The sequence below is a fragment of the Grampus griseus genome (genome assembly GCF_964374135.1).
Source record: "Grampus griseus genome assembly, chromosome: 8".
Classification (NCBI taxonomy): Eukaryota; Metazoa; Chordata; class Mammalia; order Artiodactyla; family Delphinidae; genus Grampus; species Grampus griseus.
In genome coordinates this window covers 63,642,932-63,762,579 of record NC_139002.1, presented here as the reverse complement: position 1 = coordinate 63,762,579, position 119,648 = coordinate 63,642,932, and the positions used below count along the sequence as shown (strand labels likewise).

At 46.7% G+C, this 119,648-nt stretch overlaps 2 protein-coding genes across 3 annotated transcripts; one reads left to right on the top strand and one right to left on the bottom strand.

Annotated features, from left to right (window-relative positions):
• Positions 1 to 28,410: 28,410 nt before the first annotated feature.
• Positions 28,411 to 84,019, top strand: RIC3 (RIC3 acetylcholine receptor chaperone). 2 transcript variants are annotated; one of them, XR_014297150.1, is made up of 8 exons: positions 28,417 to 28,561; positions 57,057 to 57,283; positions 58,504 to 58,579; positions 60,447 to 60,540; positions 69,531 to 69,676; positions 75,525 to 77,181; positions 79,336 to 79,391; positions 80,301 to 84,019. XR_014297150.1 is itself a non-coding variant. In XM_082661310.1 (6 exons), the coding sequence occupies exons 1-6, from the start codon at positions 28,438 to 28,440 to the stop codon at positions 75,977 to 75,979; spliced, it is 1,122 nt and encodes a 373-aa protein (XP_082517436.1). In that variant the 5' UTR covers positions 28,411 to 28,437; the 3' UTR covers positions 75,980 to 77,513. The 2 variants fall into 2 exon arrangements, 1 of the variants encoding a protein (XP_082517436.1); XM_082661310.1 differs by lacking the exons at positions 79,336 to 79,391; positions 80,301 to 84,019 and having other exon boundaries at positions 28,411 to 28,561; positions 75,525 to 77,513.
• Positions 84,020 to 84,028: 9 nt separating this feature from the next.
• TUB (TUB bipartite transcription factor) lies at positions 84,029 to 105,235 on the bottom strand (the record flags this gene model as incomplete). Its single annotated transcript, XM_082661309.1, is given in 13 exon segments — positions 84,029 to 85,085; positions 85,565 to 85,736; positions 85,961 to 86,059; positions 87,582 to 87,696; positions 88,558 to 88,670; positions 88,944 to 89,141; positions 89,583 to 89,704; positions 90,628 to 90,655; positions 90,659 to 90,795; positions 91,965 to 92,108; positions 95,530 to 95,692; positions 96,163 to 96,214; positions 105,198 to 105,235. Coding segments are annotated over 13 exon segments (1,515 nt in total). The 3' UTR covers positions 84,029 to 84,951.
• Positions 105,236 to 119,648: the final 14,413 nt, after the last annotated feature.

Genomic DNA, 119,648 nt, shown 5'->3' with positions numbered 1-119,648 from the left:
TTCTAAACTGCCGCGAGGCGCCTGCCCACTGCCATTATCTCGGACGAGCAGGCCCTTATCGAGCCGCCAGCTGTCCCTGAACAATGCGGGCCCTTATCAGCTGGGGCAGCAGCCCTGGCCGCTTGCTCCGGCTCCCTCCGCCCAGAGGAGCGCGCAACCTCTTGGTAATTGATATACAGCGCAGCTTTGTCTGAGGCTGTTTGCTCTGCTGGTATTTAAGGCAGTGCGGGGGGCAAGGGGGGAGCCCTGATTGATTGCCATTGGCCAAGTTTCTGCCGTCAATGACAACCCGTCAATGAGGGACCAGCCAATGGCAGCGGCTGACACTCGATGCCCCGGCCATCTGGGCCAGGCCAGTGGCTTAACACGTGGCCCAATTGGGTCTGGCTTGAGTTTTGTTGCCCTCCTCAAATGGGAACTCGAACCCTCAGACGGGTATTTGAATGGCTGGCCAGCATCCCCTGCCCTGTTTTGCTGGCCAGAGGTTGGATGAGACCCTTGCGACTCTTAAGTGTGGTCCATGTACCTGCAGCGTCCATCATCCAGGAGCTTGTTAGAAACACAGATTCCTGGTGCCACCTCAGATCTCCTGAATCTGAATATCAGGGGATGGGGCCCGGGAATGTAGGCTTTAATCAGCTCTCTAGATGTCTCTGATACTTGTTAAAGTTTGAGAAGCAGTTAACAAGATCAGAGTTCCCACTGCTAGCTGTCTTAGAATCACCTGCGATGAGGGAGAATTAAATACCCAAATTCCCACTGAAGTGTGTGCCTTGAGCACTGGTAGGTACAAGGTACTCTGGGAACACTAGGGCTGGCCAGCAGAGAGGCAGGGAAACAGGCTGCCATGGTCATGGCCCTCCAGGGGGCAGGGCGGGGTTCTTGTCCAGTGTGGAACAAGGCTGCGTATGTCTAGTGTGGAACAAAGCTGCAACAGTGTAGGCAAGCTCTGGCTATACAGGATTTGGGCTCCAGGAACCCACTTGGGAGCCATTAGGTATTCAGAACGCACTCTCTACAGAAATGATGTTCCACATAGGAGAATGGGTCCCCGGGCTAGTCCCCAGACACCATGAGACCCATAGCGAAGCTGTCTCAGCACATCTCCTTAACAGGAGGGGCCGTGGGATGGGGAAAGGAAGAGAAGGAAGTAGAGAAAGAGAAGAAAAGGATGGAAAAGGAACTTGTCAATTCCCTTCCCAGGGTTCACAACACAGAGTCGGGCCTTGGCCGCTCTCTGAGTGGGCAGTTGCCTCTGTGTCCTACATTCCCATCCTGCCCCATCTTCTCTCTTCACCCCATCCTCTATCACTGCACCCTCTCCAGCCTGCCGTCACGTGTAGGCTGCCCTGCCTTCTCCCAGACCAGACCCATGTGTCCAGAGTCACAATACACAGGGGACAGCTTGCTCACGTCCCTACGTGTGAAGGAGTCTGAGTCACAGGGGTAGAAGGGCTTTAGGGAGACCTGGACTTGCAGCCCTCCTAGGATGAGGAGTTTGGGAGAGACCTCACCCTGATCACACCCCATCTTCTCTCTGGGGCTGAGTGAGAATTAGTCAAGCAATAGGAACCAGGAGGCCACAGGGAGAGCCAATCACCAGGCATAACCCAGCTCCGGCTCAATGCCCTGATCCCACACAGTGCAGAAGTGATCTGCAGATCGCGGAGCCTGGTGACAGGTATTCACAGCCAGGGCCAGGTGCAAGGAGGGCTGAGCATCTGCAGGCCACGGGGGCCGTGGGCAGGGCTGGTGGGCGAAGCTGCTCTAAGCAATGAGCAGGTGACCCGGTGGGGCCTCGAGCCTCGTAACAAGTTAGAGTGAAGGGATCAGCCCTGGGGCCTGAGGCAGGGACCAGGTGCGATGCGAAGTGAGACCAGAGTGTGGGCCCCACTGAGGCCACAGGTGGGGTCGAATGGCTGATGAGAGAGGGAGGGAAGCAGCAAGCAGCCAATCCGAGCCGTCTCTCTGCCTTTAATGAGGCTCAGCAGCGAGGGCTCAAGGGCTGCTCCTCCCAGGTCATTTCCGCCTTGAGAACCCGGGGCCTTCTGGGCCTTGACCTCTGTGTGGGAGGGTCAACAGGCATTTCTAGAGCCACCCCGGGCCTTGGGGAGGCTCAGACGTGCTCCGTCTGCGTGGGAGTCACTGGCACGCAGCAAGGGAAGGAGCGCAGCTGACACTCAAGTTTTCAACCGAATGATCCCTTCGTCGGCGACTTCTCTGCGGCTCTTGGTGGCATCGAAAGGCTGTCGAAGAATATCAAAGGCAAGTACCCGTCGTCCATCACTCTGCTAGGTTAAATGACTGCCATTTTGATGTGTGAACAAACCCTAATAAGAAAAATAACTTTCTGTTAAGTAAGCAAACCACTAACTTGAGAACCCATGCATTAACCCAGGCCCTAACCTACCAAGTGAGCAGTTAGCTTCTGAAGCTGCCCAAAACACCAAGAACAGTCCCTCCCTTCTCTGAACATACATGCACACACATGACTTTTGCCCTCACTGTGCCCCTTGATCCCTCACAGAGCAAGTCTGCTCTTTTGGGCAACTCAGGTTCCACCCATGTCGTCAGATCTTGGGATTGGAGGCCAAAGGTGGTGTGGAGTCTTGGCCTCATCCCCTTTGGGGAGTGAACGTGTGATCCCAGGTCAGGGGGTGCTGCCCTGCACAAGCTGTTGCAAGAGCAAGATACCCCAGTCTTCCTTTCCCAGATCATATCTGCTCTGGTTTCAAGAGTTCCCACCGCTAGCTGTCTTAGAATCACCTGCGGTGGGGGAGAATTAAATGCACAAATTCCCACTGAAGTGTGTGCCTTGAGCACTGGTAGGTACAAGGTACTCTGGGAACACTAGACCTTTCGAGAGGTCACTGAATGCTGGCCCCCTTTGGAGAGCCCTCCATAGCGAGTTGTTGGTGGGAGAGAGAGAGTGAGAGACTCAGGGACAGACTTGGGCGGGGCAGAGAGGGCTGGTTGGTTTGTGTGAGAGTTGGGGGGAGCGCTAATCATTGGTTAAATTATCCGGACTCTTCTTTGGCTGCCACACAGACTTCCTATGTCTACGATGACAGTTGCCAGATTGTGAGTTATAGCAGGCTGGGACCCTGCAGGTTTTCCTGACTCCAAATCCCTCTTCTGATCTTGAATCTCTGGCTTCCTGCAAGCCCAAAGTGAGTTCTTCCTAGAGCAGGAAAAAGTCTGAGCTTACTCGCAATCCCCTTTGCCACTTTTCCTTGAAACACTAGGCTACTGGGAACCTCAGGCCAGCGTTCACCCCAAGTTACAGATGAAGAAACTGAGGCGGCCCAAGTACACACTACACACATGAAGTCAGGTGCCGGGCTGGGATGGCACTCCAGAAGCTCCCTTTCTCTTTCACCTTTACCCATCTACCTGCTGCCCACCCTCTCACACCCCTCACCGATCTCCATGGCGGGGGAGTCCAGGCCCCACCACCAGCGGAAAGAAAGTCCAGCTCACCTGAAAATGAGCCAGAGAAGCAGGAGCCCTGAGTGCCCCTACAGAGTTTGGAGCTCCCTCAACTTTGCAGACTAATTGCAGAGAGGCGTGGGCGGGCTCTTGGCAAGCGATTAGCTGTCCCACTGCATGAATAATTTGCATAGAAAATGCTTTATTTTGGCAATCTATTAAAGGGCCCACAGTGCTGTGGCTTATCTCGGTCTCACAGCAAGGGGAAGGCTTGGCTATCTCGTTAAGTTCTGTTGATGCATAACAATTTAAAATGGGCACAAGCTAGTATGACATTTAAAGATGCCTTCACTTAATTATATTACACAAACATGGGGTTGTTTATCCTTGGGAATAAAGTCTTTTTGAAGTCAAAGTTGGCATGTGCATAAAGGAAGGCATTTTAACTGATTTTTCAAGAGGGGGCCTCCTCACTTCAAACTTGGGGGGTTGCGTTTCCCTAGGGCCTCGTAACACAGAGGGCTCTATGGCTGAGATGCAGGCTTTGAGATTGGTTCTCTTCTTCTTCTTCTCTGGGGGTGGCCTACAGTTTGGCACTTAATACAGAACTGTGGAAAGAAAAGCTTATTAGAGCAAGGGAAAGAGACTCACTGTGTGACCTTGGACGAGCCCCTCCCCTTCTCTGAGCCTCCATTGCCTCACGTGCAACATGTGGGGTGGGACTTTCCAGCTCCAAGGCAATGACTGGCAAACCACAGTGTATTTTTGCTTTCTGTTTGCCACTCAGCTGTAAATTAAAATATAGCCTCTTTGGTAAAAGCCAAAGGGAATTCAGGGTCCCGGTCATACTCTAAGGACAGGAAACATGCTGGAGGAGGGAGGTGAGGAAAAATAGGAAGGGGCCTGCAGCTGCAGCAGGTACCAGTATGTCTTTGCTCTTCCAAGCCGGAAAGCCCCAGGGGACTACAGAGCTAGCAGCCTTGCCTCGCTTCCGAGACAACTAGGAATTGGGCCGTGGTCGGAGGAAATGCAGGGAGAGCCCTAGGGCGTTGAGGAAACCCAAGAAGCCCTGAGAAGGCTGCCTTGCAGACAAGGTGTTCTGCATCAGAGCGGAGACCAGCACTGCTGTAGGAGGAGGCCCGCACGAGGTTAGGCGGGCTGGTTTCTGGCACGGTAGGGTCTTTGATGCTTCCAGTGACAGTGTTGCCTGAGTAGCTCACTCAAGAGCAAAAGATGCAGAGAAAGGAGGGCTTTGTCCATGGCCGTGGTGCCGGGCTCTGTGTTCCTCCTGGATTCAAGCTTTCTGGAAAGCTGACTCTCATTCCACCTCCCACTCCCCTTTTTGCCCCTCTAGGACTGAGACCTGCATTCTTCTCTGCCCACAGTGAACTTGCTCCTGCTACTGCCTCTTCCTGACTCTTGAAAAAAATATCCTTGTGATTAATGGACATGTTATCTGTGGTTAAGCATAGAGACAATTCCCATTCCATTATGATTTCCTAGAACGGCAACTCTGTTAAAATAATTGAGGGTATTAATTAGCATTAGTGGTTAACTTCATATTTAACTGATGTGTTCCACTTTGAATAAGACCTAAAGAAATGCCAACTTCTAGGCACAATTAGGTAGCTCCTTGGCTAGTTTTTAACTGTGGCAATCACTGCCTGCTCTATCGCGATTGTCCCTAGTCGTAAGTAAAACTAACCCACCGAGTGTGTAAACCTTGAGTCAAAACCTTCCTGGTGGTGCTAGAAAGACCTTCGTCTCCAAATATCAGCTCTAGACAAATAGTCGAGGTAAGGGGACTCACCATGAGGCTTGTACATTCTGGATAAGAAGAAGCAAAGGTACTACTTACTAAGCAGCTGCTCTGCACCAGGTCTTGTGCTAAGCACTTGGGTTAAAACCATATGACATGAGTGTTTTTGTAGTTCAGAAGCAGCCAGCTGGTGGCAATTTCATATTGTTCAACCTCAGATCTCATTTAACTCTTACCACGCCCTTACCATTGTTGTTACTCTCTCCATATTACACATTAGGAAAATGAGGCACAGAGAAATTAAATAATTTACCCAAATTACGGAGCAAGTAAGTGGGGCCAGGTGCCATCTTTGGACGACCAAGAGCTCTGATTCCATAGGCATCCAATTCTGATGCTGTACCTCTTATCCAAATGTTCCCACAAGTATTTCATGTTTCAATCAACAAAAATGGTCAAAATGGGGGGCTTCCCTGGTGGCACAGTGGTTGAGAGTCCGCCTGCCGATGCAGGGGACGCGGGTTCATGCCCCGGTCCGGGAAGATCCCACATGCCGTGGAGCAGCTGGGTCCATGAGCCATGGCTGCTGGGCCTGCACGTCCAGAGCCTGTTGCTCCGCAACGGGAGAGGCCACAACAGTGAGAGGCCTGCGTACCACAAAAAAAAAAGTCAAAATGAACCTGGTATATATTGTGTGCTCAGGTAATGCTTATTAAATAAATGGATGAATACATCCAGAACCGATTGCAGGGATGTCTGAGGCTCCAGTATCAGAAAGGTGTGCAGGAACAGGCTGGTTGGCTACTGCTAAGCCACCGAACACGTGGCCGAGGCTCCTCACGTTCTCTTCTCCGAATCTGACCACCCACACCAGGTTCATTTCCAGAGTCAAATATGGGCCAGACATGGCTGGAGGGGTGGGATGGGGGGCAGATAGACCCAGAAGCTACATGACTATCAAGGCAGAGCACTAGGACTAGAGGTCATTTTGGAGGCACAGAGAAAGGGAGAAGAGGGTGAAAAGAACCATGAGCCACGTGCTTCAGCTGGGAGAAGTAGAGCCTCCCTGGATCTGGGTTCCCTCTCCGGACGATCTGCAAAAGGCTGTAAAGTGTCCATGAACACTAGAGAGTCCTTGTGCTGCATCCTTCCCTCTCTGGGGACTGGGCGTCCTTCCTCTCTGAGCCCCGTGTCTGTTCTCTGGGCTTGCGTTAAATCTGCCCTCTCACAGCCACCTACACCTCAGCTGCTTCTCTTACCATTGCCCTGTGGCAGTGCCCAGGGGACTGAGGTTGAGCATCCTCAGTGGTCAGCTGTGGAGGGAGGCAAAGCCACGTGGGCATTGATACAGCAGGTCCAGAGGCTGCCCCGTAGTCCCATGCATGGCATGAATCAGTGGGGTTGGACTGTGATTTATGTATTTATCAATTTTTGGTCAAACATAGCTAAGAAATTGCAAACTGTAAAATGACACATAATTATATGCAATTGAATAGCTTTGAATAACAAGAAATGTTGCTTTTGGTTCCGCACTAAGTAGTGTTTCAAAAGGGAGAGATTGATTAGCAGATGCTGGTGTTGCCCGTCGCCTTCCCTTTGTGTTGCCAGGCACATTGCACACAGTGATGACAGTAGAAGTCCATGATGACAGGAGTCCAGGGGAGGCAGTTGGTGAAGAGGGAGGCTTCAGATTCTAGGCTGTTGCCTTGAGGCCCAGACGGATGAGTAGATGGGTGCCAAAGCTGGAAGAGCTAATCCCTGGAGAATAGCAGGATGGAGAGCCTTGCCTTCTTTGGGTCTAAAACCTCTAGATCTAGGTCACTACTAGGGGTCTTCTGAAGAAAGAAATTCAGTTCCATTCAATGACCTACTCGGCATCCATGTACTGCTCTTACGGGGTCCTGGGAGATGTGAGAGGAGAATCACCCACATGCCCTGCCCTCAGAGAGCTTGTATATTTTGCCTGGCTAAGACCCTGACTTATCTTGGATGTCACACTCAGTATCATTACCATCACATTCCTGCCCCCATGCACCATGTTTTATGATCTGTAAAGCTCTTTAATTCATTAGCTTGTTTAATTTTGCAATGACCCTATAAAGGGAGAAATAATTATTCCCAGGGGAAACTGAGGCCCCAAGAGTAGGTGACCTTTTCAAGCTTATTCAACAAGTCAGTGACAATGAAAGGACCACAACACCAGTGTTTAGTTCCGAGACCAGAACTCCTCCCATAAAAGCACACGGCCTCCTGGGAAGGGGTGGTACAGAGGAGCAGAACTCTGCTATGCCTGGATTGATCCAGTGTGGTATGAACAGGGTAGAACTCATCTGGCCTCTGGGACCCACACAGACAGCATGAGTCTTCATGAAACCACGGTGCAAACAACCTTATATGGGTGGAAGAAAGCAACAAAGGGACAAATCATCTTCCAGACGTTCTCACACATGCATGAGTGTCCTGAGTCATTTATCATCCATTCAACAAATATTAACTGAGAGCCTACTGTGTGCCACATGCTGTCCTGAAAGGCGTTTGGGGTATGGAAGACGTCTGTCACAATCCCCAGACTCTGCCGTCTCCCTCCTTCCCACTTTCAGCCTGGCTGTCACAACCAGCAGACACTGGTACCACGACAGCTCAGTGACAGGGATAGGCCGGGAAGGAAGGCAGAAGGCGCCACCCACCTCCTGTCTTTTCAGGAACATCCTCACTTCCTCTGGGAGAATCCAGGGAAAACCTGACCTCACCCTGCATCTCCCGCACATTAAAGTCAACCTATACCCCATCCCTTTGGCATATGGCACCCAAAGGCCAGGAAAGATTATCATCTGGACGTTCCAAGGCTGCTCAGACAAGTCACCCAGATCTGTTCTTATTCCTTATTCCTTCCTCATCTGCTTTACTTTGTGACACTATTTTACGTGACTCTGAACTCTTGCTCCACAACCCAAACTCTGATCCTGCCACTGTCCTTTTGGACTTCAAGTGTATTCTGGATGTTTCTAGTGCGTGAGCTTTGATTTTTCCTAAAATGGGATCTGATTTAGCTTTCCTCTGCCTTGCCTCGAATAGAAGCTCCCACATGGCACCCAGACCCACAGGTTAGCCATGTTCTGTGTCCGCTCTAGACTAAACCGAAAGAGACAATCGGTGTGGGCATATCTTCAAAGTGGCTCACTAGGAGAGGAAGGAAAAGCTGGAGTTTAAAAATAGAGTGAAAGCCAATAGACAGGAGAGGTTGCAATTTGTTATTGATAGAGAAGGGCATGAAAGGAGTTTCCATATGAAGTTTTCTATTCTTTAGAGTTTTCTGATATGAGTGAGGGGAGGTTAAAGGAGAGGGAATAAATTCTGAAATAGTTTCTGCAGAAAGCCAGAGATAGACATACTGGGGACCAACAGAGGGATGGATGGGTAGTGTTGAGGGTGTGGCAGAAAAGAGCCTATAGTTTATAGGATTCTGGTCCTTGTGTTTGGTTGATTGTCCCCAGTAGCACTCAGCTCCTTGCATGCAGAGAAGGAATGATAAATGCTTGGACTGACTCAAGATTAGGGCAGTGGGAAAACAGAGGGCAGTGGGGTTGAGTGTGTTGACAAGACAGTGGTTAAAGTGATGGATCGCTGGAAAGATCAAGAGGAACTAAAGCCAGGAGAAGGCTGAAAGACTTCTAGGAAAAGAAGGACTTGAAGAGCTGCCAGGCACAATAAGGACCAAAAGAGTAGAAGGAGGGGCAAGGAAGTGTGAATACCCCGAAAGTATCAGGTCGTGGTCACAGGGGAATACTAGAGAATAAGGCTTCAACAGATAAAGCAGTTTGGGTAAGGACAAGGTCAGGAGTGCACCTATAGAGAAGGAGCATGGAGGTGAGGGATGGAGTGACGTGCAGATAGAAGAAGGAAGTGGAAACACTGAAAGGCCAGGGTATTGAGTGGGTCCCCATAGATATCAGAGCCTCTCACCCCACCCCCGTGATGGCTAAGAGTGTGTTCTAAGGGGCATAAGTTTCAGGGAGCCATTGACAACTATGAGAATTTCATTTAAAGAATTGTGAGAGCAAAGTTGAGGCACTTAGTGAAAAGAAACTCCATGGTTTCCTTCCCTGCCATCAACACCCAGTTAAGCCTACATCTAAAAACACTGGGTCAATATACAAGACTTAGGAGGAGTCCCATTGTTATGTCTCTTATGCTCTGCCCATAAGAGCTCCCTTGAGCTACGCTTAGGTCCTCTCTGGTCACCATTTCTCAGCCTGCAAAGGAACGTCATGGTCAGAGTTGGGGACCTGTGGTAGGTTGCAAAAATGGCTGCAAATTATTCTTCCTCTATTTCCTCTATTTTGAAATGTGACTTGCAGCATCTCCCATCAAAAGTCTTTTTCCTAACCCTTGAATCTCAGACAGTTTTGTGACTTGTTGGCCAAAAGGACACGGCAGAAGAGACATCGTACGAATTCTGAACCTAGAACAAAAGAGGCCTTGCATGCTTCTTTCCAACTTGAGCAGCCACATGGGCAAGTCCAGAGTACCTTGCTAGTTGATGAGAGACATATAGCCCAGTTGCCACTGTTCTCCCAACTGACAGTCAGCCAACGTCCAGAAGCAGAACTATCAGCCGTATGAGTGATGCCATCCTGGGTCATCCAGCCCATAGCTAAGCCTCTAGCTGAAGGCAGACACATGAAGAAGCTTAGCCTATATCAGTGAAACCAGGTGCAAATCAGCAGAACCACCCAGCCAGTCCAGGGACTCATGAGCAATAATAAGTGGTTGCTATTTTAAGTCACTAATTCGGAGGAGTGTCTTAGTCAGCTTGAGCTGCTATAACAAAAGACCATAGACTGGGTGGCTCAAACAACAAGCTCCTATTTCTCAGAGTTCTAGAAGCTGGGAAGTCCAAAATCCAAGTGCTGGTTGATTTGGTTCCTGATGAGAAATCTCTTTCTGGTTTGCACATGGCTGCCTTCTTGTTGTAACCTCACATGTGGGAGAGATAGAGAGATCATCTCTTTTGTGACCCTTCTTATTAGGGCACTAATCTCTCATGAGGGCTCCACTCTCATGACCTCATTATCTCCCAAAGGTGTTACCTCCAAATGCCATTACCCTGGGCACATTGGGCTTCAATATGTGAATTTGGAGGAGACACAAACATTCAGTCCATTGCAGGGAGAGTTGGTTTGTTATGCAGCAAAGGCTAGCTGATACAGGGTGGCATGGAGAATAGATAAGAGGTGCATTGTCCTAAGTAATAAAAAGATTATGTGATAATCACAGTATCTGACTCATCACAGGGCTACTTCTCTTCAGCTAGAGGTACCCTCTCCTCCCTTCCTCCAGGTCGGTGCAGCCCCACACAAAGCTGTGTGGCTTGCTAAAGAGTGTGGATGGAACGTTAAACCCCACTTTCCCCCTCAGCCAGACACCCTTGTACAGGGCACCCCTCACCCAACTGTAAGCAGCCCCCTTGCACGCCATCCCAGTGTCTGATATCACCCCCACTAGGCAGCAAGTGCTGTGCTATGTAAATCCCCCAACACAGGCAACTGGACAAGACTTTGGTATCTGACCAGGAGCTGGCAAATCAGATTCTTGTGTTTGGAAATCTGGATTATAAAATATGGAGAAAATCACTTAGTAGCAGGAGCAAGAAAGTAAAAAAGATGCATCCAGAAATGACTTGCAGTTGAGCGTGTGGTCAGGAGTCCTGAAGGGCCATTGAGGGTTAAGGCAAGCGGAAATCGACAAAGTATGAGTTAAAAGGAGCTGGAAACTCAACAGGCCTACAGAGGGTGTGTGGGAGAGGAGGGGCAGACTCGCAGGGTTAGTGACGGAGCATGGCAGTGAGGAATATGAAGACCAGCCACAAAAGATCTGGAACCTGCCAGTCCAGGCTCATGACACCTTGCATCGTTAGGGTCCTGTCCTTGAGTTGCTGGAAAATGCAGATTCCCTGTTTTTTTCCTCCCTTCCTTGGGATGCTCTGTTCCTTGCCCACCAAAGACCCCTGAGTAAGACAGAAAGTTATCCTCCACCACCTGAGGCCTCAGAGCCAAAGTCAAGTGGCCCCCCACCACCACCACTATTCATCTATTACCTTCTTTCTGGTCCTGGCTTGGGAGCCAGTGTGGGGTTCCAGGGGTGGGATGACAAGAGCCGGTTATCTGCTTCTCTGGGCCCCATTCTTCGGGGTACCATGGGGGACATATAGGGTTGTGCCTAGGGAAGGGGCCCCTGAGGACAGGCTCAGGGCCCACGACCCAACCGTGCTGCAGGGCTAGGAGATGGGGTGGAATGGATGGACGGGGGAAAGCTGCCTGAAGCAGCTTTAACCTGAGAGCTGGGGCCGAGCTATGGCCTCAGAGCTAGCTAGCTACACAGGGGTGGCTGCCCCCATGTGGGGGTGTCCTGAGGGCCTGTGGCGAATCCTGACCCCACCCAGGCCCACAGTAGCCTAAGCGCCTGGCGGGGCAGGTAGGTCTGACCCCTGGGAAAGAGAGAAGGGACGTGCCATCATCGGGTCCAGCACCCCTGGACAAGCTTCCCCTTAGCAGCTCACCAGGGGGGTTGGTGACTCTTCAGCAAGAGAGAGGACCCCTTATCTGGTCATCCAGCTCTTTGACAAGAGGGACAGTGGTCCTCTTCCTGCTCTCTAGCCTGCAGAGTTGTCAGCTGGTGATCCCAGAAACTGTTGCTTTGGTTCCCATACTCACAGTGCCATCTGCTGGGAGGATGGAGGAGTGATCCGGGGGCTGCCCTGCATTTGGGCCCAAGCCAGAAGTCCTGTCCAAGGAAAGCCCCTCTCTCCTGCTAGTCCCAGCCAGAAGGTCCCAGTCTCCTTCTCTTCCTCTGACCTCCCAAACCCTCTCTCATACCCCCTCTGGGTACCCATCCCTCTCTGTCTTGGGTTCCTCGCCTCCAACTCCCTACCTTATATAGTTGCTCCCTGAGGACGGATTCAGTCCCGAGCATGGAGGTACAGGCACAGAGCAGGAGATTTGGGGCACGTGGCCCCTCCAGCAGAAGATGATGCCTGTCCCCTCTGGTATGCCAGACGAGATCAGGCAAGGGAGAGAGGGCCACAGGGCTCAACCTGTCATAGGTCTGGAGGGGAGGCTACATGGATATGCTGCTTCCAGTCAGCCCAAGGGCTGCCAGCCCACAGGTCCAGGCCCATTCCAGAGCTAGCTGCACATGAAGCCTGGAGGGGAGGGGCAGGGTGGGGTGTGCCCCTGCTTGTAAACTCTGCAAGGAAGTCAGGGGAGTCAGAGCCACGTAGCAGAGCAGGGAAGAGAGGGAAGAGACCTCTGAGACCTCCCACCACAACCCCACTTTATGGACGGGAAAACTGAGGCCCAGAAATAGGGTGCATCACACTGAGCTTTCAGATAAGAGGAACTACGAAAGCACATTTTGAAGGACTCAGAGGACATCTAGTCTAATCCTTTCGCTTATGGATGGGGAAAGCAAGACCTGGAGGGTAGCAGGAGGGAGAGACGCTGACATGCTCCAGGTCGTGATGCTAGTTAGTATCTGTCCTGTGCTTTTTCTGTGCACCAGCCTGCCCCAGTTTGAAGAGGTCAGCTCCTAATGTAAGATCTGCTTGAAGGCAGGAGGGCTCTGGGAGAGGAGATGGGCAGGGAGGCCGCCTAGCCTTCTGGTGAGGAAGAATGCTGAGGCAGCAGTCACCGACTGCCCTGTCCTGCTGTGAGTTCTTACCGTTCCCCTTGCTGCCCAGAGCAAGGCCAAGGTAGGAGGCTTATTTTTTCCTGCATTTTTATTTATTCATCTTTTATTCATTCCCATCATGTCAGTGTATATTGTTTATATTGTAAATCATATGTATTCCCACACTCCCTCTTAACGAAAAGGCCCAAGAGTACAGATTGTTGAAAAGCTGTAAAAAAAAAGGTGGCAGCTGCAGCACATCTCCATCCCCCTTGGGGGCTCCCAGCGGGGCTGCAGAAAGTCCTCATTCTACCAAGCTGAGGGCTGAGACCACCTAGACCTCCCCAAGCAACCACTCAGGGCAGCATGCTCCCAATAGAGAGAGCATGAGAAGGAGGAGGAATGAGAGTGCATGGGGGTCTGCAGGGAAACCTGAGGATGGCATTTTCCCCAAGCCTCCTTCCTGAGCTGACCAGGTAGGGCTGGACTGGGGTACCAGCTGCCTGAAGCCATCTGAAGGAGTGAGCCAAATCCAACGTAGTCTACAGGAAAGCCTCAGGTCAACATAGAGATGGATTGGAAATGCCAAAACCAAAGGAGAAGAAGCAGATTTGTGAAGAAGTGATGGAGACAAGAATTGATAACCTACCAGGGCATGGCATTCGAGCAGAAGCAAGTCAGGAACAGAAGCAGCAAGCCCAGGAGGGGCTTGGTGGGCAATCGCAGTTTGCATTTATAAACTGACTGAAGTGGAGGGAGGGCCTAGAGCTCTGGCCAGACTGGGATTTGAAGAACTAGGCTGAGCAGATGTATCCTGCAGCTGTGAGACTGAGCAAGTGGAAACTGCTACATATATCTCTGAGTAGTAAAAAAAAGAATCATTATTTTTTTTAACATCTTTATTGGAGTATAATTGCTTTACAGTGTTGTGTTAGTCTCTGCTGTATAACAAAGTGAATCAGCTATATGCATACGCATATCCCCATCTCCCCTCCCTCTTGCATCTCCCTCCCACCCTCTTTATCCCACCCCTCTAGGTGGTCTCAAAGCACTGGGCTGATCTCCCTGTGCTATGCGGCTGCTTCCCACTAGCTATCTATTTTATATTTGGTAGTGTATATATGTCCATGCCACTCTCTCACTTCATCCCAGCTTACCCTTCCCCCTCCCCGTGTCCTCAATTCCATTCTCTATGTCTGTGTCTTTATTCTTGTCCTGCCCCTAGGTTCATCAGAACCATTTTTTTTTATTCCATATATATGTGTTAGCATACGGCATTTGTTTTTCTCTTTCTGACTGACTTCACTCTGTATGACAGACTCTAGGTCCATCCACCTCACTACAAATAACTCAGTTTTGTTTCCTTTTATGGCTAATACTCCATTGTATATATGTGCAACATCTTCTTTATCCATTCATCTGTCGATGGACACTTAGGTTGCTTCCATGTCCTGGCTCCTGTACATAGAGCTGCAATGAACACTGTGGTACATTTTTGAATTATGGTTATCTCAGGGTATATGCCCAGTAGTGGGATTGCTGGGTCATATGGTAGTTCTATTTGTAGTTTTTTTTTTTTTTTTTTTTTTTTTTGCGGTACGCGGGCCTCTCACTGTTGTGGCCTCTCCCGTTGCAGAGCACAGGCTCCGGACGCGCAGGCTCAGCGGCCATGGTTCACGGGCCCAGCCGCTCCGCGGCATGTGGGATCTTCCCGGATCAGGGCACGAACGCGTGTCCCCTGCATCGGCAGGCAGGCTCTCAACCACTGCGCCACCAGGGAAGCCCTATTTGTAGTTTTTTAAGGAACCTCCATACTGTTCCCCCTAGTGGCTGTATCAATTTATATTCCCACCAACAGTGCAAGAGGGTTCCCTTTTCTCCACACCCTCTCCAGCATTTATTGTTTGTAGATTTTTTGATGATGGCCACTCTGACTGGTGTGAGGTGATACCTCATTGTAGTTTTGATTTGCATTTCTCTAAATATTAGTGATGTTGAGCATCTTTTCATGTGTTTGTTGGCAATCTGTATATCTTCTTTGGAGAAATGTCTATTTAGGTCTTCTGCCCATTTTTGGAGTGGGTTGTTTGTTTTTTTGATATTGAGCTGCATGAGCTACTTGTATATTTTGGAGATTAATCCTCTGTCAGTTGCTTCGTTTGCAAATATTTTCTCCCATTCTAAGGGTTGTCTTTTCGTCTTGTTTATGGTTTCCTTTGCTGTGCAAAAGCTTTTAAGTTTCATTAGATCTCATTTGCTTATTTTTGTTTTTATTTCCATTTCTCTAGGAGGTGGGTCAAAAAGGATCTTGCTGTGATGTCATAGAGTATTCTGCCTATGTTTTCCTCTTCAGAGTTTTATAGTGTCTGGCCTTACATTTAGGTCTTTAATCCATTTTGAGTTTATTTTTGTGTATGGTGTTAGGGTGTGTTCTAATTTCATTCTTTTACATGTAGCTGTCCAGTTTTCCCAGCACCACTTATTGAAGAGGCTGTCTTTTCTCCATTGTATACTCTTGCCTTCTTTATCAAAGATGACCATATGTGCGTGGGTTTATCTCTGGGCTTTCTATCCTGTTCCATTGATCTATATTTTTGTTTTTGTGCCAGTGCAATACTGTCTTGATGACTGTAGCTTTGTAGTATAGTCTGAAGTCAGGGAGCCTGATTCCTCCAGCTCCGTTTTTCTTTCTCAAGATTGCTTTGGCTCTTCGGGGTCTTTTGTGTTCATGCAAATTGTGAAATTTTTTGTTCTAGTGCCGTGAAAAATGCCATTGGTAGTTGATAGGGATTGCATTGATCTGTAGATTGCTTTGGGTAGTATAGTCATTTTCACAAGGTTGATTCTTCCAATCCAAGAACATGGTATATCTCTCCATCTGTTTGTATCATCTTTAATTTCTTTCATCAGTGTCTGATAGTTTTATGCATACAGGTCTTTTGTCTCCTTAGGTAGGTTTATTCCTAGGTATTTTATTCTTTTGTTGCAATGGTACATGGAAGTGTTTCCTTGATTTCTCTTTCAGATTTTTCATCATTAGTGTATAGGAATGCAAGAGATTTCTGTGCATTAATTTTGCATCCTGCTACTCTACCAAATTCATTGATTAGCTCTAGTAGTTTTCTGGTAGCATCTTTAGGATTCTCTATGAATAGTATCATGTCATATGCAAACATTGACAGTTCTACTTTTTCTTTTCTGATTTGGATTCCTTTTATTTCTTTATCTTCTCTGATTGCTGTGGCTAAAACTTCCAAAACTATGTTGAATAATAGCACTGAGAGGGGGCAACCTTGTCTTGTTCCTGATCTTAGAGGAAATGGTTTCTGTTTTTCACCATTGAGAACGATGTTGGCTGTGGGTTTGTCATATATGGCCTTTATTATGTTGAAGTAGGTTCCCTCTTTGCCTACTTTCTAGAGAGTTTTTATCATAAATGGGTGTTGAATTTTGTCAAAAGCTTTTTCTGCATCTATTGAGATGATCATATGATCATATGGTTTTTATCCTTCAATTCATTAATATGGTGTATTACATTGATTTACTTGCATATATTGAAGAATCCTTGCATTCCTGGGATAAGCCCCACTTGATCATGGTGTATGATCCTTTTAATGTGCTGTTGGATTCTGTTTGCTAGTATTTTGTTGAGGATTTTTGCATCTATGTTCATCACAGATATTGGCCTGTAGTTTTCTTTTTTTGTGACATCTTTTTCTGGTTTTCATATCAGGGTGATGGTGGTCTCGTAGAATGAGTTTGGGATTTTTCCTCCCTCTGCTATATTTTGGAAGAGTTTGAGAAAGATGGGTGTTAGCTCTTCTCTAAATGTTTGATAGAATTCGCCTGTGAAGCCATCTGGTCCTGGGCTTTTGTTTGTTGGAAGATTTTTAATCACAGTCTCAGTTTCAGTGCTTGTGATTGGTCTGTTTATATTTTCTACTTCTTCTTGGTTCAGTCTTGGAAGGTTGTGTTTTTCTAAGAATTTGTCCATTTCTTCCAGGTTGTCCATTTTATTGGCATTGTAGTAATCTCTCATGATCCTTTGTATTTCTGCAGTGTCAGTTGTTACTTCTCCTTTTTCATTTCTAGTTCTGTTGGTTTAAGTCTTCTCCCTTTTTTCCTTGATGAGTCTGGCTAATGGTTTATCAATTTTGTTTATTTTCTCAAAGAAGCAGCTTTTAGTTTTATTGATCTTTGCTATTGTTTCCTTCATTTCTTTTTCATTTATTTCTGATCTGATCTTTATGATTTCTTTCCTTCTGCTAACTCTGATTTTTTTGTTGTTTTTCTTTCTCTAATTGCTTTAAGTGTAAGGTTAGGTTGTTTATTTGAGATATTTCTTGTTTCTTGAGGTAGGATTGTATTGCTATAAACTTCCCTCTTAGAACGGCTTTTGCTGCATCCCATAGGTTTTGGGTCATTGTGTTTTCATTGTCATATGTTTCTAGGTATTTTTTAATTTCCTCTTTGATCTCTTCAGTGATCTCTTGGTTATTTAATAGCATATTGTTTAAAGTAAGGAAAAATAAGGCTTAAAGTAAGGAAAGCTTTCTTAAGCATACAACCCCAAAGCCTTATAGGAAAGGCTAATAAATCAGGCTATAAACAAGGCAAAATCTCCTCTTTGACAAAATCTAGTTACTTCCAGGTAGCAGAGTGGATATTAGCTTTCTTGTTTGTATCTGTATTGTTTCTTATAATAGACATGTTTGTTTTATAAAAACAAAATCACTATCTTTAAAAAAGGAAATCAAATAATTAAAACAACCAATTATTTTGAAATGTCAAGAATTAAAAGCAACCATATAAAAAATTAACTCAAAATTGGTAATATACCTAAATGAAGAAATGTAGAAATGTAGAAACAGAAGAAAATGTAGGAAAAAATCTTCTTGACCTTGGGTTAGGCAAAGTGTTCCTAGATATGACATCAAAAACACAATCCAAAAGAGGAAATATTGATAAATTGGACCTTATCAAAATTAGAAACTTTTGCTCTTTGAAGGATACTCTTAAAAGAAAAATATCAGCCACAGATTGGCAGAAAATATTTGCAAATCATATACCAGATAAATGGCTTGTACCCAGAATATGAAAAGAATTCTGAAACTCAACAAAAAGAAAACAGCCCAATTGTTTAAATGGCAAAAGTTTTAAATAGACACTTTACCAAATAAGCACATGAAAAATGCTCAACAACACTAGTCATTAGATAAATATAAGTTAAAAATATTGGGACATTCTGGTATACATAGATTGGAATGGATAAAATTAAAAAACAAAAACTGACAATATCAAGTGCTGATGAGGATGTGGAGCAACTGGAACTCTCAGACAGTCCTGGTAGAAAAGCAAAATAATACAGCCTTCTGGAAAACATAGTGTGGCAGTTTCTTTAAAAGTGAAACACACAGTTACCTACGTCCCCAGAATCCCATTTCTTTGTATTTATCTTAGATAAGTGAAAGCCATTTCTCTACGTACAAAACATTTGTGTACAAAAACCTGTACACAAATGTTTATAGCAACATTTCTTAATTGGCAAAAACTGAAAACAACTCAAATATTCTTCAACAGATGAATAAACTCTGCTGTATCCACACAATAGAATACCACTCAGCAACAAAAAGCAATGAACTACTGATACACACACCAACTTGGATGAATCTCAAATGCATTTTGCTAAGTGAGAGAACTCGGTCTCAAAATATCGCATACTATATTTTTCCATTTATAAGACATTCTGAAAAAGGCAAAAACATAGAAACAGAAAACAGATAAGTAGTTTCCAGGAGAAGGTGTAGGGGGAGGATCTGAAGACAAAGATGCAGCACATGGGAATTCTCTGGGATGTTGGAATTGTTCTGTATCCTGAGGTGGTGGTTATAAGAATCTACGTACCTATAAAACTCATAGGAAAAAAAGTGAATTTTACATTTGTCAGTTTTAAAATTAAAAAAAAAAAATCCCCAGTGATTCAACTTTCCACATTCAAAACGCTATGTGAATGAACAGCTGTATCAACCCAGAAAGTGAGGGAGAGTGTAAAGATCTATAAGGTGCCAAAACTTTATGAACACATGCGACTGTATCCTTGTGGTGACACTATTTATTCACATAGCTGCATCAGTTTCGTAAGAAAAACAAAATTAAAAGAAGACCACCCAAATAATTACCATTTCAAAAAATATTGAAAACAAGGGCTATTGAGGAGAGTTTCTGCTACTTACCAGTTTTGCCACCCAATTTATTTCTGCCTTTTGTTTTGATCGCATAGTAGTGAGAATATTCTGATGCCAGAGAAATGTAGTGAAGACAGCAACATACTTTAAGTTTGCCTTTCAACCTCAGGATAATCTTCAATTAACCTGTTTCAGAAGCCTGAAAGTAAACAGTAGAAAACTTATTTTCCAATAGAGAATCACCAGTTATCTGTTTGCATTCCTTATTGAATAAAGTGTCACAAATGAAGAACTCCAAACTTATCACCTTTTATGAACACAATTTATAAGAAATCCAAATATATTTATATAAATGGCAGACGCATGAAGAATCTTTATCCTTAGGCTGTAGTTTTTTTTTAAATGAGTTAACCTGACAGTGCTCGTTAATACAACAGAAATTGTCAATATATTCAAATTTAATATATACTGCATTCGAGTACGTGTTCTATTCTCAAAATAGTTAAAAATATATTTGAAAATAAAATTAAGAACAAACATCAAAGGAAGCCCTGCAGCACCTGAATTTCTACAGAACACCATTTAAAAACCACCCAGCCACAGCATGGTAAACACCATCTAAGCCAAACATAAGAATGTGGATGATCAATCATTCACTGTAAACCTGTTCCCACTTTATTTACCCAACTGTGGTTTTCAGGTGTTATATAATAGGCATGTAAACTGATTTCCAATCAGTTTAGTTTTTCCAAAGCACTTTGTCTGTAGAATCTAGACATTATCATCTTCATTCATTCATCCAAATATTATTGAAATTTACCATGTACCAGGCACTGCTCTAGGCACTGGGTATGCAAAAACAAGCAAACTCCTTGCCCTCATGCAGCTTATAGTCTAGAGGAGAGGGGCAGGAGAGAAATGAAAGTAATAAGCAGCAGAAGGTGATAAGTTGCTGCTGTAGACTTAATGTTTGCATCCCCCTGAAACCTAACCCCCAATGTGATGGTACTTGGAGGTGGAGACTTTGGGAGGTGATTAAGTCATAATCTCATTAGTGAGATTAGTGCCTTTATAAAAGAGACCCCAAAGAGCTCCCTTGCCTCTTCCACCCTGTGAGAACACAGAGAAGACGGTCATCCATGAACCAGGAAGCAGGCTTTCACTAGACACCAAATCTGCCAACACCCTGATCTCAGACTTACAGTCTCCAGAGCTCTGAGAAATACAGATCTGCTGTCTCTAAGTCTGTGGAACTTTCTTACAGCAGCCCAAACAGACTAAGACAAGTGCCATGGAAGAAAATAAAGCAGAACAGGGGGGGCTAAGGGGTGTTTTACCTTAAAAACGTTGGCCAAGGAAGATCTCACTGAGAAAAGTGACATTTGAGCAAAGACTTAAAGGATGTGAGGGGTCAAGCCATGCAGATGGTTGGGGTAAGACCATCCAACAGAGAGCACAGTGTAAGGGCTCAGGGTGGCACTGCCCAGGCACGTGTGAGTGACAGCAAGGAGGCCAGTATGGCTGGAGCTGGAAGAGACATCCCGGGAGATGTACTCAGAGAGGTGAGGATACTTACGAACCCTGGCTTCCTGGGACCCCCTAACTTCATAGCAGGATCCAACCCCTGTCTCTGCCCCTTTCGCTTGAAGGATCACTGTCTTCCAGTACATTTGGGAGAAACAGCCTTTGCCTCAGGTGCATTCTTGACCGGATACACTGCAGCCTACTCCTCTGCATTCACCGGGCCAACCCACAGCCCTCCATCCACCTTGGCTGTTGGGATTAGCATTCTCTACTGATTCAATGCTGCTGCCTCCGCCCTGGCCTTACAAGATGGCAGTTCCTTGCTCCGAGTGGAGAACAGTCCCCTCCCTTATTCCCTAGCACCAATGACACATGTTGTGTCAGACTTTTCTAAAGGTTTGAAGAAATCATAAGAGGAATCAGTGCAAGAGGAAAATCTGGATATCACTGCATTAAATCCATAGGCCAGCAGGCATTGCCCATCCCAGGGAGCTCTTTCCTGGCTGACTCTCTATTAGCCCAAGCTCCTCCACAAATCACCAGCCTTCAAACCCTGCCTTCTCTTCCCCAGACCCTAGGCTGTCAAATTCCTGTCTCTGGGTCACCAAAAGTAGCCCCAGATTTTGCAATATAACAATATCTCATTGAAGGAAAACATCACTTGAATTTATTCTGAGAAGCCCCTTTGTCTTGTCTCAACTCAGTCCAGATGACCCTCTGGACCTTGCCTTTGCCTAACCAGAAGATTTCTGAACACATTTTCCCTCTGCCAAGATCAAGTCTTTCATCTTGCCTAGAATGCAAACACGTCTGCTGGCAACTTTTCTAAAAATGGCAACATTTTACTTATATGATGCTTGATACAATTAAAAACTGTTATGTGTCATGGAAAACAGAAAGCAGCATCCACATTACTAAAATGCTTTAATTTCTCTTAAAGTCAGAAGGAAAGAAGGATTTTTAGGTAGAATAATAATATATGTATATATATGTATGTATAATATATGTATGTATATATATATAATATTAACATACATGTCTTTATAGCAGTACAGTCATAAAATATAATTTTAAATATGTTTTTTGGAGGGTGGGACTCATGACATTCCTACTGTGACCCTGCAGCCAGTCAGAGCTGCCATGACTTGAACCTGACTGGGCATTCATGCTGAGCAGTAGTGTCTATGCCACTCAGATTTGGTAACAAAATTACAGCAAAACCAATGTGGCCCTTAAACAGAATAGAATAATATTTAATTGCTCGTTGTTAGTGATCAATAAGAAGACAGTAAAGCTATAGTTACTGATTGCATAAATATCTCCCAGTGAGAGAGAAAGTGGGCATCAATCCAATCAAGTTATGAAAAAAGCCCAAAGGGAGGAAATTAGCTAGAATTAAACTGACTTCTTTATGACTCTTCTCTAGGCTCTAGGTCCTTGATCCCTAGTCCTTTCTGGAAGCAGGTTAGACATTGAAAACTAACTATGTGCACTTAATAATAATAGTAGCAGTGATGGTAGTAGCATTTAATCTGAGGCAAGCTCTCTTCTGAATGCTTTGTGTGCAAATTCACTTATTTGTTGCAAGAGTCATGATACTTTCAGTTGCAAGCGATAGAAGTCCAACTCAAGTAAGCTTAATGCACACCCCAAAAATGGGAGGAATGTATTGGCTCACGTAGCTGGGGTAGATTCAGGGCAGCTCAAGGAATCAAGGAAGCATCAGGAGCAAGGAGAGTCTTGGGGGTGGAACCAGGATTCAACACCACCAGGCTCGCTCTCCATCCGCCTCTTTCCTGCTCGTTTCTTCTGGCTTCGTTCTCCTCCTTCAGACAGGCCTATTCCACATGGTGGAGAAAACAGTTATCTGGAATCCCCAACTGTGTATCTGTCTTAGTTTGGGCTCCCTGAAAGCAGACTCCAAGGCAAGAGTTTGGGTGCACTGCTCTATTTGGGAGATGAGCTAAAGAAGCATGATGAGGGAGTGGGGAAGTGAGACAAGGGAGGGGAAGAAGCCCCAAAATGGGCGTGTGGATGAGCAGTCACAGCTGGAGCAGGTAGAGCCCAATTCCACTGGGATGCCTCAGAAGGAATGTGCAGAGAATCCCTCCGGTTGTCCACCTGGAGCAAGGAAGCTGAGGTATTTATCTCCCAGCTCCCCTCTCTCATTGTTTGAGAGTTGCTCTGGGGATGGGAGCTCTCCAGCAGGCCTACCTTGCTCCCCCAGCCAGAGAATGGCTTTATGCAGAGAAACGACCCCAAATTCTGTGCAGGAACTGTCAGCAGGTGACCTCAAGGGTGGACCAATGGGATACACTGGAGCACCTATAACATCCACAACAACCCCTTCCAGCCCCATGGCCCCCAAAGCAGTGTGGGGCTGCTGCTTTTCCAGCTCCAGTTCCAGCAAGCCCTGTGAGGAACCCTGATCTAGCAGGCTTAGGTCACATGCCCAATCATGAGTAGACCAATCATTAGTCCAGGGGAGCAGAGGGCTGCTTCCTAGGAAGGGGAGTAGCTTCAACTGTTGGAATGGGAAAGATTCCCTTGGTCCTTTCCTCTACCCTCTTTAGTTACCCAAACCCATATTCACTACAGAAGGACTGAGTCGTAAGGAGAAAGGCACTGACAGACACAAAACTGCCTGGTTCTCCAGTTTTCACCAACTTGATCTCCCTGCAGAAAGAAAACAGTCATTATCAAAAGACCAATTGTCATTCAGCCTCTTTAGAAAAATTCCCATTAAAGATAAAGCAAATTTTAATTAGATTAAGTATCCAATTACTGTAATTACATTTTTTAAAAATTCACATCATGAAGATGACCCTTTTTAAAAGGGTTACAGGAATAATTAGTGTATTCATATTAACTAAAATGTATTGGATAATATTTATACCCAGAAGACAAAGTACATTACACACATTTCACCTTTGGGGGAAGCTTGCAAATGTTTTGGCAGTGGCATGAATATTTATAGGCAGGAGTGTGCTTTAGCAAGATTATGTGAGCAAGCATTTAAATGCTCACCATTTTTTACCCAGGGGCAAAGTATACAGAAAATGTAGTGCAGAGATTATGGATATGCAAAGTGTGACTTAAGCAGGGAATTTCTATCAGTTTGCTTAATTAATTGGAGCCAAAGACTATTTCTTCTCATTGAAGGCAGAAAGGCCCAAGGTATCCAACTGTGACTTCTCTCTGTTCTGTGTCTCCAGGGGCAGGGGCCAGCGAGGAGTGTTGGTAGCAAAGCAGTAAGGGTATTCTCACCTTGCCACCAGGAAATCTGGGTCCTCATGCCATTCACCTTTACCCACACAGTCCCAGTTGGGTAGAGCTTTAGGGTGAGGAATATGGGCCTTCTAGAGGCTTCCTCCCTGTAGGTTTTCCTCTGAAACCATCTTCCCTTTTCGGATTCCAATTTCCTTTCATTGGACATGCTTTGAGCTGCAGCTCCTGCTGCTGTTTCGGTCTCACACACAATTGCCTTCCAGGCTCCATCACATTTGCTAGCTCACGGAGGGAGGGAGGGAGGGGAAGCGGGTGGTATAATCTCCATTTCACAGGTGAGAAAGCTGGGGCTCTAGAGCTTGGAATAACCCCCAGAACTACCTTGGGAAAACTCCACGGAACTAGCCTAGTAAGGGAACTCTGCCACCACTGACCCCAGACCTGCGTGGCCTCTGCTCTGCCTTTAGGAAGCTACTTGTGGCCGCCACCAACCGCGGGAGCTTCCGCTTCTGCTACCACCTATGGCCGTCAAAAAAGGCAGCCCAGGCATTGATGTTTCCTCTCATAGATAACTTCCAAACCGAAATCAGGCATGGGTACATCTGACTGGGGAAACAGAGTTATGTATCTGCACCCCAGGGGCCAGGGGAAATATAGTTTGTTGGATTCTACATTGAGAAAGTCAGGTTCTCAATGTGTCTAACATCTGACAAAGAAAGGCTATTTAAAAGATTGCGGACAACCACAACCGGCAGATGTTTATCACATCCCCCTTATCCCTGATAGAAATCCCATCCAGCTCTCAAGGCCCTGGTCCAGCGTACCGTCTTGGGTGTATCCTGTCCCATCTCCTGCTTGCCTCCTTTAGCTTTTTCATTCTGGGCTTTGAAGTTACAGGCCTTGCTCAGTTTTCTGGATATTTGGGTCTCACTTCCCTGCTCACCACCCTGATTCCTGCCTTTAATAAGGGTCCATGACTCTACAGTGGAGCTGCTATGCTTCCTTATAGGCTCTTTAAAATTGTTTTCAGAGGCCAAGGTACATCCTTGGAATCTCCTCTGGGATGGAGAAGCCTCGATAACAGGAGGAATTACATTTTCGGAAATAGCTAAAGTCACTGTGTTAGAGTTCCCCAGAGAAACAGAAACAACTGGATACTGCTCAGTACGTATTTTACTCTGACTCTATCTCCTCCCCTTGACGTCCCAAGCCTTCTGCTTACCGTGCTTTCTGGATTCAAGATCTGTCATCAGAAAAATGTCAAGTTTGAAAATCACTAAGTCATAGAAGTAAGTAAACAGCCTGTTTGACAGAGGGCTAAAGGTTAGACTATGATCAATGACTATGAATATGACAACTTTACACTGAGTGACTTTCCAGTGTCTCTCATGGACGGACAGTTCGGGGCCCCTAGGCAGTGTCAGTTGGAAGCAGCTGCAGTTAAGTTGCTCTAGCTGCAGTGCCTCGAGGGCCTCATATCAGGGAGCCCCGCCGGTCATCACAAGGCAGAATGGAAATAGATTCCAAGGAGAAGGAGGCAAACAGAGGTCCCCTCTCTTTGGGCCTAAGGCTGAGAGAGCCCCTCTCGACCGCTTACTGCACATCAGAGGAAGGTAGGTTCTCTTCCTTGGATCTTGTGGCCCATGAGCAGTTTGCTTCTGTGCTGAAATTGGGTGTTAAGAAAGCAGAAAGGAGCTAAATCAGGAGAATTGGGAAGGCGATTATCACAGGGATAAGAATACCAGCAACACAGGAGAAGCTGCTAGGGAGTAATTTACAAGTTCCATGACAGTGGGACTGCAAGTGAAAGGAAAAGAGGTTTGTTCTGAGTGTAGAACCATAAAAAATGGAATTAGACCAAATAGTTACTAGTAAGAGCTGGCATTTATTCAGGAAGTTTTGTATAATCATCAAAGGATTTATGCATGTAAAGCACTTAGAAGTATGCCTCCGAGTGACTGCTGCTGCCACTGCTACAACTACTCTGAAAACAAACTACAACTCTTAGAAGAGCGTGTCATCTGATTGCTTACTACACCCTCTGTTCCTGTCACCTTTCATCCTTCCAGTAACTCCTCATTCATTCAAGATTTTAGCACCTGGATCAGTATCTTCTTTTCCACTGCATTTCTGTCCTCATACTTGGGAATTTCAACATAAGGGTGTACCCTAAGTTTCCACTGTGGCCTCTTATCATTTACATGAGCATTCTTGCTAATGTTATCTTCTCCCAGACTTCATTTACTATTGGTGGGCTGATCACTTCCATATTTGTTTCCAGCCCAAACGTCTCTTCTGAGCTTCGGACCCGTATACCCAACTGGACAGCTCTGCATGGACATTTCATGGAACCTCAAACTCAACTCATCAAAATCTGAACTCATCTTTCTCACAGATCTGATTCTTCTGTCCTCAAAATCTTGTTATATGGAATCAATGTCTATCCAGTCACCCGAGTGAGAATTTGGGGGGTGATCTGGGATTCCTCTGCACCTCTTAGACTATCCCATCAGTCTTCACCTTCCTAAGCTGCACCTGCTGTCTGTGAGTCCAGAGCATCTCTGGTTCCAGAAAGTAAAACTGGTGGTTAAGAGAGCAAGTCTTGGAGTAAGCATGCCTGGATTCAAACAATAACTTCCAATGTATATTGTGTAGTTGTTGTTCAAGTTACTTAGGCTTTCTGTTCCTTAGTTCTCTCATTTGTAAAGTGGGTACATCATAATATTTCTTACTTCATAAAGTTGTTAGGAGAATCAATTGTTATGATATGGAAAACACCTGGAACATAGGACGTGCTCAATAACTTTCAGTGCTGTTGATGATATCAATGATGATGATGCCTGAGTGATGCCAGTAGGGGCAACCACCTGGCTGCAGTAATTGAGGAGCCAGATTTGGAGGATATCAACTGCTTCTTGACAGACTTTCAACCAATCCTTCTTTATTCAGTCCCACTCCACATTTCTGCCCTTAAAGGAACTCAGTGCTTCCAATTCCTAGTACTTTATAGGTCCTGAAGGCCAAATTTGTTTGCTTCTTAGAGTCTTTCTTTCTGTAGGCACTTCACTTTTTATGCTCTAAACCTGCACGGTCCGATGTGGTAGCCACTAGGCACATGGTTATTAAGCCATTGAAATGTGACTGACTAGTGCTACACATGTGGAAGTGATAATATTTGGGGTGTTTGGGGTTAAATAAGTATATTATTAACTTCACCTGTTTATTTTCACTTTTTAAATGAGGCTACTAGAAAATTTTAAATTCATATGTGACTGGCCTTATATTTCTATTGGATAACGTTGCATCTTATAAAATTCTGACATTTGTTGTCTGCTGTCATGTTTTCTCCCATTCTCTCTAGTCTTTTAGTTGATACACTCTATCTTTTTATTTTCATTATTGTGAGGTGTCTGGGGAAAGCAAAGATAAGTGGGTGTGCTCCGTCTGCCATGTTTAACTGGAAATTATATCCAAGTTTCTCATAACCTAGTTCCTGCTTACATTGCCTTATCACTTTATGTCCTGTCACCAATCCCATGGCCCAGCTAAAACGAATTACTAATAGTTTTCAGAACACGTAAGGAAGCTTCGAGTTTACGCCTTTGCATCCTTTCCCTGGTATACCCTCCTAGCTCCTCCCACCTGTCTGCCTAGTAACTTACTCATTCTTCAAATACTCAGATTTCACCTACTCTCAGGAGTTTTCTCCTCATTCCTCCTCCTTCCAGTTGAGCTGACTGCTCCAGAGTCCATCATTTTTCCTGCATTTTCTTGTTTCTGTAACTACCTACCCCATACGGAAGCCATCTTATTCATCAGATTCTGTAGTGCCATTTCAGGGTCTGATACATAGTAAGAACCGAAAGAATGTTTATTAAATAAAGCCATAAAGACAGTAACGAAGATCTGTGGGGATACAGAGGAAGGAGAGGCTGACTAAAACAGTTTCATGAGGGTAGTACTTTTCAGCTGTTCTTCAGAGAAGTTTTTAACAGGTGGAGATGCGTTAGTAATTTTCCAGGCAGAGGTAACACGATAAGCAGAGATTCCCTGAAGGCAAGAAATATGCTGGGGAAATAGCAAATGATCTAGTTTGCACGGAGCGTTGGTAAGACCGGACCACGCAGGGCCTTGAGGTCATAGCAGTTTGACCTTTCTATGAGGATAAAGAGGAGTTTCTGAAAGATCTTAAGCTATGGAAAGCTTAAAACGCATTACAGCTGCGTCGTAGTATCATCACCTTGGTATGCAGATGGACAATGGAGGTGCGGGGCCTGGGTGGGGCCTTAACGAGGAAATTAATGGGCGGTCTGGGGCGGGGAGTGAGCAGTGTGGTGAGCTGGATGGAGAGGAGGGACGACCATCGGTTGTTTCGACGGTAGGACGCCGAGGTGGGCGTGGGGCGTGGAAGGCGTGTCTAGTCGGTACAAATGAGAGGGCGCGGGTACCACTCATTGCACCAGGTGACCGCGCGGGGGGAGCAGGTCAGCCCTCCGCCGCGGAGCCGGAGGCGCCTGGTCACTTGTCCCTCGCGCGGCGCCGTCTGCGCAGCTCTCGGTGGGGTCGAAGGAGGCCGCGGGCTTTGCGGTTCCACTTCTGGTTCCGGTTCCGGTTGGAGCTCACCTGCGGTGAGGGCGGGTGGTCATGGCGTACTCCACCGTGCAGAGGGTGGCCTTGGCCTCGGGGCTCGTCCTGGCTGTGTCGTTGCTTCTGCCCAAGGCCTTTTTGTCCCGCGGAAAGCGGCAGGAGCCACCGCCGCTCACCGAAGGTAAGCGATGCTACAGGGAGGGCGGCTCCGGGAATCTCCGTCCCCGCTAGAGAAGGCGGACCCGGCGGCGTGTGGGAGGTGCCAAGCCCCTGGGTTCTTTTGACACCAGCGGGCAGCAGCCCGAGCGGGTCCCTCCTGACCTTCCACCGCAGGCAGGACCAGGAGCGCACGCAGACAAGCCTGGGCACACTCCCCGGTTGCTGGCAGCCCCTTCCCCTCACTGGCCTAACGCAACTAGTCACCGTCTGCTCAGGTGCTCTGAGTCAGGAGGGCTCCCTCTTGGATTCCCCTCTTCAGGGCTTCCGTATGCTTTCTGTCGTGCATTTGAATGAAATAGTTGGAATTGGTACTGTTAACCTTAATTCATTGTGTACTTTCAGTTTGGTGTTGGGTGCTCACTGCTTCAGGCTTTTTTTGTGCCTTTGTAAATATAACTTGAAGATTTTAATAGTAAGAATTTAAATTGCTGAGATGAACAAAGCTCTGCGTTGCCCTTACCTGAACAAGTATTTGTCAATCTTTTGTTATTGGCATGATGTATGTGGTGGTTAAAAATCCACTGTTTGGTCTGCATTCTGGGACTTTATGGGTGAGTGTAACACGACAGGGATGCCAAGGCTGGGAGAAAGAACTGGAACAGTCCTTTGTAGGTCGTGAAGTTACGCTAACTTGAGTCATGGTTTTACAGTCTCCACACTTACACTGATATTCAACCTGTTGATTGTTGGACAGCTGCTTTTGAACTGAAACTCATTTCCCTCTAATTTGTATACGCTGGCTGTAACTCCACCCTCTTGTACCTCACAGATAGTAAATACTAGAAACGGAAAGCACCAAGCTCTAGGGATGGAGAGCAGATCGAACTCATAATCGTTTATAGAGTTTGCTTAATAATCTTTGTAAAACTCTACCTGGGAGAGACTTCTTAAAAAAAAAAAAAGTACATGGTGGTTTTTTTTCTTCTTTCTGTTTTATTACAAAACCCCAAAGGTTTTACTCACTTTGTCTAATGATATTGTCTGCATTGAAGAAGAGTAAATTTGTGATGACCCTAAGCAGTAAAGATTTGTTTAGAATAGTCTCATCACAGTGAATTTTCATTATGCTGAATTATCTTGAATAAGTTCTATTCACTGTGAGTGGGAGACACTCTTCTGAATGTTGTATAGAGAGGCGTTTAGACATGGCTTTTTCTCTTAACGCAGGTGGTAATAATCAATGTTCTCATCTCAGAATCTTTGCACTTTCTGTTCCCTTCATTCTTGAAGTGTTCTTTTCTCAGCTTCCTTCTCATTGCTCACGTTTCAGCTCAAATGTGATCTCCTCAGAGAGACTTTCCCTGATGACCCTAGCTAAAATAACTTTTTTTTTTTTTTTTGGCCACACTGCGTGGCTTGCGGGATCTTAGTTCCCAGACCAGGGGAACCTGGGATTGAACCCCAGGCCACTTCAGTGAAAGCACTGAGTCCTATCCACTGGACCATTAAGGAACTTCTGACACTACTGTTTCTTTTCACTGTTCCTCCCTTGTCTCCGCATCCCCTCCCTTCCCTAATTAAAAACTGTTTGAACCTGCTAGTTGGAACTCTGGGAAGGTCATGGAGGCCGAATGAAGCCGATTTTCTGTAATCGAGTAATGAGGGACACAGAATTTTGTGCCCAGGAGCTCCACAGTGTCCTGCTCAGTATCAAGTCTTCCCAGGTTTTTCAGTAGTTCAAAGAAACTAAGAAGCCAAGCTTAGAGAAGATTTAGTTTGGCAGATGCAGAAGAAAACTTGAATACGAAAAGTGCCTAGAAGTGGGGAGGATAATGAGGGGCTTTAAAAATAATCACGTTTTCTAGAGGTTAATGCCAAAGCGAGGGAAATAAAAGGTTAGAAGCCGGACCCAATAACATGCAATTAACCAAGTTCACATCCTATTTATGAATTCATCTAGTTTATGCCTCTTTGTTATTCCTGTGCTAGAAAACCCCAAGTTCCATCTTCACCACACCCCACATGACTTACACAACATTTCAGGTCTGAAGACAAAATATACCTCCTCTGGGAAGTCGTTCCTGGCCACCTCCTGACCCCAGGTGCCCCACACATGTGCTGCACTTAACTCCATCCTATCATATACAAGGCCCTACACTGTAAATGTTGGTGACTGAGAGACCCTTGAGGGTAAGGACAGTGCAGGAAGAGAGGAGGGAGAAGGGAGAGATTAAGAGATGATTCTTAGAAAGAACTGCTGGGTGAACATAGGAGATGAAGGAGTCACTGAAAAGTTGCACCGTCTGTCGTTTGAACAGGCACAAATATTAATGCAAGTTCATGTGCCCGACGAAGCGTCGGCGTTTGGAGCAGAGAAAGGTTTATCGCGAGGCCATGCAAGGAGACAAGGTGGCTCATGTCCTCAAAAGCCTCCTGCTCCTAAAATAACTCTTTACACTCCCCTCATTCCCTATTTCATCATGTTTTATTTTCTCTGTTGAAGGCATTACTCTATGATACGACATTTTCTTATTTATTTACTCTTTTTTTTGTCTCCACCTTCTAGAATGTAAGCTCCTGAGGGCAGGCACTTTGTCTTGTTTACTATTATTTCTTCAGCAGTTGGCATATAATGGACAATCAATAAATACTTTTAAATGAATAAGATTATGAAGATACTAATATTGTGAGTTCTCTTTTTGCATTAATTAACCAAAGTAGTATAATCTAGGCAAAAACCTACCTTGAATGATGTATTCCAGTAACTGAAATTTGCTAACTAAAATCCCTGCCCTGGTACACTGACATTTTAAAAACAGTGAATCCTAACCATTATTGGGTTATATACCCCTTTGAGAATCTGATGAAAGTTATGGATTTTTTTCCCAGGAAGAATGCACATGCTTTTTATACATACATTCAGAATTTGAGAATCAACTCAGAGAATCCACAGAACCCAGACACCCCTGTTTTGAATAAAGGGACAGCCCTGATTATTTGAAAATTCCTAAAATTCGTGCCATTATATCAATAGCTTCCATTTCTGCCCATTGGCATATATGTGGAACAAGCACAGTCCCTTTTCCATGTAACAACTGTTAGGATAGTCTTTTAGCAAATATTTATGATGTACACTTTTACATAGTTTACACACAACGTATAAATATTGTTAATTCCGTGAAAAAATGAGCCAAATCCCTGCCTTGAATCCACAGTTTAGTAGAGGGAAACAGACATTAAATAAGTGCAAAAAAGTGTCAATTACAGGTACTCAAATCCTTGCAGGGAAGTGGGGAGACACATGTTAGAATGGTCAGTTTTTTTGTATTCTTTTTTTTTTTTTTTGCGGTACACGGGCCTCTCACTGTTGTGGCCTCTCCCGTTGCGGAGCACAGGCTCTGGACGCGCAGGCTCAGTGGCCACGGCTCACGGGCCCAGCCGCTCCGCGGCATGTGGGATCTTCCCAGACCAGGGCACGAACCCGTGTCCCCTGCATCAGCAGGCGGACTCTCAACCACTGCACCACCAGGGAAGCCCAGAATGGTCAGTTTTATTGGTGGCTCAAGAAAGGTGTCATGGAGAAGGAGAGCCTTTTTTTTTTTTTTTTTTTGGTAATAGCTTTCTTAAGATATAAATCACATACTGTGCAATTCATCCATTTAAAGTGTGTAGCTGAATGGTTTTTAGCATGGTCACAGAGTTGTGCAACCATTAGCACAATCAATTTTTAGAACATTTCATTATTTTCACCCCCCCAAAACCCATACTATTTAGCCATCACCCTTCAACACTCCCCAACCCCTTCAGCCCTAGGCAACCATTAATCTACTGTCTGTCTTTATAGATTTGCCTGTTATGGGCATTTCATATAAATGGAATCATACAATATGTGATCTTTTGTGACTGGTTTCTTTCACATAGCATGTTTTCAGGGTTCATCCATGTTGTAGCATTTATCAGTACTTCATTCCTTTTTTTTTTTTTTTTTTTTTTGCGGTACACGGGCCTCTCACTGTTGTGGCCTCTCCCGTTGCGGAGCACAGGCTCCGGACGCGCAGGCTCAGCGGCCATGGCTCACGGGCCCAGCCGCTCCGCGGCATGTGGGATCTTCCCGGACCGGAGCACGAACCCGCGTCCCCTGCATCGGCAGGCGGGCTCTCAACCACTGCGCCACCAGGGAAGCCCGAGTACTTCATTACTTTTTAATGGCTGAATAATATTCCATTGTGTGGAATATTCCATCCACATTTTATTCATTCATCAGTTGAAGGGCATTTTGGGTTTTGATTATTAAGAATAACACTGCTGTTAACATCTGTGTACAGATTTCTGTATGGATACATGCTTTGGTTTCTCTTGGGTATATGCATTTGGGAAATGTAAGCATTTTAGTGTAGCTGGAACTAAGAGTGGAATCTCTGGCTCATATGATTACTCTATGAGCAGTTTTGAGGAACTGCTAGATTGTTTTCCAAAGTGGCTGCATCATTTTACATTCCCACCATTAGTGTGAGGGTTCCACTTTCTCCATATCCTCACCGACATTTGTTATTGCTTGCCTTTTTGATTATAGCCATCCTAATGGGTGTGAAGTGGTATCTTATTGTGATTTTTTTTTTTTGTATTTCCATGATGACTAACAACACTGACATCTTTTATAGACTATTTGTGTATCTTCTTTGGAGAAGTGTGTATTCAGACTTTTGCACATCTTTAAATTGGGTTTCTTATTGTTGTAAGAGTTCTTTATGTATTTTAGGTACAAGTTCATTATCAGATACATGATTTGCAAATATTTTCTTCCACTTAGTAAGTTGTCTTCACTTTCTCGATGGTGTCCTTTTAAGAAAAGTTTTAATTTTGATGAAGTCTGACTTATTTTCTTCTCTTCTGCTCTTGGTGTCATATCTAAAAACATAATTGCCAGATCCAAGGTCATAAAGATTTATGCCCATGTTTCAAGTTTTATAGTATTTACTCTTATATTTAAGTCTTTGATCCATTTTGAGTTAATTTTTATACATGGTGTGAGGTAGAAGTCCAACTTCATGTGGATATACATTTATCCCAGCATTATTTTTGAAAACACTATTCTGTTTACATTGAATTGTTTTGACACCCTTGTTGAAATTCAGTTGACTGTAAGTGTGAGAGTTTATTTCTGGACTCTCAATTCTGTTCCATTGATACAAATATCATATACACCCATCCTTATACCAGTACCACACTGTCTTGATTACTGTAGCTTTGTAGTTTTGAGGTCATGAAGCATTAAGTCTTCCAACTGTGTTCTTTTTTCAAGATTAATTTCTGAGTCTTGTGGCCCAGCATTTCCATACACATTTTAGGATCAGCTTATCAGTTTCTGCAGAAGCCAGCTGGGATTTTTGATTGTGTGGAATCTGTAGACCAATTTGGAGAGTATTGCCATCTTAACAATATTAAGTCTTTCAATCTATGAACATAGGATTTCTTTTTATTTATTTGGGTCTTTAATTGATTTCAAAGAACTTTGTAGTTTTCAGTATACAAGTCTTATTTTGTTAAATATATTCCTGAGTATTTTATTCTTTTTGCTGTTATTGTAAATTGAATTATTTTATTTTATTTTCAAATTGTTCACTATTTTTTAGAAACACAGTTTTTGTATATTAATATTGTATTCTGCAAACTTGCTGAATTGTTTATTAGCTCCAATACATGGTCTTGTTCTCTGCGAACAGAGATTGTTTTACTTCTTTCCAATCTACATGCCTTTTCTTTCTTTCTTTTTTGCCTAACTGCCTGGGCTAGAACCTCTAGTACAATGTTGAATAGAAGCAGTGAAGAGGGAACATCCTTGATTGTTCCTAATCTTAAGAAAGCTTTCATACTATTAAGGGTAATGCTAGCTGTGGATTTTTTTAAAGATGCCCTTTGAGGGAGTTCCCTTCTATTCCTAGTTTGTTGAGTATTTTTGTTATGAAGGGGTGTTGAATTTTGTCAAATGCTTTTTCTGTGTCTAGTGAAGCGATAATGGGGTTTTTGTCCTACATTCTGTGGATATGATGCATTACATAATTGATTTTGGGGTGTTAAACCAACCTTGCATTCCTTGGCTAAATTGAGGAGGTAATTCTAAAGTGTTTTTATTAGCCAGATTAAGAAGAACATTCCAGGCAGAGGGAACACAGAGCAAAAACAACACCCAGAGCCTTGAAATAGCTTTAGAGTTGTAAGAGATGAGACTTGGGGCCAAACTGTAAAGATTTTTTTTTTCTGCCATACTTAAGGAGTTTGGATAGTATTCTAAAGGAAGAGGAGGCCATTGTAAGTTTATGAGTAGAAGAGAAACATACAGTCTGAAAGGACACCTTGGCAACAGTATTAAGTCTGTATCGTGAGGATTTTTTCAGGGAGAATATTGTTGCAGTAGTCCAGTTGAGACATGAGCATCATTAAGCGAATGTCTTTGGGCTCATCAGTTAGGATTCTCATGATAAGTCACAGGAAATTCAGCTGAACTGTCTTAAGTCAAAAAGAGAATGTATTGATTAGTCCAAATGAAAAGACCCTGTGTTAGAATTGGCCTCCTGTGTGGTTTGATCTAGAGATTCACAATCTGATTTTCTGTGTCCTTTTCACTTCTGGGTTCCTTCTCAAGTTGACTCTGTCTGTTGACTTCTCAGGGTAGCAAAAATAGTTGCAACAGTTCCAGATATCACCTCCTCACCCTTAATTGTCCAGAGAAAGAATGTTTCTGTTCTTTTGAACTCTTCCTTCACTCCCATCTTACTCTTATCCCCTCCCCCTCCTCCCACACCTATTCTTTCCCAATAGTTCCAGCTAACACATCCTCCCATCTTACTAGCTTGAGTTAAGCTATTTGCAGTGCTGTGGGTAGAAAGAATATGCTGATTGACCACTGTGGAGTTGAGAGTGATTCCCAAAGGGAAATAGGGGTACAGGAATAAGAAGGAGTAAATGGAGCAGGGGAGGCATCAACGTTGGATAGGAGGGAAGAAAACAATTTTAAGAGACATTTTTAAATAGACGTGGAGCATGAGAGAGAGGGAGGCATCTTGAATTATTCTCAGTTTATTGGCTTAGGTGAATACATAGATGGTAACACCCTTTACCAAAATAGTAATGAAGCAAAGTAGATTAAAGGGGAAAGATGATGAGTTCAGGAATTTGCAGACTAGTGTCACGTCCCCTTCTTCCATCTTTTTTCCTAAGTTGACATCCCTAGCTGCCTCATCCATTCCTCATATGACATAGTTGCAAGTATCTAAACATAGCCCTCTTAGATGGCAAACAATAGCAAGTGTAAGCCAGTTAGCTCATGGAAGAGCACCCCCCCACCCCCCTTTTTAAAATTCTTTACTTCTATTAATGCATCTTGGGGATTGCTTTAGATTTTTGGCATTTTACTTGCTGACCTTGCTGTATATTAGAATCTTAAATTTTTTTTTTTTTAAATAGGAGCTACTCATCTAGGTTTTGTCCATTTTGTACATTCACTTGATGTTTTGGAACCAAATATAGCAGTTTCTAGCCTTTCCTGTTACATTTTATCTATTGGTCCAGAATTCTAGCCTCTGGACATTTTTTCAGAATATTTATCGTTCCATTCAGTGTATTTGTTTTACCATCGCTCTCAGCTATATGCCATTCTTGATTTTTTTAAAAAACTTGTTTGTTTGACATTTTCAATCATAAGCAAAAGTAGAGAGAGTAGTAAGATGAATCCACATCACCCTGCTTCATCATCTTGTATCATGTATATCCCCACTTACTTTTCCCCCCATATACTCAATTATTTTGAAGCAAATCCCAGACATTGGGTCATTTCATCCGTAAATAATTTTGTATACATCTCTAAAAAATAAGAATTCTTCTTAAAATAGCCGCAATATCATTATCACACCTAAAAAATCAGTAATTCCTTAATGTCATTAAATATCCAGTCGGCATTCAGATGTCTCTGACTGCCTCACAATTTCTTTTCACAATTTCACCCTTGCTTTTGATTAGCATGTCGTCTTGATCATTCAAATTATTTTTTTAAATCTGTCAGTCATTTGAAACTGCTCTTCAGGTCACCCCAGTCTATTCATTGAAACCTTTTGTGTAGAGTCATTAAACCAGTTGGTCATTTGATTGCTTTACTCCATCTTATTCTGTCTGTTTTAGGCTGTGGTCCACCTTCTTCCTCCCTTCTCCCTTCAGTCTGTTCTCAACATAGCATCCATACTGATCCTTTTAAAGCGTAAATTTCTCCCTCCATAAAACCCTCCAGTGGCTTCCTGACTCAGATGAAAAGACAAAGTCTGTACATGACCTACTTAATCCTTTTCCCCATTTCCTTCTCCTTTTCCTTTCTTTCTCATTTTGCTTTGACCATGCTGGCCTCTCACTGTTGCTTGAACATGCCAGATGTGCTCCCACCTCAGGGCCTTTGCATTTGTTGTTTCCCCTGCCTAAAATGCTCTCCCTTGGATAGCCATGTGCCTTTCCTTTATCTTCTTTAGGTCTTCATCTCCTGAGCCTTCTCTGGATACTCCAGCTAAAATCTTTATTTCCCCCCAACACATCCTATCCTCTTTGCCTGCTTCATTTTTTCTCTTTAGTATTTATCATTATCTTGTGTATTATCTCTTTTCCCATTTAGAAAGGAGGTTCCATGAGGGTAAGGATTTTTGTTTGTTTTGTTCACTGCTGTATCTCCAACTTTAGACCAGGCCTGCACATTGTAGAAAATCAATATTCATGAATAAAGGAATTAGTGAATTGGGTGAATTAATGAATGCTGGCTCCCAGGGATCATGGTTTCCTCTATTAGCATTTATAAGCCATTACTTTATTATTACTATTATTATTACTGTTATTTATGGTTACATAAACTATTGTGCATCCATATGATAGACTATTATGAATCTAGTAAATTATATTCATGAGGGGTTGGAGTTTTTTTTGTTTTTTGTCTGTTTTGGTGGCCAGTTTTCTTTTTCTTTGAAATCAAAGGGGAAAAAATACCAGTTTGTCTGGGATCACTGTGGATTTATAAACAGGGTAGACAATACAAATACAGTATTAATTATACCTGAACTTGAAATCTGATACTGTGTACCATACCTATTTTTTTTTGAGGGACTTTCTTTTTTTTAATTGTAGTTGGTTTACAATGCTGTGTTAATTTCTGCTGTATAGCAAAGTGATTCAGTTATACATACATATACATTCGTTTTCATATTCTTTTCCGTTATGGTGTATCACAGGAGATTGAATATAGTTCCCTGTGCTATACAGTAGGACCTTGTTGTTTATCCATCCTGTATATACTAGTTTGCATCTGCTAACTCCGCACTCCCAGACCTTCCCTCCTGCAACACGCCCCCCCAACAACCACAAGTCTGTTCACTATATCTGTGAGTCTGTTTCTGTTTTGTAGATAAGTTCATTTGTGTCCTATTTTTTAGATTCCACATATAAGTGATATCATTGGTATTTGTCTTTCTTTCTGACTTACTTCACTCAGTATGACAATCTCTAGGTCCAATCTCTAGGTTGCTACAAATGGCACTATTTCATTCTATTTTATGGCTGGGTAATATTCCATTCTATATATGTACCACATCTTCTTTATCCATTCATCTGCTGATGGACATTTAGGTTGTTTCCATGTCTTGGCTACTGTGAATAGTGCTGCTATGAACATAGGGGTGCATGTATCTTTTTTGGATTATAATTTTGTCTGGATATGTGCCCAGGAGTGGGATTTCTGGATCATATGGTAATTGTATTTTTAGTTTTCTGAGGAACTTCCATACTGTTTTCCATAGTGGCTACACCAACTTACATTCCCACCAACAGTGTAGGAGGATTCCCTTTTCTCCACATCCTCTCCAGCATTTATTTGTATACTTTTTAATGACGGCCATTCTGACCCGTGTGAGGTGGTACCTCATTGTACTTTTGATTTGCATTTCTCTCATAATTATCGATGTTAAGTATCTTTTCATGTGCCTGTTGGCCATTTGTATGTCTTCTTTGGAGAAATGTTTAGGTCTTTGCCCATTTTTCAGTTGGGTTGTTTGCTTTTTTGTTTAAGTTGTATGAGCTGTTTGTATATTTTGGAAATTAAGCCTTTGTCAGTAGCATCATTTGCAGATATTTTCTCCCATTCTGTAGGTTGTCTTTTTGTTTTGTTTATGGTTTCCTTTGATGTGCAAAAGCTTGTAAATTTGATTAGGTCCCATTTGTTTATTTTTGTTTTTATTTATATTGCCTTAGGAGACTGACCTAAGAAAACAATGGTACTATTTATGTCAGAGAATGTTTTGCCTGTGATCTCTTTTAGGAGCTTTATGGTGTCATGTCTTATGTTTAAGTCTTTAGCCATTTTGAGTTTATTTTTGTGTATGGTGAAAGCTGTCCAACTTTCCCAACACCACTTGCTGAAGAGACTGTCTTTTCCCTGTTGTATATTCTTGCCTCCTTTATCGAAGATTAATTGACCATACGTGTATGGGTTTATTTCTGGGCTCTCTGTTCTGTTCCATTGATCCATATGTCTCTTTTTGTGCCAGTATCATGCTGTTTTGATTACTTTAGCTTTGTAGTATTGTCTGAAGTCTGGGAGGCGTATGCCTCCTTCTTTGTTCTTTTTCTTTGAGATTGCTTTGGCAATTCTGGGTCCTTTATGGACCCAGGATTTAGGATTATTTATAAATAAATAAATTTTAGGATTATTCTAGTTCTGTGAAAAATGTCATGGATAATTTGATAGGGATAGCATTAAATCTGTAGATTGCTTTGGGTAGTGTGCTCATTTTAACAATATTAATTCTTCCAATCCAAGAGCATGGGATATCTTTCTATTTCTTTGAGTCTTCTTCAATTTCTTTTATTAATATTTTATAATTTTTAGCATACAACTCTCACCTCATTGGTTCGGTTTATTCTTAAGTATTTTATTTTGGGGCGTGTGATTTTGAAAGGTACTGTTTTTTTACATTCCCTTTCTGATATTTCATTGTTAGTGTAAAGAAATGCAACCAATTTCTGTATGTTAATCTTATATCCTGCTACCTTGATGAATTCAGTTCTAGTAGTTTTTGTGTGGAGTCCTTAGGGTTTTCTGTGTATATAGTATCATGTCATCTGCATATAATGACAATTTTACCTCTTCCCTTCATTTGGATACCTTTTATTTCTTTTTCTTGTCTGATTGCTGTGGGTAGAACTTCCAATATCATGTTGAATAGAAGTGGTAAGAGTGGGCATCCTTGTCCTGTTCCAGAATTTAGTGGGAAGGCTTTCAGCTTTTCACCATTGAGTATTACATTGGCTGTGGGTTTGTCATAAATAGCTTTTATGTTGAGATATGTTCTCTCTATACCCACTTTGGTAAGAGCTTTTATCATGAATGGATGTTAAATTTTGTGAAATGCTTCTTTTGCATCTACAGAGATGACCATGTGGTTTTTTGTGTTTTCTTGTTTATGTGGTGTACCGCATTGATTGATTTGCGTGTGTTGAACAATCCTTGTGAACTTGGGATGTATCCCACTTGGTTGTGGCATATGATTTTTTTTATGTGTTGTTGAATTTGGCTTGCTAATATTTTGTTGAGAATTTTTGCATCTATATTTATCAAAGATATTGGCCTGTAATTTTCTTTTTTGGTGGTGTCTTTGTTTGGTTTGGGTATCAGGGTGTTGGTGGCTTCATAGAATGTCTTTGGGAATGTTCCTTCCTCTTCAGTTTTTTGGAAGGGTTTGAGAAGGATCAGTATAAGTTCCTCTTTGTATGTTTGGTAAAATTCGCCTGTGAAGCCATCTGGTCCTATAATTTTGTTTGTAGGGAGTTTTAAGATTACAAATTCTATTTCACTTCTAGTGATTGGTCTGTTCAAATTAGCTGTTTCTTCTTGATTCAGTTTGGTGGGCTATATGTTTCTAGAAACTTGTCCATTTCTTCTAGGTTATCAAATTTGTTGGCATATAATTGTTCATAGTATTCCCTTATGGTTTCCTGTATTTCTGCAGGTATCGGTTGTTAGGTCTCCTTTTTCAATTCTTATTTTGTTTATTTTGTTCTTGGTGAGCCTGGCCAGAGGTTTGTCAATTTGTTTACCCTTTCAAAGAACCAGCTCTTGATTTTATTGATTTTTCTTTCTGTTGTTTTTTTTTTAATTTAGTTTCTTTTCGGCTGCGTTGGGTCTTCGTGCTGCACGTGGGCTTTCTCTAGTTGCAGCGAGTGGGGGCTACTCTTTGTTGCGGTGCACGGGCTTCTCATTGTGGTGGCTTCTCTTGTTGTGGATCATGGGCTCTAGGCACACGGACTTCAGTAGTTGTGGCTCATGAGCTCAGTAGTTGTGGCTTACGGGCTCTGGAGCACAGGCTCAGTAGTTGTGGTACACAGGCTTAGTTCTGCTGCATGTGGGATCTTCCCAGACCAGCGCTCAAACCCTGGTGTCCCCTGCATTGGCAGGCTGATTCTTAACCACCTTGCCACCAGGGAAGCCCTCTATTGTTTTTTAGTCTCTATTTTATTAATTTCCTCTCTGATCTTTATTGTTTTCTTCCTTCTGCTGACTCTAGGGTTTTTTTGTTTTTTTTTTTTGACTCTAGGTTTTGTTTGTTCTTTTTCTGATTCTCTTAAGTGGTAGGTTAGGTTGTTTATTTGAAGTTCTTATTGCTTTTCGAGGAAGGCTTGTATCACTATGAACTTCCCTCTAAGAACTGCTTTTGCTGCATTGCATAAATTTTGTATGGTTGTGTTTTCATTGTCATTTGTCTCAAGGTATTTTTAAATTTCCTGTTTGATTTCATCATTGACCCATTGTTTGATTTTTTAGTAGCGTGTTGTTTAGCCTCCATGTAATTGCTTTTTTCTCATTTCTTTTTTCTGTGGTTGATTTCTAGTTTCATGCCATTGTGGTCAGAAAAGATGCTTTTGATAATTTCTATACTCTTAAATTTGTTGAGGCTTGTTTTGTGTCCTAGTATGTGATCAGTCCTAAAGAATGTTCCATGTGCACTTGAAAAGAATGTGTATTCTGGTTCTTTGGATGTAATTTCCTGAAAATGTGAACTGTTCTATTGTATCATCTAGGATCTCTGTTGCCTTATTGATTTTCTGTCTAGAAGATCTGTCCAGAGAAGATCTGTCCATTGATGTGAGTGGGGTGTTAAAGTCTCATACTATTATTGTATTCCTGTCATTTTCTCCCTTTATGTCTGTTAGTATTTGTTTTATGTATTTGGATGCTCCTATATTAGGTGCATATATGTTGATGAGCATAAAATCCTCTTCTTGTATTGATCCTTTTATCATTATATAGTGTCCTTTATCTTTCTTTATGGCCTTTGTTTTAAGTCTATTTTGTCTGATATGAGTATTGTGACCCCCGCTTTCTTGTCATTTCCATTTATGTGAAATATCTTTTTCTGTCCCCTCACTTTCAGTCTGTGTGTGTCCTTTGCCCTAATGTGGGTCTCTTGTAGGCAGCATCTTGTAGGCTTTTGTTTTTTAATCTAATCTGCCACTCTGTCTTTTTATTGGAGTATTTAGTCCATTGACGTTTAAGGTAATTATTGATAGATATGTATTTATTGCCATTTTAAACATTATTTTCCTGTTGATTTTATATTTCTTCTTTGTCCCTTTTTCTTGTTGTTTTTCCTTTTGTGGTTTGATGATTTTCTTTTGTATTATACTTATGTTCTCTTCTTTTTGGTTTTTGTGAGTCTATTTTATGTTTTTGATTTGTGGTAACCCTGTTTTTCAAGTATGTTAACCCCATTGCATATCTACTTGCCTTAGACTAGTAGTCACATAGGCTCAAACACATTCAAGGAAATTTAAAAAATCTATGTTTGCTTACTCTCCTCCATCACATTTTATGATTTTGGTGTCCTCTTTTACATCTTCATGTTCATTGTTTTGCTGTTCATTGTGGTTATCATCACTTTCACAGAAATCTTTTGATTTTTTTTTTAATCTGTGTACTGGTTTATTTAGGTGATTTGCTTTCCAATTGTGATTTTCTCTTTTCTATATATTCTATTTAGAGAAGATCTTTCAATATTTCCTTTTAGGGGATAGTTTTAGTATTGCTGTATTCTTTTAGTTTTGGCTTGTCTGAAAAATTCTTTGTCTCTCCTTCTATTCTAAATGATAATCTTGCTTGGTAGAGTACCTTAGGTTGCAGATTTTTCCCTTTCAGGACTTTGACTATATCTTGCCACTCCCTTCTGGCCTGCAGCATTTCTGTAGAGAAATCAGCTGATGGCCTTATGGGGGAACCTATGTAATTAACTCTTTGTTTTTCTCTTGCTGCCTTTAGAATCCTCTCTTTAACTTTTGCCATTTTTTTTATAATATGTCTTGGTGTAGGTCTGTTTGGGTTTACCTGTTTGGGACCCTCTGTGCTTTCTGTATCTGGATATCTGTTTCCTTCTTTAGGTTTGGGAATTTTTCAGCCATAATCTCTTTTAATACATTTTGGATCTCCTTTTCTCTTTCTTCTCCTCATGAAGAGTTCCAAATAATATGGGAAAATTGTATACTATAAATGAAAAGTAAAGATGTATTCACTGTATGTATTCACTAGGAAGAAGTAGGTCAACATCTTAACAGTGGTTATTTCTGGGTCATGGAAACATGGGTGGTTGTTATTTATACTTTTCTCTACTTTCTCAATTTTCTATAGGTATGCGGGTTTTTTTTCTTATATAACCAGAAAAAAAGTTTCTTCCCTTCCATGTCCACTCCATCAAAAAAAAAAAAAAAGGAAGAATCCTTTTTAGAATTGAGTCCAAGAAGCGTTCACTTCTCTATAGTTGAAAAGTCCACTATCCACCTTTTGCTTTTTGCAAACTGGAACAATAATTATGTCTCCATTCGTTCAAGATTTCTCTTTTTATCAATATAATTTCTTAAAACTTTCTTCAGTTCAGTGACCTTATGTGCAAGTTTTACCAGTTTTCCTGGTAGAAATTACTTAGTGAACAGACTTGATCTTACCCTCCTCACCCATCTGGAACTTTTTTTCCCTCTAGGATTGTTAATTCTCTCCCATTTAACCCCAAATTGATACCCTTTGATAGAGAATATGGAAGCAAAATAGAGGTTGAGAAATTCTGCTTTCTCAGCATTACATTTTATCATCAAGCAAATTGCCTTTTCACTCTAAAAATACCCTTTTTGCTTTTGCTAGTCTTTTTTTTTTTTTTTTTTTGCGGTACGCGGGCCTCTCACTGCCGTGGCCTCTCCCGTTGCGGAGCACAGGCTCCGAACGCACAGGCCCAGTGGCCATGGCTCACGGGCCCAGACGCTCCGCGTCGTGTGGGATCCTCCCGGACCGGGGCACAAACCCTTGTCCCCTGCATCTGCAGGCGGACTCTCAACCACTGCGCCACCAGGGAAGCCCTTGCTAGCCTTTTTGTAAACCTTAATTTGTTTTGGACCTTGGCCTCCTCATGTGGTCCTTCCAAGTCTTGCTACTCTTTCATGCTGATTGCTGATGTGCTTTTCTGTTCATTTTTTGTCTGTTCTTTTAGAATAGCTACCAGTACATCTGCTGCTTTCCTTTGCCTTCCCCACCTGCTTAAGAATTTTTTCAATGCCCAAGCAAAAATGCACTTTAAGAGCTTTCTTCTTAGAGTCTCATGAAATGGAACCACGTGTCTCTGTTCTCAGGACTTCTTAATTCTGCCTTCCTAGAGCCTGTGCCACACACCCCCTACATTTTTGCCACAAATTCTAAGATGGCATGATCTCTTTCTCCTATGGTTCTCGTTTGATTTCACCAACAGGTTTCTTCTTTGGCCAGAGTAACCATTCCCTGACTCACCTTATGTACCTGTGGAACGTGAAGATGTCAGCATACTAGGTCAGGAACTTGTCAGTTGTTCCTGGTTAGCTGACTGGGACTTTGAACAGGTTCCAGAGTAGTTGAAGCCCTCCAAGGTGACAGTGTGCTGCTTCTATGCTAGAATTGGCTTCAAGAGAGTCCTACCTTCCATCTCCGTTGGCTGGGGCCTGGGGGACTCCTACCGTAATGTTAACGTTTGGCATCTCTCCTGCTGACCCTGCCCACCTGTGTTTTCCATTGAGCGTCTCACTTTGAATGCCTATAAACAGGATTCCTTACCAGCCCCTCCCCAGTAACCCTGTTCCTCTGGAATAGTTCAGACTCTTTTTGTCACCATATTCTCCTCAAGTGAGTCCTGCTCACTGAGTCTGAAGCTCTCCAAGATGTGAAAATACATACACACACATATGTGTATATGTGTGTATACGTATTTATACGTGCATAGGTAACACACACATATACGTAATTCTTTGTTATCTTAAATTAGCTCTTTATGTGTTGGTATGTAGGTGCCTGAGACAAATGGATTATTTGGGTCCTTTACCTTTTCTCTTAATGAAACATCAGACATCTACTTTGAAAGTGTGCAAAGAGGAGCAGAGACAATTTGAGAGTCTGTGAATGAATGTAAATTAGACACATTTTCAATTTCAGAAACTCAGAGGTGGGTGGGTGTGGGGCACCTCGATCAGTCTGACTGCCATTTTCTGTTCTCAAAACTGTGAAATTGAAAACACTCAGGATAATGAAGTAAAAAACTATTTTTAGCTCTGAGAGTGACTGGGCTGGGTCTTCAGATTACAGCAAGGCCAACAGGCCTAGTGTAAGTCATTCAGATCAGTTCAACAAAGTGTATAGCATGCAAGACCCAGAGCATGCTCTGTAAGCATAAAGAAAATACTAGGCTTCTATTAAAGAAGTTCATAGTTTGTCCTTCAGCCACAGAGCACCAGGAATGCACCTACAGTTGAATAAATTGGGTTTATTGCTTGTTGCAGCAAAGGAGGATGCACACCACGAGGAAGCACGCAGCATCTCAGTAAGAGTGTTAGAAAAGTCTTACTATAGGATTTAGGCTTGTGTTAGGTGTGTTTGGTTTTTTTTGCGGTACGCGGGCCTCTCACTGCTGTGGCCTCTCCCGTTGCGGAGCACAGGCTCCGGACGCGCAGGCCCAGCGGCCACGGCCCACGGGCCCAGCCGCTCTGCGGCACGTGGGATCCTCCCGGTCCAGGGCACGAACCCGTGTCCCCTGCATCGGCAGGCAGACCCTCAACCACTGCGCCACCAGGGAAGCCCCATGTTAGGTGATTTTGAGGAAGGTTTAAGGATGTCGGGCTTTGCTGTGGATCGGGTGCTGTCAGAAAGGGGCACATTCTATGACTGGGTATCTTAGTAGAGTTTATGTCAAGAGAGAGCAGTCTAAAGAAAAGCTATAGCTATAATTGGCAAAGAAGCAGCAGTCACTCATCATCCAGGAATAGGGGCTATTTGATATTTTTTTGGTTTGGGCAGTGTTCATGTTTTGTGTGTGCTCAGACAGATTACACAATGTTCTTATTTCTTTTGTCTTGATCCATCATGGTCACAGAATGGTCTTGCCTGATGTTCATGTCTGAAATTGCTTATGTGTAAGAAGAGAACACCAAGACCTAACTGTGAGTGCCAGGCTAGCTCATAGCAATACCAGACCAGCTCCTGGGTATCAGAGGCTGCTTTTCTTATTCTCAGGTATGCTTTGTAGGTTTTAATCAGCACTAGCTAAAATTGGGTAGAAATGGTACTTAGTGGAAGATGTTACCCATTTCTGTTCCAATCCATTCAAATAGAGGATGTAAGACACATAAATAGAACTCTTGAATAAGGCCAGGTGCGATAAGTGCAATTAAAGAGGTTCAGACAGTGTATTCTAAGCAATGGGGATGATAAGAGAAAATGCTTCAGGGACAAGGGCAGTATTTGGCCTGGGCTCAGGACAGACTGGATTTAGATATGTGGAGTTGGAGGGAAAAGCAAAACCATTGGAGTAAGCAAAGGCTGAGAGGTAAGAAATCACAAGGCAGGCTCAAAGCATGGTGAGAAGTCTAGTTTGGCTGAATCAGGAGTATGTGATGAGAAAGAAGCATGAAGAGGTACTTTTGGGCTAGATTGTGGAATTCAGTTGTTTAGGAGTTCACTTTGTAGGGAGGGAAAAATCAGAATTTGCTAAATACCTACTGTGTGTGCTGGGAGCTTTGTATATGTTATTTAATCTGTAACCCTTGTAACAACCCTGAGAAGTAGATCTCATGATAGTCATTTTATAGATGATGAAAATGAGCTCTAGTAAGGTTAATTTAACCTCCACTTAAATAGTTGGACACACAGCGAGGATCTTAATAACTCTGACTGAAAAGGTGGTACTCACTTTATTGATACTTCCCTCTGCTCTCTCCTGTGTGATGCAGTCTCTTGTCATTATGGGAACCATTGAAAGCTTTTGATCAAAGGAATGGCAAGACCAGTTAGAATTATGCTTTAGGAAGATTACTCTGGTAACAAACAGTAATAGTTAACATGTGTTGAATATATGGACTAGGCCCCGTGCTAAGCAACTTAGACACACAAATATCTCTTTTAATAATATGTAGGGGGCTTCCCTGGTGGCGCAGTGGTTGAGAGTCCGCCTGCCGATGCAGGGGACACGGGTTTGTGCCCCGGTCCGGGAAGATCCCACATGCCGCGGAGCGGCTGGGCCCGTGAGCTATGGCCACTGAGCCTGCGCGTCCGGAGCCTGTGCTCCGCAACGGGAGAGGCCACAGCAGTGAGAGGCCCGTGTACCGCAAAAAAAAAAATAATAATAATATGTAGGGTGAGTTGGGAGTGGGGAGGTTGGTAAAAGATGAAGGAAAAAATCTGATTAGACAAGCAGAAAACATTAAAGCAGTGGTCAGCAAAGTAGAGTTAGGTGGGAGGGGAATGCGGTAAGATGGGCCCTTGGGGGAGACGAGCTGGTGAGGAAGAGACAGTCAGCTGTTGTTGGAGACTCCACTTTAAGTAATACTGAATCAAATATGACCTCAAGAACGTCCTCAGTATTTAGGGAGACGCTTTCGTATCTTAAAGGACTGGCTACGTTAAGACCTTTCTTGTTCTGTGGTAATCTTGTTCTTTATTGATTTATTTGCCCTAAGAATGAAATGCTGCAAATGGTTTAATGTTGCTCTCAGAAAGCTCTTTCGTTAACAGTGCTAGAGTTTCTGTTTTTGTTTTTAGCAATACGGATGGTTATTAACAAGGGAAAGTAGAACCGCACTCTGTAAAATCCATTAAGCTTTTAGTCAAGCTTAAATGATTTGCTAAGTGAACTTTTAATAATTAAGTAAACCTAAATATGGGGAAAGCTTTCAATAAACAATTGGGATTTAGTCAAGTCCATTTAATAGAATACTTAAGTACATATAGAGATAGGGAACACAGCTGTTTTCTATTTTGGAAGGTCTGCAGTTTTAATGTTCTAATATCTTTAATGTTCTGATCTCTTTAGTTGTTTGTCTTAAAGCAATTAAAAAACAAAATCACAAATCCTAACCTCCTAATTTATCCCACCCCTCCCCGCTTTCCCCTTCGGTAACCATAAATTTTTCTATGTCTGTGAGTTTCTGTTTTGTAAATAAGTTCATTTGTATCTTTTTTTAAAATTCTACATATAAGTGATATCCTATGATATTTGTCTTTCTCTGTCTAGCTTACTTCACTTAGTATGATAATCTCTAGGGCTGTCCATGTTGCTGCAGATGGCATTATTTTATTCTTTTTTATGGCTGAGTAATATTTCATTGTGTATATATTACCATATGTATGGGATTAACATATACACACTACTATATAGAAAACAGATTAACCAACAAGGACCTACTGTGTAGCACAGAGACCTATACTCAATATTTTGTAATAACCTCTAAGGGCAAAGAATCTGAAAAAGTGTGTGTATGTATGTATACATATAAAACTGAATCACTTGGGACTTCGCCTGGTGGTGCAGTGGTTAAGAATCCGCCTACCAGTGCAGGGGACACGGGTTTGAGCCCTGGTCCAGGAAGATCCCACATGCCGCAGAGCAACTAAGCCTGTGTGCTACAACTACTGAGCCTGCGCTCTAGAGCCCACAAGCCACAACTGCTGAGCTCACGAGCCACAACTACTGAAGCCCGTGTGCCTAGAGCCCCTGCTCTGCAACAAGAGAAGCCACCACAGTGAGAAGCCTGCGCACCACAACAAAGAGTAGCTGCTGCGTGCAGCAACAAAGACCCAACGCAGCCAAAAAAAAAAAAAAAAAAAACTGAGTCACTGTGCTGTACATCTGAAACTAACATGACATTGTAAACCAACTATACTTCAATTAAAACCCCAGAAATCCTTTTTGTAATGTAGCTATAAAGTAGAACATTTGTAATAGTGAAAAATCGTGATAGGTATACAAGGAGATGTTATATAGCAGTTTGAGTGAATGAACTGGAGTTGCATGTATTAACTGTATACATTTTGCCAGAAAAAGGCAAAAAGGAAGTTGCAGAAACATCAGTACAGTGTGATACTGTAATATAAAGGTTTTTTCAATTGTGGTTAAAATATACATAACATTTATCATTTCAACTATTAGATATACAGTTCAGAGGCATGAAGTACATTCACACTGGTATACAACCATCACCACCATCCATTCATAATATAAAGTTTTAAAATACTCAGTCAATATTGTATATTGTTCATGGATGTATACTTACATAGTAAAGTCTAAAAGCACATATTCTAATAATAACCAAATTCGGAGTTGTGGCTATTTCAGTGAGGGTGGGAGGAAGAGACATAAGGGGCTCCAGTTATATCTGTGTGGTAGGTAGGTATACAGGTGCTCATGTATTATCATCTGTAGTTTTTTGTACCCTTGGAGTATTTTCTTTAAAATTTTTTTCTTAAAAAATCATTTCAGCTAGACATCTCCAGGTGTTTGCTAGCCGTTGACTTTTTAGGCATTCTGGGCTGTTCAGTTCTAAGAAACATGGTGATACCAAGATCCAAGAGGTGAGCTTGCTCCCTATTGAGAACAGTTAACTTTATGAAGAGAAAAATCTGTTCCAAATTCAGCAGTCTGACCCTAGCCTGCCATCTCAAGTGTACCCTTGGTCACAGGTGGCAGAGGTTATAGGTCTGAAGCCTAAAGGTCTGAGAGAGTGACTCTACAAAGAAGAAATACAGGAGGAGAGCAGGTTTTGGAAGGTGAAAATTAGCTTCACTTTTAGGTTTGAGTTGATAGACACACAAAAGGACATATATATTAATGGGATTTAGAGATAAGAGCTTAGAGGACAGGTCAGAACTAGAGCTATACATTTTGGACATTACAGTGTATGCCTTGAGAATGAATGAGTTTACCAAAGGAAGAAGAATAAGGAAAGAACAAAGGTTGAAACAAAACGTTGGGGAGAGAGGATTAAAGAAGAACCAGTAAAAGCGACAGGAAGAGATAGGTTGAAGGACTAGTCAGTGGGGAAAGAAGAAATCGGGAGAGTGATATGCCACAGATATTAAGGCAGGAAAGTTTGACAAGAATTTGTTCAGATTAATCCAATATTTATTGAATGGCTTGTGGTAATCACTTTCTTGTGTAGTAGAGGAGTCTTAAGAGTGAGAGCTGAGTAAAAGCCATTGGATTTGATGGTTACAGTGCAGTTACCATGTTGTGACTATACTTCTTATTCATAAACTCTTTAAATACAGGAATTGTTCTATTTATCATTTTAATTTCAGTGTCTGACACAGTACCTGGCATGTTGTTAAGTGTTCAGTAGTAAATATGTGAACTATTACATTGAATATAAAATGCACAGATTTCTCCTAGGATATAAAACTTATTTTTACCATCTAGCCTGTCTCTTCCATTGCTCTCAGTTGCCCCTCCTACCTTTGAAAATAGTATTCTCTACTATTTCAGTGCTTCTTTGATTCTAGTGTACAATCTCTTTATCAATAATCTCTTTTAAAATCAATTTTAATGTTTCTCTACTTCTTGCCACATCACCATTCATTTAGTATTGCTTTTTGAAACCCTATATCACACTTCCTTTCTTACTCCCATTGCTCACCCCTTAACTCAATATAAAGAAGACAGTTCTAACAATCAGAGCTGTACAGACGTGGCATGGGCTTCCTGTGGGGAGAAATACTGAGTTTCCTGTTTGATGGTATTCAGCAGAGTCAAGACCACCACTAGATGACTCTTCTAAAAAATTTCCAATTTATTGAGAGATAAATAACATATCGTGCAATTTACCTGTTTAAAGTGCACAGTCAGTGGCTTTTAATATAGTCACGAAGTTGTACAACCATCATCAGAATCGTCACCCCTCAAGAAAAAAAAACCATACCCATTAGCAGTCACTTTCCTCTGCCCCCTCTCCACCCTCCCTCCCTCCTCCCAGCAAGCAACCACAAAGCTACTCTCTGTCTCTATGGACTTGGCTATTCTGAACACTTCATATTAATGGAATCATATAATATGTAGTCTTGCATGACTGGCTTTTGTTCACTTAGGATTATGATTTCGAAGTTCATCCATACTGTAGCATGTGTCTGCACTTCCTTCCTCTTTTATGGCCAAATACTGTTCCATTGTATGGATACAGCACATTTTTATTTGTCAGCTGATGAACATCTGGCCATTATGAATAATGCTGCTTTAAACATTTGTACAAGTTTTTTTTTTTTTAATTGGGGTATAGTTGCTTTACAATGTTGTGTTGCTTTCTGCTGTATAACAAAGTGGATCAGCTGTATGTATACATATATCCCCTCCCTCTTGGACCTCTCTCCCACCCCACCCCCCATCGCATCCATCTAGATCACCACAGAGCACCGAGCTGAGCTCCCTGCGCTATACCGCAGGTTCCCACTAGCTATCTGTTTTACACATGGCAATGCACAGACGTCAATCCCAGTCTCCCAGTTCATCCCACCCTCCCTCCCCAACCCCCACCATGTCCACACGTCTGTTCCCTATATCTGCATCTCTATTCCTGCCCTGTAAATAGGTCATCTGTACCATTTTTCTAGATTCCACATACGTGCATGTATATATATAACACCATACACAAAAACTTAAAATGGATTAAAGACCTAAACGTAGGGGGCTTCCCTGGTGGCGCAGTGGTTGAGAGTCCGCCTGCCGATGCAGGGCACACGGGTTCGTGCCCCGGTCCGGGAAGATCCCACATGCCGTGGAGCGGCTGGGCCCGTGAGCCATGGCCGCTGAGCCTGCGCGTCCGGAGCCTGTGCTCCGCAACAGGAGAGGCCACAACAGTGAGAGGGCCTTGTACGGCAAAAAAAAAAAAAAAGACCTAAATGTAAGACCGAACACTATAAAACTCTTACAGGAAAACATAGGAAGAACACTCTTTGACACAAATCACAGCAAGATCTTTTTTGTACATAGTTTTTGTGTGAACATATTCTTCTTGGGTATATACCTAAGGGCAGAATTGCTGGGTCATATGGAAACTTTGTTTACCTTTTTGAGGAACTGCCAGACTGTTTTTCAAAGCAACTGCACTATTTTACATTCCCACCCAGCAGAGTACAGTAGTTCCATTTTCTCCACATCCTCACCAACACTTTAGATTATGTCTTTTTTTTTATTAATTTATTTTTTGGCTGTGTTGGGTCTTCATTGCTGCAGACGGGCTTTCTCTAGTTGTGGCAAGCGGGGGCTACTCTTTGTTGCAGTGCGCGGGCTTCTCTTTTTGGTGACTTCTCTTGTTGCGGAGCATGGTCTCTAGGCACTTGGGCTTCAGTAGTTGTGGCACGCGGGCTCAGTAGTTGTGGCTCATGGTCGCAGTTGCTCTGCGGCATGTGGGATCTTCCCGGGCAAGGGCTTGAACTCGTGTCCCCTGCATTGGCAGGCAGATTCTTAACCACTGCGCCACCAGGGATGGCCCATCAATTATGTCTTTTTGATTATAGCATCCTATGGGTGTAAAGTTCTATCTCATTGTGGGTTTAATTTACATTTCTTTGATTGCTAGTGATGTTGAACATCTTTTCATGTGCATGTTGGCCATTATATATCTTCTTTGGGAAAATGTCTATTAAGATATTTTGTTCATTTTTAATTGGATTGTCTTTTTGTTGAGTGGTAAGAGTTCTTTATATATTTTGGATACTCAACCTTTATCAGATATATGATATTTTCTTTCATTCAGTGGGTTGTCTTCACTTTCTTGATGGTGTCTTTGCAGCACAAAAGTTTTAAAATTTGATGAAGTCCACTTATTTTTCCTTTGGTTGCTTGTGCTTTTGGTGTCATATCTAAGAAAACAGTGCCTAATCTAAGGTCACAAGGATTTATGTTTTTGGGTTTTTTTTGTAGGATTTATGTTTATTATTTTTCTAAGACTTTTATGGTTTTGGTTCTTATATTTAGGTCTCCAATCTATTTTCAGTTAGTTTTTAGAAATTTAATATGGTGTGAGGTAGGGGTCTAACTTCATTCTTTTGCATGTGAATGTCTTGTCCCCATAGCATTTGTTGAGAGGCTGGATGACTTTTAAGGCTCCTTCTGACTCTGAAGATTCTATGATGCTTTGTAGTATATTGGTTTCTGTTATTGTCCAAATAGGTGGACAGTCAAGATTACATGTGATGGCCATCTTTTCCCAAGAATACATTGTGTCTAAAAACAGGGATAGCCATTAGTCTTTTATCAGTTTGTTCTAGATTTCTCAGTTGCTTTAAAGTCTATCCTCCTTTGACTTTTATGATACTGGTTTGCTTCTGGTCTTCTTTGACCAGCGCAGTTTTCTTTTCTTCCTATTTTTGCACATAAGTACACATACCCCTCCATTTTTTTTGGTACGGGAACTGTTCATGCAATTTTAATTAGCTTTGTCATTTAGGTAGCTCAGAGTTTCTTCTCAAGCCTAACTACAGTCTAATAAAAATTTCCTCTGAATATGCCAACAACGCCTAGAATTTAACATGTGAAAAATAGGTGTTCAGTCTTCCCCTAACCATAAGCCCTCCCAGTTTTCCTCATTGTCTTCTCTTAGTATCTTAAACCAACCTTCGAGTTTTCCAATCCCCCACTCCCCATTCATTATTAAATGTTGCTGATCATTACATGGTAAAAGCCCTTGGACCCATCTTTTCCTTTCTATAGCTATAGCTGTCTTCTGGCTGATTTCCCAGACCCTAGTTTCTCTCTCTTAGGTCCTTACTCAACTGCTGGAATAACCCTCCTCAGACACCCTGCTGATTAAATCATTTCCCTGATCCTAGGTCCACAGTATTAAATTTATATGACACAAGTTAACATTTAACCCACCGCTGCTTTCCTCTCCTTATCTCTTGTTACTTCCCTTATTGGATTTGAGTTAACCTTATTTATTCTTTGTTCTTATTTCTTTGTTCTCATCTTTTTTCTCATTGCACACAGTCCTCTTTTGTCCTAGTGTGCCTTTGCTTCTCTTCTGTTCTGAATCTCACTCCCTTCAGTGATTGATCCCATCTGATTCCTCTCCCTTTTTTTTTGCATTCTTTCAATACTTAGACATTTAGTTTGTCTAGTAATAAGATCCGTAGTACCCTGTTCCTTTTTTGCTGTTTGTTTTGGATATGCTACTTTTTAAAAGCATTGTTTCACGTGGGAACCATTGTTTCCGTCTCATTTATGGTTCTCTTCCTTTCCTACCTACAGCACAGAGTCCTGAACATAATAGTGGTCCAATAAATCTTCTTGGCTGACAGATCTATAAAAGTTTTGGGGGCAGATGTGTGATGTTTAGCATCATCATTTTTCGATTTTAGAAATGCAAAATAATGCCTTTTGTGCCATTATTTGGTTTTAATTTTTTATATTTTGTTTTATGCCAAGTTTTGAGAACAGTCTTCTCAGTACAATTAAATGAAGTTCAACAACGTATTACTACAGATATTAAATCTAGTTTATTGAGCAGCAACCACCCGATATATCAGATTCTCTTAAGGGAAAGGTTAGCTTCTTACATGCTGGCTAGGCATTTGTTCAAAGTGCATTATAGCCTTAAAGCTAGGACCATTTAAGATATTAAGATCCTTGACAGTTTAGTAGCAAAATAGTCACCAGTACCCGGAATAAGGAGTAGTGACCTGCTTGCTTGCTTCTACTGTCTGAAGTTGTGCTTCTGTTGCTGGCCTCCTCTTAAAAAGAAGCATTTCTTCTAACTTCCATGTCACCCGAAGTCAGTATCAAGAGGGAAAAAAGGATTGTTGGGGTGGAGCCCGGCTGAGAGAGGATACAGGCAGAGGGCAGCCCCCAGGCCCAGTGGCTGCCTGTCTCACTCCTTGCCTGCCCACCCACCATCTCTCTCACCTCAGGAGCAGAGAGTTGACTTGAAGATAGTCCTCAGTTCATAGCCCCCGATTAACATCACCAGTGCAAGGTTGCTTTCTTATTTCGTTACTTTCTTTTTAACCCTTTACCTTCACTCCACATGCCCATTCCTTTCTCCGTTCATGTGCACCCACTCTAATGTGTTTGTTTTATGTCCTTATACCTACATATTTGCTTGAAAGATATGTAGTATAATTATAGTGTGTCTTTAGCTTACATGTGGTATTTGCTTATTTTTCTCAATGCTGTGCTTTTTAAGATATGTTCATATTGCTGTAGGTGTATCTAAAGTGTTTTCTAAAAGCTGCGTGGAATTTCATGTTTGTATCTACTCCATTTTGATTCTGCATTCTAACAGTTACAGAGATCCAAGTTACTTCAGGCTCCCTGCTACAACATCGTCACAGTGAACATTCTCACACAGGTCTATAGAGTCTATAGTTTGAATTCGGATACAGACAGCCTTATTTGAGAATTTCTCTGGAATTTATCCACCAGTATAGGATCACTGGATAATAGGGCGTAGCTTTAATGTCACTCAGTGCAGCCAGATCACTTAGCAGAATGGCTGTATCCGTTTACACTCTTACCTATAATACACGAGAGTTCTTGCCTCCCCACATCTTTGACAGTACCTGCTATTACCCACCATTCTAATTTTTGCCCTTCTTATAGGTATAAGTGCTAGCTCATTGTTTTAATTAGCATTTTTCTTGTTGGTTTTATTTTGATCATCTCTTTATGTACTTGTTAACCATTTGAACTTCTTTTTCTGTGAGTTTCCTACTCATATCTTTTGGCCATTTTTCTATTGGGTTTCCTCTGATGTTCATATCAAATTGTAGGAATTCCTTGTCTATGCTAGAGATTTAATCCGTTGTCAATTTTAGACGTTGCAGAAGCTTTTCCTTGCCTGTCATCTATCTTAACCCTGTTATGGTATTCTTTATTGAACAGAAATCCATAATTTTATTGAAGTCAAATCCAACAGTTTTTACTGTGTAGTTTGTATTTTTAGAGCCTGAGTCGGGAAGTCTTTCTGCTCCTTAGTGTTTTCTGTCAATGGATTATCCACACAAGCCTGTTTACATGGCCTTTTGAAGAGAAGTCTTTCCTTTCTTTGTCACCTGTGACTTGGAGGAGGCTTGACGCTGTTAATGTTTGGCTGCCCCTGATGGAAGAAAAAAATGTGAGAAAACTGATGCACGCTCCTTTCTCTAAGCCCTGCACTTCCACTCACAGGACTGAGCCCCTGTGACCGTTTGTACTACATGAATCCTGTCTGCTCAGCTACAGCTGATTAGAAAGTGCTGCATACCTACCCAAGCTGAGAAGGTATGCAGGGAATTTGGAATTATGACCAGTCTCTGCTGGCCCCTTGAAGGACATGCAGATTGAGGTGTTTTGGGAGTGAACATCTTCCTTTATGTTCACAGAGAAGCTAGAGAAATGCTGGCGGAGAAATGAGAATGAGGAAGATATGCACAGAGGAACAGAGAAAAAAGCCCTCTGGCCCCACAGAGAGGGAGAACGATTGAAGTAGAATGTGAGAGTAGCTGTCTGGTATCCTGATGGCTTTCCAGTTTCTGATTGTGTTCTCTTCTGAGATCAGATTGCATTTCCTTATGTGTATTAGTTAGGGATGGCTAACTACTCTAACAGATAAACTCCAAAGTGTATAATGGCCCTAGCACAACAGAAGTTTATTTCTCACTCACATAAACAGGTCCAGATGGTTCTAAGTTGGTGAGGTGGTGGCAGTGGACGGCTCTGTGCCACACAGTTACTCAGGAACTCGGGTTGATGGAAGCTCTGCCATTTTCAACACATGACTTCCAATGTCTCTGTAGGTGTTAGCATCCAGCCTGCAGAAAGGAAATGAACATGGAGTTCAATACATGGGACGTTGTATAGGCCAGGCCTTGAACTAGCACCTGTCATTCACATTGCTTTGTCTGGAACTCAGTCACACGGCCACATTTAAGTGTATGGGAAGCTGAAAATGTTATCCACCTGTGGACCCAAAAGGAAGAGAAAATGGGTTTGGTGAACAGCTAGAGATGGCCACATCATATTTATTATATGTGTGATACTCTTGTGATGCCTCTATATCCTTATAATCAAGTTGGGGTTTTTTCTTAAACTTGTTTGAGTTGACTTCTGTTGTGTATCTCAGTGCGTGAGGTGTTTTCCTAATAGCCATATTTAAAATAGTAGAAGTAATAAAGACTGATTGATTTATTTTCTCAGGGAAGTTGGGTCGATTTCCACCTATGATGCATCATCACCAGGCCCCCTCAGATGGCCAGACCTCTGGGGCTCGCTTCCAGAGGTCTCACCTTGCGGAGGCCTTTGCAAAGGCTAAAGGACCAGGTGGAGGCACTGGAGGAGGAGGTAGTGGAAGAGGCCTGATGGGGCAGATTATTCCAATCTACGGTTTTGGGATTTTTTTGTATATACTATACATTTTATTTAAGGTAAGTGGGGTCATCCTGATCATATTACATCAATGAAAATCCAGTATCATCATAATAAAAATCATTGTCAGCATTAAAACCCTTTATAGTTCATAACCCTTTTTCAAATCTATCATCTCTTTAAATCTTGCCTCCTCTTTATGAGGTACCTAGGATAGCTGTCACGTATCTCAGTTTTACAGATGAGAAAATCTTCACTCAGAACCTGAACAATTTGCCCCAGAATTCACAACTAAAAATGCAGAACCAACACTTGAACCTGAATCTTCTAGTTCCTAATCCGCTGAGCAATAAAGTTCAAAGCCTACCCTCCCCCGACCCTGCCCCAATTTTTTCTTGATTGGGCATCTTTGCAAACTGTAAAGGCATAAAGGTGTTCTAAGAACTTTATCATGAGGATTGGCATAATGATTTCGAGGTAGCCACTGTGAGGCCAAATAATGACGGTACCAACATCACTTTTTCTTCCTTTTACCCGCAGGAGCATGAGGTGCTGTTTTTAACATCAGTTGTAGTAATTCTCCTGAAACAGAACTGCCGCGTCCTGAAACTAAGCCTGATATTTCCCAGCTCTGGGGAGATATGATTTGGGTCCTTTTATTTTATTTTTTTGCGGTATGCGGGCCTCTCACTGTTGTGGCCTCTCCCGTTGCGGAGCACAGGCTCCGGACGCGCAGGCTCAGCGGCCATGGCTCACGGGCCCAGCCGCTCCGTGGCATGTGGGATCTTCCCAGACCGGGGCACGAACCCGTGTCCCCTGCATCGGCAGGCGGACTCTCAACCACTGTGCCACCAGGGAAGCCCAATTTGGGTCCTTTTAAAAGTAGACTCCCAGTTAAGTTCTACCTCCAGGCGGGCTTTGGCCAGCCATGAGCCTGGGCCTGGGCACTGTAAGTAGAAGCAGGAGGCTGCCCTCCTAGCTAGAGTAAGAGGTGACTTCATTCTTGCCTAGGAATTCTGCAGGCAGCCCAGGTTGAGTCTTGGATGAGCCTGGGCAAGGCAGATGGCTTGTGAAGAGATTTTTTTCTTGTGCCTTGACCTTGATAATTTTTTACTTGGAAACCTTCTGTTGGCTTTTTTTTTTTTTTGAGATGTTTCTCTAATGTTGCTATTTGATTTGATTTTCTCCCAACCTTTTTTTTTTCCATTTAATATGAGGGGTTCCATGACTTTGAGGTTCTGAGCTGCTGTTGATGTACTGTACCTCCTTCAATTCTCAGCTCTCAAAGGGGAAAAGTACTGCAGAGGATCGGAAGTGCTCTACTGCCACACCTGGAAGCACCCACAGGAAAATTAGTAAGTGCCCCTTTCAGTATATTTATAAGTTTTATTGAGTCAGACAGCTGTAATACAGCCAGAGGGACAATCTGTGGATATGTCTTAAAAGCATGTCTCAGAAGTTGTCCCAGATTAATCTGATGCCGATTTTTACCTTAGCTCTGGGAATTCTCAAGTTTCCATATTGATGTTGGGCTTTTAAGGGAAAGATAGTTATAAAAAGTAAACAACCACCAGTTCACTTTTTTTATATATTAGCAGCTTAATATTTTACACTCGGAATGGGTTACTTCTCATTTCTAGACTTCAGAATATTGGTAGCAAATTTCTTTACTTCACATAGAGGAAAACTGAGGCAGTGAGATCAAGTCATTGTCAAAGTCAGTTATTAGATCTAGGGACAGAGTTTAACACTTCTGACTCTTGAAACATGATCATCCAATATTTACCGACCAATTAGAATATTCTGTGCTCTCTGGAAAAATGAAATATATATGGCATGCCTCTTCCCTCTGAGAATTTATAGTCTAGGATGAATGTCAGGGAAAAATAACTTGTGAAAAGTTTACCACCTAGAAGGAAGGGACTTGGCGAAAGCCTTCTGGGAAATCGCACCTAGCTGTGTATGAAGGAGGGCCTATTAGATAGGGTGCTTGAGTAAGACGCAGTCTGACAGAGGGCAGCTGTGGGAAAGAAGGCATGAAGAGTAGGCAGGATAAGCTGTGTTGTTGAAGGCCAAACTATCCTGTGGATACTGAAGCCTCATCGGAGTTTTTTAAAAGAAAGGCATCAGCAAAATGACTGTGATCCCTGCTGTATTCTTTTTTTTTTTTTTTGAATTTTTGTATTCTTAATTGAAATAGTGTCTTACCAAAAGTGATTGTAAATGCATCATGAAATTGTTTTTAAAGACTTGTGAACTAAAGAGTAGCAAATTCTGTATCCTGTCACATAATGCATTTAAAACAAAGATAATGTAGTAGCAATTATATCAACTTCTTATGCTTCAATTTTGAATCATACAGAAAATAAAAATAACCTAAGCATTTGTGTGGCACAGATGTTAATTGCATGCATAAGAATTTGTTGTACAAGTACTGAAAAGCCTTTGAAATATTACATTTTATAGTGACCCTCTAAATATATCTGTGTACAATGATACTCGGATGTGAAACAGAATAACTAGATTATCTACATAATGAGCAACATTTTATTTTCCTGTTACCTTAAAGTTCATTTCGTGTACTGATTGAGTGATTGATTTTTTATGTTCTACTTTTAGGGTCTTAACATTACTTTTCGTAGTTGTGGTCCTGTCTGACCCTTGTTGAGAAAGCTGCTTCTGGGAGATAGGGTTATACCACTCACCCCAGATGACTGAAGTAGAAAACCTTGGGCAGGAAGGTCTCAGCCCTAGTTCAAGACTTCTTCTGTTGAAGAAGAGTAACTTTTATACTGTTATCTTCCATATAAGCTTTCAGATCCTAGGGACAGGTGAAATATTGTTCATTTCAGGGTCTTAACACCTTTTCTGAAGTCCTTTAGCAGATTTGGTCCTTTATCCTCAAGTATCATTTGAATTAGAAAGGGGTTATCTTCATTCCTTCTTGGCTGACTGTGTAGGGCTATGTTTTTCACTCCTAGGTATTTTCTTTGGCTGGTCCTGCTATATTTCTGTGTGTGAGAGAGTGATTTATTCATCGCTTTCTAAACGTGTATCCTTTAGATCTTGGTGTCTAGACCTCAGTACCCTTTGTGTCCTGATTGGATTAGCTGAATCTCAGGACCAGCCTGGATTATTGTAGAGCGTCACAGCCAGCCGTGTTTCAGAAAAGGGCTTAGGGAGTTGTACGTGTTGGTTCTTAGATTGATGCTTATTTTTCAGCCAATTTTGAGCTTGTTCAACTACAAGAAAAACTGAAGGAGACAGAGGAAGCCATGGAAAAACTAATCAACAGAGTGGGGCCTAATGGTGAGAGGTACGTTTTCGCATAACAGAGGTCAGACTGTTTCCCATTTAGAGAGTCAATTCAAAATTTTGTTTTTCTTTGATTTCTGGCCCACTTGCTTTCATTGTTATCATATTTGTCACTTACATATTATTTTTCCCTGAACATTTCCATTTTCACACTCTCAAGCAGTTTCATCTTCAAGAGTATATGTTCCATGTTGTGCAACATTATTGTGAGAGAGTAAATTTGTGAGCAGATACTACAGGCCAAAATAACTGGGTTTTAAGGAAGACAATATCCTAGCTGTCTAAAAAAAGGCAGAATTTTAAGTAAAACCAGATTATTAAATATTGTGGTTTCTGTTTGAGGCAAAATGAGAGAAGAGAGCAAGTACGATCAGAGTACACGTTTGTTTTGTGTTGACTATTCCAGAGCAGAACTAGACGTGTAAAGTAGGTGTCAGGAGCCAAACTAGCCCTTGAGGATGCTCTGCAGCGAAAACACACTCCTCTTGCTACAGGGCTGGCTGAGGATCCGAAAAGGTGGCTTCAGGGGGTTGATGGAAGTGGGCATCAACTAAGAAAACGTGGGTGTAGGAAGGCCAGGGAGGAGAAACCAGAATGTGAGATTGAGAACAAAGAGGAATTCGGTTCGCGCTAGGCCTTCTGACAAGAATGGAGGAAGCACTGGGGGTGAGCGGCAAAATCCCGTGCGGGAGGATGTATTGAAAGGTCCCTACTATAGCCCCGTGGGCTCAGTGTGGAGTCTTTGCCCCAGAAAACTGCTCTACCTTAGCCTCTTCTGTTTGCCATCCTTGTGCTGCTAGTGCCCCACACTGGTTCCCCTGCTTCCTGGCTCCTGCCTTGCCCATCTTTGGCCAGATAGCAGAAGAGTAAACGTCCTCGAATTGAAGTCCCTTGGCTTGGCTTTTCCCTGCAAAGTCTACATTGCTGCTGAAATGACATTCATGAGGGTGAACCTTGCCTATCTGGGCCCATGACCGTTGACCTTCTTTTGGTCCAGAAAGCAGAGTGACTATCTGTACTTCTCCAGAGTGGTAGAGATAGGTGTACATATCTATACGTGAGTATATCTCTGTGAGTGGATAATACTATTTGGCATTATTGAGCACTTGCTAAGAACAAAGCTCTGAGCTAATGCTTTATATACATTATCTAATGTTTGACTGTTTTGTATGAGTGTGACTAAACCAATTTGTGCAGCTATACTTTTCTGGCATTTTCTGCCCTTATCCTGTACCATTCACAGTCTGGGTGGGGAAGTACCAGACTTCTATAGACCCTTGTGCCTCAGAAAATATCTGTACCCTGGCCCTGGTCTATTTGAAGCACTAGGCCACACCTAAGTGTCAGGAAAACTATAGGTGAGTATCTGTGGGCAGGGCCTCCCACCTAGGAGATCCAACCCTGGGCTTTGGGCTAAGAAACCATGTGAAGATATTTTCTCACTATTCTTCACTGCTATTCAGACTCCCTTAGCTCAAACCAGATGACCCCACCACGCATACCATTTGTCCATTGCCGAAGCCAGGGGTGCAGTACTGTGACCCCTAACTACTGTCTGTCCTCCTTGTGCCAGCTAGGGTTGCTGCTCCACGTTTTATGTGCGAAGGCAGAGGAGTTGCGTGCCACCACCGCCACTACCGCTGGAGCTGCGCCATCTCATTGTTTCTGGGACAGCGGGTCCTAGCTCAGGTTATATATTCCTAGTAAGTTGCTGGAGCATGGGCTCTTTGAGAACATGCTGAGGCCACTGCCACATGGCAATGATTGTGTAAAGTATTTTCCACAGTACCTCTCAGGAACCAGGGAGCAGCTCTCCTTCCCCTCAAGAGAGCATAGCTTGTGTCTCTCTTTCCCAGATGTCTCATTTTCCAGTCTATAAGGAGGTGACCTCCTCTCTGAAACTCCTTAATCTAAAACCTTTTATCCTTACAGGTAGGCCCTATGGGACTTCCACCTTCAAAACTGCAAGGGCTAGGTAGCTGCATGTTTTACATTCTTTTCCTTTTTATGCTTAAAGCCTTTAACCTTAGTTTCTGTGGCATTTGTTCTTTTACAAGTCTGTGCTTCTAGGATTATTAGAAGAGCCCAAAATACCCCAGTATTTTTTCTGTCAGATAAGATTTTATCACATTGCCAGGCTTCTGGAGGTCAAGGAGAGGATTTAAGACAAAGAAGGCTTGTTCCTTTGCAGCCTTCTAAGTCCTTTTATGTAATATCACTCCATAACTGTAAGATTTTGCTTAAAATTCCCAAAATATGCTCTTTCTGATACTTCATCTTAATGCTTATGTAAGCATCAAGATATGGGAAAGGTTTTTAATACTATCTAACAAAACTTTTCAGACAGCTTTCACCTGTGAGCGATATTAAGTCTGCACACATTTTTAAATAATTAAGCCTCCTGGAAGGTTGGTATTGTGCCATGTTATGTCTGACATTAAGCAGACTCTCTACCCCAAGGACACAAAGACTAAGGAAAGGATCTAGGAATCCGAATCAAGGTGTCCTCATTTTTGTCCTTGTGATCAGTGAAAGTTCCTTCCTGGAGCAGCACGTCCCACTGTAACTATTTACCTAGAAGCATGGAATGGCCCAAGAGGAGAAGTGAGGGTACAGCCTCGGGCAGCAAACACCTTGGCAGGCATGTCAAGCATCATGTGGGACCACAGATTGCTGGCAGGCGTTGTGGGGGTGTAAAGTCTGAGGACAGGCTTAGTCTCTCTTGTTCACTGTGTTCACATAGTAGGTACTAAGTAAATACCATTGGAAAAGAGTAGATATTCACTTTTGATGCAAGCATCTGTACTTATTACCATGATAGAAGAGTAAATCATGGCCATTCCCTGTTGAGATCCTTCTCTTCATTTGCTGACCTCTATATTCAGGGTCCTACTGGCCGTGTCTCATAGATAGCTACTCTTATCCTCATCAAACAGTAAATGTCCCCTGAGTGAATGAACATCCAAAGTGGAACTCATCATCTACCCCCAGATGAACCTATTCTACCTTTAATGTTCCCCATCTCAGCAAATGGCTCCTCCATCTACTTAGTTGCCCAAAGCAGAAATTAGATGTCATCTTTGATTCACCTTTTCCTTCACTTCCCATATCTCATTAATCACCATGTCTTGTCATTTCTTCCTAATTAATAAGTCTGTCTCCCTGTAAAACACTCTAAACTCTACTAGGGCAGGGATTATCCTTCTTATTCCCAGAGCCTAGCACAAGCCAGTAGTAGGCTTTAGAAAAGTATTAATTGAAATGGAAGAATGAGTAAGTGAGTGAGTAGAGAATGCCTTTATTTTTGACATAGGTCAGAACTGTCTCATGTGGTTTCTTTTCCTCTAATTTGCCTCCTTTCAATTCACTTTCTGCTTTCCAAACCAGTGGATTACGTCTTTTGTTTTAACCCTTCAGTAGGTCCCTGTTGCTCTTGATAAAGAGTAGAATCTTTAACATGACTTACATGGTCCTAGGTGACGTGGCTCTGCGTACCTCAATTGCTTTATCTTTCTCCGTTACTCTCTCTCTCTGTGTCTGTGGTCCCGCTACACTGCTTGCTGTTCCTCTGAAGTACCTGGGCACTTCCACTTCTAGGATTTTGCATATACTTTTTTCCTTTGCTTGGATGTTGCCCCCGACTGCCTCCCCACACACACTTGTTTTAACTCTTGCTTGTCTTAGAGGTCTCAACTTAGACATCATTTCCTCTGAGAGTCTTTCCCTGAACCCACAACTTGGTTAGGTGTTCCTCCCATATCCTCCCTTGGCCACCTCTGTTTGCTGGATAATGTAAGCATCGTGTTACTTCCTTACCTTCTGTTAACTTTTCTGTCTTCCCTAATGCCCTGTAACCTTATTGAGGACAGGGAATTTTCATTGTTCAAACTTGCATTCCTAGAGCTGGCTCATTGTTCAAATTTCGTTCCTAGTGCTGGCACATCGACAGTGTCTGTACATGTTGAAAGAATGAATGAGGTAGATGTAAAGAAAGTAGTTTAAAGCAGGCATTTTCAGCAATAATAAGAATATCTTTGGTACCTATTTTGATTCGTTCTGCACAGCCCTCTATGGTTGTCAGTAGCAATTATTTTCTCTTTAAGGAACTGCATCTCAGAGAGAAAAAGTGTGCTCTGGGAACCTGTATTAGTTTTCTGTGGCTGCTATAACAAATTATCCCGAACTTGATGTCTTAAAACAATACACGTTGTTATCTTATAGGTCTGTATGTTAGAAGTCCTACACTGGGCTAAAATCAAGGTGTTTGCCCGACTGCGTTCCCTTCTGGAGGCTCCAGGGTAAAATCTGTTTCCTTGCCTTTTTCAGATTTTAGAAGCTGCCCACATTCCTTGGCTCATGGACCCTTTCCTCCACTTTCAAAGCCAGCAACAGTGGGTTGAGACTTTCGTACGTTATATTATTACTTTGGCCTCTTCTGCCTCCCCCTTCTACTTTTAAGGACCCTCATAAATACATTGTGTCCTCCCAGATAATCCAGGATAATCTGTTTTAAGGCCAGCTGATTTGCAACCTTTATTCCATTTGCAACCTGAAGTCCCCTTATGTATAAGGTAACATCATTATAGGTTCCAGGGACTAGGATGTGGACATATTTGGGGCTGGTGAGGAGACATTATTCTGCCTACCACAGAAGGTCTCAAGAAAAAGAGAGAATTTAAATAAGCCTTACAGGATGGAAGGATTCCCTCTGGCAGAGTTGGGGGAAGAATGTTCCAGAGGGAGAGGGTGGCACAAGCAGCAAACAAGGTGAGAGGTCAGGCACTTTTTTTGAAATAGCAAGTAGTTCGAAGTAACGGGAGTAGGGTACACCAGGGCTGTGGTAAATGGTTAGGGAGGTAACTCATGGGAGAAAGAACTAGAAAAGTAAACTGGGGGCAGACTGGAAGGCCCTGGACGGTAGGCTGAGAAGTTGGCATTTATTGTCTTTACAGTGGAGGGCCTCTGACAGCTTTTGAAAAGAAATGGCATAATCTGCTGTGCTTTAGAAAAATAACTCATGTCTAGGGTGGCTGTATGCTAGGACATTGAAAAGGGTCTAGTCTAGGGTGGCTGTATGCTAGGGTATTGAAAAGGTTCTAGTCTAGGGTGGCTGTATGCTAGGATGTTGAAAAGGTTCTAGTCTAGGGTGGCTGTATGCTAGGATATTGAAAAGGTTCTAGCAAAAGTGATGCATAGGCCAGTGAGAGGAGAAAAGAGGTGGGGGGCAGATTAAGGGGACTTCAAGGAGGAAAAGAGAATCGCAGGCTGTATCAGGATTCCTTGGTTTCAGGCAGACAACTCTGGGTAGCAAAAATTTGTTTTTTGGGGGGTGCGGCCGAATTTATTGGAAGAGTATGGGGTCGCTTACAGTATCAAAAGAATAGCTGAAGATCTAAGTTTCAGGAAGAATGGGAACCAGAGCAGCTGTCGGGATTTAGGAGCAGGAGCAAATAGACAGTCTCTTCAAGGACTGCTGCCGGGATGAATTAACATGAAAAATTTTCAGTTCAGGCTTCACTGTGTTCAAGATCCAGTTTTAGGAGAAAGTGTAGTTGGCCCAACTGTATATATCACTGAATCAGTCACTGCAGCCAAGGGGATGGAGTGTGATGATAGGCCGTGGGCCATGTGGCCACTGTAGAAGGAGAAGTGAGGGGATGGGTGGCTTCAGCCTCTGCACTGTGAGCAGAAGAGGGATTGGTTTTCCAAAGGCAGACTGACTAGATAAGAGAAATGAAGGAGAGGAGATGGACGATTTGGAGACTTACAGCCCAAACTGGGAGGAAGATTACGGCATCAACCAAAATAAAAACACAGAAGAATGAAGATAAGGCTTTGGAATAGGGATCATGAGTTCAGCTTTGAGTATGGTCGAAGTGCCACCAGAACACCCACGTATGATAAGCAGCAACAATAGGAAATTTGGGTATTGAGGTCAGAACAGAGGACACAAGTCCGGAAGTCACTTGGCTGGGAGCAAGAGGTAAGGGCCATGCGGGGAAGATGAGATCCCCAAATCCTTGAGGCATATAATTACTGTGTGGCAGTCGCCAGCATTCTTTTGCTGGTCTGGTTTCCGTCCTCTTCATGAATGGTGTTGGAAGACACTGTTTCATTCTTCTCTCTGTGTTTAACGCTTGGACTCAGAACTTGATGCTTCCTCTGGATTTACAGCAGTAGCATTCAAAAGTCTGAGTTATCTCCCAGCTTGACTTTTTATTTTTCTAGCATCTTGGAATCGGCCATAGCCAACCTCACCTAGCTTACCTGTTCACACAGCTGCTTACGATCCTGGGCCAACTAGGACGTGGTTTTGAAGCGTGAATTTAAGTTTAACTTTATTATAGTGACAAGGCCTCCAAGTAGAAATGCCCAGGAGGTAACTGGAGTTATGAGACTGGCCTTTGTGTGAAAAGTCAAGATTAGAGGTAGAGATTGGGCGTCGTCTGTGTAGAGGTGATGGTTTAATCTGTGTAATTGGGTCAGCTTCCTGAGGGCATGCTTGTAGGAGTGGAGAAACAAGAGTCCTAGGATTGAGCCTTCAGGAAAACCATGTTTTAGGATGTGGGAGTAGGAAAGTGAGCCAGGATCAAAGATACAAGGAATGGTTAAATAAGTGGGAGGAATACAAATGCCGAGGGAGGAGGACATTTCAAGGAGAGGATGGTCCTTAGTACAGAAAAGTCAAGAAGAATGAAATGTGAGAAAAAAGACTTCTGGACTTTAAAGTGGTCATTGGGGAATTCCTGGGCAGTCCAATGGTTACGACTCTGTGCTTCCACTGCAGGGGGTATGGGTTCAATCCCTGGTCGGTGAACTAAGATCCCACATGCTGCACAGAAAAAAAAAAAAGTAAAGTGGTCACTGGTCATTGATTTTCACAAGTTTTGGTAAAATGATGGAGTGGAAGCCAGATTTCAGGGAGGTAGAAGACATGGGGACCAATCAAACCAACACATTCATTGAGCACTTAAAATGTTCATGGCACTGTGCCTGTACACTGTGCCTGTTGTGAGCTTATCACTGCCCTCCAGGAGTATCAAACCAAGTTGAGACAATGAGAAATCCATGAAAGTCTTCATTGCAATAAATTCAGAAGATGTAAGGTGGACCATGATTAATTGCCTAATGTATGATATGGGCACTGAATACCCCTGAAGACACTCCAGTTTGGAATGCTCTAAGAAAGCTTCTCTTGTCTGTTTCTGCTTCTCTTAGCCTACCCGTCCCCCTTTTGTTTAAAGGTTCCGATTTTCCATGAGTTAGGAAACAAAGTTAAGACTGTTTCCTTTAGTAAAAATCAGAATGTACTAAGTACAGTCCAGAGAAGTAACGTGTGCAGCATGTTGTGATAATCACATAGGCTCTTTCAGCTAGGGGTGACCTAGCTGCCCCAGAAGCCTCCCACAAAGTGAGTTGTTGTAACAGTAAGAATTAGGGATTATAGAATACATGAGTAGTTAGGGTGAGTCAGCACTCCTGTACTGATGGGAAGGAGTAAAGCAGCTGTTCAGCTGCAGGTAGAACAGACAGGCTTCTTCAGTTCGTGGCTTTGAGGCCATTTATTGTAGAAAAAGTGGAGCTCATGGGGCTTTTGTTTTCCTCCCACTGAGGTCTGTAGAAATGTTGCATCTCCATTTTCCTTAGTTGCCATCTTAATGTTGGCGGGAGAAGCAGTTTTTCCTTCTTCCCTATTAGTCATTAAGGGTAACGTAATGTAGGTTAAATGTAAAAAGAAACGTAGGCTCGGGGCTGGACTATTAGAAAGAGTGGTGGCACTTCCATGAGGCTGGTACAGAGTGTATCATTTCTTCTTCATGAGTGTTATCTTGACTTCGGGTGCTTTGGGTTTTTAAGAGGAGCATAAGTAGCCTCTGTTAAATCCTGCCACTAGGTAAAACTGGTCCCAAAGCAGACAGTTCTCAGTCTTCTGAGTAGGGCCTTGCTTGCCTGCCAGTTCGATGCAGCGCTTCCCTCTCAAAGAGTCACACCATTATCCTTGAGCCTCATCTTACTTGTGTAGACGTTTCCCCAGAGCCACACAGCTAAGTTAGGGGTCACACCCAGGTTTTCTGAACTGTGCAGCTTGAGCACTGTGCGTCAAGAATTGCACCAGGGGCTTCCCTGGTGGCGCAGTGGTTGAGAGTCCGCCTGCAGATGCAGGGGACACGGGTTCGTGCCCCAGTCCGGGAAGATCCCACATGCCGTGGAGCGGCTGGGCCCGTGAGCCATGGCTGCTGAGCCTGCGCATCCGGAGCCTGTGCTCCGCAACGGGAGAGGCCACAGCAGTGAGAGGCCCGCGTACCGCAAAAAAAAAAAAAAGAATTGCACCAGAATGCTGTCAGAAGTCAGGAGACTTTACTTTTAGAACTGACATTAACTAACAGTGTGATGATGTATAGTTTCCCCTCCATGGGCCTCAGTTTTCCCAATTTCTCTGGTTTCGGTGATTTGTCAGAATGAGCCAGCTCTGAAATTTTAGGATATATCTTTATTTCTGCACGAACAGATTCAGCCTGGTAATTCCAGGGTTGGCCTAGTAGCATATTTTTCCCTAGTTGAGGCAAATGGTCCAGCACATTTTCTTTTGATGACATTACTTCAGAGAAAAGTGGCTTGTTTGTAAATGGAATAATATAAGTAATGGTGAAATTGCTTGAGATTAGAGAATCAGGGCAGTGAGGTGTAATGAAAGAACACTGAACTGAAGGCTCAGACAGCTGGGGTCTTGTCTCAGTATTGACATTAAATCATTCTGGGACCTTGGACAGTCACTTGATCTATTCTGGGCCTTAGTTTCCCCATTTATAAAATCAAAACATTGAACTGACATCTCTAGTTCCCAGCTATGCAGTTCCAGGATCAGTTCCCAGAGTAATTATCTGTTGCTGTTGAACTTCCTGGAGCCCAGACAGATCACAGTGATGTTTATGTTCCTTGCCTAGGAGTATTTACCACTAACTGGCCGGATTGTCTGCTGTTTCTAAGCAGAGCACAGGCCGTGACTTCTGACCAAGAAAAACGATTGCTGCATCAGCTCCGAGAAATCACCAGGGTCATGCAAGAAGGAAAATTCATTGACAGACCCACTCCAGAGAAAGAAGCTGAGGAGGCCCCTTACATGGAGGACTGGGAAGGTAAACAGTGTCTTCTTATCTCTTTGTTAACCATCAGCCCAGAAAAGAGATCTTACAGAATTTTTAAAAGTCAGCTTTATTACGGAGGTATCATGTGGATACAATACAGTTCACCAGTTTTAAGTGTGTAGTTGGATAAGTTTTGACAAATGTGTAGAGTTATATAATCATACCATAGTGATGATTTAGTCATGCTATTTCCGTCATCTCAGAACGTTCCCACCCACTTTGCTGCTAATCCCCTCCCGCTCTGGCAACAGCTGAACTGCTTTCTGTCCCTAGAGTTTTACCTTTTCTATATAAATGGATCACACTGCACGTGCTCTTTTGTTTCTTGCTTTGTTGATTTAGTATAACGCTTTTGAGCCTCATGTGTTGAGTGTATTAGTAGTTCTCGCTCTCTTTTAATTGCTGAGTAGTGTTCTGTTGTCTGGATGTAGTTTGTTTCTCCATTCACCAGTTCAGGAACATTTGGGTGCCAGCTTTGAGCTATTATGAAGCAATCTACTATGAACTTTTGTGTACGTGTTTTTGTTGGAACATATATTTGTGTATATATCTAGGAATGAGGTTTTGGCGTTTTATACATGTATGTTCAACTTTGTTAGAAACTGTCAATCTGCTTTCCAGAGTGGCTCTGCCATTTTGCCTTCCCACTGGAAATGTATGAGAATCACAGTCCTCCACATCCCTGGTAACACTTGGAATCATCAGTCTTTTTAATTTTAGCTATTCAAGTGAGTGTATAATGGTATCTAGCTTGTGACTTTAGTATGCATTTCCCCAGTGACTAATGATGTTGAACATTTTTTCACACACTTATTTGCCATCTGTATATCTTTGGTGAAGTTTGTTCACATTGTTTGCCACTTTCTTTATTGAGCTGGTTGTGTTCTAGTTGCAAGGGTTCCGTCTATAGTCTGGATATAAGTTGTCAGTTATGAATTTTGCAAATATTTTCTCCTAGTCTGTGGCTTGCCTTTTTATTTTCTTAGTGACATCTTTTCAAAGAACAGAAGTTTTTTTCATTTTGATGAAGTCCAGTTTATCATTTTCTCTTTTATGACTCACTTTCATTGTGTGCGTTTAAGAAATCTTTGCCTAACTCAAAGTTTGCCTAACTCCTCTGTTTTCTTCTAGAAATTGTATGGTTTTAGCTCTTACATTTAGGCCTGTGATCTATTTTTAGTTACTTATATATGGTGTGAGGTATCAGGACTGAGGTTAATATTTTTCCATATTGATATCCTATTGTTCCAGTTTATTTTGTTACATTTAATTACCTTGGTGTGTTGGTTGGAAATCAACCAACCCTTCCCCTTTTGGAAAATGGAAAATCATTTGCCCGTGTATGTGTGGGTGTATTCTGGACTTACTATTTTTTTTATATAAATTTATTTATTTATTTTTGGCTGCGTTGGGTCTTCGTTGCTGCACGCAGGCTTTCTCTAGTTGTGGCGAGCAGGAGCCACTCTTCATTGCAGTGCATGGGCTTCTCATTGCGGTGGCTTCCCCTGTTGCGGAGCATGGGCTCTAGGCACGCAGGCTTCAGTAGTTGTGGCACACGGGCTCAGTAGTTGTGGCTCACAGGCTCTAGAGCGCAGGCTCAGCAGTTGTGGCACACGGGCTTAGTTGCTCCACAGCATGTGGGATCTTCCCGGGCCAGGGCTTGAACCCATGTCCCCTGCATTGGCAGGCGTATTCTTAACCACTGCGCCACCAGGGAAGCCCCTGGACTTACTATTCTGTTTCACTGATCTGTGTGTCTATACTTAACACCAGTGCCATAATGTCTTTATCACTGTGTCTTTATATTGTCTTGAAGTCAGGTAGCCCAAGTTCTTCAACTATGTTTTTTTCCAAAATCATTTTGGTAATTCTAGGCACTTCACATTTTCATATAAATTTAGAATCAGTGTGTCACTTTCTACAAAAAGAAAAAAGCCTGATGGGATTTTAATTGGCAAGAAGTTGGATTCACTCTTACGCTGCTGATGGGGATGTAAAATACACCCACACTGGAAAAAAGTTTGGCCACTTCCTAAAAAACTAAATATGTAGCTACTACACAGCCTTGCAGCTGTACCTCTGGACAGTTACCCCAGGGAAATGGAAAGTTTTATGTTCAGATAAAGCGTGTACGTAAATATTTATAGCAGCTTTATTTGTCATAGCCCCAAAGTGCAAACAACCCAAACGTCCTTCAACAGGCGAAGTTGAAGTTAAACACTGTGTTGGTACGTACATACTGTGAAGTACTACTCAGCAGTAAAAAGGAATGGACTGTTGATACATGCAGCAACTTGCATGAATTTCCAGATGACTATGCTGAATGAAAAAAAGCTAATTCCAAAAGGTTATATAATGTGTTTCTATTTATATAACATTCTTGAAATGGCAAAATGATAGAAATGGAGAACAAACTAGTAGGTGCCAGAGGTTAAGGAGGGAGTGGGAGCAGGAGGGAATGGGTGTGGCCAGAAAAGGGCGACATAAGGGATCCTTGTGGTGATAGAAAACCTCTGTATATTGACTGTATCAGTATTAATATCCTTGTTGTGATATTGTAGCATATAGTTTTGCAAGGTGTTACCGTTAGAAGAAACTAGGTAAAGGGTACATGGGATTTCTGTATTATTTCTTATAACCAGATGTGAATCTACGATTAACACAAAATAAAAAATTAGTTTAGAAAAGCAATGCAAGAAATTATAAGGGAAAGGATAGTGTTTTACATAGTGCACATAAACCTTTTCTGTAGATCAGAGAGTTTTCAAAGCCAGCACTAAACTGGAAAAAGATTCGTAACAAATATGATTGATATCAGCAAAGAAGCTGATATCTTTAATATACAAAAAGTTCTACAACTAATTTAGAAAACACTGATACCTGCCTAGATATGCAGTGCACAAAAGAAAACAGTGCAACTGGCTACAAAACAGAAGAAAAATTATTCCATTCTCACTAGTAATCAATGAAATGAAAATTGGAATTCCTTTTTTTCTTGCAAATTGCAAATCTTCATTATATAACCTTGTTCCCAAATAAGGTAAAAAGTTTTTATCATATTTATTTTCTACCTACTGCTTAGGTTTTGTTGAAATTAGGTAGAATTTTAGCTATAAGTGATGTTAGCTTTTACAGCCTTTTCTCTTTTAAGTATTTAACAATGGCATTAAATTTCTAACCACATTATCAATGATTATTTTACATTGATAATTCTTATTGATTTCATTTTTTACCACTTGTGTACAGTATCTTCTTTCTTGAATTTAAATTTTTGATTAATTTTTGTATCTGTCAGAATACTTCCTTAAGCCCCTCCCCCCACAAAAAATTTGAATTTGTACAGATTCATCAGCATATGTCTCCGTATGGATTTTTCAAGGTATTTTTACCTAGCATTTATCCATCTGAAGACTTGAGTTATTTTTTCAAGTAAAGAATATTTTCTTGTAATTTTATTGCTTCCATTTAACCTGTTCTGCCCTCTCATTGTAGAATTCTAGTAATTCTGAGATTCGATCTTGGATGGGTCTTCTGTGCAGCTTATCTTTTTTCTCATGATTTCCATTTCTTTGCCATATTTATCTTTGTCCTGGGAGAATTCCTCACCTTGAACTTCTACTATATTAATTTGGTTCTCAGTCATGTTTATTTCAACCTACTCTTTTCTTCCTCTATTAAGTTTAAATTTTTTTTGTAATGATGAGTTTCTAACAGCTCTCTATTACATTGTGTTTGCTCCCTTTTTTATATTGAAGCCTGGTTGGTTTTATACATTCAATAACCTGTTGAATATTACCAGGAACATCAATTATAAGCTGATTGACATTAACTCTTGTTTCCTGCATTGACTTTTTTCAGGGGCTATTTACATAGTTTGCTTAGTTTGGTTCCTGTTGTGAGCTGCTGATTTCCTCGTAGGACCAGTGAGTTTTTGTTGCTTGCTCATGTTTCTAATGAAGTTTTGGGTAACCAGTGCCTTGGCTGATACAGGCTACCTAAGTAGTTATGTGAGTCACTATTTGATTCTCCTCAGCAGGCTTCCCCCTCGTAAACCAAAGCAGATAGTCATGGAATTCCAACGGCAAGCTTTGTTCCTGGTGGGGACAAGGCAGGAACATGCCAGAGGATGGACTTCTCTTAGGCATGCAGTGGCTAGGAGCTAACTAGCAAATGGACTTCCCCAGCCTCTGCCCTTGACCAAGGAGACTGTGAGGGCCTTGGGTAGCAAAGCTCCAGTTTACCTATGAGCCTGGGAACTAAGACTGCATTGGCCAGATTCTTGACATACTACTGTTAGTGCTGGTGAGGATGTGATAAGATGGACAGTTTTTTACATCACTGGTAGGACTAAAATTTATACCATTCTTCTGGAAAGTAATTTGGCAGAGTGTAAAAAAGGCTTTTAAAATGTCCATTCCCTTTGGTCTAGTTTTCATATTTCTAAAAGTCTATCTTAAAGAAATAGGGAAGTGGACATAGATTTATATTCAGGGATCTTAACTAATATGAAACTTATAATGGAAAATTGGAAAGAATCTAAATGTCTTATAGAAGAGGCATGGTAAATCATGTCAGTTACGTAGCTGTATGATGGAATACTTTGCAGCCAACTTTAAAATGCCTAATAACATGGAGAAGGGCTCACGATACAATGTTGAATGAAAAAAATCTGGGTACAACATTTTATATACAGTATGATCCCTCTTTGTTAAAAAAAAGAGAAAGATATATGTTTATATGTGATAAAAAGGCCACAGGTAACACAACACATTGTTGTCAGTGGTGGGATTCTAGGTGATTTGTGTTTTCTTTTTAAAACTTGTCTGTGGTTTTCATATTTTCTACAACTGAGTCTGTGTGACTGTTTTTTCCTCCTAATTATAAACGTTGTAAAAATGTCTCTCCACACTCTACATGGCACCAAAAAAGACCCCTGCTTTTCAGAATTTGTAGGCAAAAAGATGGTTTATGTCAGGGTTCAATTTGCCAATTATCATAATGTGCAAATGGATTTCAAATCCTCCAGCTTTCCCATTGTGCGCTGAGCATGGCTGCTGTTGCCAGCACTGGCATATGAGCTCCAGCACGGCCCATCTGCTGCTCAGGCGCGGCTTGGCTGACACAGATGTATTTCATTTTGTTCTTCAATTTGGCAACATTTTCTCTTTTCTCATTATCATTGCTGGGATTCATTTTGTTTACCAGTTTGTTGTTTTCTTTTGTTCCCTTTTGTGAAGAGGAAGAAGCCAACAATGGAAATTCTGCCTTCTGAAAATGCAGTCCTTGTCCTTCGGGATCTTGGACGTATATTGCTAAAATGCTCTCTCTTTCTGACACTTGCAAGCCATTTCAATTGTTTTGATTAGCAGAAGGCTTTGTCGTGTATTTTTCAAAGAGCTCAGCATTCCTTTCCTCCTCCCTCCTCCCCCCCCTTCCGGGAAGATTTGGAAATGGTTCCAAGTAGAAATTATAAACATTAGCCTTGAGCTATGCTCTCTCCATCTGGTGTTTGGTACATTTTTTTAAAACTGAGGCTCATGTTGTTTGTTTAATCTTCATCACTACTGCAGAAGCTTGAGGAGTGAGACTTAACACTCTGCCCCAAGCACCCTGCACTTAAGAAGGGATTTTCAACTGAATTGATTTGTATTTCAAAGAGCTGGGGGACAGTCAGCCAGATTGCCAAGAATTTGCTCAAGTGAAACTTGAGAACCGTTAGAATCTTCTTAGACACTTCTTGAATGGATTTGTTGGGATAGGATGGCTGCTGCTTGAGAAGCCTGACACTTTATTTGGAAGAGACATTCTTTGTAAGACTTTGTACTGCTTTTTTCTCTAGGTTACCCGGAAGAGACCTATCCAATTTATGACCTTTCAGATTGCATCAAGCGTAGGCAAGAAACAATCCTGGTGGATTACCCTGACCCAGAAGAGCCCTCTGCCGAGGAAATAGCTGAAAGAATGGGAGTGATAGAAGAAGAAGGATCAGGCCATTTGGGGTGGGAAATGCCTACTGACCCCAGAGCTCAGGAAGATAATTCTGTTACCTCATGTGACCCAGAGGCAGAAACATGTTCCCGCTGTTTTCATGAAGAAGAGGATCCCGCTGTCGTGGCAGAGAATGCTGGATTTGGTGCAGACAGTTACCGTGAGCAAGAGGAGACCACCGAAGAAATGTGGCCCCGCGACTTGAGAGATGAAGGGCCAGGCGTCAGTGCTGATAGAGCAGAGGCAGGGGGCATGCTGAGGAAGCGGGACCCCCACCGTTTAGAGTACAGACAGCCAGTTTGGTGAGGTGCCCATTACTCTAGTCCCAAGGTGACCTTTCTCTCCTCTCTGATTTCAACCTTGGCCCTGTGCCCTGTGTTTCATTCTCTGTGTTTAAATATCATAGACAGGCCACTGCCATGGATATCATGTGTCCTTCCTGGTGCTTACACACCTGTCACCTGTAAAACATCACAGTAATCAGTATGAACACAAGACAGCTTCCCTCTCTCTCTTCCTGCCTTTCCTCCATCAGAGAGTTGATCCACTGAGTAATTTTCTATCTATTGTGATTACAGATGGGACCACTCAGGGCAGAGGTCTGACTCTTCGTGTTAGGAGTAACAGATGGTTTACCTGTGAACAAACATCAGATTATACATGATGAGGACTTAAGGTTGTAAGAGTGAAGATTTCAGAGTCCAAAATACCTTATTCTGTGGGCCTTGAGCAGGTTAGTAGTCCGCTGAGCTCAAGAAGAAAACCTTCTGTTAGTGGGGATGGTGGGGCCAGAGCAGGGTAAGACTCTGCTGTCTGAACTGAAGCCCCTTTCTCACAGCAAGGCCCTTTTTAGGGGCACCCAGGCTGCCTCAGATCTCCACTTTTCTCCAGAGTAGAAGACTCCCACTGACCTGAGAATGAACCTAGAGGCTTATTGGGGGATGGTTTTGCTCTACTATTGCCTGGATCTCTAGCTTCCTTTATCCCTGTTCTGCTTAACAGAACTGCCAAATGCATAAGTACCTTTGTACCTCTGGCCTTCAGTGGCCAGAGGAAACTTGAGTTAGAGACTTTAGTCCTTGCCCTGCAGAGCCAAGGTTTGAGGCTTCAGGAAAGCCTGCCGAAGGGTGGTGGTCCTGCCGTGAGATGCTCAGAAGGCCAGGGAGCCGGTGATGGGGAGAGAACCCATGCGCTTATAGGCAGTCCTTGCTTAGATGCTGTTTCTGAATGTTGTACCCTCTGGGAAGTTTGTTCTCACAACAAATTCAATTGAAACAGAAGCGAGGACTGAGCCTATAGACCAAGTGCCAGCCCAGCAGGGAAGCTGCAGGGACCCAATGCAGCAGTGCCCGGGAAGAGACCATTTGGAAGAGACCATTTGTTCCATATGTGGATGTCTGAGTCTGTTGAGAAAGCTGGGCAAAGTAGGAGGTCGGTTAGGACTGGGAGGACTGTGACCAAACCAAAAGCCTATCTCTGAGCTGCGATCTGTCACGCGTCTCCTTGAGGTAAGATGTATTCTGTCTAGTGAGGATGAGTGAATTCAGTTTACAGGTAAGACCTAAGAGTTTAAAGAGGACACATTCCTGAGGATATTCCCAGTCATGAAATGCAGAAGACTTGAAAATTAAGAAATCATGTAAAGGTAGACTTGGCTTTTAGAGTTCCATTGTGCCTGGCATGAGCAAGCAGCCAGGAAGATAGTTTAATCACTGTTAAATCACATAAGCATACACACTGCTGTCACAGGTACAGGATTGTATTAAGATAACGTATCAGCTACTGCTGTGAATTTGTTAGTTAATGACTACAGAGAAAAGTCACTGAAGACTGAGTCTATAGAAAGCATATTGTCTCTATCTCTGTGTGGAACATTTGATTCACTTGTAAAGAATACAGTTTAAAATGTACTGAAAACAGTCTAGATGTAACGTAATGCTGAAGGTAAAAAATAATGTAGGTGCTCTTTACTGTTTCGATAAATTAGTTTTCGTGTTGTTTGTCTTCATTCACAATGAGGGGTTGATTTATGAGAAGAGTTCTGGGAGCCTGTTTCGAGTTTCTTTTTTGCCTTAGGATATGATTCCCTTATTAGAGGTATGTATTTGTTTCCTTCTAGCTTATTCACTCATTTATTCATTCAGCAGACACTGCTCAGAGCTAGGCAGTGGGAACAGAAGGCTCAATTCCTACCTTTAAAAAAACTCAGTTGAATGTGGGAGCCGTATCCAATTTATTTTTAAAAATGAACTGTGAACTATAAAAGGGCTCAAGATCGAGAATTCTGCAGGCAGAGAAATGTTGGTCACAATTCCATCCTTGTCTATTCTAGTTGTAGAATCTGGCCAGTTCCTTAACCCCAAGAACCTTGGCTTTCTCACTCTAAAGCTGGCGGGTCAAAGTCCAGGTCTCACAGGGTAGTTATGAGGATTAAATGAAATCATCAGTGCCTATATAACAGCACTATCCTATCTCATACAGGATAACCACTCAATAAGCGGTAGCCACTTTACTTTTATTGTACAAGGTTTTATGCTGTATTTGAGATACGGACCCAAATCTATAGGAGCACCAAAAAAGATCATTTTTGCTAAAGTACTTCAAGAAACTTCACAGAGGAGGTGGGTCTTGAGGGATGCTAAGAACTCCAGCTGTGCAAGGAAGAGAAAGGACATTCTTGGCAGAAAGGGTGGTGTTAGAGCAGTGGGGTGTGAAAGTAAAAGGACGAAGTTCAGGTATTTTGATGAGGCTGGTATGTAAGGTGTCACATAACCAACTCTTTTTTGGAATGTTAATCTTTGGGGGAAATTGGCTTACAGAAATAGTTCCTGCTGGAAGTACTAAGACCTCATGATAGCTCTTGCTGCCATGGTTCTTGGTGGGTTTGTATAGCAGGAATATATTTATGTATTTATATTTCAAAAATTTTAATGTACTTCTCAATAATTTCAGATTAGGCAGTCCTTTTTGGATTTTTCAGAATTATGTTATTCTTCAGGGATGACAATTATATTTGTATATACAATCCAGGAGGACCAGAAGCATGGGACTGGCTTTTGTTGTCATGCCTGCTGTCTCTTTCCTCCTGGTCTTCATTTCTCCAGAACTGATCTGGGCTGAGTCCCCTGGCACTAGGTCTGCAGTGACTTTTAGGCACCGTGGCAGAGCACAGTCATACCTCTGGGGGCAGATAGTTGGCCCAGGAAACAACTGCATCACCTGGGACCATGCTTGGTAAATCAGGTGGGTGATCCGGCCAGGAGATCCCCTTTCCTGGTCAGAATAAGAGCACAAGGAGAGTACATCCTTAGTTCCAGGACTAGTGCTATGTGAGCTCAGGAGCCAGGCCCAGAGAGCTGCATAGAGGAGTGCGGGCACGTTTGGCCTCTAGAAGAGATGCCTTGTGAGGACCCCACTCTCTGCACCCTCTATGGCCTGGATGATCCAATGACTTATGGTCCAGTCTGGGACACTTTGGGAAAAGGGAGCTTTAATTATGCCAGGATAATAGCTGTAAACTAGGACTTGGGAAAAGGGAGCTTTAATTACGCCAGGATAATAGCTGTAAACTAGGACTCTCCATGGACCCTGTCCAGGGCTAATTTACGAGGTTTGTCTTTAACCTGACCACTAAACAACGAAAATCTCTTTCTTTTTAGTAGTTCCCTGCAAATGTTATTTCCCAGAGGCAGAGCCAAGGAGAGAGGCCACAGTTCAGGTAGGAAATGCTGTTGACCACAAGAAACTCCAAATCTGGGGTAATAAATAAACCAACCCTACTTACTACCACACTCTTAAGATTCCCTCAACCCAGACTATTTAGGTACCAAAGGAAAATCTAATACTTCAGCTACCCAGCAATGAGAAAAACGTGAAGTATCACAGACTTTGCCTTGACCATTTTCACACAAGTGTTTCTAAAATGTACCTAACCTTGTTTTTCCTTTCCCATTTTCTTATACAAAGTAAATAGGCCAAATTTCTCCTTTTTCTTGATTACTCCTTAACTTCTCTAAGCACCAGTTTCCTCACTTAGGCACTGGGAATAATCCCCCCTCGCAATGCTGTGTGTAGTGTCTGTCCAGGGTGTAGCCTGTGCTAGGTGCTCACGCCAGTGCCATCAGCAGCGTCACACTCTGTCATCAGGTCCTGTGCTGCTGGGCTGTCGCCCTTGACACCCTCCAAGGCTACCCTGACTGCTGGGAATGGCCCAGAGCACAGGTCCTGCAATCTCTGGGTGACTTCAGTTTTGACCTCCTCCCTCAGGATCAGACCCATAGCCTTCCTGTCTGCTTCCAGCCACAACTGCAGCCTCCCTTGCTGTTGGCTTCAGATCTGCCACAGGCCGAAAAGAAAATTCCCAAGTGTGTAGTGTGTCCAAGTCCTGTTTAAACAGGTTAGGCTGCTCTGCATAGGGCTAGAGGAACCCAGTGGCTGGGTCTTCATGTTATTTCTACCACTTGGGCCTTTCTCACCTTTTTTCAGCTCTATGGCCCTGTTTTTGTTTGTGCGGGGCAGGCCCACAGGGGTTTACTTAGGAAGCAGCAGCCCATTCTTCCAGCTGGCACAGCTGACCCTGCAGAGGATGCTCTAACTTAAGTACCTTCTGTCCTTACCCTTCTTCTAGCCCATCCAGCCTCTGCGTGTGTGGTTCTGACCATCCTTAAACTTGACGAGCACGGCCAGAGGGAAGACAGTTTCCACCCATATGTGACAGTTTCCACCCAGTTTCTAAACAAGCTATGATCCCCTTGTTACCACCACCTCCTGCCCACCCCTGAGGCTCTTAGGACAGAAGGAATGAATGATGTAGAAAAAAACTTTTAGGTAAGAAACATGTCTTTTTCTTTTATAGGGGGAAAAAAGTGCACAGCAGTGTTGAAACAGGTCAAGTTTAATTTGTTGATATATGGTTTGTGGTCTGTACTTAGACAAACACTAAGTTCTACAACATACATAATGTCAACATGGGAAAATACCAACTTTGTCATTGCACATACCAGTAAATAAATACATTTGCTCCAGAATACCAAAGAGTTTATTCAAAAAGTCACTTAATAAAAGCACAGTTTTGCAAGTTTTGTCTAAAACTTGATGATTTTGAACAAAAATAAAATGTCTGACCACTCCAAAATAGGAAAAGACAATCTTGTGCAAATAGACGTACACATTCTAGGCATTATGAAAACTGGCTAAATGTATGCTCCCAACAAGGGAAGTGTCACCATCCTAAGTCCCCTTAGTCACCAAATGCAGGATCAAAGAGGCCAGAGTCGGGCTTCCCTTTCTAAGCCACTCTGTTACTCTCTAGGAAATTCTGGATCTTGGCCTCATCTCCAGCTCTGCCTGGACCTTGATAGAGAAGGAGAGAGGGACAACAGAAGAGAAGAGGAAAGGGGTGTGACGTCTTTCTTAGGAAAGAAAAAAGGCACGGTGATGAGCTAGAAAGTGATGAGAGCAAGGATCAACTTTCATTCACCCTGAATCCTACTGCAAGCTGTTGACAGTCCAACCTTCTTATTTCGTAGGTGAGAAAACAGACCTAGAGAAATCACGTGGTTTGCTCAAAACCACATGGTTACTAAGTGCAGTAGTGCTTTCTGTAAGACCAACTTGCCTCTCAACTTGGTTGGAATTCAAAACCCAAACCCGTCCCAAATACTTCTGCTGTACCTTTCCCCCCATATCCTGAGATGACAGAAAATTACAAACAGGAGGTATGGAAGGACAGGTGACCACTAAACTCAAACAAGAGCCCATCCTTTGGCCTGTTCCTGGGGCTGCTAAAGTTCTACAAGCCAGGGCCCAGGGCAGTGTAGGGTCCCAACGCCAGGCCCTGAGTGCAGGGGAGTCAGGCCCCACTCAGTGCTGGGCACCAAACTCATTCAGCTATCTGGAAAAATGTGCCCTGAGGGCCACCTGGCATCCTGAGGTCACAGGGGCATCTCAGCTGGGGTGAAGAATTGTAGAGAGGGGCAGGCTGGTGTTCCCGCAGGAAGGGAAAGCCAGGGACTCCATCTAGGAGATGGAATTTGTGCTTGCATAGCAAAGCCATGGACACAGCCAGCCCAGCCTCTCCCCTCACTGTAAGGAAAGCACATCACTGTGGCTTGCTAAATTCAGAAATGCCTCTAAATATACGGTAAATTCATTTAGAAATGCCCCACCATTTCCAGAGCAAACAACGATGTCTGCGTCTTCAATTTTGTTGCCCTTGTCAGTGAAGGAGGTGGGCCCCAAATGTTGTCTTCTAGCCTGTGATTGTCACACTCCCTGGCTTTTAACACCTGTCCTCAGCATGGGTCTGGACCTTACATGCTCGTTCTGAATTAGTGTCATGATTTTTAAGGCACATTCAACTAGAATAAGTTCAAATTCATCCAAAAGCACACATGCAACACACCAATTTCTTCAGGTAATGCAAAGTGGGAACTGAAGAACTAAACTTTTGGGGATGGCGTCTTCCCAATCAGAACCTTGGGAGAAAGAGTTGGTACTTTCCCAAGTATACTTTCTGATCAAAGAGCACGAAATGAACAAAATCCACCGGTGATCATAACTACATCCTTATTCCTTTCCTATTCATCTGTAGAAATATGATTGTAATAGGAAACCTCAATTGATTGTTCACAGATTGCCCTTTGCCCCAAATACACACAGAGACACACAGACAGACACAGAGCACCTTGGAGCCAGAAGGAAAGAAAAGCCAGAATTGGGGAAGAGTTAAGGAAGTGAACTTCACTGCTCTGTAGAACTGTTTGGGCGTGTGGCCCCAGGAGGAGGGAGTTAGAGCTAGGAGCAGTTACAGAGGAGCTGCCTAAGGTCCCAGCTACCCAACACCCTTAGGGACTGCTCATTCCATCACCAAGTTCCCTGCCCAACCAAGGACCATCTGGTTAGAGGGTATGAAGGGCAAGAACTCTTCCTGTGGGAGAGGCTGAGCCCAGGTGGCCTCCAGGGGCCCTGGCAGCTTTATGAGTCTTTGGGCCCATGGCTATGAGGCCAGTGGTCAAGGAGAACCAGCATCACCAGGAATGGGGTCTTCAGAACAGACCTCCTTGCGAGGCTGGGGTCTTAAGCAGGTGACTCGAGTACTCTTGCTGGTCACTCAGTGCCCAACAGAGGGTTTTGTTGCTGAGCTACCCTTGTCCATGCCCAGGCTGGGACTCTCAGGCCACATTCCTGACCCTACGAAAACACCTATCAACCCCCTCCCCTGTGTACTAGAGGAAAAAGCAGGGGACTAGTTTTCCATTGTGCTTCTGATGAATTTTCCACTCTGCCCCAGGATCCCCTCTCTCATGAGGATCCAGAACCAACCTGTTCTACCTTAAAATCACTGACCCAGAGAAACAGCTTGACTCGACTTTAGAGATCATCTACTTTCCATCATTCTAAATGTCAGCAGGTCTCTCTTTTCAAAGTCAAGAAAGGAAGAGCCAAACTGGGACTATGGACAGGAGGACGGCGCGACAGTATTTCATTGGCAAGTGGACCAGCTCCGGTATAGAAGGTTCTAGTGCCCTAAAGATGGCCCCAAGTCAAGAGCTGTCCAGAAACTAGACCATGTTAACAAAACCTGGATCATTGGAGGGGCCTCTCACAGAGACATATGCCCCAGGTGTGGGCAGGTCCCTGCTAGAACAAGAATGTCTTGCTTTAAGCACTCAACGTAGGAAAACCCAGATTACCAGGAAATGAGAGCATACTACTCCCACTGAAGTCAGAACAACTTCACCTCAGAGCCTTGCTAACATGTTTACTTTTTAAAAAACCGACTTCTATGTAGTCTTTCCAAGCACATCTGCTCTGAAGTGGGGAACAACCCTTGCTTGCTTCCCACTGATTTCCGATCTCCATCTGGGTGAGTAGCCTCTGTCAGGGTAAATGACAAATATGCAAGACTTCCCAAGTTGTCAGAGTAGATGGTACCATCCACGGAGGAGGGCGGCGGAGGGAGAGGTCAGGCGCAGCCCTGAACACCCACAACCCACCCGTCACACCTAGGTAGCAAAATGGGCAGCAGCCTTGCTGAGGCCTGCCCTCGGGGAGGAGCCAGGCGCAGGCCAGTCACTATCAGACGGACATGCAAAAATCCAGGCAGCTTTCGGCAGGGAACTGCCCAGTTTCCCACTGAACATCCCTAAGTCTCCGGAATCAGGTGCACGGGCATGCGGACTGTGCCCCAGGAAGGTCAGAGAGAGCAGTTTCTTGGGGGATGGTGGGGACAAGGGAGCTGAAACTCCGAACTCTGCCCCTAACCAGCCAGGTGACCCAGGGCAAGTCCTACTTTCTAGATGATCTCTCAGATCTTTTGTGGTTCTGAAACATTTCCTGCTCTCCTTACCCTGTCCCATTCCCAGCTAAGAAGAACCACATACAGTCCCTCAGCAACCACAGCCCAGGCTGACTGCAGTGGGAGCTGAAGCACAGGCGGGAGCTCCAGGCACGCCTACCTGTGTGCAGTCTGGGGCTGGTGTCCTGGGGTTCATGGGGTTTGTGCAGGGACTGCTCAGCAGGGAGCTCCTGGGGAACAGCCCTGTCCCACGTGCCGCCTGTATGCTGAGCCTGCGTCCTGCAGGCCCCATCCTCTATAAGAGATCTGACCTTGGGGGCTGGCCTCCTGCCGCCTCTGTGCACACAGAGAAATCAAATGAGCTCAAACCCTAGCCACCAGCCAATTCCCACAGCCACAGCCGGGCCCCTGCAACCCTGGCAAGGTCCTGCCACTCACCTTTCCCCATGCCCGTAACTCTTCCCAGGCCCAGCTGAGGCCTTCTGAAGCTGGAGAACTTTGTGTAGTTGTAAGGGCCAGGCTCGGCTCCCCAGCCCTCTGCTCTGTAAAGTAGGTGTGCCCTAACACTTACACACACACACTCACTGGGCCCCTCACAGTTGGGCTGAGTGCACGGCCGGGCCCCCGCAGCCCTGCACTGTGCTTCCTCTCCCTCTACACTTCTTCCTGCCTCCCCGGCTGAAGAGGCTGCTCAGCTTGGCAAACGTGACTGCAGCAGGATACCAACCCAAGGGTTGGGGGTGGGGGCGTTGATCTTGGGGCGCAGAAAGAATTCACGCTGGTCCCTTCATATCCCCCACTCCTCTGCCTCAGCAGTGGAGGCGCAGGAGCCAGTACCTGGATGGCTGGGCCCAGGAGCCCACTGAGAGCCAAAGGGTCACCTGGCACGAGGCCTATGTACAGGGGGTCGGCAAGGCTGTCTCCGCAGGCAGGCAGCTCCACTCCAGGCTGGGCAACCCCAGAGGGCACGAGGTGGCCTCTACTCGCAGGCCAGCTTGCTGTCGAAGCTGGACAGGGCAATGGCAAAGGCCTGCAGCGCACACAATGGGTAGTTGTAATCCATGGTGAACACGTCCTCTGCTACACGGCCAAACTGCATCACAATGTAGTCCGCTGGAGCCAGGCACAAGTGTGGACAGAGACAGAAGGGCAGAGCAGGGATGGCGGAGATGGGGAAGGACAGACACCCAAATCACAAGAGGGAAGAGAAAGCGAGAAGCAGAGAAGCCAAGAGAATCCCAGAGGTAAAACACAGACCAATTGGGAGAAGTGGCAGGAGAGATGGAACAGGTGGCAGAGGAGAAAGATGCATACAAACACCAGGAGACAGGGAAGAAGAGAGGAAGTCCATTCAAAGGGTGTTCCCACGCCTGAGACTCTGCTGAGTGCACAGAATCTAGGGTCAGGGCTCCAGAGAAGGTTCCTCCATGGCCTCCCAGTCATTATGGTTAGAAAGTTCTTTACACCTAATCTAAGCCGTATAATCCATGTCCTTAAACTCTGACCTCTACGGGCAGGGCTAGGTGAGCTGAACCCTGAGCTAAGGGCCCCGGGTATCACGTGGACAGTAAAGTCAGGGCAGAAACACTCACGGTCATTGCCGTGGATGATCTGGAAGTTCTTCACGGAGGCCTGAGTGACGCGCCCGTGGAAGTTGAGTACGTAGGACTGCGTGTCGTCATTCCAGACAGGCGTCTTGTTCTGCAGCTCAATGATAGTCTCCGTGTTCTTATTTTGCCAGCGTGATAGCAGCGTCTCATGCTCCTGGGAGGGCAGCCTCAGCTGAGCCAGGCCCAGGCCTTGGCACCATGACCCCCCCCAAAGAGGGATCTGCCCCAGGGGTGGGAGTCCTTAGATTTCCCTAGACCTCCAGGGCTTCTCACACTGTGTCTCCTCCACACATACACACCAGCTGGAGTTCTGCCCTTAGACGCTCATGCAGACGCTGGGATAATGGGGAAGGCGGGTGGGATGGGGTAGAGACTCACGTTGCGGGGCCGGATACAGACTCTCTCGTGAACCATGGTCATGCCTGGGACAATCACACTCATCTTCCGCGGCCCCTTGAAACCTAAAACATTTGTTTCCTAGGAAATAGCGACAGAGAACTCAACACTGGCCCTGTGAGGACTCAACTTACCTACTGGAGAGACTGGGGGGAGGGAATAAAGTTGAGCTGAGCTAGCTTCCACCACTCACATGTCTAACAGGCATCTCTAAACTTACCATGTCCGGAAGTGCGCTCCTGAATCTCCACTCTGCCCAAATGAGCTGCTCTTACAGTCCTCCTCGCTCCCCTTAAGAGCATCTCAATTCTTCCATCTGCTCAAACCACTTGGAGTCATACTTGACTCCCCCCTCTCCCTCACACCCCACTTCTAATCCATCAGCAAATGCTGTCGGCTCTCCCTTCAAATTATATTCAGAATTCAACCACTTTTCACCACCACCATCCCTCACCAAGATCACAGTACCGGCCTTTAGCTGGAATCCTTGTTTCCTCACCACCACCACCACCACCCCCCCGCCTTCCTCCCCGTCATCTGTTCTCCACACAGCGGTGAGTGGTCCTGGTCAGTCAGATCATTTTCCTCTTCAGAGTAAAAGCTGACGGTCCTCCCTCGACCTGCAAGGCCTCACGTCATACGGCCCCATTACCCCCTCTCTTCACCACTCCCCTGCATTCTCTGACCTCCTTGCTATTCCCGCTGCATGCCAGGCATCCAGGATTTTGGCACTCGCTGTGTTCTCCCCGACACCTGCACAGCTGGCTCTCACTTCCTTCTGGCCTTTACCTAAGCACTACCTTGGTGGGGCCCTCCCTGCCATCCTTCCTAAAAGGACATTCATAGGCCTCTTCCCTGCTTTATTTTTTCCTTCTTACCATTTATCAGAACATATTTATTTTGCTTATATGACTGTCTTATAGCTTATCTCCCCACTAAGGGTTCACATCCCATAAGGGTCTGTATTTGTCTCTCTCTTCACTACTATCTCTTCAGAGCCTCCAATAGCACCTGGGGCTCAGTATCTGAAGAGTCAGACTGCCTCCCCAAAGCCGACCAGCAGGTGGCACCACTGGATCATACAAAACAGCTATGGATTCCCAGGCTGATGGTACCAGGTCCTCATTCTGAAATGAGATGGGAGAAACCCTTTGTGTTTATATTCATTCCAGTTTGGTCATCTGTGAGCTGTGTGACATTGGCAAGTGACTCAATCTCTGATCCTAGGTTTCCTCATCTATACAATCAAGAAGATAGGATGGAGCTCTTAGGTTGAATATTCAATGAGATGATAATGCAAAGGGCCTTACAGTCCATTCAGGACCTGAACACGGGAGGGAGGACTGGAAGCTTGCACCAACAGGAACCCAGGCCTTCTGCCTCCTCCTTTGCAGGAGGCATCCAGGCTGGGCTTCAGAGAGCCAGGCCTAGTCCCCAGAACTCGCCAAGCAGATGGCCAGCTGTGTCCTGTCCCAGGCAGGGGCCACTCCACTGCGCCTCCGTGTCTGCCCGTAAAGGTAGATGGGATAGGCCACAGACAGGTAGCAAGTCCTGAGTGTCACGTCTAACTTGGAGACCAGAGACCCGGGAGCCCACGACTCACGTAGCATACAGCAGCCAGCTCCTGACGTAAGGTTCCACTTTCCAAAGGAGATGATGCCTTCTGAGGGTTGACTCCATTGTCATAAACGGTGAACTTTGTGCCCATGAGGTTGGACCTGAAGGACAGGCACGATCAGCATAGGGTCATGCACCCTGTGCCCCAAGGCTGTCCTGTGGCGAGCCTGCGAAGCATTCTGGGCCGGGCCAGGAGCGGACCTGGGGGCACAGGCACACTGCGCATGGAGTCCCCGCCTCTGGAGGCGCTTCTTGGACAGAAGGCCTCAACTTGCTCTGAGTTTAATCAAAGAGCATCTCGGTTCAGTTCAGGGAAATCTGAGTTCCACAGAAAGTCTCCCTGGAGGAACAGGAGTGGCTCCCCACACGGGAGGTGAGCCACCAGAGTAGCATCTGACAAGACTGCAGAGGGGACTCAGCGCCCCAAGGAGGGTGGAGATGTTCTACTACTCTGTCCCATTCAGCCTGTGAGCTTTGGTCCAGCCCCATCTCCAGCTTTAGCTCCTGACTGCTAAGCTTGACTTATGCTCCCAAACCGGGCACTCTTCCTCAGCACACCTTCCCTCACCTGAGGCCTAGCTCAGAGCCTTTCCCCCACCCTAAGGCTGCTTTCTCTTCCCTCAAGGGCTCACTCTCAGCCACGCCCCTTGGCACTGACCATGGGGCTAAGGCGGCTCTTCCACGGCGGCCTACGTCGTCACTGACATCCTAGGGTTTGATCCAACCCTCTTTGCGGGCCTGCATCCCCTGTGCCTAGGAGCAGCTTAGGGTAGGGCATGTGAGGCCCATCTTCAGATCGGCTCTAGGCTGGCACAGACCGGGCCTATGGTTGATCTGATAGAAACGACTTTGGGAGAGGATCGACCCCTGGCCTGGATCTCCCTCAGGGACAGGAGATGTCCTCTACAGAGCCTGCCCCTGCCTGCCCCACCCCTGCCGGCCTCCTGGGGGAGTGCTCGTACCGCAGTTTCCCGATGTAGCTGTCCCCTCCTCGAGACAAGTCTGTTGGGTCCACAGAGATGAGGTAATTGGAAGTTTTACTCTTCTTTCTCTTCCTTCCCGCCAGGAGGAACACCTTGGGAGTGGAGCAGGGTCATGTTCCAGGCCCGGCCTCCGGTCCACACACAATCACGGGTGCCACTCACACACCTGCACTCACGAGTGACTCCCTTGCTTCAGCTCTGGAACATACGTGTGTGCACACACACACACACTGACCAGGCATGGAGGCTTCTGTCTCTTTGGGGGAACTGGCAGGTCAGTGCTGGAGCTGAGGCTTCCAGTCCCATTCCAGCCCCCAGGACTTCAAGCCCACAGGGTGAAAACTGTGTGTCCAAGCCAACCTCACCTTCTTCCCATCCTCACGGTCCAGGTGCAGAAAGTAGGTGGGGTACATGCCCCGGTCCATGCCCTTCTTGTCCCGTGTGATGCGGCACTTGATGGTGATCCCCTGTGGGGCCGGCCTCAGGACGAACTCCTCAAGATCCTGGACCTCAACATCCACCGACGGCTCTGGGGCTGGGGGGCTGGGGGCTGAGGCTGCCTCCTACGGAGGAGAGAGGAGAAGCCTGAGCCCCAGGGACCCTGAACAGCTGAAACTGGTGGTCTGGTATCCAAAGCTGCCCCCAACGTGGTAATGGTGGGCGACAGGGCAGGCCCCCTGGGATGTGGACCCAGCTATCCTGGCCCTGGGACCAGCAGCTAGCTTCCTAGCCCTTCCCTCACCTCAGCAGCCCTGGGGGTGGGGAAGGAGGAAATGGGCAGGTTCTCAGGGGCCATCCTGTCCAACTCCAGCTCCCCCCAGCCCCCAGCCCGGCTGAAGAGACTGGGAGGACAGAAGAGCCCAGGCCGGAGAAGCTCCTGATAGGCACCTGGGCCCAGCCCCTGGCCCAGAAAAGCCAGCTCCCCGTCACTTCACACTTGTTCCCCTCCCAGCTGGGTGACACTGCCGTCTGCCCCTCTGCTGAGCAGGAAGCTCCGTACTCACCCTGATGGACTTCCTGCTCGTCGCAGAGCTGGGGCGGGTGTTGCTGTTCAGCTGGGAGGAGCTGGAGCTGTTCTCGTCCTCATCCTCCTCCTCCTCTTCGAAGCTCATGCTGCTGGAGACGCCTGGGCCACAGAGGAGTGGGAAGGGACGAGCGGTCACACAGGCACGCCCGGTCACCGGTTCCCAGGCTCTGAGTCACCCACGCGTGCAGAGCTGCATGTACACATGTGCATCCACACACTCCCACACACAACCAGATGCACACAAGGACGCTTTCTCTCTGGTGCGTACGAGAGCTGGGGCTGGTCGCTATCCCCAGGTGCAGCCCCCCTCCCAGCTTCGGCCATCAGACCCTCCCTCTCTAGCGGTCAGGGTGCCCTGTCTCCGTGTAGCAAGTCCTGAGTTGAGCTGACCCCGCACTGGGAGCCTCCACTTCTGGCCTCAGGCCTACAGAGGCCTTGGCTAGCACAGGCCGTGGAATCTCGGGAAAGGCCCGACTCCTTACTCAGCCTGATGCGTGGGGCCCACCAACTCCTCTCCAAAGCCTGCCTGGGCCCCCTGGCTACGTGCTTCTCCACACCTGGGATGCCATCTCCAGCCCTCTCTCCAGGAAGCTGTCCCGTGGTCGGGAAACGATGTGGGCAGCAGGTTTCCTGGGAGGATCTGCCTTGCCTCTCAGCCTCCTGGCCCCACTCCCCCTAGCTCAGCAGACAGGGGGCACGTTTCGCAAGCAGGAGCTTTTTCAAAGGAACCAAAGGGAAAGGAAACCTGTCCCCAGACCTGGGCCTCCCTGGGGGCAGATGGGGATGGGGAGAGACAGGGCTGGGCTGCGAGCTGGTTGGTTATCTTAGTTCACACTTCCCTTAACTCAGCCTTATCAGGGGCCCCTCCCTGCCCAAGTTTCTCATTGCTCTCCAAGTGTGCCCCACACCAGGGCCTGGGAGGGGCTGGAACAGACACAGGAGAGTCATGCTCCCCAAGAAGGGTGCATCTGAGAACCTGGGGCTGGGCTTGGGGGGCATCACTGGACCCCCACGGGGCTCACCCTTCCTCTGCATCGTGGCACGGACGTCCTACCCACTGGGCCATGTGCCCCCACCAGCGGCTGTCTCCCCCTCATCCCGGGCGTGGTCTGACTGGCCCACAGTCAGGATCCGCATGGGGCCTCGGGCCTCAGACCTGTCTTCTGCCAGTGCTGCTGGCCCGCTGGTGCCTGCAGGCCACGGACACTCCTGAGTCCCATCCAGGGGTGGGGTGGGCGGGGGGAGAGCCTGGATTCTCAGATGTCCAGGAAGAGGGTGAGGGAAGAATGGGGGGACCCTCTGAAAACTTCATTGGCAAAACCGAGTTTTTAAAAAGGAATGACAGCTGTCTGTCAGCCGAGTTTTTAAAAAGGAATGACAGCTGTCTGTCAGCCTCTTAACGATCAGTGAGCTAGGAAGGGGCATGGGCTCCGTTTCTTCTGCCGTTCCCCTACATCTGTGGCCGAGGGTAGGACTGAGATGCCTCACATCCCAGGCAGACAGCTCCCAAACCAACTGCACGGTGGAAAGGACGAGAGGGAGAACGAGGCCGGGTCCGACACGGCAAGGCCACCACTCGGCACAGACGCGGCCAGCTCCACGTCGTCCAAGCTGCTCTCTCTCCCTCACACACGCAGACTCACACACGTCGTAAAAACACACAGGCCCCTCAAAAAAGCCAGGTCGGCATACACTTGCTTTCCCGAATGGAGGGGCTCCCCTCCCCCGTCAACCTTCCTGCCCAAGTTGCCACAGCTTCAGGCAGAAGCAAGGCTCTACCCAGAATGCTGCGGTCAGTCAGCTCCACAAGCCCACAGACCCCAACGCACCACTGTCCAGCCACGACCCAGAGGCCCGAAGCCACTCCGTGTAAAGGCTTGAGGAGACAGGGTGTCTAGCCAGCAGAGACAGGGCTCGGGGCAGGGGCCCGTAACCGTCCTTGCTCTCCAGGGATCTTCTCTGGAGAGGCAGGAGCAGAGGGAACAGACTGGTCTGTGGGGCCCAGAGGGTGGAACTGGGAGTAGGGAAGAGTCGAGGAAGCTGCCCAAGGTGGGGACGGGCTGCCGGGAGACAGTGAGCCCCCCGGAGGGCGTGTCCTGGGCAGGGCGGAGGTAGAGGCGCTCAGGCCCCCCGGTGGGGAGCTGGACGTCACGTCCCGGCAGCCCGCGAGGCCTGCCCGGTGCCGCAGGAGCGAGGAGGCCTGCGAGCCAGCTGGGACGCGGGGCCCGGAGCGCCACGCAGGGCCCTCGCCAAGGCCTCCCACCCGGTCCCGCACCCCGAAGTCTGGAGGATAAGCCTCCCGCCCACCCCGCAGAGGGGCTGGGCTTCCTGAGGACGCCGGCAGTGAGGGCAAGCCAACCTTTGTGCCTCCCCTTCTTCTCCTTCCCAGAGGCCGCGCCCTGGCCCCCCGCCGCGGCGGCTGCCTTGGTCCTCTTGGCTGAGGCTGGCGCTGTGGGGCGGGCAGCTCCCAGGGGCACACTGGCAAGCGAGTCGGCCTCCTGAACTGCTCAGGAGAGAGCGAGGGACAGAGCGAGAGAGAGAGAGAGCGAGAGCGGGAGAGCGAGAGAGCGCGAGAGAGAGCGAGAGAGCGCGAGACAGAGCGACAGAGCGAGAGAGAGCGCGAGAGAGCGAGAGACAGAGCGAGAGACAGCGAGAGAGAGAGAGCGCGAGAGAGACAGAGAGAGACAGAGCAAGAGAGCGAGAGCGCGAGAGAGCGAGAGACAGAGCGAGAGAGAGCGCGAGAGAGAGCGCGAGAGAGCGAGAGACAGAGCGAGAGAGAGCGAGAGAGCGAGAGAGCGAGAGACAGAGCGAGAGAGAGCGCGAGAGAGCGAGAGACAGAGCGAGAGACAGAGCGAGAGAGAGCGAGAGAGAGCGCGAGAGAGACAGAGAGACAGAGCAAGAGAGCGAGAGCGCGAGAGACAGAGCGAGAGAGCGAGAGCGCGAGAGAGCGAGAGACAGAGCGAGAGAGCGCGAGAGACAGCGAGAGAGAGCAAGAGAGCGAGAGCGAGAGCGAGTGAGAGCGAGAGAGTGCGAGAGAGAGCGAGAGAGCGCGAGAGAGAGCGAGAGAGCGAGAGAGCGCGCGAGAGAGCGAGAGACAGAGAGACAGAGCGAGAGACAGAGAGACAGAGAGAGAGAGAGAGACACGGGCGCAAGGTGAGGCCAGAGCTCCAGCACAACACTTCCCAGTTCCCCCACCACTGGCCAAGCCCCGCCAGGGCCTCCACATGCCGTCTCTGCCAGGCAGGCCAAGCGGGAAGGAGGCGGCACCACTCCAGCCCCCGCGGGGTGCTAAGTCAACAGCCTGGCCCGCACCACGGCCAACCCAGAAGCAGAGCAGTCTGGGAGGGGGTGGGAGAGCGTCTGGGAGAATGTGGGCCATCGAAATGGTGGGTGAAAGACAGAAAAGCTGCAGCCCCTGGGAGAGACCACAGCGAGGGCCAGCACCCCAGGGAGCTGCACTGGCCGTATGGGATGAGCCCCTGAGGCAGGACAGTAAGGGACAGGAGCCGCACGCCAACAGAGAGGTCTCGGAAGGGCCACTGCTGGGCGTCTCCACGCTCTCCACACTTCAGAACCCCAATCTGCTCAGGGTCCTTGGGTGGTTTCCTAGTGCTCACAAGATGACCACCGACATCCTTCTGCAAGTCTGGCCTTCCCCTTGGTCTAACTGCGCACTCCTCAGCTCCCGGGCACCCCAAGTCCCAGGCACACCAGGCTCTTCCGGTGCCTTGTACGTCCTGGACTCCCTTCCTGCCACAGGGCCTTGCTCTTGCGGTCTCACCGCCTGAACCGCCCTCATTGCTCCCGCCCATGCTCCCACCAACTCCCATTCATCCCGCAGATTCCAGCTCAGACATCATCTCCTCAGGGAAGCCCTTCTCTGGCCGCTAGCCTGGGAGCAGGCTCTCTGCCATTCACTCACTGGGCCCGGCTTCTTTCTGCAAAGCACACCTATAACAATCTACTTCATTCTCTCTCTCCTCCTAGACCTTAGGGTCCATAAGAGAACAGAGACAACATCCGTTTGTGCTCACCCTGGACCCGCAGCCTCTAATCCAGAGCCTGACACGAATAGACCCTCAATAAACATTTAAGCAATGGGTAAATATACAACATGAATGAGCATGGCCAGTAGGTCAGAAACTCATTACTGGGATAAACTGTCCGTTCTCATTTATGTCAAACTCCCTCATCTTCCTCTGAGAATGATCCCCTTGTATATAACACCAAGAGCCAGCAGAGGGCAGAGCAGGAGGCAGCAGAGGCTACAGGGGGCAGGGCGGGCGGGGCTCCTGGAAACCGGAATCCCACGTCAGCCAGCTGGGTGAGGGGCCTCCTCAGAGCTGGGGAAGCCGGGGCCGTGGAGAAGACCCAGCCCGGTCTGGAGTGGCAGCGGGGGACAGCGTTCAGCTGAGTGGCTCTTGGAACACACCACGGCTGCTTCAACTTTCAAAGCCCTGAGACACAATTTTCCTCACTTTACAGGGCAGAAAACAGACCCAGAGAAGGTGAGTGACTCGCTCATGGGGACCAGCGAGCAGATGACAAGTGAGCAAGCTGTCTTCTGACTTGGGCCGTTCGCTCTGTCTCAGAGGGGCTGCAGTCTTTCTGCGGGGCTGGCCCTACCCGGCACACAGTCGGTGCTCAAGAAACACCTGCCAAAGCGACCGCACAGCTGTGACCTGCCAGACTCCCTCAAAGCCTCTAGACGTTGGCCCTGGCGCCAACTGGCAGGGCCCGAGGTCCCAGGAGCAGGCTCCCCTCCCACGGGCAGCCTCGGATGGCCAGGTGCCAGGCTCCACTGGATGCAGAACGGCAGGGGCCTTCTCTGCAAGGCACTTCCACCACCCTTGCGCCGGCACCCACAGACGAAGCACGCGGAGAAGCCTGCCAGGTTAGGGTGGGGCCGGAGGCCAGTTCCATGTGGAGCAGAGCTGGGACTGCCTCCCAGAGACTGACCCTCCCCTGAAGGGCCTCTCAGGTGGAGCACAGACACGCCAGCTGTGGCCCGAGCTGCTGAACTGAAGCACACAGGGGCGTTGCTGTGAAGGGACCCCGAGGCGAGGCAACGACCAGTAAACTGAAGGGGCTGGAGGCAGCACGCCCTGAGGAAGCCGCAGAAGGAGGGGAACACCGTGGCTCCCTCCAGCTGCAAAAGCCAGATGCCTGCAACCTTCTTAGAGTCACTGGCTGATGGAGAAGCCCCGTGGTTGCCGGCACCAGCAGGGGACAGCGGGGACTGAGTCTGAGTCCTCCTTGCAGGCTCAGAGAGACCAACCCTCCGCTCAGCCCAGGGTCCGGAGCAGGAAGGAGGGAGCCGAGCACTGGGAGGCAATGGAGCCACCCGGTCCCCGGGCCCAGGATGAGCTGCGAGAGCCCCCTGGCGAGACCCAGGGTGTACAAACACAGACGGGGGCTGCAGGCTGCTGGCTAGCACGGCTCCGTGTCGCACCGGCAGGCCAGAAGCCAGGACACGGAGGGTGTGGGGAGGCCAGGGCGGGGAGGCCACAGGTGTCTGCCATAAGAGGCACTGGGCAGGCGGGAAGCTGAGATGGATTCCTCTCAGGAGGCAGCATGCTGGCGGGGAGCAGACTGTTCTGCTCCTGGGAGCTGCCTCCTGCTCTCAGGGAAATGTTTCAGATCAGAAACCTGGACTTTTGAACTCCAGGGTCCATAAAGCTGGACCTTCTGGCCCCGGCACCGGACTCAGGAGCCCAAGGCTCCAGGTCCCAGCCTCCCTCCGCCTGCCCCACGCAGCTGCCCACCTGGGCCAGGAGTCATACTCGGCCTGGGCACCCCTGACAGGATGAGCCCCCCGCCTATTCAGGGCAGCAGGAAGTCCCGGACGGGCTCCCCAAAGCAGTGCTGGGGTCTAAAGCTGCAGCGCAGGGGCCTCCCCAGGCTGTCCCAAGGGCGGGGTTTACCTTGGTAGCTGGCACTGCCGCTGCTGCTGAGGTAGGACTCCACCAGGGGGGCCTGCTCCTCCGACTGCCGGGCCCGCCGGCTCCGGGGCCGCCCGTCGGCATTGGCCTGCACCATCAGGGGCTCCTGGCGCTTCTTCTTCTGCTTCTGCTCCAGCAGGGCCCGCTACAGAGGCAGCGGACAAGCACAGGGGTCGGCGGGCCCTGAGAGGGCAGACCGCCTCGCCCAAGGGAAGGTGCCCAGCCTGGGACCGGAGAGGACCTGCTCGCTCGGCTCGGTTCCAGAGGTCACAGTGCGGTCCACAGCCCACCCTGGCCTCATGTCCTTGGTGCCCCAAGACGTGGGGTCCAGCGGAAGCTGGCAAGTGTCAGCCCAGGCAGCTGCCCTGGCAGGATCACGGCACAGACGTCCAACTGCGGTCACCCAAGCTGCCCGCCGGCAGAAGCCCCAGATGCCGGGGCAGTGCTAATGCCAAGCTGGTAAAGGAGAGAGCTTGCCTCTCTTCTCCTGGGAGGGGCCCCTCTCCCCACCAGACAGGATCACCCCAGGAAGGAGGACAGCCCTCCCCCCGGCCCAGACTCTGGCCGGGATAGCCAGCGCTGACCACCCTTCCGCCCGGCTCCAGCCTCACTCACCTGCCGATCGAGCTTCTGCTGCCGCAGGTTGCTGCCCTCATCATCTAAGACACTGCGGACGGAGAGACGAGTATTCAGGGCCTGCCCACAAGGAGCCAGGACAGCCCAGAGGCCAGCCCCAGCCATGTCTGCTCTCTTTAAACCCCTCCCGTCATGGCTGCTGGGCATGGGAGGGGGAGGAAGGGTGAAGCTACTATCTGGGAACCAGCTTGAGACATGAAGCCATGAGCCATCTTTCTGCCACTTTGGGGACTTATCTCCTGCTGGGATGCCTGCTCCCCAAGGACTTCCCAGTCCGCCCTGCCCCAGTAAATACAGAGGAGACATTCCCCTTGGGTCCATGAGAAGGGCCAGGCCTGACTGAGATCCAGAGGCATCAGGCACAAGCCAGGCCCGAGGCTGGGCTTCAGACCCAAGGGCCTGTCCCTCCAGCTCCATCTTTCCGTCCTTTCTGGTGGAGGTTGGGTCTTCTGAAGCAGACTCTCTCCCCACCCGTTTAAGGCAAACTCCTGGCTCTCCAGGTGGTAAAGTGGAAATGCTGACACTGCCCACCCACCCCCCACCGCCCCACTTAAAGAAGACTGAAGGTCCCCTCATTTGGGAGAGTGAAACTATGACACCAACCAGTCCCTCGGGAAATGGCTAGGGCTGGGTGCAGATGTGCGCAGGGCAGACACAGCACAACAACGCACAGCCCATCAACCGGCCACCAGGCCCTTTCCCTGGCCACAGACACAGCGTGGGCAGCTGCAGGGCATCAAATCCTTGAGTCCCTACCTACGGTGCTGGGACGGGCAGCATCATCTCACACAGACCAGCTCTGCTGCCAAGTGAGGCAGAGCACAAGTAGGGATCCCCAACCACTTAACTTTGTTTCTAGTCTAAGACGCATGCATGAGACCTAGGCCCAAACCTATAAAGCCAAGGTCAGGACAGCTGCGTGGGGTGGGGTTGGAGCCTGAGGATCTGAGCTCTGGGAACTCCAGGCTGCCCTGGCCCAGTTATTCCAGAGCCTGACCCTGAATCAGACCTTGTGGGGATGCCTGCACAGGTATGTCCAAGTGTGTTGGGTCTGTGTGTGAGGCTGCAGGAATATCTCATGCGTGTGCACTGGGAGATGTGTGAGGGCATCTACATGTGTAAGCACATACCTGAACATAAATGCATGCAGACACCCGTTTACGAGGTGGGTGTGCTTGTGTGTAGCTGAGTACAGTACACACGTAAGGGGGAAAGATGAGGTCACATCACCCTGAAGACAAGGTGAAGCATTTCCACCTACTTCTGACAGCAGTAGCCCTTTCCAACTGGAACAATCGACCTGAAACGTCGTCTCAGCTCAGGCAAACTACTTGTGCTGCGGAAGCCAGCCAAAGGGTGGCAGCAAGTCCATGGATTGCAGACAGCCCACCACCCACCTCTGGCTTCACCTCCCTGGCCACAACCTGTGAAGACTGCATATTTTGAACTAGCAGCTGTCCGACCTACTTGCCATCAGGGAAGGACTTTCCTGATGCCCATGGGCTGGCTGCTCTACACGCAAGAGGAGCCCCAGCTGTGATCTGGGGCCCTGCACAGAATCTCAGCCTCATTCACCAAACCCTCAGCTGCCAGAGCACAGGAGAACACACTACTCAACAGACACGCTTCTAGTCAAGGCCTCAGTCTACCTAAAGTAGCCCCCCTGCCTAAGAGCGCACAGCTGCACATGGCCTCCCTGAGGGCAATGCCAGGCCCAGAGGACAGGAATAGCTCTGAAAAACCCCAGCTGGCTGGGGTGGTGAGTATCCCATCACAGAAGGCCGCACCACAGGCTGGAGGGGGGCACCAGGGTGAGCAGGGTGCCTGGGAGCCCTGTCAGGTAGCCTCTGGGACCTGAGGCTGACTAGAGAACGCAAGGGCGAAACGTCTTCAAAGGGTGAGTGTGCAACACCACTGTCCGCTGTGGTCTGTGGCTTCCAGGATATGGGTGACAACTACAGTCTGGCTCTGTGTGCCACCTGGCCGAGAGGAGCAACGGGGCCTGAAATCCAACTGCGCCCTCCTTGCCTAGCTCTGTGCCTGGCCCACACAGGGAGGCCCGCCAGCTCAGGCCTGTCCTGGTGGTTGGGCCACAGGAGGCCATGTCACCCCCCACAAGGCAGTGCTGGCTCCTCCCCTTCCTGCCAGCAGGAGAGGCCATTCCCTGGCTCACCGGGATGACACGAGCCACTGCGCTCTCACAGGACAGGCCCGGGGGCAGTCCCCTGGGTCGTCCCCAGCCCTGGGCTTGGCTGAGCAGGACACAGACGATTATTCCCACGGTGCTGACACCATGAAAGGCGCTGACCCCTAACATGGAGGGGCGACATCCCGCTGAGAGGTAAGCTCGCGTTAGCAATGCCACCTCCAAACTGCCGGTCACGGTGGCTGCTCGACTCAGCCATGAGGGGAGGACGTCTTCCTACCACAGGCCACTGTCCCACTCCCATGGAGTTTCCACGCAGTTCCACGAAAGCATCACTTCCTCTTCCTCTGTCCCCACCCCATTCCCTGACGGGGGAGAATGACAAAGAGCCTTAGGCTTTAGTAACACTGGTCAGCAGGTACGGTTATAGGTAGGATGGACTTAGTCACTGGCCTTCAAAGAAAGACGGATGAACACAAGGGTGAGGCTTCTGAAGAGATTCCAAAAACTCAAGACACCCCAGAAGCACCTGGAGAGCCACCCACCTCCTCTTCCCTCACCACCAGGCGCGCTGCAGGAGTGGACGATGCAAGGCTGGGAGAAGCCACACGTGCTCGGTGAATAAGGACACGCCTGGCTGAGCAAGACCCATCCAGGAGGGCCGGCGATCCAGCCGAATGAGGAGGCTCCGAGAGCGGGCAGCGCCACGCGCAGGACAGCAGGCTCCTGGTACGGCACGGCGTTTCCAGGAGAGCCGCAGAGGCACCAGGTGGACCACATCACCCAGCAGGGGCAAGCCTGTACCGGGTGGTGTTTCTGCCTGACAACAACGTATCCGGAGCACACTACATCTGTCCCTGGTGAAGGACAAAGACTCCCCTGCACACAGCTGAACAATGACAATAATGACGGCGTCTCCAGGGACAGCAGAACGGAAGCTCCTCTCTCCTCCGCAGCAGGCTCAGGCCCCCTCCCCTCCCCGTCCACCAGATGTCCCTGCCTTCCCATCTCCTGTGACGGAATCTCTCCTAGGCATCTTCCTTCCTCAGGACACACCCAGGCCTGCCTCTTTCTGACGGCACTGTTCTAGACAGCACTAAACGATAACCCTGAGAGCAGACGGTAATGGCTTTTTAATGACTCAGGCTCCTATAATGGAACCACTGCCCAGCCCAGGCTGCCAGCTGCAGCCCCTCCAGGAGACTCAGACAGGAGACAGGGCACTGACGGATGGGTCTTCCAGCTGACCCTGGCGGCTCCTTCACGACGGTCACCTCTTGCTGAGGGGCAGACCAGGGAGGCCCAGGGAAACACCGGTCACTGGCTCATGAAGGCCAGAGAAACCTGGTCTGCTGTGTCCACCCGTCCATTTGCTCTGCCCAAGGCCAACCAAGTGGCCCCCTCACCTCCCAGGAGACAGCCCCTCCACATCCCCTTGCTTCTTCTGAGGCACCAGACAGGTATCCGAAGAGTGAACCGTGTGTGACAACAGAAGAGTCAGGGACATTTCCCCCACGGCTGGAACAGCCACACTTGGCCAACACAGTTAGGAAGCGGGTGCCCCCTCTCTTAGACCCCACTTCCATGCTGCAGCTCATCCACCAGAGCTGACCAGAGGCCTGGCGGCCAGGCCAACCTCAGGCCAGGCCAACTCTCCACGCCCATTCCCCGCCCTCTGCCCTCCTTCCTTCCCCTCAGTCACAGTGGAACCTGCCCCTGCTGGATTCAGGCAATCAGGGAAGTGGGCTGTCAGGGGAGGAAAGACCACCCAATGTGCCTGGCTGCAAACTCTGTAGTGCATGCCAGACCCCACCCGCCCACCCAGCATGTCTAGATCTGTGGCTTCTGCTGCCGAGTGGCTAACTGGAACATTGCGGGAAAGACACATGGTGGGGCAGCTCCAGAAGGGAGAGGACCACGCTGCTCGCAAGAGTTCCAGCCTCACAAGATGAGGCGTCTCCATTCCAGCCACTGGCTCCCAAACTCACCAGGTGAATCCAAACTGCTGGGGGCACTCAGCCTCACCTGATAATTCAGACCTGCTGGGGAAGATGCCCCACAATGAATCCTCCACCTTACACTTCCTTTTTTAAAGCAAGTGACTCAGGTGATTCTACTGCTCAGCCATGCAAACAGAGACCAGGAGCCAGAGCTGGGGATCTCTAAAGAACAAAAAAGAAACTGAGGAGCTGCCCTAAGGCTGGAAGCATGCAAACACAGCCTTCTGTTCAGATGGGGGAAGAAATTACAGTGTGCAGATCAGTGTGGCCCCAGGTAAGACCGTGTGGAAGGGGTCGACTGAACAGCTAGAAGGGACGTGACCGTTAGGGTCAGGCCAAGTGTGCAAGTCAGGGCACACGTCCACGGACCTATCAGAAAAGACAGGAGGACAGTACAGCCAGGCTTCCGCGTGGAGCTGGAGGGACCGGCAGCGATACCATGCGGGGGAGACAAGGCCACGTAAGCGGTGTGCCAGGCCAGTCAGACGGACAAAGGTTCTGGCAACAGTGCGTCATGCCATCATCAAAGGAGGTTTCTAGCATCATGCTTCTCTTGGTTAACGAGTTTATCGATGACCTGACACAAGGCAGCCCTCTCAGCAGACTTACAGGTGACACAAAGTAGAAGAGATACTAACTGTTCACTAAGAGAGTAGGAACTCAGAAGACCCTGGAAACCTAACAGGAAGTGGCCAAGCCTTACAGGTGGGCCCCCAAACCCAGGTCTTCCCACGCAGGCACAATGGAGGAGACAGGGCTTGACAAGCAGCCCGATGAAAGACTTTGCAGTTTTGTTTACAGAGGCCTTGAGGTGACTGATCAGTATCAAAGCCATCCCACGGGGGTACCGAGGCCTGGAGGACAGCGACAGGAGCAGGGGTCCAGAGAGAGGGAGTAAAAGCCTCACTCTGCTCGGTGCTGGACAGCTGGACAGGCCACACCCAGGCCCCCGCCGGCGGCTCCAGGATCCGCGCTGGAGGAGGGCAGAGACCAATCTGAGGGCATCACAGGATCCCTGCTCCCTGAATCATCTGCCAACCTTGTGCGTCCTCCTTCCACCCCAGGCAGCAGCAGGAAGACTTCCCAAAGACGCTCAGGGTGGGAGAGGAGACAGACTCCCTGCGGAACTGGGAGCGGAGATTCTGCTCTTCCTTCCCGTTGCCAGAAGTGAAGCAGTGGGCCAGAGTCTGGGTACCTCTGAGGCTCCGCCCAGAGGGAGAACTGAGAGTCAGAGTCTTGTTTAATAAGTAGTCATTCCATTCCCCGGTAAGCAGAGTGAGAGGAGGGGGATCCAGGAGGATCTTAACGAGGACCAAGAGGAGGGGAAACCCAGAGACGGGCTTAGGCTCACCACCGCAAGGGAGGATTTTCTAACGTTCTCGTCCACCTGAATGGAGGTTGTTCGCACGGATGCTACACAGGGAGCATTCACACAGAGGACGGAACAGCCTGTGAGGGCCACTCCTGCCTGAGGTTCTCATTCTCTGACCTAGAGCTGTGCTTTTCCAGCAGCACTCAGAAAGCCCCATTGTGAGGGGAGAGTACTGCAGCCCTTAGGTGTGCTGAGAACACAGGTGTGGCACCAGGAAAGCCAGGAAGTCCTAAAATCCACCTGGGGATGCCACTTTGATTCAAAGTAGTGGGCATCACATCCATGCTGGGTCATGCCAGGCAAACAGGCTGCTCTCCAGATGCAGTTCCTGGTCTCCAGTTCACGGCCCAGTGAGGCAGAGAGCGGGCAACGGCCGCAGGACTGTGCAGACAGAGCACTGAGGACAGGGCTGGCCATCACTCCCACGCTCCAATACACCTGTGGGCAGCAGGCTTTCCTGACTCTCAGCGCTCCACCTACAACCCATAAAAAGTTGTAAAATCATGAAGCAGAGACAGTTAATGCTCCTCAAGAACACAGGTGAAGACAGAATGGCAGAAATAGAAATCAGCAGTAGTAACAATAGAAAAAAAGGCAAAAAGCTATTCCAACTGCTACACTTTATCAACTAAATGGCTCGCTTCTAAGTCAGAATGTGAGATTAATCTGTGATCATTATAAACTGAGTCACAATTACCCTTAAGATGATTATCACCAGCTGTCACTGCTTCAAAGAAAAGGAGCTGGGCCCAGGGGACGCAGGTGCAACCACCACAGAGAGAACAGAGCCCTCACCAGGAGAGCTAACGAGATATCGACCGACCTGTGGTCCCCAAGCCAAATGACACATTCCGGTCTGACATGAGGGAAACCCCACACGAAAACACGTGCACACGTACCCATCCCCCTCATCTGCAAGTGCACTGCCTTGCCGCCTTCCGTCCCACTTTTCTCTGTAATCAGGCAGGCATGTGGCTTTGACTGCAATCAGCAGCCCTGCTAGTGCAAAAGGCCATTTGCATCTCCTCTCAGCCGGATCTCCCCATTCTGGAAGTCTACACCCAAGTCCAGCGCTTTCCCAGGCACAGTACAGGCTCAGAAAGGCCCCAGCAAGGCAGGAGAGAGTCTGGCAACTTCTGACTACAGCCCGTCCCCAGCTAGACACCTACCCTCCCTGCCACAGAGCAAGAAGGCAGGGTGGCAGAGCACTGGGACAGTGCCCAGGGCAGGGCCACAAGGGTGCCAAGCTGCTCCCTGGGGCTGGGCTTCGGGGCGGCAGGATTCTGTGCTCCAGATGGAGTGTGTGGGCTCAAGAAAGGAATGAGGGGATGGCATTGCTGGGCCTAGGCTGGGGCAAGTGCCAATTCACTCTCTGCAGGATGCCAGTGCCTGGGCACTCGCCGCCGGAGGACAGAGCCCTTTTCCAGAGACGACCCGACCTCCCTAGGGCCCTCTTTCCCAGAGGCAGGCTTACGCCTCCCCAGTTTGAGGCAGACTTTCTCTAAGACCTGTGTACTCACTCTACAAGTTGCTTTGGTCCTTGGCTCCTGGGAGAGGCTTCCTTGAACCACGACCTGGCCTGGCCCCCAGCTTGCCATGATCTAAACACGCCGTCATATCCCAGGCCCATGTGCTGCCCCTGTCCTCCCTGCCTCCTGAGTTAGTCTGTGGCCACCACCCTGCCATCAGCACCCCCGTTCAGGTACTTCCCCAGCACTAGAGGCCTCTGAGCCCACAGGCACTGTCCAGGCACCTCTGCTGGGTGATTAGAAAAGGTTAATGATACTCTTTGTGGCGGCACTGTCTTCTGGAAGGGCCTTAGCCCACATGTTGTCAAGAAGGCCAGGATGCTCCGGAAACGACTTGTGCCCCCAGCCGGGATGCCCTGTGCAGGGTGACAGCCCTCCTAAGTCAGCACAGCCCCGGTCCCCTGATGGGGGAATCTCCTGGTCTATGCGAGACTCTGAGGTGTGACTGTATACGTCTACCGGAAACCCTGGGTTGACCCGTGTGTGTGCACACATGTGTGTGTGTTGGTGGGAGGGGCACCCACAAATTCTAACTTGGGAAGCCCTGAAGCCCCCAAAGGTGCTGAGATTAGAGACAACAACAATTCTCAAGAGAAACTCTGAATCCCCAGGCCAGTGACAGGCGCTTCTTTGTAGAAGGATCTGCTCTTAACAAGCCTCAGGCAGTTTCAGCTGGTTTCCATTTTGGATGCTGTCTGGACAGACTCATAGAAGAGCTCTGTCAGAATTACTTTCTATCAGTGACTGGAATCAGTTCACTTTGAGGGTAGGCTGTGATACAAGGCAGGTCTGGAGAGTCTGTGCCTACCAGCCACAAGCATGTGCACCTGGGCCAGCAAGAACATAGTGGACCTTAGCAGTGGGCACCCCTTTTACACACATGCCTCTCAGGGGAGGCCTGGAGATAGCCCCGTAGCCCATGGCAACCAAGGAGCCAATGGGTGGCCAAGGATCTGGTGCTGCCATGGCAATGAGCTCTTTTCCAGTGGTAATGAAGAGAATGGAGTAGAGTGGATGTAGAAAGGCCTGCACCTGTGCAAGCCCCAGGGACCCCTCCCCCACCCCGACCTCCACACAGGCAGGAAAGCCCAGCTGTCCTTGGGGCAGACCACAGCATCAGGGAACACAGGGTGGCTATGCTTCCCTGAGTGTGCCTGGGTTCCTAGGTGCTCTTGTGCACGTGAAGGCAGTTCTCACATATTGTGAGTTGGTGTGTGTCCAGGTGTAAACCAGTTAGCAAGTGGATTTCTGACTCTCTGAAAGATATGAGTAGTCTTGTGTGTGGGTAGTGGGAGGCAGGTATTCCCAATATAGGATGTGTATGTGCACGGATAGGCAGGAGTACACCTGTGTGAGCCCGAGAATCTGTGTGTGTGTTTGTGTAGCAATACATGGTGCTTGTATATAAAAGCAGTCTGTGCTTTAGGTTCGGAATGACTGTCTCCAGGAATTCATGCCCTGAGTGTGTGAACTGACCAGCAGGAGAGTTTTGGTCCTGTAGATGCATGCCTGCAGATGTATGGGTGTGTGTACGCCGCTATACTGGCGTAAGACCGGTGTGCTAGGCCTAGGAGGGGGCTCAGCACCGTTCACTCCCTCCCCAGGCGGCCACATGGCACTGACTGCCCCAAGGCCCACACAGGCCCAGAGCACTGGCCTCTTCCAGCAACCCCGGCGGATAAGTGGGGGAGCGGAGCACGCTAGTTCAGTCCACTGGGGCCCCCAAAGTTGGGACAGGAAGGCCCAGAGCCTCCAACCCGCGCCCCCGGGGCTGGGCCAGATGAAGAGGGTACAGCTGCCCTGCGCCCCAGTCCAGTGTCCCCAGCCAGCCCTGCGCTCCGAGTTCGGGGTGGTGGGCACCTTGGCCCGGCACCCCCGACCCTGCCCCAAGCCCTCAGCGTTGGAGGGTGGTGGGCCAGGCCCGAGCCCCCGAGTCGAAGAGAAGGTGGGGGCCGGCGCCCGCGTACCTGTAGGGAATCCAGTCGGAATGCGGCTTGGAAGTCATGTCTCTCGGGCGCGGGGTGGCAGCTGCGGCTCCGGAGGCCGGGGCCAGCGGGGGCCGGCGCGGGGGCCCTGCTCAGCTCCCGGGCCGCCCAGGGCTGCATCCTCCCGGGCCGGAGCGCTGGGCCCCGCCGAGGCCCGCGCTGCACGCCAGGGCCCCGGCCGCGGGCTCGGCGAGCGACTGCCTGCGCGGCGCGATGGGCGAAGCGGCGGAGTGCGCGGGGCCGCCGCCGCCGCCGCCGCCGCCGCGGGCGGGCGGGCGGGCGGGCGTGCGCGCGCGTGGAGGCGGGAGAGGCCGTCCGCACCAACCGGCGCCGCCAGAGGGGCTGGGTTCCGCGCCCAGCGCCCGAGCTCTGCTTGGTAGCAGCGGCGGCCCGCCCCCTCCTCCCTCGCCCCGCCCCCGGGGGAGACCCCACCCCCAGACCGGCTTCGGCGTCCCAAACGCCCCCATCCCCCTCACCGAAAGCCCGGGTCCCCAGGCTCCGCACACGTGACGGCGCCTGAGCCCACTTTGGGTGAACAGGTGCTGTCACTGGGCGGGTCTCCGACCTCAAGCCTCACTTTCTCCTTCTGTGGAACGGGGATAATTCTAACACCTGCCTACCTGGCCTACCTATCTCCACTAAGGGATGGGAAACCTATGCTCAAATGGAGGGGGAGGGGAGAAGTAGGGGGTGGGATCCAGTTGTATAGGAAGGGAATGATGCCAAAAAGGACCGAAAGAGGTCCTGGGGAACGTTCAGGTCCGAAGCCTGGAGGCTGAGCTTCCCCCCTCCATGCCGCCTCCAGTTCTCACATGCCGCCCGGGGGACCTTCTTTCTTTGGTTTTAGTAAAGGAGTTGTTTCCTCATTGCGGAGGAGTGCTTCCCCTCGAAGCAGTCAAGGCAAGGATACATGTACCGTCTATTGCATCCCCAGCCGTTGTAAATTTATATTACTTAATCTCCACAGGAGCCTTGAGAGGCAAGTAGTTGTTCCTGTTTCCCAGAGAATAAAGCCTCAGGAAGGCCAAGATGCCCAAGGACATAAAGCTTGGCCGCCATGGAGCTGAAACGGAACCAGGGTCTCTGTCCTCCAAAGCCCTTTCTAAGGGCCACACTTAAACGGAGGCAAAAACCTCTCAACAAAGATAATCTTAAAGTCTCTGAGCACTGAGGAGGTCCTGGCTGTGACGAGCACCAACTTTAAAGCAAACTGTGGAAATGTTGAGGTGAAGGATAGCAAGTCCACAGCAGGGCTGGCAGAAGCAGGGAGAAGAGACCAGGTGATCTTGGAGGGGTCTGCTGAGGGGCACCGTCTCCACACTGCAGGTGGGTGTCCTCCTGTGTACCCTGGATTCAGCAGTACCATCCCCCAACCATGGCAGAAGAGTGTCCATGTGGGATCCTTTGTCTGCCTGACTGGTGGGGAGAGAGTGTAAGGACAGCCAAATGGGCTGAGGGAGGGCCCCATCCTACTGCCCTGGGTCCACAGCCGGGACTCCCCACCCCAGGACTTTGCCAGCCTTGCAGCCTGACACATTTGCTATAAAAACAATAACCAGGACATTTGGAGCATTTGCTGAGCATCAGGTGCTAGCTATATACTGTAACTCGTAATCCTCAGAACCACCCTAGGAGGTAGGTGCTATTATCATACCCATTTTATAGCAGAAGAAACTAAGGCACAGAGGAGGCAAAGATCTTGCCCAAAGTCACACAGCTGGTCAATGGTGAAGCCAGGATTCACACACAGCCCTTGTCCTTAGCTTCCTCCTGCCTATCACAGTTCTTGCAGTGCACATGCATGCACGCACCCACACCCAGCCTCCCTCTTCAGGCTTCTGGAGTAGACAGGTCATATCCATCTCCAACTGGCACAGCATTGACGCTTGCCAAAGGCTGTGACCTCTGATTATTTATCAATCTCCAACAGCTATCACTGTCAATGGGGACAGAGGGCAGACAAAAAAATTCACCCCAGAGCAGGGTGCAGGGGGCAAAAAGTAGGGCTGTTTCCTTGCCTGCTGGGATACTTGGCCTGGGCCTCCGTTTTCACCCCTGTCGGGCTCCCAGGAAGGGCAGCAGAAAGGGACTGGTCCCTGCCTTGGAGACCAAGGTAGCATAGCAAATCACTACCTGAGGGCCTCTGTCTGTCAGGACCTATGGACAGAACCCTGCATGGAAGCAAGAGGTCAGCCCCACCCTCCAGACCATCAGCAGCTACCACTTCAGAGATGAACTTAGACGACTTCCTCTTCAAGAACCTAAGGCTGCTTCTCCCCTTTATTCCCAAATTATCTGACACCTTAAAGCAATCAGAATCAAGTTGGAAGGTCTCGGGAGCCTGGAGTAATTGAATCTATTAAATAGACACTTTAAGTTCTGTCCTAAGGGAGCAAAATCTGGAGTCAGAGTGAGGTGCAGAAATAAGACGGCTCTCCATGTCTCTTCCTGCCAAGGCTGTGTGTGCACGTGGGATATGGGGGAGCCAGTGGGGCTGTGTGCCATGTATGTGTGTGTGTGTGTGTGTGTGTGTGTGTGTGTAAGGTGTCCCTGCGGTCAGAATGGGTCTGCACAAGAACATTTGTTAGTTGGTATGTTGACGTATGTGCATGGGAGAATCTAAGCATATGCTTCTGTGAGTTCTACAGGGATGTGTGAGTGTTCACACTCAACTCAGAACTGGTGGTGGGTTTTGCTGCTTAGCTGACTTCCCTGGTTGACATCTTAAGCCTAGGCCCTTGGCTTCTACCAAAAAGCCACTCCAGAAAGCAATGTGAAGAATATTGTACTAAGCTGTGGTTCAAATACAGGCTCTGCTGTACACTGACCCTTGAAGAAGTACCTAAGCTTCCTAAATTTAGCCCAGGAACAAGGTTACCTCCACTGAAACATAGCAAACCCACACGGCCTCCTCACCACCTGTCCAATTCCTCAAGGATGAGGTATTTGCTGTGAATTTAAATTCTCCTCGTTGCATCTTAGGCATTTTCAAACATAGTCATGGTTTGTGAGTGGAGTGAAAGAATGCATGGGAACAGAAACAACCCGAAGGAGACCCTCACATCTGCCATCCCAGCTGGAGAGGACCCCAGTGCAAGCTCCCCTCAGCAAGGCTAGTTCATCCAAGGAAGAAGGTTAGCATTTTGGCACCGTGCTACTTCCATGTGGAGTCTTAAATGTTCTATTTCTAATTTAACTGTTTTATTGAGTGTGGGCCACCTCTCATCAATTTTGGAAGCAAAAGGATATAAATAATAAAAGAATATCTATTCTGATTGGGTACCAAGTCCCAAGGTGTCCTGCCTCCTAGCTTGGCATCGTACCCTTGCATTCTGAGGAAAGCAATGTAATCAACCAAACGGCAGCTCAACCCGACTGGGCTCAAGGGTCCATGCAGCACTTTGGCAGGCATCAGGCTCATCCCTGCTCTCAGGGAGCTTTCAGTTTGGCAGGAGAGACAGAAAGCACCAAGGTTCTGGAGTCACAATCTAGGTGTACAAAGTGTTGGGAGCAGCCAATTGTACTGAAGGAAGGGGAGTCAGGTTAGGACAAGCGTTTCCTGAGAATAAGAAAGGATGACAGTTGAATTGGACCTTGAAGGATGAGGAGGGTTTGTTTGTTTGTTTGTTTTTGGCCTCACTGCAAGGCATGCGGGATCTTAGTTCCCTGACCAGGGATCGAACCCACACCCCCCCTGCAGTGGAAGCGCAGAGTCTTAACCACTGGACCGCCAGGGAAGTCCCGAGGAGAGTTTTGATAGACAGATGAGAAAGGAAGTCGGGGGGGAAGTTTAACAGTTCCTGAGATTCTACGGCTGGCCAGGCGTGGTCCTGGGCTCTTTTACCAAAGGGCATTCTGGACAAAGAGGATGACATGAACAAAGGCAGGGGATGTGAGAGTCTGTGACCAATGCACTTGAAAACCTAGTACAAATCACCTAATGTGGTGGCATGTAGGTGAGTGGTTCAGTATGGCACAAGGGTCAGGTCACATGGTCCCCTGAGCACCCAGCTGGGGGGCTTGGATTTTATCCTGCAGCCAGTGGGGAACCACTAAAGGGTTTTAAGCCAAGGGTAACCTGTCCAGATGTACCTTTTAGAAAGAGAGAATTGGGAGCAAAATGGAGGATAAAGGGAGACAAGACCAGAGGTACTGAAAACTGTTAGATGGTGAATGGGAAAGTCCAGGGCAGAGATGAAACTCCCTACACCAGGGCCCAGTGCCTTGCAAAGCTGTTGGGCAGATGTCATGGCAAGATGGTGGCTCATACGTGCACAGCCAGAGAGTGCCCTCCGAAATTCCCCTTCAAACTGCAGAATATACAAAGACCACTGCCCCATCACACATGATTAAAGTGAGATAAATAGGGGCTTCCCTGGTGGCACAGTGGTTGAGAGTCCGCCTGCCAATGCAGGGGACACGGGTTCATGCCCCGGTCCGGGAAGATCCCACGTGCCGCGGAGCGGCTGGGCCCGTGAGCCACAGCCCCTGAGCCTGCACGTCCGGAGCCTGTGCTCCACAACGAGAGAGGCCACAACAGTGAGAGGCCCGCGTACCGAAAAAAAAAAAAAAAAGTGAGATAAATAGGCTTACTGATGTCTGTGGAAAAATGTAGAGTAACCACTAGCAGAATTAAAAACAATATGTCTATTTTGTCTCACTGCCTAAGAGAATAGCAAATAAAAATCTCCACAACAACAACAAAAGTGACCCTAGTCTAGGGACTTCCCTGGCAGTCCAGCGGTTGAGACTCCGTGCTGCCAATGCAGGGGATGCAGGTTCGATCCCCGGTTGGGGAACTAGGATCTCACACGCCACAGCACGCAGCCAGATTTTAAAAAAAGAAAGGAAAAAAGAAAAAAAATGATCATAGTCTAAAGGAAACATAAGACTCAGAGAGCATAAAACAAAGTAATAGGAAGGAAACCAAATATAATGGTGATGAAGTCGATGTAAACGGAGAGCCTATGAGATTGAATCAGACGTGACCATCATCTGCGGAGCACATACTCTATGCTGGGCACCCTCTACATGTTTCATAAAAGCAATATGGGCAATAGGGGGATGAGATGGAACTCTTCAGTGAGGCTCCGAGGCAATAGGTATCACATTCGAGAGTGAGGTGGGATAGCACCAAATGTGACATGGAGAAGAGGCTGTACCATTAGCTGGCACATTTCTGGTACGTACAAAATATAGGAGGCTGAGAAAAGGGTTGTTGGAGGTTGAAAAGGAGTTTTAGAGAAAGCCCCCAGGGTCCAGCGAGCCCTGAGTGGGAGGGGGGGAGGGGTTATGGCTTTCACCTCCAATCCGGAGAGAGGGCTTGAGGAGAGCTCAGTATGTGGCCACAGTAGTCTTGGGACCACAGTGCTGGGGCATCTGAGTCACGCCTGTCCTGATGGCTGAGAAGGTGCTGCTGCTTCAGGGTCAGCCTGTGCTCTCAGGTTTGTGGGGTGATGGATACAGGAGTATTTTCTGTGGACCAGTGTGGGCCCCAGCATGAACAACAGGTGTGACTGTCTTAGACCCCAGCCCAGAGGGCCCCCTTGTCGGGAGGAGGTCACAGTGCGGGAGGGCATGAGTTCAGCTTTCCCAGGGCCTGAGAATGGGTCCATAGGATGAGCCATGGTGAGAAGCATCACCCGCATCAAGGAAGCTTCACCTGGGGAGACATCCCAGTGATGGAATGGTCCCTAAGAACCCACAAAACACCCCAGAGATAGAGACGGCCCAGAGAGTGTGACGCCAGCTCATCAGAATATCAGTCAGGGGGGACTTCCCTGGTGGCGCAGTGGTTGGGAATCCGCCTGCCAATGCAGGGGACACGGGTTCAATCCCTGGTCCGGGAGGATCCCACATGCCGCGGAGCAACTGAGCCCATGTGCCACAACTGCTGAGCCTGCGCTCTGGAGCCCACAAGCCACAACTACTGAGCCACAACTAGAGAAGCCCGCACACCGCAACGAAGAGTAGTTCCTGCTCGCTGCAACTAGAGAAAGCCCACGTGCAGCAACAAAGACCCAACACAGCCAAATAAATAAATTAATTAAAAAAAAAAAAGAATATTAGTCAGAGAAGAACTTTCCTGCCCTTCTCTCCTCTCCTCTCCTGCTTTGTGCCTTCACCTTGGACCCTGGAGAGGGTCAGAATTGCAGGATGGACCCTCTCCCACAAGCAGCTGGTCTGCAGTAGACTGGGATGGGCAAGAGAAGCTGGTGTAACTCTGAAGTTTAAAGTTTGTTTGTTTTTTTTAACACAATAGATAGGACATATTAATTACTGACAGGACCACCTTTGGTTACTTGGAAACAGCCAGAAAAGTCATGGGACTTACCCTCACTTTCATCTAGGTTTAGGGGGAAAAAACAACCTCTAAGAATAAAATTAAAGAGACCACAGGACACAAAAATAAGGTTGACTTTATGATTCCATCTCAGGAGTCAACCCAACAGCTACACATGGCTTCTCTCATCTAATCCTCACAACAACACTATGAGGTAGGTACTGTTACTATCCCCATTTTGCAGATGAAGAAACAGGAGGTTACATAACCTGCTCAAAGTCCCACAGAAAATAAGTGAAAGAGTTCAAATCAAACTCAGGCAGCCGAGAGTTCTCGAGCCTACAGTGTAACGGCTATCCTCTAGAGAAAACCCAACGATGATGGCCTTAGACCTTCGACTCATTAATTCCTGTCCTAGAAATCTAGCCAAGGGAAACATGCACTGGAGTCAAAAGTTTATGTACAGAGATAGTCATCCCAGCTTTATTTCTAATGGGGGAGATTGGCAGGAGCTGGGGTTTACAAAACGGCTATCATTTGGGACTTGGTTAAGTAAATAATTCTACGTTCACAGGATGGACCACTGAGCATCCTTTACGAGGAATTTAATGACAGACGAACAGGTTTATGAGATACAAGACTGTAGGAAAGTCTAACGTCCTATAAAGAAGGTCCATACGCTGGCACATGCACCAATGGTCGCAGGAAAAGTTGCCCAGGGTGAGAAAGACGCAGTCTAGTCCATCAGTGAGGCCACCTTAGGACCACATCCTCCTTTTCAGGTGGTCCCTCCTTCCAGGTGCTGGCTTCCTCTTAACTCCAGGTTTCGGCTCCTTAGACCTCCTGGGGACCCCTCCACAGCACAGACAACGCCCCACCACCGTGGCCGTGGGGAGACAGACAGTAGATAAACACTCAGTGCACAAGGGGTTTGGTAAATAAATAAATACTATTTTAAAAGCTGTGCAATTGAAATATCCTTAGTCACCTCACGTAGTATGATATATTACCGAGGTGGCACCCAGGTGGCCACACTCCAATGCACGGAGGCATTAAAAACGTCGGCAATTTTGAGGCGGGAAATTTATCAATATCTTGGAGGGGGGTTGGGAAGTGCGAGAAGTCTACTTAATAAACTGGGCTCTTTGCCCAGTTTACCAGCTCCACTTTGAGGATCTGCTGAGCTTCCTCTGCTCAGAGGACCCAGACTGGGGTGGGGTTGTGGCTGGGAGACCCCGAGCTGAAGCACAGCATCCCTGCCTGCTTCCCCACAGGGCATCTAAGCCCAGCCTTCCAAGGAGCAGGCGCTGAGGTTATAAATAGGAAAAGGTTTCTGAGGAGAAGTGCCCAGGCCCCTGTCCTCAGCCTGAAGGAGGGGTTTGTTTTACCAGCGTTATTGGATTTGCAGATAAGCAACAATGAATTAAGCTGATCAGGAAGGGAGGGAGGGAGTTCTCCTTTGTTCATAATGCAAGATTTATCTAGCAGAGCCCTCTCCTTTGTCAAACAGAGAGCCACTGCCTTTATATCCTCCAGCAAAGAACATTTTATTTTGTAACCTTTCAGAAAAGCCTATGAGTTTGCGGTTTTGACCAGTTTTTTTCCCCTCATCTAAGAAAACCACGGTTATTTAAAATGTGAAATACATTTTAAACAACCCTATTCTGAATTCACAAACGCATCTCTCTAGCAAGAGGAATAAGACCCTGAAATGCAATTTAAACTATCTGCAGAGTTTATTACCCCTAACAGATCATCTTTTCTTCGCTCCACGGTCCTTCCCTTTTGCTGATAATGGTTCATAAATATAAGATTCTAATCAGATTCTAAAGCCATCAGCCATTCTAAGGTCACTGAAGAAGCGATGTCCTCTAAGGCAGAGCTAGGGAATTGGATTGGATTTTCTCATCTCTGAAATGGGGAGAAAAGTCGCTAAGACCTACAGAGGCAGCAGGTATAGATGAAAGAACACCAGACCCAGATTCCGGTCCTGGCTTTGTTGCTGATACGCTATATGACCTTGAGTGAGTATGTGGCCTCTCTATGCCTCATGAAATTCAGGGGGTGGGATGTTCTCGAAGCCTACCTTCCAGCACTACATTTCTCTGATATTTTAACTCTTTACAGCAGGGCTGTTAGGAGACAAAGGAAGGTGATTCGAGTCTGCTCAACTCTGAAATAAGGATGAAAGTCTTGCATTTTATAGAAGAAACACACAGCAGTGAAAACACACTAGACTTAGAACTGAATTCTTGTCCTCTCTGTGCTGCTAACTCATTGGGTGGCCAGGGAACCACCTGCCTGGGCTCGTCTCAGTTTCCTCATCTATTAAGTGGGGACAATGCACATCTTGCCTACTGCATAGGGTGTGTGAAGCTGAACGCAGAGAAGGAATGTGAACCTGTGATCGCTGTGTCGAAAGTCCAAATCACCACGGAGATGTGACAACACGTAGTAATTAGAGCTTCCACTTATTGAGCCCTGGTGTGGAGCCAGCACTGTGCTGAGTGTTGCCTGTATTATCTCACTGATTGCTCACAGCAGCCCTGAGGAGCTATTATACGAAAGGAAGCATAAGCGCTGTGGGTGGTCACAACAGCAAGGGTTTACTCGCCTTGGCCAAAGCCTGTGCTTCAGGGCCTGGGCCCATCTCAGGCAGTGAGAGAGAACAGGCAGTGCCGGCGGCTGCTGCCCTACCTGGGCTCTGGGGGCGAGGGGAGGGCCCTCCGCCTCAGCGTCTCTGAGCTCTGGGCAGCCCCTTCTAGACATCCTCGGGTGAGACAGTGCCCAGGGCTGGTGGGGATGGGAGGGGAGGTACCCACCTCTGCCTTTCTCCAACTCCAGGCTGCTTCGGACCTCTTTCTGCATCTCTCTCCCTGATCCCTGGCCCTCATCACAGCCCACCCTCTCTCACGTTTCCTCTGCAGGTACCACCCTCCCTGCTGCCGCAGACCCTGCCCCTTCCTGACCCCACCACCCTGAGGCTGACATGGGGCAGGTGGCAGGAGTGAAGGGCTCTGCTCAGTGGGATGAGGCCCTGGAGTTTGGCTGGATCCTCTTAGGCCATTTGGCCCCGTCCAGGCCCTCACACTCGTCGAGACTTCTGCGGTCTCCCTGGAGGTGGGCAGGCTGGGCTGGCCCTCAGAAGGGACTTCAAAGGTCTCCCCTCCCCATCAGCCGGGGCCCTGGGAGGTGCTGTGTGTCCCTCTAGCTCAAGCCACCCTCCACTCTGCCCCAGCCTCCTAGACATCCGCTCCAAAATTGCCCACGTCCCTCTGCTAGGTCCCAGCTCCCCTACTCACACTTCAGCCCATCTGGCTTTCCTGAGTGATTAGAACCCATTTCTCTGGCTCAACCCAACCTATTTTCTACTTTGCCCCATCCCACCTATTGGCTGTGATACACTGTCGCTGGACCCCGACCAGGGCAGGTGACCAGACACTTGCTAATACTGTTGGCCAATGTCCTCACTTGATCCAAAGATGCCTTTAGTGTCTTGGATGTTGGGAGACCTAAATTCCAGGTTTGACTAAGTCCCTGGCCTCCTACATGACCATCGACAAATCTCTTCCCAGTTCTCTTGGCCTTGATGTACCCATGTATAAGATGATGCGGTTGGATTAGATAGTGTCTAAGGCCTCCAATATCACTAGAGTTCTAGTATCCAGGGCCCCATCTGACAATTTACATTAAAAAGACGCACATTTCCCACCTCCCCCTCCAGAGGCCCTGGGAGAGCTGAGTAGGGAACACTCAGACCAGGCTCACCTTGCTCTCATACCCCCCTAAGCAAAAGTATGGTGAGCAGAGAGCATCCCTCACCCAGCCATACACCCAGAAGACACATGAGAGATGCAGAATGCACCCTGGCAATGGGTCTGAATTCTTTCCTCCCCCAGGAAAAAGAGTAGAGGTGATAAGCGCACGTGAACAACCCAATGGAAAAGTAAATAGACAAATCCTAGAAAAACTCCAAATGGTCACAAATATGTGGGAAAACTGGTACCTTGGTATTTCCTCCCCCCACCACCCCACATCCAATCCATCACCAGGTCCTGCTTATATTAAACCCGAAGTATCTCTTCAGTTGGTCCCCTTCTTCAATCTTCTCACCATTTCCAATGCCACCATCCTCGTCCATACTACTTCATCTGTGGGATCACCTGTGTGCTTCAGGTGTCCACTCTGGAGCCATACCTGCTGGCTTCAAGTAAGCTCTGCCACAAACTCCCTGTGCACCTGGAGACTTAAGAGTTAATATACAGAAACCACTTCAAACAGCGCCTGACACATCGTAAGGAGATGTATGAACTGCTGTTACATAATGAGCTGCACCCGCTTTCCCTCCGGCTCCCCTGCAGTCTATTCTCACATGGCAGTGAGAGTGATCTTTTCATAATGCAAATCTACCATTGCATCTGCTGCTTTAAATCCTTCACTGACTTCCCTTGCTCACAGACCCAAAAAAATTTTAAATATCCACGAAACCGATCAAGTTTCCATTCTCCAGCCATACTGGTCTGCTTTCAGACAAGTCAGGCTCATGTTCTCCCAACCTCAGCAGAGGCTGTCTCCTTGGTCTGGAATTTACCTCCCACCCTCACCGCTTCCAGTCCCAGGCCTCACTGCTGAGCCCCAGGGTGGTGGTTCAGTGGGGATGAAGCCAAACAAACTACCCCAATTTTTTAAAAGTTCCTGAGGGTGACATTGATGCACACTCATTAGTCTACTGTATTAGGAAGCGGAGTCATAATTTATATTATTGCAAAAGGCACACTGTACTGGGATCCTGAGAAAACTTACGTGGATCAATGAGAAAACCTCTAGAATCAGAAAGCTCAATAAAGTCACCAGATAAAAAGAGAAAAAGAAAATAGTCAATAACACTTCTATTACTATTATAAAATAATCGTTTACAGATCGAAAAAAAAGATCTCATTTACAGTGGCAAGATCATGTGTGAAATGTTTTAAAATAATATTAGTGAAACTTATTTGTGATCCACATGAAGAAAATTATAAAATATCATTGAGATTTATAAAAAGAACTTGAATGGAGATTCCTAATATATTCCTACATGATAAGAAGACTATTTTAAAGGTAGTAATTTTTCCTAAATTGGACTTCACTTAGTTCAAAGAAAAATTTGAAGGGGATTCTGAAACTTGATACTGTACAGGGATTTCTTAAGGATCCCTTAGGTGATGACCTGAGGACAGGAGGGCACAGGCCAAGATGGTTTGTGGACCCGGGTTCTATGACAAGAAAGGCAAAGGGTTCGCTTTGCCTTGCTGACTAGTGTCAATCAGCAGTGTTCCTAAAAATAGATAATCAACAAGGACCTATGGTACAGCACAGGGAACTCTACTCAATACTCTGTAATAAGCTATATGGGAAGAGAATCTGAAAAAGAATAGATATATGTATATGTATAACTGAATCACTTTGCTGTACATCTGAAATTAACACAACATTGTAAATCAACTATACTCCAACATAAAAAAAAAAAAGTGTTCCTAAATTCTGTCTCACAAAGCAGTTGGGTTACTGATATAATTAGGTGCCCATTCTGTACCTCAGGTGAGTGTTTTTAGGGGTAAATGGGCTAATAAGAGGTGAGGTGTTGTTTTTGAGGTAACAACTTTGGGAGAGTGGGCAGTGAGAGGCAAACTCTTGCACCAAAGCAAAGAGACCTAAGGGTGGAGACAGACTCTGCGGGAGGCTTGCGCCCTTGCCAGGGAGGCGGGAAGGCTGCAGGGCTGGTGGTGCACGTCAGAGGATGCGTGGGCCAGGCCTGCTCCCCAGGCTCCCCACCCCACATAGGCAGCTGTCGAGAGGCTCCCAGTTTCAGGCAAACTCACAGTCATTGAGTGATCACCAGCACCAACTACATCCATCCCGAGGCAGCACGCCTACCACTGTGCAGGCATCCTGTCCTGCCTCCCAGGACGGCAGGTTAGAGGGCAGTGGCAAGGGAGGGCGTGGTCAGGGAGTTGGGGCCACCACTTCCTTTTCCTGTTTCACCCAATCAATGGGCCTCTTTTCCATTTTCAGAACCACGAGTTAAGAGTACCCAATTCAATTGACCCGTATCGATGCCCAAGATTAGGGCAGCCTGGGATAAACTATTTCCCTGCCCTTGATTCCTCTAGATAACCCAGGTAAAAATTATCTGGAGGAAAAGAAAACTAAGAAAAGCAAAGAAAATTCTGATAACGATGGCTAATGACAGGAGGACTGGCCCCACTAGATATTAAAATATAAAGCGGCAACAACTAAAACGGTGTGTTGATGGATACGAATCTCACATGAAGCTTCAATGGACAAAAATAAGCAACCCAGAAATATACCCCATTCTCTATAAGAACTTAATTTAAGGATTACAGAAAAGTACTAAATAAGAAAATGGGAATGCAAAGTTGTGATGACAACAGTGTAAAATGAGGCGAGCATGTGGTTATCTGGAAGGGGAGGGGGGAACGTTCCAGAGCCTTGAGATGTGGGCTGATTTTCAGTGGAAGTATTGGGATTACTATAGTAGGCATATAGTTTATGTACAGAAAGAGCAAAGAAAAGATTGAACAGTTCAGCAAAGCAGAAAGTATGCTGGCGTCTGAATTCTAGTCACAACTTCTCCCTGCTGAGTGACCTTGGACTAGGTCTTCCCCTTTCAGGCCTCAGTCCAACAATTCAAAGATAAAGGATTAAGACAGATGACCTCTACTGGCCTATCCAGCTCAGCCATCCTTCTGGGATTTGACAATCGGGAAATCATCCCCCATTTCTGGTTTCTACAGCAGGACTTGATGGGAAAACAGAAAGACACTTGGACCTTTCCTGCCCTGAATCACCGAGTGACAGTGAAAGCCAGCTCTGTTCATCTCAGTGTTGAGGTTTCCTCTGCACCTGGCCCTGTGAGTCCCTGAGACCCAGAGATCGCAGGGCAGTGGAGGACACAGGTGGACACAACGGCAAACAATAGTCCCAAGCAGAATGAAGTCAGCCAGCGATGGTCTGGACCAGTGGGGCCCAGTGCTGTGAGGGCACAGGGGAGAGCAGTGGAGTCTGGCGGAGGGTCAGGCAGGGCTTTGCAGTAGACGCACCACCCGGGGCTGGATGAAGATTTAATGAAGAGGGAGTGACGGAGACACGGGAGATGGGAGAGCGCTGGGGTGGGTGGCGTGGGATACGGAATCAATGGGGAGGTTATTCGGGGCCGGGCTCCGAATGGTGTGCTGTTTGGTCTTGAATCTCTTAGCAACAACAGGAAATGAATGGTCCCGCCTTGGGAGGGAGAAGATCACAGGCAGCCCTTGGAACAGGGCCTGGGGTGAAGCGAGAGGGAAGCAGAGATACAGATGAGTGGGCTCTTCAACAGCCCAGACCAGAGGGGCTTGGCCTGTGGGCGAGAAGGGGACCCGGGTGAGTGGCACAGCTGAGGTGAGGCCACGGGCCCGGGGCAGGGTGCACAGCCTTAGGGAAAGCACAGCCTTTGCAGACAGCTTCTGAGGCCAGGCTACCTTGAGATTTTATGTTTTAGGTTTTTTTTTTTTTGCTAATAATCCTGGCTCTGCCATTTATGAGTCGTGGGACCTTGGTCTCTTCATTTAACCACTCTGGCCTCAGTCTTCTCATCTACAAACAATCAGAACTATTTCTTAGGGATTTCAAGAGATTAAATGATTTAATAAATAAAAGCCTTTGGAATAGGGCCCGACATAGGAAGTGCTCCATAAGGGGTGATGATGAAGATGCAGATGGTGATGATAGAGGAAAAGCTAGAGGTGGGACAGGGACCCCCGCTCAGGAAACACAGTGGGAGAAGAGGTTTGAGAGGGGGGTTGGATGTGTGGGTTCCAGTTTGGATGTGCTAGGTTTGCGTGTCTAGAGGACACATTCCAGGTAAGTGAGGAGAATATACGAAGCTTAGCGAGAGGATGGGCCAAGAGATGAGAGTCAGGGAGTCTTGAAGGAGGAGGCTGAGGCTGGGGGAGAAAAGGTGGAGAGACTGCCTCAGGGGAAGATGCAGAGAGGAAGGGTGGGCTGACAGCCGAGGGTGAGTTCATCGGGGTGGAAAGGAACAAAATATAAACTGCCCAGGGCAGGGATTTCCTCTGCTTTGCTCCCTGCTGTCTCCCCAGTACCTAGGG

Coding starts and splice junctions, on each gene's coding strand:
- RIC3 (XM_082661310.1), top strand. CDS start 28,438: ATGGCGTACTCCACCGTGCAGAGGGTGGCCTTGGCCTCGGGGCTCGTC. Junction 28,562..57,056: donor GCCACCGCCGCTCACCGAAG/GTAAGCGATGCT, acceptor TTATTTTCTCAG/GGAAGTTGGGTCGATTTCCA. Junction 57,284..58,503: donor TACTATACATTTTATTTAAG/GTAAGTGGGGTC, acceptor TTCAATTCTCAG/CTCTCAAAGGGGAAAAGTAC.